Raw genomic sequence first — 144,179 nt, 5'->3', positions numbered from 1 at the left:
CTTACTCTCATTTCTCCTCCCCCTCCCCAGCCGCCAGCTCCTCCCCTCTCTCTCCCCTCACACAGCCTTACTCTCATTTCTCCTCCCCTCCCCAGCGCCAGCACCCCCCTCTCTCTCCCCTCACACAGCCATACTCTCATATCTCCTCCCCCTCCCCAGCCGCCAGCTCCTCCCCTCTCTCTCCCCTCACACAGCCTTACTCTCATTTCTCCTCCCCCTCCCCAGCCGCCAGCTCCTCCCCTCTCTCTCCCCTCACACAGCCTTACTCTCATTTCTCCTCCCCCCTCCCCAGCCGCCAGCTCCTCCCCTCTCTCTCCCCTCACACAGCCTTACTCTCATTTCTCCTCCCCCTCCCCAGCCGCCAGCCCCTCCCCTCTCTCTCCCCTCACACAGCCTTACTCTCATTTCTCCTCCCCCTCCCCAGCCGCCAGCCCCTCCCCTCTCTCTCCCCTCACACAGCCTTACTCTCATTTCTCCTCCCCCTCCCCAGCCGCCAGCACCTCCCCTCTCTCTCCCCTCACACAGCCTTACTCTCATTTCTCCTCCCCCTCCTCAGCTGCCAGCACCTCCCCTCTCTCTCCCCTCACAGCGCCTTACTCTCATTTCTCCTCCCCAGCCGCCAGCACCTCCCCTCTCTCTCCCCTCACACAGCCTTACTCTCATTTCTCCTCCCCCTCCCCAGCCGCCAGCACCTCCCCTCTCTCTCCCCTCACACAGCCTTACTCTCATTTCTCCTCCCCCTCCCCAGCCGCCAGCTCCTCCCCTCTCTCTCCCCTCACACAGCCTTACTCTCATTTCTCCTCCCCCTCCCCAGCCGCCAGCACCTCCCCTCTCTCTCCCCTCACACAGCCGTACTCTCATTTCTCCTCCCCCTCCCCAGCCGCCAGCACCTCCCCTCTCTCTCCCCTCACACAGCCGTACTCTCATTTCTCCTCCCCCTCCCCAGCCGCCAGCACCTCCCCTCTCTCTCCCCTCACACAGCCGTACTCTCATTTCTCCTCCCCCTCCCCAGCCGCCAGCACCTCCCCTCTCTCTCCCCTCACACAGCCGTACTCTCATTTCTCCTCCCCCTCCCCAGCCGCCAGCTCCTCCCCTCTCTCTCCCCTCACACAGCCGTACTCTCATTTCTCCTCCCCCTCCCCAGCGCCAGCACCTCCCCTCTCTCTCCCCTCACACAGCCTTACTCTCATTTCTCCTCCCCCTCCCCAGCCTCCAGCCCCTCCCCTCTCTCTCCCCTCACACAGCCTTACTCTCATTTCTCCTCCCCCTCCCCAGCCGCCAGCTCCTCCCCTCTCTCTCCCCTCACACAGCCTTACTCTCATTTCTCCTCCCCTCCCCAGCGCCAGCACCCCCCCTCTCTCTCCCCTCACACAGCCTTACTCTCATTTCTCCTCCCCCCTCCCCAGCCGCCAGCTCCTCCCCTCTCTCTCCCCTCACACAGCCGTACTCTCATTTCTCCTCCCCCTCCCCAGCGCCAGCACCTCCCCTCTCTCTCCCCTCACACAGCCTTACTCTCATTTCTCCTCCTCCTCCCCAGCCGCCAGCTCCTCCCCTCTCTCTCCCTGCACACACGCTCTGACTCAGTACTTTAGGTTTCTCGGCCGCCAGGCCGTGTCTCCTTTTATTTTTTTCGGTCTCAGTATCCAGCTGCTTGTTTAACTCTTGCCGCATCCTTTGACCTCGAAACCATCTTAAATAATACTGTGTCCTCGATACTGTTCACGCTCGGCAGAGCCCTGTGACTCCCGCAGTGCAGCGTGAGTTTTAGGCGCAGCTGTACATATTAAGTGCATTGCTGCCTTTAAAGGATGCAAATCCCCAGGTTTCACCACTGTTTTCCTTTTCACCATCACCTCACTCAATCCAGTTATGGATCTTAAATAATGCGGTCAAACGCTTCTCCCCTGGCACGGTGCCCGGTTTTATGGTATTCTTTCAATGAATGTGCTCGGGCGCTGTGCTCCCTAGCACGGCACCCGGTTTCATGTCTTTCTTTTTTTAAATGATTGTGCTCGGGCATCACGCTGCCTACCACGATGCCCGCTATCATGGGTTGTATTTTCATTAATTTGCTCCTGCTCCACGCTGCCTAGCTAGCACTGTGCCCAGTTTCCTTTTTCTTGTAAACCTTTCCTGCCTCTCGCGTCCTTTTGCCACTTTGCCTTTTCCTTCCAACTCAGTAGTTACTTTCTACCTGCTGATGCTTGGTCAGCCTATTTCCTTTTCTAGCCTCTTATTACGACTGCCTCTTCAATTACCTGCATGCCTCTCTGATTACCCTCTTCCCCTGCACGCCTCCTCTTCCTCACTGGTGCCTTTGTATCCGCCCCCCTCTCCCCCCTGCTATCATGTTCTCTCCTCTCCTTCTCTCTCTACAGGTCGCACCTTAATCCTTAATGACGCTCCCTCTGTGCCTCCACCACCCTCCCGTGTCCTCATTATCACTCATCATCCCAACTCACCAAGCTTTCCAGTTCACAATCAGTCATCACCACATCTCACAAAGGGTTTCAAGTTCACTATCAATCATTATCACATCTCCCCAGGTTTTCCATTTTCATTTCCACAATCAGTCACTTATTCTAGCCCACTTTAAGAATTATTTTTGAATTATTGTGCACGGGCGCACCGCTTTGTGTTAGCACGTCACCCGTTTTTTTATATTTACAACACGGGCGGATCGCTTTAGATTTGGTCACGCCCCCTGCTTTTATGTTTTAAAAAAGCAATAGCTTTAAGTCTCGCAAATGCAACAGGTTTTGCATTTGCCCGAGCTTGAGCTATTGCATCTGACTGGGGGAGAAGGGTGATAAGCGAAGAAAAAGTCGCGTTTTATGATCCGGATAAAAGGTATTTTATTTGCATGTTTTCCACGTTCAACTACATCCCAGCACCCCAGGAGAAAGCATTACATCAAACAAATGTGCTTGTATTTGCAAACAAGAAGAACGTGCAAGAATAGGTAAGTGCACAGGGGCAAAATACAGGGAATAATGTAAACGTTTCTCAACTGCTTCATGTAGACAATTCCCTTTTGGTGAAGCTGGAGTAGACTCACAAATTTGCTAGCATTCGCGCCAAGAATTTGCAATTCTATGAAGGACACGGAGGCGAGGATTACGCTTCTCAATCTTTACTAGAAGCTCACAGCAGCCAATGAAAATGCTTGCTTTTCATTATTAATAACGTTAAACACTACATATCCCATCATGACCAGCATAAGACACGCCCCCCTAGTCCATAAGAGGCCTCTGCCTGCCACCATCTTCCTCTTTCTTTAAGGCGAACAGCTCCAACCACAACTTGGATAACTTTGCAACTCCTCCAACGTGGAAGAACAGAACATCTTCAGGCGCAAGATCCTGGCATTCTTTGAACTTCAGTCGTTCTTCTTATCAGAACCTGGAATAAAGGATATGAGACCGTAACCACCATAACCACTGGGTGGGCAAGCATTTATACAGAACATGCCGGGTGGGATAATCCTCGCCTCCGTGTCCTTAATAGAATTGCAAATTCTTGTCGCGAATGCTTGCAAATTTGTGATTCTATTGCAGGACCGGAGGCTTCAGATTATGCTTGTTTAACGCTTATTAAAAACTACAGAGGTAATATCCCCCACCGGCTTATAATAATATGTTTTGAAGGTCGATTCCGACAACCAGTCTGCACTACGCATGATATCTTGAATGCTGGAACCCAACATGAATGATTTTGACGCCATGGCTCCTCTGACTGAATGAGCACCAAAAATGGTGACGTCAATGCCGGCTTCCTTCATGACATAACGAAGCCATCTGGCAATGGTGGCAGCAGCCACTGCTTTGAAAGGCTTTTGTAAGGCAATCAAAAGCTGCAAACAGCCCTGAGGCCTAATAGCCGCTGAACATTCCTCATAAGTTTTCAAACATTTAACAACACATAACTTTTCGTTTTCTTGAAATGCATTATATGAAACATGACTAGATAATGTCTTAGTGCATCTAACTATGTGAAAAGAAACTCCTTCCGGAGTAAATACTCTACCTGGTAACTCCAGCGCGCGTACATCTGATGATCTTCTACATACCAAAAGGCAGAGTAACATGGCTAGTTTGGCCGATAACTGCTTCCTGGATAAAAGGGAATTTGCTGGCCATCTGTTAAATAGGTTCAAAACCAAAGATACGTCCCACAATCCGGAGTATTTTGGTTTATGAGGGTTTGCCACCCTAATGCCTTTAAGTAATTTGCACACAATTGGGTGCATACCTACGGGTTTCCCATCCAGCTGGACATGGCCCGCTGAAATGGCTGATCTGAAGTTGTTGACTGATCTATAGGCCAAACCCTCGGATGCTTTATCCGATAGGAAATTCAGCACGTGGGATAAGTCTGCCCCCACGGGATCCAGGTGTCGTTCCACGCACCAATCCACCCAACCTTTCCAGGCCGAGGAGTATCTTTTCCTCGTGGATGGTGCCCAGGCTTGCTTGATGAAATCGGAAGCCCTGCTCGAAACCCCTGGCACTTGCCACTGCTCCCTGAAAGCCTCCAGGCCATCAGCTGAAGTCTGCCTTCCATTATCAGAGGGTGCCTCTCCTGATGAGGGCCCAGCAATAGCGTCATCGACTCCGGGAGGAGTCTGGGTAGGTCGCAGCTCCACTGCATCAGCTTGGGGAACCATGATTGAGACGTCCACCATGGAGTCACCATGACCACCTCCGCTTGTTGTCTGATCACTTGAGACATCGCTCTGGGGATCAGCAAGAAGGGGGGAAAGGCATACTGTACCCCCTCCGACCAGTCCTGGAGAAATGCGTCCGTTGCTTGCGCCAACGGATCCGGTCTCCAACTGAAGAACCGTGGAATCTGGTACGTTAGTCTGGACGCAAATAAATCCGTCCTGAACGGACCCCAAATCGTCTCCAGCCACTGGAATACCCTCGGGAGCAACTTCCAGTCGCTGTAGTCCCTGAGGTATCTCGAGTTCCAGTCCGCCACCTGATTGGACTGGCCCGGTAGATATTCCGCGATTATCGATATCTGATTTTGAAGGCAGTAGTGCCAAAAGTCCTTGGCTATCTGCACAAGCATGGACGACCTCGTGCCGCCCAACTTGTTGATGTATCTCACTGCTGACACATTGTCCAAGCGCAGAAGAATACAACAGGATGTTTGCTTCGGGGACAACGTCCGCACCGCGAACGACCCCGCGAGTAGCTCTAGACAATTTATATAAAGAGAAAGCTCTTCCGGAGACCATCTTCCACCTGTGGAGATGTCTCCACAACGTGCGCCCCAGCCCCAGCGGCTGGCGTCTGATTCTATCATGATTTCTGGGAGAGAGCCGAAGATAGCTCAGCCGTTCCAGGCATTGACGTGCCCCATCCACCATTGCAGCTCCATCCTCACTTCTTGCGTGAGAGGGATGCTGTCCGAGTACGAGAGACCCCGTTGAAGATGCCTGATCTTCAGCTGCTGCAGAGCCCTGTAATGTAGAGGGCCCGGGAATATCGCTTGGACTGATGATGCTAATATTCCCACCATTCTGGCAATTCCCCTGAGGGAGACTGTCTGACTGTTCAGCAGTTTACTGATCTCCTTCTTTAGATCCTTCAGCTTGTCCTTCGGGAGGCATAGCTGTGCAGTCACGGAGTTCACTGTGAAACCTAGGAAGTCTATCACTTGAGCGGGAATCATGACCGATTTTTTGTTGTTTATTACAAATCCTAGATCCTGTAGTAATGTTGTGGTCAATGTGAGATGCCGCAAGAGAGTCTGCTGGCACTGTTCCACTATCAGGATTTCGTCCAGATATATGATGAGGCGTAAACCCCGCTCTCTGAGGTACGCCACAACCGGTTTCATCACCTTGGTGAAGCACCAAGGAGCCGAGGAGAGCCCGAAAGGCAGAACCAAATATTCGTACCAATGGTCTCTCCACTTGAATTTCAGAAATCTGCGATGCGGGGGAAATATTGGAATAGAGAGATATGCATCCTTCAGGTCCAGCCGGACCATCCAGTCCCCTACCTGTAGTAGATCTGTCAAAAGATGGATGCCCTCCATCTTGAAGTGATTGTATGTAAGAAACTGGTTGAATTCTCTGAGATTCAACACCAGTCTGTTTCCGCCCCCTTTTTTCTGTATAACAAAGATATTGCTGCAGAACCCGTGAGGACCTTGATGACTTGGTGCTATCGCGTGTTTCTGCAGCAAGCCTGAGATCTCCTCGTCTATAAAACTGAGATCTAGTTGGGAAAAATGGAGACCTGCCGGCATACCTGATTGAACAGGACGAGAGTAAAACTCCAAGTGAAAACCTTGAACTGTTTGCAAGACCCAAGCGTCTTGTGTAAGCTCCCTCCACTGCTCCAGGCAGTGCTATGTCCGTCCCCCCAGAGGAAGAAGAGAAACATCTGCTATTCTCACCTGAGTTCTGCTGGTGCTTGAAGTTCCCCTGGTTATTATTGGATTGGTACCGGTTCCTGCCGAACCTCCTACGGGAGGGTGTGAGAAGTTGGCCTGGTATATAATGCTCACTAGTTCTAGTGATCACTTTGTACCATGCCAAGCAACCCTTATGATGATGGTTGTAATTCAACCTTGTAGACCAGTTATCCTAGTGGTAACGTGGACAAAGCAGTCTTAGGCTAAACTCTGAAAGGCATGTGAAGCCAGCTGTTATACCATATACAACCCCCTTGAATACCAAATGAAAGGGACACCACACAGATATATATTGAAAATATATATTGATTTATTAACTATAAAATCCCCTGGACTCTTTATGAGCACAGAAGCACAAGCGTTAAATCACAAGACAGTTTAAAATACACAAAAGTTGCACAATATGGATGAGCCCTAGGGGCCACCTAAACCATATACTAAATAAGTGGTATAAGGGATACCAGGAGGAAAGTGAAGAGGCCTAGGGCCTTGGGAATCGCTGGAGCTATTCGAGACTGGAGTTAGCTAAGTCGGGAAAGGCCCACGGGACTCGGGTGCAGTGTCCAAAGTGCACGCACTTCTCAATACAAAGTCTATGGTGCGTAAAAAGCACAAAGTTAGAAAGTTAGGAACCTTCCGAGTGACCTACGGAGCTGAAACTTAAAACACAGGCCCTTGGGATGTGTACCAGTGCAGGAGCACCGGCGGAGCTGAGTTACCTCACCCACAGGAAGCGGGTGCACAGGGTCGAAGATGTGTCGGGTTTCGTCACGCTGGTCGATGGTGCTTGGAGCAGGAGATGCTGCAGGCGGCTCGATGAGAAGAGTTCCGGTGGATCCAAGGGTGGATCTGTAGATGTGAAGACCTGAAAGCAGAGGGGACAGTGTTCAAAGTCACTAGCCAGTGACTGCCGTGGAACCAGAGTGGAACCAGGTGATGTCGGGTGCAAACAGGCGTTGTCGGGTAGCTTCTTTCTGCAGCCACGTGGATACCCGGGGTCGAGGACGTCCAGGAGTCGGTCACGAGCTGTCCCACGTAGGCTTCTCGCTGTTGGCGGTGTCGGCGACCTGATCGGAGCAAACAGGCCTTGGCAAATGCAAGCCACGCAGAAGTTGAAAGATGCTGTTCACTCGGACCAGCAAGGTCAGAGCGGGTGCTCCTTTTCACAGGAGCTTGGGTAGGTCTGGAGCAACCAGACCTGCTGTTTAAATCTTCGGGTTCGTCGCCAAGATGGCCGCTGGCCGCGTGGCTAGTGGCCGGGATGGCGCGTCGAGTGGCACAGTGCAAAAGGGCCCCACGCAGATCGTGGAGATGCTGGGGGGCTGATCTTCGGTGCAAGGGCTGCTCGGTGGTGGGGGTTCTCAGTCCCCAAAGCACAACGTCGAGGATGCCTCAGAAGCTGCGCAGTCAGCTTTACGAGTGTCTTCCAAGAGGTCCGGTCCCACGTCACTCGATGCCTCCACGGGTCCCTTCTTTGCAGGGACTGTGGATCGGGCTCTGAGAGGTCTGGGAATCTGGTTCTTGTCGGGCTCTGGGCTCGGGCTCCGGCGGGAGGCGGCGGCAAAGCAGACGTCGAGTTGCTGGTTGGTGCCTGTGTTCACAGGGTGGTCACTCCTTGGCCACAAGGGAGATTCTTCTTCAGTCTTCTGTGCAGCAGAATGTCGAAGTCCAGTCTTCTTCTTAGTTTTAAGTTGATTTCGGGATGATCTGCTGTGCAATGGCACTGCTCCCCCTCTTATTCCAATCTAGGGGGTGGATCACCTACTAGGTCCCTCCTCTGGGAGGAACCAGGAAGGGGGGCGGTTACACCCCCTTTCCTTTGTCCAGCTCCGCGCCAGGACTGGGGCTGGAAGGCCCCAGAACCGGTTTGGGCTGGCCTATGCACGGGGACACCTTGTGTGCCCCGGGCATGTCTGATTCTATTCAGCCCTGTCCTACCCAATACACAAAATCCTGTCTGGGGTGGTGCTCGCACCTCCCAAGGCAGGAAACCCTTTGTCCAGGCCACCATCTGCCGAGTTTCGGTCAGCAGCAGGAGGCCAGACTTGTGTCTGTGGTGGCAGCATCCATTTTGTGATGCTGAGGCTCTGTTTAACTTTAACCGGGGTTAAGGCTACACACATGTCGTGTCCCTCTAGAAGGGTGGAATGCTATCCCCGTCGCCAGAACTGGCGAGGGGATAGTATTCCAATTCGTATGACACCTTACTCGACATGTTTTGATAAAGCCAAACCAAAGATAGCATTTAACCGCGAGGATTATAATGCACTTAAGAGTATATGGTATGGCAATATCCCGGAACAGCTTAGGGAGTGGTTCCCGACAGCTGCAGACAGGCTCAGCTCATGCTAGAGCACCATCTCACATATTTCCAAGCACTCTGCCTCCAGGATTGATGAGGCCTTCCATAGGAGTGGCTGATAGGAACATATGTGTCCAGTTTAGGGTTAGGCACAGACATACTGTACCTAAGTAAGAGGTGGTTACACCGACTTACCCCAGCTGAGTGATCAGCCAGTTGTGTCACAGATGGAGGCCAGGCCAGGGGTGGCACAATACGTGCTGCAGCCCCTGGTAGGCCTTGGATACACCTATGCCCTGGGCACCTAGGGGGCACTATTACAGGGGCTCATAAGGTGAACCAGTTCCAATTCGTAATGCACCTAGAGTGCATGGGCATCAATTTAGAGAGAGAACAGCAGGCTGTGGGTCTGATTAGCAGGCCCACAGCCACATTAAGTCAGAAACCAGTGAAGCAAAAAGCAAAAATTTGGGGTGACCATAGGATAGCAGACCCTACTCTCCTACATAACCCCCCCCCAAACGCAGGGACATTAGACTAACCTTGACCAGTTGTGTCTTCATGTTCTAAGTGGAAGTACCTGGAGAGACCATCTGCGTTGCCATGGTCAGTCCCTGGGCGGTGCTCCACTGTAAAGTCCATCCCCTGTAGGGAAATGGACCACCTGAGTAGTTTGGGGTTTTCACCCTTCATCTGATTAAGCCATAGGAGGGGCTTATGGTCGGTCTGAATCTTGAAGTGAGTGCCAAATAAGTATGGTCTCAGCTTCTTCAGGGCCCACACCACAGCAAAGGCCTCCCTCTCTATAGCTGACCAACGTTTCTCTCTGGGGGTCAGCCTTCTGCTAATGAAAGCAATGGGCTGGTCCTGGCCATCTACATTAAGCTGTGAAAGCACTGCTCCCACTCCCAACTCAGAAGCATCTGTTTGGACAATGAACTCTCTTGAGTAGTCAGGACTCTTCAGGATAGGTGCAGAGCACATGGCCTTCTTCAGGTCATCAAATGCCTTTTGACAGATTTCTGTCCACTGAACCTTTTTGGGCATCTTCTTGGATGTCAGATCATTAAGAGGAGTCACAATGGACCCATAGTTCTTAACAAACTTCCTGTAGTACCCAGTCAGGCCCAAGAAAACTCTGACCTGAGTCTGGGTGGTTGGAGGGGACCAGTCCTTGATGGTCTGGATCTTACTCTCCAGTGGTTGAACTTGGCCTCCACCTACAAGGTGGCCCAGGTATACAACCTTGCTCTGCCCTATCTGGCACTTTGTTGCCTTGATAGTGAGGCCTGCCTTCTGCAGAGCCTCAAGCACTTCCTTCAGGTGGATCAGGTGATCCTCCCAGGTGGAGCTAAAGACAGCAATATCGTCCAGATAAGCTGCACAAAAGTCATCCAACCCAGTGAGGACTTGGTTCACCAACCTTTGGAAGGTGGCAGGTGCATTTTTCAAACCAAAGGGCATCACCACAAACTGATAATGCCCACTAGGGGTAGAAAATGCTGTCTTGGCTTTAGACTCCTCAGCTAACCTGATTTGCCAGTAGCCAGCTGTCAAGTCAAATGTGCTCAAATATTTGGCAGAAGCCAACTTGTCAATGAGCTCATCTGCCCTTGGAATAGGGTGTGCATCTGTCCTGGTGACAGCATTGAGTCCTCTGTAATCCACACAGAACCTCATCTCTCTCTTGCCATCTTTGGTGTGAGGTTTGGGGACCAGAACCACTGGGCTAGCCCAGGGGCTCTCTGAAGGCTCAATGACACCTAATTCCAGCATCTTTTGCACCTCAGTCTTTATACAGTCCCTGACGTGGTCAGGTTGCCTGTAAATTTTGCTCTTTACAGGAAGACTGTCACCAGTGTCCACCACATGTGTACACCAGTTAGTCTGACTGGGTGTCAAGGAGAACATATGCCCATATGCCTGTAGAACTTGTCTGCAGTCATGTTGCTGATGCTCAGTGAGGTTGTCACCTAAGGCCACACCATCAACTGAACCATCCTCAGGGTTCTGAGTGAGCAGGTCTGGGAGAGGGTCACTCTCTTCCTCCTGTCCCTCATCTGTAGCCATGAGCAAGCCCATGTCTGCCCTGCTGACATATGCCTTCAATCTGTTCACATGGAGCACCCTGTGGGGGCTCCTGGGAGTTCCTAGGTCCACCAAGTAGGTAACCTCTCCCTTCTTTTCCAGAACTGTATGGGGTCCAGACCATTTGTCTTGGAGTGCTGCTGGGGCCACTGGCTCCAACACCCATACCTTCTGTCCAGGCTGAAACTCAACAAGGACAGCCTTTTGGTCATGCCAAGCTTTTTGTAATTCTTGGCTAGCCTCAAGGTTTTTGGATGCCTTTTCCATGTACTCTGCCATCCTGGAGCGGAGACCAAGTACATAGTCCACTATGTCCTGTTTAGGCTTTTTGAGAGGTAACTCCCATCCTTCCTTCACAAGACACAGGGGTCCTCTTACAGGGTGCCCAAACAACAATTCAAAGGGGCTGAATCCAACCCCCTTTTGAGGGACCTCTCTGTAAGCGAACAAAAGGCAGGGCAGAAGGATGTCCCATCTTCGCCTGAGCTTTTCAGGTAATCCTTTAATCATGCCCTTTAGGGTCTTGTTAAATCTCTCAACAAGCCCATTGCATTGTGGGTGATAAGGAGTGGTGAACTTGTAGTTTACACCACATTCCTTCCACATAGCTGTCAAATATCCAGACATGAAGTTGGTACCTCTATCTGATATTACCTCCTTAGGAAACCCCACTCTGGAGAAAACTCCAAGTAAGGCCCTGGCCACAACAGGAGCTGTTGTGGTCCTAAGGGGAATTGCCTCTGGGTACCTGGTGGCATGATCCACTACCACCAGTATGAATCTGTGCCCAGATGCTGTAGGGGGATCCATTGGACCAACAATATCAATCCCCACTCTCTCAAAGGGAACCCCCACCACAGGTAGTGGTATCAGGGGGGCCTTTGTTGTTCCACCTGCTTTACCACTGGCTTGGCAGGTTTCACAGGAGCGACAAAACTCCTTGGTGTCTTCAGACATGTGAGGCCAGTGAAAGTGAGGGACAAGCCTGTCCCAAGTCTTGTTCTGGCCTAGGTGTCCTGCTAAAGGAATATCATGGGCCAAGGTGAGTAGGAAGCCCCTAAATTGCAGAGGTATAACCAACCTCCTGGTAGCACCAGGCTTGGGGTCTCTAGCCTCTGAATAAAGGAGTCCATCGTCCCAATATACTTTATGGGCACCTTGAGCATTCCCAGCAGCCTCAGCAGCAGCCTGCTGTCTGAGGGGTTCAAGAGAAGGACAGGTTAACTGAGCCTGCCCCAAGTCTGCCCTAGAAGGTCCCCCTGTCCCCAGAAACTCAACCTGATCAGGTTCAAGTTCTTCAGGGACAGTTCCTTCAGGGGTCTCTAGATCAGTTTCCTGTGAAGCCTGATCCTCACTTGTAGGCAGTTGGGAAGGCACAGCCTTAACCCTCCTGTTCTTCTTCTTGGGAGGTACTGGGTCCATTGTTCCAGGATCCAAGACCTGAGGTTCAGAGAGGCACTTTTTGGCCTGTGACCTGGTCACAGCAAGGACATGTGATGATATCCCTAACATCTCTGCATGAGTCCTGTACTCAACTTCTGACCATAGAGAGTTCTCCAGGTCATTGCCCAACAAACATTCTACTGGGAGATCAGCACTAACCACAACTTTCTTTAGGCCAGTTACCCCTCCCCAGGAAAAGTTAACAAGTGCCACACTATGTGTAGTAGTGACATTGCTGGCATTGGTCACCAGGTAATCATCGCCTGGCATGTATTGTCCAGGGTCCACAAAGTTAGGTGTCACCATAGTGACACTGGCACATGTGTCCCTGTAAGCTTGAGCCACTTTGTTGTTAATCAAAGGTGTCTGTCTGTATTTGCCCAGGTTACTGGGACTTATGTCAGGGGTCAAATCTATGTCCCCTTCACAAACCAGAACAGCCTGTGTAAGGGTTCTGACTAGGTCAGAATCTCCTTCAGTTCCCAAAGTGATTCCCACTAAACCCTTGGCTTGAGGACCAACACTGCTAACTGTACTAGTGGGTGCAGGTGCCTTAGGGGCTGCAGTGTTGGGGGCTCCACCCTTTTTACACTCACTTGTCCAGTGAGAGGTGTTCTTACAAGTTTTACACCAGGGTTTCTTCTGACCTTCTTTCTTCTTCTTCTTGGAAGTTTGGGACCCACCCTCTGTCTCAGTTTGGGGCCCTGTTGAAGACTTCTGGTCTTTAGCTTTCTGCTCCCCACCCTTCTGGTCTGTTTTCTTCTGGTCACCACCCTGGTTCTGGTTCTGGTTCTTTTGCTTAACTCTGGTTCTTACCCATTTATCTGCCCTCTTTCCCAATTCTTGGGGAGAGGTCAAATCTGAGTCAACCAAATGTTGATGCAACTGCTGGTTCTGACAATTATTTAAAATTTGTTCTCTCATCAGCAAATTGTACAATCCTTCATAGTCTGTAACCTTGCTTCCCAGCAACCAACCCTCCAGAGCCTTAGTGGCACACTCAACAAATTCAGACCAGTCCTGAGTCTGTGTCTTCTGGGTATCTCTGAACATTAACCTGTACTGTTCAGTGGTTAAGCCTAACCCATCAATCAGAGCACTCTTCAGGACCAGGTAGTTTCTAGAATCCCCATCACTAACTGTGAGGAGTCTGTCTCGGCCTCTACCTTCAAAGGAGAGCCACAAGATTGCTGCCCACTGCTCCTGAGGGATCTGCTGTACCCTGCAGGCTCTCTCCATTGCAGTAATCCATTTATGGATGTCATCCCCAGCTTTGTAGGGGGGCACAATCTTACTCAGGTTTCTATTATCAAAAGACCTGTCTTTATCCTTGTGGATATTGCTGCCACCAGTGGGTTCTATTACCCCACTCTCTCTAGGCTGTCTTGCTCTAGCAAGTTTCTCCTTAGCCAGGGCAACCTCTAACTCTTGCCTCTGGATCCTAAGCTCAGCCTCTCTCATCTTGGCCTCATGTTCCCTTCTCTGAGGGCTAGTCATCTCCTTTCTGGAGTGACCATGAGAGCCTCTAGAGACATGGGAGGTATTGGATTCACCTGAGTGATGCCTCCTCCTCCTATGGCCCTGGTTAAGTCCACCTGAGGGTCTGAATGGGTTGTTACCTGATTCATTCCCAAGTTGACTTAAGTTAGCCTGGTTCAGTCTACTGACCAGCACCTGACTATCTCTGTCATCATCTGACTCACTGCTTTCCACCTCCTCTCCCTCTTCTTCTTCCTCTTCCTCTACATCTACTTGAGGAGCTCCAGTGGTGGAGGCTTCCTCATCTACTAGGATGATAGGGGCAGGGGTGTCTACAGTGTCATCCTCTGAAGGATGGCCTCCTTCAGCATTCCCTGTGGGGTTTGCTTTAGAGGTCTTTAGAGCTTCAGACTGATCCAAGAGCTCTCTTAGGTGGTCTGCAGTAGGGGTAGGCCCTGTCTTCAGACCCCTTAAGACACAAAGCTGTCTTAATTCCTTAAAAGGAAAAATAGCAAACTGGGATGGTGCCCTTGGAGGGTCACTCTCAACAGGAGTAAGTCCACTGGACCCCTCTGTTCCAGACATTGCTCTAGTGTGGGTGGATGTGTTGCAATCTACCTACACTGGTGTTTACCTACTAAACCTATCTAGTAGTTGTAGCTAGGGTGTGCTACTCCCTTTGCTCTACAACGACTAAGTTCAGTAGAACTTAAGTATACTAGTCTTGTTTTATATGTACCTAGCAGGTACCTGTATGATCTTTCAAATGATAATCTCAAAGATTGTAATGGTAAAACAACAGCAAGCTCAGATCCCAATCCGCTGCTCACCAATGTGAGAAGTTGGCCTGGTATATAATGCTCACTAGTTCTAGTGATCACTTTGTACCATGCCAAGCAACCCTTATGATGATGGTTGTAATTCAACCTTGTAGACCAGTTATCCTAGTGGTAACGTGGACAAAGCAGTCTTAGGCTAAACTCTGAAAGGCATGTGAAGCCAGCTGTTATACCATATACAACCCCCTTGAATACCAAATGAAAGGGACACCACACAGATATATATTGAAAATATATATTGATTTATTAACTATAAAATCCCCTGGACTCTTTATGAGCACAGAAGCACAAGCGTTAAATCACAAGACAGTTTAAAATACACAAAAGTTGCACAATATGGATGAGCCCTAGGGGCCACCTAAACCATATACTAAATAAGTGGTATAAGGGATACCAGGAGGAAAGTGAAGAGGCCTAGGGCCTTGGGAATCGCTGGAGCTATTCGAGACTGGAGTTAGCTAAGTCGGGAAAGGCCCACGGGACTCGGGTGCAGTGTCCAAAGTGCACGCACTTCTCAATACAAAGTCTATGGTGCGTAAAAAGCACAAAGTTAGAAAGTTAGGAACCTTCCGAGTGACCTACGGAGCTGAAACTTAAAACACAGGCCCTTGGGATGTGTACCAGTGCAGGAGCACCGGCGGAGCTGAGTTACCTCACCCACAGGAAGCGGGTGCACAGGGTCGAAGATGTGTCGGGTTTCGTCACGCTGGTCGATGGTGCTTGGAGCAGGAGATGCTGCAGGCGGCTCGATGAGAAGAGTTCCGGTGGATCCAAGGGTGGATCTGTAGATGTGAAGACCTGAAAGCAGAGGGGACAGTGTTCAAAGTCACTAGCCAGTGACTGCCGTGGAACCAGAGTGGAACCAGGTGATGTCGGGTGCAAACAGGCGTTGTCGGGTAGCTTCTTTCTGCAGCCACGTGGATACCCGGGGTCGAGGACGTCCAGGAGTCGGTCACGAGCTGTCCCACGTAGGCTTCTCGCTGTTGGCGGTGTCGGCGACCTGATCGGAGCAAACAGGCCTTGGCAAATGCAAGCCACGCAGAAGTTGAAAGATGCTGTTCACTCGGACCAGCAAGGTCAGAGCGGGTGCTCCTTTTCACAGGAGCTTGGGTAGGTCTGGAGCAACCAGACCTGCTGTTTAAATCTTCGGGTTCGTCGCCAAGATGGCCGCTGGCCGCGTGGCTAGTGGCCGGGATGGCGCGTCGAGTGGCACAGTGCAAAAGGGCCCCACGCAGATCGTGGAGATGCTGGGGGGCTGATCTTCGGTGCAAGGGCTGCTCGGTGGTGGGGGTTCTCAGTCCCCAAAGCACAACGTCGAGGATGCCTCAGAAGCTGCGCAGTCAGCTTTACGAGTGTCTTCCAAGAGGTCCGGTCCCACGTCACTCGATGCCTCCACGGGTCCCTTCTTTGCAGGGACTGTGGATCGGGCTCTGAGAGGTCTGGGAATCTGGTTCTTGTCGGGCTCTGGGCTCGGGCTCCGGCGGGAGGCGGCGGCAAAGCAGACGTCGAGTTGCTGGTTGGTGCCTGTGTTCACAGGGTGGTCACTCCTTGGCCACAAGGGAGATTCTTCTTCAGTCTTCTGTGCAGCAGAATGTCGAAGTCCAGTCTTCTTCTTAGTTTTAAGTTGATTTCGGGATGATCTGCTGTGCAATGGCACTGCTCCCCCTCTTATTCCAATCTAGGGGGTGGATCACCTACTAGGTCCCTCCTCTGGGAGGAACCAGGAAGGGGGGCGGTTACACCCCCTTTCCTTTGTCCAGCTCCGCGCCAGGACTGGGGCTGGAAGGCCCCAGAACCGGTTTGGGCTGGCCTATGCACGGGGACACCTTGTGTGCCCCGGGCATGTCTGATTCTATTCAGCCCTGTCCTACCCAATACACAAAATCCTGTCTGGGGTGGTGCTCGCACCTCCCAAGGCAGGAAACCCTTTGTCCAGGCCACCATCTGCCGAGTTTCGGTCAGCAGCAGGAGGCCAGACTTGTGTCTGTGGTGGCAGCATCCATTTTGTGATGCTGAGGCTCTGTTTAACTTTAACCGGGGTTAAGGCTACACACATGTCGTGTCCCTCTAGAAGGGTGGAATGCTATCCCCGTCGCCAGAACTGGCGAGGGGATAGTATTCCAATTCGTATGACACCTTACTCGACATGTTTTGATAAAGCCAAACCAAAGATAGCATTTAACCGCGAGGATTATAATGCACTTAAGAGTATATGGTATGGCAATATCCCGGAACAGCTTAGGGAGTGGTTCCCGACAGCTGCAGACAGGCTCAGCTCATGCTAGAGCACCATCTCACATATTTCCAAGCACTCTGCCTCCAGGATTGATGAGGCCTTCCATAGGAGTGGCTGATAGGAACATATGTGTCCAGTTTAGGGTTAGGCACAGACATACTGTACCTAAGTAAGAGGTGGTTACACCGACTTACCCCAGCTGAGTGATCAGCCAGTTGTGTCACAGATGGAGGCCAGGCCAGGGGTGGCACAATACGTGCTGCAGCCCCTGGTAGGCCTTGGATACACCTATGCCCTGGGCACCTAGGGGGCACTATTACAGGGGCTCATAAGGTGAACCAGTTCCAATTCGTAATGCACCTAGAGTGCATGGGCATCAATTTAGAGAGAGAACAGCAGGCTGTGGGTCTGATTAGCAGGCCCACAGCCACATTAAGTCAGAAACCAGTGAAGCAAAAAGCAAAAATTTGGGGTGACCATAGGATAGCAGACCCTACTCTCCTACAGAGGGGTAGAAGGTTCCACCACGGGTGGAGTCATACTCATTCCTGCCTCTGCCGAAGTCGCCTCTATGGGAGCCTGGAGGACCTCCTTGGCCGGACGAGCGACCCCCGCCTCGTCCGGCCCTGTTAAAAACTCCCTGGTTTAGCGCTCTTTTGATGCCCGATTGGGCCTTGTCTAGCGCTGTGAAAGTTCCAACATATTTGGAGACATCCTTGATGAATTTGTCTCCAAATAACTGTCCCTCAGCAAGGGGCCCTGGCTCCGCATCTGCTAGTTCTGTCAAGTTGGTATCCATTTTCATAAGGAAAGACTTCCTCCTCTACGAAGAGATGGCACAATTTGCGTTGCCTAACAAGCAGATGGCTCTTTGGGTCCATCGGGCCAACACATCTGGGTCCACAGGAGTAGAAGCCTCTTTGGCCGCCAAGGCCATCTCTAAAATCTTGACCAAAGGGCCTATAGCATCCAACATCTTGTCTTGGCACCCTTTCCAAGCCCTGTCCAAACCTCGTTTGGGATCCTTTGTAAACTTCTTCAAAAAAGTTAGAAGACTTGCGTCTATCTCCGGCGTTTCCGCCACCTTGTTCGGGATGTCAGGTCTGGGGCATTCCGATTTTAGACGGTTTCTCACTTCCCTCGGGAAGCTCCTTCGGAGGTTTTCGTGAATATATGCCACCACTGCCGTAGACGGAACCCAGTCCTGCGACCTGGGGTGCATTATTTCCGAAGGGTCAAAGGTAAATGGGGTATTAACCGGTGCAAGACCTTCTGCCTGCGCCTTCTTAGCCTTCTTAGGAGGGGGGTGCTCCTCTGATGTATCCGTATCCGTGTCTGTGTCAGTATCAGTGTTAGTGTCTGTGTCAGTGTCGTGGACCCTACACTTTGCTTTGGCCTTACCGATTGAATATGAATGATCAGCCATGTCTGGCAAGGTAGCTAAGGCCTGAGCATGAGGCCATGTGGCAGAGTCACCCTCAGGTTGACCCGAGGTGGAAGCCTCAGTTTTCTTCTTCTGTGGCTTGTCGAAGCCATGCCTCTTGGCAAAGCCCTCAAGCTGTCTTCTTATAGGGCGAAGGGCTGAAGCAAGGGCTTGCTGTACTGTCTGTGGGACCGTAGTCTCCATAGCCCTATTGACTGAGGACTGGACCGAAGCATCCAATGCACTTACTAGATTGTCCTCCAAGGCAGCCACCTGCCTTGCATCAAAAGTCTCCTCCTCTGCATATTCCCTATATATTATAATGCTCCCATTCCGACATTATGGGGTGGCTTTAAGAAAATGAATCCACAAGAGAGTCCTTAAACAGTAGGCTCAGCCACAAGGAGGGTCTGGGGGGGGGGGGGGGGGTCAGCCCTCTCAGCACACTCACTCACTAATTTCTTCAACCCCCTCAGCAAAGCTGTAATCAACAGGGGTCAATGACCCAGGCCAACACAAAATACCAAGAGTGTGTGCACACTCAAATATAGGCTCTTTTTATATTTTTACAACCTTCCCAGGCGATAAGACGGACAGAGGGACAACCGGCATGTAAAGAAGTCACAAACGCTAAGAAATGTCAGTTGAGGTTCGCGCCGCGACGTGCAGCCCAAACGCGACTGAATTCCTACTGAGAAATAGCCCAAAATCAGCGCGTTTGGGCGCCCGCCGCGGCCGAGAGCCACCCAGCCGCTACCGGCGTCATCGGCCACTAGGGGATGCCGAATGCGCCTGCGCGAAACGCGCCTTTACACGGGGGATTCACCAGGACACCCAATGCGGCTCAAATGTAACCGGAGCCCGTCTGTCCCCGGTCGGAGACCGAAGCTACCTTCGCGCCGGAGAGCGCGCCTCTCAGCCACTGAGCGGAAAGGGAATGAGGAAGGCGGAGCACCGAGGCTTCCCGCCAGTGCAACAACAACTCCCTGATGCAATAAAGGAATTAACAAATGTCGCAATATAACAAGCCTCGTCCCAAAAGCTAGGACATAAATCAATACACAGTGTAATATCACAAATCTATGCCACAAACGTATCAAACTGATAACAGCAGAGGGAGTAAACCAAAGTGCACTTAGCTCAGCTGTGAGCAGCAAAGAAAGAGGAAGATGGCGGCAGGCAGAGGCCTCTTATGGACTAGGGGGGCGTGCCTATATGCTAGTCATGATGGGATATGTAGTGTTTAACGTTATTGATAATGAAAAGCAAGCATTTTCATTGGCTGCTGTGAGCTTCTAGTAAAGATTGAGAAGCATAATCTGAAGCCTCCGGTCCTGCAATAGAATTGTTTTTTGTTGGCTTGGCTAGTGCCGCTTTTACAGTGCGGGTTACAGCTACTTTTATAAAGGTTAATTTGTGACGAAATAGGTGCCGGGGCTCAGATTACGTGGCAGCTTTTATGGAAATATGTTTCTGTTAGCCTGCCTAAGAAACAGCACAGAAATCATATTATTCAGGAGGACATGTTGTTTAGAGGGAAAAACTGGAGACTTTTAGCACTCGTGTTTATTTTACTTTGACGGGATCTACAGACGCTTTCACCATTTCTGGCCTAAAAGAGTTTCTTAGACGGCCTTTGGAATCCGTGCGTCTCCTTTCCAGGCCATACCGGCCTTTTTTACCCGCATAGAAGCCTCATCATATGTGCCCAGCCAGCTGCAGTCACTTGCCGTTTTTTGACTGTGTGTTAATGTACATAAAAACGTTAGACAATAAACACTTGCGTGAAAGCAACTTATCACCCAATGCACGTGCATGCATCTCCCTGTCGCCACCCCAGCCTCCACTGCGCTCTCTTCCCTCCATCCCCAACAGTCGTCTGCTCGCCTTCTCTACACCAGGTCCCATCACCCCTGCAGAGCACCCTCGTCTCCCCTCCCTCGCCCCCGCCTGTTGCACCATGCCTGCAAACGCTGTGCAGCTCCACGCATGGACCTGTATGGACACCAACAAGAAAACCATGTAGTGTAACAACAGCATGTTTGTTGTGCGGATTATTTTCCTTTCGAGAATGATGTCATATGCAAAGCCACAAGGTAACACAACTGCATGACTTGTAATTGAACGTCACTAATGCAATACTTTTAATAGTAAAGGTATGAAGCAGATTCCAAACTCATTCGTTCTTTATCATGATTGCACATCAGACACAGCATGTCTCGTGGCGCAGGCGGAGTTCAGCTGTAATTAAAACATAGGGATGATTAATGTAATACAATTTTGCAATGGTTCGCATCACTTCATGGTTTGGTTTATTTTGATATCGATTGTTGGCAAAGATTGAATCCACATAATGTGTTCAATGTTTATCCTTTCGTAGTTACATGTCAGAATCTAGTTCAGGACGTCCCTTCAGACATCATAGGCTGGTTAAACTAAAACATCTGTGATTATTTATTACATGTATGGCCTTCATGAACGCTCCCCCCCTCTCCCCGCCCCTCTCCCTCTATCTTTTCTCTGTGGTCTTGTACTTTAAGGGTGTTGGTGATTACATCAGAGGCACCACCTTTATTTGTCTTCAAAGGCTTGAAGGCAATCTGCTTCCCCGCCCCCTGGTGTTTATGGCTTTTCTCGCTCGCTAATGCGTTTTTTTCCTCCCACCCTTCCTTTGATGTCCTCCACATGTGGTCTCTGCCTGTCGCCTCTCCATCCTTCACAGCCCCTCTCTGTCATGGAGTCTCAAATTTGGGGACTACATCTTCAAAACAAGCCTGTTCATGCTGACACTTGCAATTAGAATCCTTTCTTTCTTTCCTTTCATCCTTTCTTTCCTTCCTTTCCTTCCTTCCTTTCCATCCTTTCTTGCCTTCCTTTTCTTTCTTCCATTCCTTCCTTCCTTTCCTCCCTCCCTTTCATTCCTTTCTTTCTTTCCTTCCTACCTTCTTCCTTCTTTCTGTCTTTCTTTCTTTCTTTCTTTCTTTCTTTCTTTCTTCCCTTCCCTTCCACATTATCACTCAGCACCACCACAGTATCACTCAGCACTACCACAGCACCACTCAGCACCACCACAGCACCACTCAGCACCACCACCGCATCACTCAGCACCACCACACCACCACATCACCACTCAGCACCACCACAGCACCACCACAGCACCACTCAGCACCACCACAGCACCACTCAGCACCACCACAGCATCACTCAGTGCCACCCATCACTCAGCGCCACTCCAGCATCACTCCGCACCACCACATCATCACTCAGCGCTACCCCAGCATCACTCAGCGCTACCCCAGCATCACTCAGCACCACCACATCACCACTACATCACTACTCAGCACCACCACAGCACCACTCAGCACCATCACAGCACCACTCAGCACCACCACAGCACCACTTAGCACCACAGCATCACTCAGCACCACCCCAGCATCACTCAGCACCACTCACCATCACCACATCATCACTCAGCATTACTCAGCACCACCACAGCACCACTCAGCATTACCACATCATCACTCAGCGCTACCCCAGCATCACTCAGCACCACCACATTATCACTCAGCACCACCACATTATCACTCAGCGCCACCCCAGCATCACTCAGCACCACCACATGATCACTCAGCGCAACTACAGCATCACTCAGCGCAACCACAGCATCACTCAGCGCAACCACAGCATCACTCAGCACCACTACAGCATCACTGGTTCAAATATGTTCTTTCAATGTTTCAAGCTGTTTTCAAGCTTTCAAGCTTTACTACAAATCACAAAAAGATGTTAATATTTCACTTCTGTTCTTGGATTTTCGTCACAATAAAAAACACTGAATATAATCTTCACAAAAGGTATTTACAAAAGTTTAAGCTATTGCCATTACAAATTATATAAATTATTTAACAATTAATAAAAAAAAAAAGCCATTGTTATTTACAAATGCTATAGGTGTCACATTTGCGAAAGTTATAACTATTGGCATTGTAAATGACAAAGCTATTAATTTAGCTATTTTAACAAACACATAAATAAATAAAAAATTCATTTATAAGACCAATAGCTCAAGCTTTCCTAATGCGAGACCTATTGCATTTCCAATGCTTGTTCTAAAAAGACTCTGCGCAGAGGAACCCCCTCGTCCAAACCCAGTCAGTGCGGCGAGAAGACTGCCGGCTCATATTCAAACAGGTCATTATATACTTTCAGTTCAACACACATTATCACTTGGAAAGGAAAAACACCACTTGGGCCCTTCACTCCAGGAAGGAACCATATATGGCACACATGATTAGTTCAAAGCTTAGCTATTCATCACTGGGGAGGTCAGGAAGGGTGACTCCCTTTCGTCTAGGAGCTTTGGGAGGGTACGCACGGCCCCTCCAGGAATATGCTTATCACCTCTGAAGCCAGATGCGACCTTGGGGCTCAGAACAGATGGAGAATAACAGGAATTCAGCTGTCTGTGTAACTCAGCGAACGGGGCCTGCTTGACTGCTGAAGGACAGCACGTGACCGCTGCCTGAATCTCAGACATGTTCACCAAAATGGCGTCAGTTTGGTTCTCTATTTTGAAGACAAAGAATACTTCACAAGAGTGGGAAAGGAGTTCCTGTAATAATATACCTGATCATTCTAAACTGTGATAAACGTGAAATAGATTAGGTATATAGATAGATACATCATGCTAACAAATATATATGTAACTATGTATAATGCTGCAGAAAGTGGCGGAATCGAATTCTCATCCTTCAGTTAGGAATAAAAAGACACAAGAACAGCTATGGTTCCTAGGAAATCCTAATTTGCGTGACTGTATTTCTACCGCGAAAGCTATTGAACAGTCTGAAAAATGGATGAAAACTATAGAAGATACCAACAGAAAAAGTGATAAAGTTAGTAAAAGTGTGGATGATGTTTGTGCCATGAAAAGTTCTATTAAAACCTACAGTGTTAACAAGAACATTGAGAATATTGTAGTATACTTTAGATGTGGAAGTCCCAACCATGTTGCTTCCTTTAGATTCTGTCCTGCAATAGGTAAGGAATGTACTAAGTGCGGAAAAATAGGACATTTTGCAAAAGCATGTAGGGATGACAGGAAGAAGAATTTCACTAGAAATTTTCCTAGAAATAATGACGTTTCTTGCCTACGTTGTACCCATGTGGTTGATGCAGAAGGTCATGAGGAAAAAGGAATGGTAGTTTCTTTAGTAGATCTATGTGCTTTGGAAGGTGAAGCACTCAAGTTACCAAAATGTTTGGTAACATTTTTGGAGAAAGATTTAGAACTCATGGCAGATTCTGGTTCTCCTTGGACGATAATCACAGAGTTGTATTTCAATTAAAGGTTTTCTAATAAGTTCTCCATTAAGGATTTGAGTTTTCCAGACATTAGTGCTCAAGGCTTCGATGGTTCAGCTATTGATTTTTTGGGTTTTCTTGCTTCTGAAATTCAGTTCAAGGATAGAACTGCTTTTATAAAACTATATGTTGCAAAGAAAGGAGTGAATGTGTTAGGTTGGAGAGACCAATGGAAACTAGGGATAATTTTAAACCCTCGTAACAAGGAACCTGTTATGGTAGTAGATGTGAGAGGAACTACAAATTTGTTTGAGAATGAATTTCCTGATGTGTTTTCTGAGAGTTTAGGAAAACTTAAGGGGTTTACGCATTTGATAAGACTTAAACAAGGTGCCTCGCCAGTTAAACAAAAACTTAAGAATGTCCCCATTAATTTGAGAGAGGATTTGAGTAAAGTGTTACAAGAAATGTTAGATAATGGTGTGATAGTTTCTCCGATCGTTTTGGCACGTAAGGCAGACAAATCTTTAAGATTATTCATTGACCTTAGAGCTCTAAATTCCAACATACTGATAGATTGTCATCCGTTGCCCAATATAAATGAGATGGTCAGTATGTTGGGTGGGGCCACAATTTTTTCCACTCTAGATCTTCGATCTGCATATCATCAGGTTCAGCTGGCCAATGAGTCACGTCACATGACCGCCTTCAAAACACCACAAGGTCTCTATCAATTCAAAAGGATGCCTTTTGGATTGGCATCTGCCGCTTCTGTTTTCCAAAGGTCTATGTGCCACCAATTTAGAAATATGCAATTATATGTAAAATGCTTCCAGGATGATATTTTAGTGTTTTCATCAGATAGGGACACGCACACAAGATATCTTAAAAGTGTTTTCAGTGTATTGAAAGAGTATGGATTGACTCTCAAGAAAAACAAATGTAAGTTGTTTCAAGGTTCAGTGGAATATCTGGGACATACGTTGTCAAAAAATGGAGTTGAACCTAAAAAGAATCTTGTGGAGGGAATTCTAAAAGCCCCAGCACCTGACTCAAAAGACAAACTCCTTTCATTTTTGGGATGTGTGAATATTACAATAAGTTCATCATGGATTTTGCTTCAAAAATGGAGCCTTTGCGAGAATTAACGAGGAAGAATAATGAGTTTGTTTGGGATGAGGAACAACAAAGGGCATTTGACAACATTAAAGAAGAAATGATTTCTGCTACTACTTTGAAACCTTTTTGTATTAACAAAACGTGTATTCTTACTGTTGATGCAAGTCTTTACGGGTTGGGATGTGTTGTGTCTCAACAGGCAGGTAATCAAGAGTGGAATGTTGCATTTGCGTCCAGGACGCTTAATATGACTGAAAGGCGTTATGCGGTTATTGAGAAAGAGTTATTAGGATGTGTTTGGGGAGTTGAACATTTTCGCAACTATATTTGGGGGGCGCGTTTTGTATTGAGAACAGACCACAAACCTTTGGTTTCAATTTTATCTCCTGGTGGTGGTCTCGCATTGCCAGATTGATGTCAAGGTTGCAAGAATATCATTTTTCAATGGAATATGTTCCAGGGAAAATCAATGTTATGGCCGATTGTCTAGACTTCCTTGCAGTGAAAGTGAAGAGTTTGAAGTGGAGGGAGTTGTTGCTAGTATAGAGGAAATTCTTTCTAGTAGTTTCAAATCAATTTCTAAAGAGATGTGGGACAAGGCTATGCAAGAAGATTCTGTTTTCTCTGAAGTTATCACCTATACTAAGGTTGGTTGGCCTGTGAATTCTAGTGTATCTGCTGAACGTTCTTCTTTCTGGAATGTGTGTGATGAGCTGCTGGTGGAGGGGGATTTCATTTTTCGAAAAGGCAAGTGTATTCCTCCAGTGTCACTACAGAATCATATTTTAAATCTGAGTCATGAGACTCATTTGGGTAGGTCTTCCATGAAAAGGCTGATCAGGAATGATTTTTGGTGGCCCGGAGTTGATAAGTTTGTTGACAGAATTGTGAGAGAATGCTCTGAGTGTGTAAGCAGTGAAAAGATGCTTAAGTGTGAGCCTCCTCCTCTTGTACCTATTTGTTGGCCAGAATTTCCGTGGCAAAAAGCGGGACTTGATATCGCTGGGCCTTTTAATTTTTTACCTCAGGATTGTAGATTTGCTCTTGTATTGGTGGATTACCATTCCAAATGGCCAACGTGAAGTTGGCACCACATGCTAATTCTATGACTGTAATTTCATTTTTAAAAGAAGTTTTTGCTCGCGAAGGATATCCTGAAGTACTCATTACTGATAATGGGGTGCAGATGAGGTCAAGTGAAATGTCTGATTTTCTTAAGTTTCTTAACATTCGTCATTTCACGACAGCTTTATATGAACCACAAAAATGGAAATGGGCAAGTAGAAAGGTATAACAGGGTACTTAAGCAAGAAATTTTGAGGGCGAGGAATTTTGGATCTTCGTTGAAGGATAAGTTGAGGGAAAAATCATGGTTGTACAGGATTACACCATGTTAGAAATGGGGTTTCCAGTTGGCAAAGGCTTGCGCCAAAATCAGGCAGAAACCACCACTCTAGTCAGGGCAAGGGAGTTACATGCCAAGATAACCCCTGCTCACCCCCTTGGTAACGTGACACGAGCAGTAAGGCTGATCACGGAGGCAATGTAGGTTAAGTATTTGCGCACACACCCACCAACAACAACATCCCGGGCCCCCCACAAAAGGAACTCCACACAAGGTTATATATAAAAATAGCCTTTGTATTATATCAAACACAATAGATAGTAAACACACACTTTACAATGTGCCATAGGCACGGGAGGAATTTACAGGGGATTATGTACATGGGACAGGGCCACGTGGGCCACTGTCAGGAATAAGCACTTTTAGAACTAGCACTTTGAAGGAATAACAATTAGCACATATAATAACTATAGCATCAAAAATAGCAAAGGTAGCACACAACCAGTAATCTCTGGTAACAGGTAAGTACCACCTACACAATCCTAAACACCGTAGGCAAATATCACGCAGGGAATCATAAACTCACTAGCATAACCTATACTAGGAAAAACAACCTCCTAAGCATGAAAAACACATTCAGAGGTATAGGCAAAAAGCTTTACACATGATGCATGAAAACACATTCAGAGGTATAGGCCAGAAGCTTTACACATGATGCATGAAGACACATTCAGAGGTATAGGCAAGAAGCTTTACACATGATGCATGAAAACACATTCAGAGGTATAGGCCAGAAGCTTTACACATGATGCATGAAGACACATTCAGAGGTGTAGGCCAGAAGCTTTACACATGATGCATGAAGACACATTCAGAGGTGTAGGCCAGAAGCTTTACACATGATGCATACATCACATTAGGGTCCAGGTTGTGCCACTGCGCCAAAACCTAAACGTAGCAGCTGCCCACTACTTGCTGAACAGCTGAAGACAGGAACAGGGCCTAAACGCTGCAGCTGGCACTAAGTGCTGCGCAGCTTGGGAAGGCCAACGTAGGGGCGAAGGAGGGCGACTCACTCCTGAGTCCAAAGAACAAGTTCCTAGAAAGAAAGAACTAAACGGTGCAGCTGCCTACTACTTGCTGGGCAGCTGTGAAGCAAATCTACGAAAGGGGCCCTCACTAGCCCTCTGGGACAATTAGCGCCAAAACGTTGGAGCCATCTAGGCTCTGGAACAATTGCTGCGCACATTGGAGCCCTCTAGGCTCTAGAAGAAACACGGGGGCCTTGGAGCACTCTGGCTCCTTAAATAAATAAATGCCCCATCGTTGAGCAGCCCCACTATCAGGCGGGGGCTGCCTAAAAACACAGGGACTCCAGCGCGTGGGGCCTCAATTTGGTGTTCTCTTCTCCCCCGCCCTCCTCCCAGGCAGCTCTACTCACCGGCTGCTTCTCCGGGGGAGGGGGGGCCTGCACCATGCTTCACCCGGTCCCCCATCTCGGGACCGGGACTTTGGGAGGCGGAGCCCTCGCGGATCCGGCCGGACTCCTCGGCCGGGGCTCCCTCCACCGCATGGGAGCCCTGCAACATTGGTGCTGCGCTCTGCTGGTGGCCCCGGGGCTCTCCTTAATTCACTGGAGCCCCGGGCCACCGGAGGCCATGACTCGGCCAGCTTCTCTTCCTGTCTCGGTGGCGGGCAGCCAATCACGGCACGGCGGCGGGCGGGACTTCCTGGAAGCAAGCGGAAGTCCCACCCTGCTCCAAGCGCCTGGCCGCCTGACTATCTGTCTTCGGCCCGGCCGCGGCAGTGACTGCTCGGGGTCAAAAACGAGGGATAGGCTCCCTCGGTGAATAAAATAAAAGTAGAAGCAGGGTGGGCACCCGCAAAGGTACCTATAAACGGGGTGGGCACCCGTATACATTTGTAAAATAGTTCGAAGACGCCGGGTGGACACGTGCGACCGGGCACAATTAAATAAGCGGGCAAAATGGCGATACAGCACCCCAGGCTCTAAAGGGACTGACACCCAGCCCCAAAGGACAAAAATAGAGCAAAAATAGTCCTAGGGCATCAGGGAGGGCAATGTAGGGCCCAGGGGCCAGCACACAGGGCGCTCCAGCAAGGAGACAGCCCCCATGGCGGTCCCTCCTGGGCCCCACTAGCAGCAAGTCCCCTACTATTAGGACCCAAGCAGGAACTCCAGGTATCCAGGCATCCAGGGGCTGGGCAGGGCCCAGGGAGGCAAGCCTTCCCCTGAGCCCCAGCAGGAGCACGCCCCTGGTATATTCAAGTCAGGAAACAAGAACATTTAACATGAGGTCACAGCCTCTTTTTATACACCAAATCCCTTTGTCTCTAGGGTGCAGGGTGGGGGAAAGCCAGACGCGGCTGGTTCTGGAGCACTTTGTTTTGCTCACCCCTCTCTCTATTCACAGGATGGGTCAGGGACATCAGACACACCACAGCATTGTGAGGGGAAAGCCCAGCCCTATTCAGGTTCTAGGTACACTCCTCCCCGGCCATCAACATGCAGATCTCCCATTCACCACTGGGGCAGACCCACCCAGACTCCAGGAGCCAGGCACACCAGCCAGCTCCAGCAAATCACAAGCCAGACAGTCACTGCACAGACAGGCCAACTTCTAGAAGTGGCACTTTCACAATAGACACATGAATGCCGCACACATCATTGCGCAGCATTCAATCTCACGAGTTTGCACATACCAAACTCAAGCCTGCACTCCCCACACATCAGGAACTACCATGGACAGACATATCCCCCATGCATTCCTATGGGAGGGCAGGCCAACCTCACACACGCACTCAGGGAGTGCACGCACTTTACACTGCGCCACAGTGCTAAAGTGCGCAAAGACCAGAAATCACTATACTGATGTATAATTAACAGGCAAAAAGTTCAGGGGTGAACCTGCCAGAAGGGCTAAGTCCAACACAACCCCCTTCCAGCCAAAATGCAGGGCAGACCAATTGCAGGAGAGTAGGGTCTGCAATCCTATGGTCACCCCAGATATTTGCTTTTTGCTTCACTGGTTTACGACTTTCCCTGGCTGTGGGCCTGCTAATCAGACCCACAGCCTAGCTGTTCTCTCTCTAAATTCACACACATGTGCCTTAGGTGCATTTACCAATTGGTATTGGGTCACTCTTGTAAGTCCTTGTACTGTGTACCATAGGTACCCAGGGCATAAGTGCACCCAAGGCCTACCAGGGGTTGAAGCATGTATTATGCCACCCCTGGCTGGCCATCCAAAACTGACACAACTGGCTGGTAACACAGCTGGGGCAAGGTGGTGTAATCACCCTTTGCTATAGATATAGTATACCTATATATAACCTAAAATGGACACATATATTCCTATAAGTCACTCCTATGGTAGGCCTCATCAATCCTGGAGGCAGAGTGCTTGGAAATATGTGAGATGGTGCTCTAGCATGAGCTGAGCCTGTCTGCAGCTTTCGGAACCATGTCCTTTAGCTGTTTCCATGATAACGCTATACCATATACTCTTAAGTGCATTATAATCCTCATGGTTATTGCTAACCTTGGTATAGCATTATCAAAACATGTCGAGTAAGGTGTCATACGATTTGTAATACTATCCCGTCGTCAGTTCTGGCGACGGGGGTAGCATTCTACCCTTCTAGAGGGACACGACATGTACAGAACCAGAACCCCGGTTAAAATTAACCAGAGCCTCAGCAACACAAAATGGATGCTGCCACCGCAGACACATGTCTGACCTCCTGCTGCTGGGAGTCCTTCCAGCGAGGGAGGCTTGGACAAAGGGTTTCCTGCCTTGGGAGGTGCTAGCACCACCCCAGACAGGACTTTGTGTATTAGGTAGGACCAGGCTGAAAGGAATGAGACATGCCTGGGGCCCACATGGTGTCCCTTGCATACCCCGGTTCAAACCAGTTGCTGGGGCACTCCAGCCCCAGCTCTGGCATGAAACCTGACAAAGGATAGGGGGTGTAACCACCCCCCTTCCTGGTCACACCTAGGGGAGGGACCTAGTCGCGAGTACAGCCCCCTTTAGGAGAATAAAGGTAGGAGCTGGTCCCATTCCAAATTAGATTATCCTGAACAATTCAAGAAGAAGAAACTCTGGACCTTCGACGTTCTACTCCACAGAAGACTGAAGAATCTCCCTTGTGGCCAAGGAGTGACCACCCTGCACAAGCAGGCACCATCAAGCGTCCTAGCGGTTTGCCTTGTCGTCTCTCCTCCCGGAACCAGACTTCATAGCTCGACGAGAACCAGACTTCCAGACCTCTCTGACCTGAAACTACATCGACAGCACAGCTGAGATCCGTGGGTGTGACGAGACACGTGGGACCGGCCATCTTCAGAAACCTGCACTTCGCTTTCCAGCACGGCCGCCGAGTCCACCTCGAGTGAGTGCTTTGGAGATTGAGAAGCCCCAGCCCTGAGCAGCACCTGCACCAAAGATCAGCCCCCCAGCATCCACGAGATCTGCGTGGGGCCCTTTTGCTTGGTTGCTGCTTGCCCCGTTGTCTGGTCACTTGCCGGCTGGCTTGTGGCCTTCCTGAAGACGACATCTAAAATCTACACCACTGGTCTGGTTGCTCCATACTGGCACTTGCTTCCTTGTGAAAAGGAAGTACCCCGGACCCTCCTGGTCCGCGCCAGGCGCCATCTTTGCTTGCCGCGTGGGCTTGCATTTGCCAAGGCATGTTGCTCCGATCCTGGAAACGACACCGCCATCAGCAGAAGCCTACGTGGGACAGCTCGTGCCTCCAGCCTGGTCATCGACAACGCCTCCTGGTCCGTGCAGCTGCAGAGTCAAGCGTCTCCTCTTCACCTGATCGCAATAACATTATCTGGTTCCACTCTGGTTCCATTCCGGTCACTGGCTAGTGACTGTGAACTCTGTCCCATCTGCTTTCAGGTCTCCATCTTCCTTGATCCGCCCTTGGATCCATCCGGACACCTCCAACCTGGTCGCCTGCAGCATCTTTTCTTCAGGCTCCATTGACATCAGCGAGGAAACCCGACACAACTTCAGACCTATGCACCCGCAGCCTGTGGGTTAGGTAACGTGGGCATCTTGGTGCTCCTGTAGGGATTGACTATCCTAGTTTCCAGTTCCACTGTTGTTTTTGTCCTACCTAGTTGGAAACGTCCGTAATCCTTAACTTTGTATACTGTAAGCTCCATAGGCTTTGTTCCGCATCTCGCGTGTGAGTTCCCACTCTGCACGCGTCTCCCGTGGGCCTCCTGCCCCTTACCTCAGGTTAGGGTAGAGTAGTGCTAGCGGTCCTCCAGCCTCTGGACCTACTGACTTTGTCTATTTCACTTCGCATTCCATTTCTTTAGTATATGGTCTGTCGTGCCCATAGGGCACCATTGTAATTTGTGCGACTACTGGTATTTCTCCTAAGTGTTTGTCATGTGCTTAGCCCTCTGATCTCATAAAGAGTTCAGAGGTGTATGTTATAAATAAATAGACTGTTTATTCTTATAACAACCTGTATGGGGTCCTTTCATTTGGTATTCAAGGGGTTATATGTGGTAAAACAGCTGGCTTCACCTGCCATAAAGAGTTTAGCCTAAGACTGCTCTTGTCCACGCTACTAGGATAGCTGGTCTATAAGGTTGACTTACAACCAATCACCATAAGGGTTGTTTGGACTGATACAAAGTGATCACTAGAATTAGTGAGCATTATATATCAGGCCAACTTCTCACACCAATCACCACCGTGATGGACTTCCCTGCTTTGGACGATAGAACACGGACCCGGGCCCGCACTGCAGGGACACCCTCCGGTTCTATGCCACGTTGTTCCACAAAATAAGCACACAAAAAAAATTTCAGGCCCAACCAGGCTACCCCACTGGTACTCCTTAGTTGTCCACGACTAGAACCAGGCCCTAGGCCATCTAGATACCACTGTTCCTTGCCAATCCAGAGTGGGGGGTAGTAACCCCTGGCATACAATAGCCATTCTCCACCCTCCTTCTCAGTGTAGTTCCAAACTACCACTGATCCTTCAACCTAGGGTCCGCACCCTCAGGCTGACCAGAGGTCACGGGCAAGAATGCCCCACCCTACCTCTACTTCTGGGGTTGCGCACTCTCCCAGGAGAAGCACCCTCCAGAACATAACTCTCCCACCAGTGCAGGGCCTCTCTCGCTCCACTGGTCTACCACCTGGGATCCAAATTCACCGGATGCACAGGGGTCAGACTCCCTCTGACCCTCTTCCAGAGTTCTGCACCCTCCCAACTGGAGTGGTACCCCTAGAAGACAAACCGTCCAGGACACTGGCTACAGTAGCCCTGCTGTCCAGGACAGGCAAACACCTGAACCTGGCTCCCCAAACTAGGGACGTACCCTTTGGTCAGATGCCTGGCGGACCAGGACTTCCTTGAGGGTGACACATAACTAATGTGTCTTGTAGCAAGTCTGCATGTCACTCAGGACAGAAGTGGCATCACCATGGTCACTCCCTGGTGACACAGCCCTTACGGCTGGCCCCTGATCCACTGGTTCTTCCACTGGGGGGTCTCCCCCTCGCACCCCTCCATCTGGACTTCTGCACCCTCCCAACTGGAGCGGTACTGCCAGACACCAGAACTACTAGAACCCTGCTTACAGATGTTCCACGTTCTCCAGACACTGGGAGATCCTCCTCAAATTGCCTATTAGTACAGCCTAGGCCCCGACCTGATGTTCCCTTGAGAAACAATCCAGGCCCTGAGACTGGGTTTCGGGCACCTGGAGACACGGAGTCCCACCCACTCCTCCTCCTCTGAGACAGGACGTGAGCCCCTACACCGGGACCTAGCTGGGCTACTCTGAACCTCTTCCACCACACTGGGCGGGAAGACACCTCAGCCACTCCTTTTGGAATCACTCCCAATCATTCAGCAAGCTCCCCATCCCAAAGAACTTGCACCAATTATTCAGCATAACACACCATTCATATATACAACAACCCCCCCTCGGACTGGTAAGGCAGTTTCTACCACCCCTGATTTCTCAACCTGACCACATATGACACAGGTACCATTATTCCGGGAACGGGACGGGGAACGCATGCACTGGACACACTTTTGCTGCTTCCACTGGATCCCACCCTACTGGTGAATCCAGAAAACTCACACTGCACTTAGGGGATGATCTACCCTCCCGAGCTAATGACATCTAACTCACAGTGCACAAGAAACACATTTCCAAAGAAATGACATTTTAAACAAACTTAAAAACAATAATCTCTTTCAATGTGACTATCTAAAATGCAGAGTTTTGTAGTGGAGCCAGTTGTCGCTGTGGTACTGCGCAAACAATTCAATTCAATTCAATTAATTTATATAACGCGCTACATACCCAGAGGGTCTCAAGGCGCTTGGAGAAGGGTGGGGGATTACTCGTCGAATATCCAGGTTTTAAGTTGCTTTCTGAATGCTAGGTGGTTCTGAGTGAGGCGAAGGTGAATGGGAAGTGAGTTCCAGGTTTTAGCCGCCAGGTAGGAGAAGGATCTTCCTCTCATGGTGGTTTTGTTGATGCGAGGTACAGCAGCAAGGGCTTGGTTGGAGGAGCGCAGCTGGCGGGAGGGGGTGTAGAAGGAAAGTCGTGTGTTGAGGCATTTGGGTCCAAGTTCGTAAAGTGCTTTGTGTGCGTGGGTTAGGAGGCGGAATGTTATCCTCTTATTGACGGGGAGCCAGTGGAGGTTTTTCAGGTGATCAGAAATGTGGTCGTTACGCGGGATGTCTAGTATGAGTCTGGCTGATGCGTTCTGGATGCGTTGGAGTTTTTTCTGAAGTTTTGCGGTGGTACCGGCGTATAGGGTGTTTCCGTAGTCCAGGCGGCTTGTAACCAGTGCGTGGGTGACCGTTTTTCTAGTTTCGGTGGGGATCCAGCGAAATGTTTTTTTGAGCATGCGAAGAATGTTGAAGCAAGATGAAGAAATGGCGGATCCGCACAAATCCGGATCCTTTCCGCTGACTTCCAGTGTTAGAAATGGGATCTCTGGCTGGCCAAGGCTTGCGCCAAAACCAGGCAGAAACCACCACTCTAGTCAGGGCAAGGGAGTTACACGCCAAGATAACCCCTGCTCACCCCCTTGGCAACGTGACACAAGCAGTAAGGCTTATCCCGGAGGCAATGTAAGTTAAGTATTTGCCCACGCACCCACCAGCAACAACATCCAAGGACCACCACAAAATGAACTCCACACAAGGTTATATATAAAAATTGCCTTTGTATTATACCAAACACATTAGATAGTAAACACACACTTTACAATGTGCCACTGGCACGGGCAGAATTTACAGGGGATTATGTACATGGGACAGGGCCACAATGGGCCACTGTCAGGAATAAGCACTTTTAGAACTAGCACTTTGAAGGAATAACACTTAGCACATATAATAACTGTAGCACCAAAAATAGCAAAGGTAGCACACAACCAGTAATCACTGGTAACAGGTAAGTGTAGGAGAGTAGGGTCTGCTATCCTATGGTCACCCCAAATGTTTGCTTTTTGCTTCACTGGTTTCTGACTTAATGTGGCTGTGGGCCTGCTAATCAGACCCACAGCCTGCTGTTCTCTCTCTAAATTAATGCCAATGCACTCTAGGTGCATTACCAATTGAAACTGGTTCACCTTATAGGCCCCTGTAACAGTGTACCCCAGGTACCCAGGGCATAGGTGCATCCAAGGCCTACCAGGGGCTGCAGCATGTATTATGCCACCCCTGGCCTGGCCTCCATATTTGACACAACTGGCTGATCACTCAGCTGGGGTAAGTTGGTGTAACACCCTCTTACTTAGTTATAGTATCTCTATATCTAACACATATGGACACATGTTAACCTATCAGTCACTCCTATGGAAGGCCTCGACAAATCCTGGAGGCAGAGTGCTTGGCTTCATGTGAGATGGTGCTCTAGCATGAGCTGAGCCTGTCTGCAGCTTTCGGAACCATGTCCTTTAGCTGTTTCCAGATATTGCCATACCATATACTCTTAAGTGCATTATGAACCTCTCGGTTAAAGGCTATCTTTGGTTTGGCTTTATCAAAACATGTTGAGTAAGGTGTCATACGTTTTGGAATACTACCCCCTCGCCAATTCTGGCAACGGGGGTAGCATTCCACCCTCCTAGAGGGACACGACATGTACCTAACCTGAAACCCGGGTAAAGTTAAAGAGAGCCTCAGCATCACAAAATGGATGCTGCCACCACAGACACAAGTCTGACCTCCTGCTGCTCAGAGTCCTTCCAGCTTGGGAGGCTTGGACAAAGGGTTTCCTGTCAGGGGAGGTGCTAGCACCACCCCAGACAGGATTTTGTGTAGTGGGTTAGGGAGGACTGAAAAGAATGAGACATGCCTGTGGCTCACAAGGTGTCCCCGTGCATAGGCCAGTTCAAACCGGAGCTGAGGCACTCCCTCCCCAGTCCTGGCTCGAAACTGGACAAAGGAAAGGGGGTGTAGCCACTCCCCTTCCTGGTCCCACCCCGAGGAGGGACCTAGTAGGTGATCCGGCCCCTTGATTTTGTTTAAGAGTAGGAACTGTGTCCTAAGACTTCATATCATCCTGAACTCGACTTAAAAGAAGAAGATTACTGGACTTCGACGTTCTGCTGCACAGAAGACTGAAGAGCATCTCCCTTGTGGCCAAAGAGTGACCACCCTGTGAATACAGGCACCTACCAGCAACTTGATGTCTGCTTTGCTGCCGCCTCTCGCCCGAGCCCGAGCCCAGAGCCCGACAAGACCTGCATTCCCAGACTTCTCCAAGCCCGATCCACAGTCCCTGAAAAGAAGAGACCCGTGGAAGCATCGAGAGATGTGGGAGCAGCCATCTTAGAAGATCCACGAGGAGCTGACTGCGCAGCCCCTGAGGCATCCTCAATGCTGTGCTTTGGGGTTTGAGAAGCCCCAGCCCCGAGCAGCATCTGCATCAAAGGTGAGCCCTCCAGCATCTCCACGTTCTGCGTGGGGTCCTTCTGCATTTTGCCATTCGATGCGTCATCCCAGTTGCTAGCCCGTTGGAAATGCCTCTAAGCCCCTCCTTGAGCAGCTGCATTGGCTCTCAATTCGACAAAGAGCCAAATTTAAAATATGCTGCCTAATTCATAAATGTCTGAATGGACAGGGGCCCGTCTATCTCAAGCGGAAATTTGTCCCCTATGTTCCAACACGATCTCTCAGATCGAGCAACAATCTCCTCCTAGTGGTCCCCCGTGCCAAAAAATCCAGACACGGATGTAAAGCTCTATCCATTACTGGTCCCAAGCTGTGGAACAAACTCCCTCTGTCTCTGAGACAATGTAAAGATCACCTTACTTTTCGAAAACTTCTAAAAACCACTCTGTTCAAAAATGATATCTAGTTTCCACCTCCACTTCACACCTCTGTTTACCGGTTCCAAAAGCGCAGAGATACTCCAGCTGGAGTGGATTCAAGCGCTATATAAACCAGCAAATAAATAAATAAATAAACTAGCATAACCTATACTAGGAAAAACAACCTCCTAAGCATGAAAAACACATTCAGAGGTATAGGCCAGAAGCTTTACACATGATGCATGAAAACACATTCAGAGGTATAGGCCAGAAGCTTTACACATGATGCATGAAGACACATTCAGAGGTGTAGGCCAGAAGCTTTACACATGATGCATGAAGACATATTCAGAGGTATAGGCCCGAAGCTTTACACATGATGCATGAAGACACATTCAGAGGTATAGGCAAGAAGCTTTACACATGATGCATGAAGACACATTCAGAGGTATAGGCAGGAAGCTTTACACATGATGCATGAAGACACATTCAGAGGTATAGGCCAGAAGTGTGAGAAGTTGGCCTGGTATATGGTGTTCACTATTCTAGTGATCACCTTGCACCAGTCCAAACAACCCTTATGGTGATGGTTGTAAGTCAACCTTATAGACCAGCTATCCTAGAGGTAGCGTGGACAGAACAGTCTTAGGCTAAAGACTCTTGAGGGCGTGTAAAGCCAGCTGTTTTACCAAATGTAACTCCTTGAATACCAAATGAAAGGACACCACACAGGATATATATAAAATATATATGTATTTATTCACTAACACACTCCTCTGAACTCTTTATGAGGTCAGAGGCAAAATCACATAACAAGTTACTTTCAGAAATACTTTAAATAACACAATTTACAGTTAGGCCCTGGGGCGCGTAAAACCATATACTAAGTAAGTGGTATAAGAACCACGACTTGTGAAAAGGAAAGGCCTGGGGCCTAGGGAATCGCTGGGGCTACACTATCTGAACCTTAGTTTAGATTTAGGAGGCCCACAGGCGGTGCGTGCAGTGTCTGTACAATCACGCGAGAGTCAATAGAAAGTCAATGGGAACTTAGAAGGTAAGTAAATGGAGATTTAGGACACTTCCGGTTTAGCTAGGAGGAAACAACTAAAAACCTAGACACTAGGATAGTCAATACCCTTGGGAGTACTGAAGTACTCGTGTTACCTCACCCACGGACGGCGGGTGCATAGGTGTGAACATGTGTCGGGTTTCGTCGTTGATTCCTATAGAGCCTTGAAGAAAAATGCTGCAGGCGACCAGGAGGAAGATGTCCGGGTGAATCCAAGAGTGGATAGAAGATGAAGAAGACCTGAAAGCAGAGGGGACAGAGTCTAGGTCACTAGCCAGTGACCGGGTGGAACCAGGAAGGAAAGAGAAAATGTCGAGGAGCAATCAGGTGCTGTTGTGAAGCTTGTCTTTGCAGCCACGCGGACCAGGAGGCGTCGAGGACGACCAGGTGCTGGAGAGGAGCTGTCCCAAGAAGGTTCTCGCAGATGGAGGGGTCGACTTCCGGACTGGAGCCAACAAGCCTAAGCAAAGGCAACCCACGCAGGATAGACAAAAAGGCTTCTGGTGTGCAGCCCAGGATTGTCTGAGGTGCTTCACCTTTTCAGGGAAGTAAGGGCCAGTCTGGAGCAACCAGACCAACAATGGATTTCAAAAAGGATTGTCATCACAGGGCTACTAGCCAACGGGCCAGCAACCGGACAACGCGTCGAGCAGAACACAAGCAGAAGGGCCCCACGCAGAACTCGTGGAGGGTAGAGGGCTGGTCTTCGGTGCAGGTGGAGCTCGGTTTCGGGGTTTCTCAATCCCCAGTGCACAGCTTCGAGGATGCCTCAGGAGTTGCGCTGTTAGCAAGTTCAGGCTTTCCAAGATGTCCGGTCCCACGTGTCTCGTCGCCTCCACGGAGCTCAGCTGTGCTGCAGTCATGTAGAGAGGGTCAGAGAGGTCTGGAAGTCTGGGTCTTGTCAGGCACTGTGCTCGGATTCCGGCGGGAACGGGGACAAAGCAAGCCATCGAGTTGCTGGATGGTGCCTGGTTGCCCAGGGTGGTCACTCCTTGGCCACAAGGGAGATTCTTCAGTCTTCAGCTAAGGTGAATGTCGAAGGTCCAGAGTTTTGTTTCAAGTTTCAGTTCAGGATTAATCTAAAGTCTAGGGACACATCTCCTACCTTTATACAACTAAACGGGGCTGGATTAGTTTCTAGGTTCCTTCTATGGGTGGGACCAGGAAGGGGGGTGGTTACACCCCCTCTCCTTTGTTCAGTTTCACGCCAGAGCTGGGGCTAGAGTGCCCCAGCAACTGGTTTGAACTGGGGTATGCATGAAGCAACTAGTGTGCCTCAGGCAGTGTCTCAATCTATTCAGCCCTCTCTGTCCAATACACAAACTCCTGTCTTGGGTGGTGCTCGCACCTCCCCAAGCAGGAAACCTATTGTCCAAACCTCCGTGACTGGAAGGACTCCCAGCAGCAGGAGGTCAGACTTGTGTCTGGGGCAGCAGCGTCCATTTTGTGACACTCGGGCTCTGGTTAAGTTTAACCTGGATAGTAGGAACTAACATGTCTTCTCCCTCTAGAAGGGTGGAATGCTACACCCGTCGCCAGAATTGGCAAGGGGGTAGTATTCCAAAGTGTATGCTCCTTACACGACATGTTTGGATAAAGCCAAACCAAAGTTAGCATTAACCGCGAGGATTATATTACACTTAAAAGTATATGGTATGGCGATATCATACAACAGCTATAAGGACATGGTTCCGAAAGCTGCAGACAGGCTCAGCTCATGCTAGAGCACAATCTCACATAACCAAGCACTCTGCCTTCAGGATTGTTAAGGCCTGCCATAGGAGTGACTTATAGGTTACTATGTCTATATATAAGTAGGTATAGGAACACTACACCTAAGCAAGGGGTGATTACACGACCTTGCCCCATCTGAGTGATCAGCCGGTTTTGTCTGTTTGAGTGGCCAGCCAGGGGTGGCATAATACATGCTGCAGCCCCTGGTAGGCCTTGGTTGCACCTATGCCCTGAGTACCTAGGGTACACTTAGTACAGGGGCTGACAAGGTGAACCAATTCCCAATTGTGGTTGTACCTAGGGTACATGTTGAATTTAGAGAGAGTGCATCTGTGCTGTGGGTCTGATTAGCAGGCCCACAGCCACATCTAAGTCGAAAAGCAAAAGCAAAAAGTGGGGGTGACCATAGGAAGCAGACCCTACTCTCCTACAAGAAGCTTTACACATGATGCATAATAACACATTCAGAGGTATAGGCAAGAAGTTTTTCACATGATGCATAAAAACACATTCAGAGGTATAGGCCAGAAGCTTTAAACATGATGCATAAAAACACATTCAGAGGTATAGGCCAGAAGCTTTAAACATGATGCATGAAAACACATTCAAAGGTATAGGCCAGAAGTTTTACACATGATGCATAAATCACATTAGGGTCCAGGTTGTGCCACTGCGGAGCAGCTGCCCACTACTTGCTGGGCAGCTGAGGAAAGGAACAGGGCCTAAATGCTGCAGCTGGCACTAAGTGCTGCACAGCTGTGGGAGGCCAAGGTAGGGATGAAGGATTGCGACTCACTCCTGAGTCCAAAGAACAAGTCCCTAGAAAGAAAGACCTAAACGGTGCAGCTGCCCCCTACTTGCTGGGCAGCTGTGAAGCAAATCTGCGACAGGGGCCCTCACTAGCCCTCTGGGACAATTAGCGCCAAAACGTTGGAGCCCTCTAGGCTCTGGAACAATTGCTGCGCACATTGGAGCCCTCTAGGCTCTAGAAGAAACACGGGGGCCTTGGATCACTCTAGCTCCTTAAATACATAAATGCCCCATCGTTGATCATCCCCACTATCAAGCACGGGATGCTTAAAAACACAGGGACTCTAGCGTGTGGGCCTCAATTTGGTGCTCTCTCCTCCCCTGCCCTCCTCCCAGGCAGCTCTACTCACCGGCTGCTTCTCTGGGGGGGCGGGGGCCTGCACCACGCTTCACCCGGTCCCCCATCTCGGGACTGGGACTTTGGGAGGTGGAAACCTTGCGGATCCAGGCGGACTCCTTGGCCGGGGCCCCTCCATGGCATTGGGAGCCCCGCAACACTGGTGTTGCGCTCTGCTGGTGCCCCCGGGACTCTCCCTAATTCACAGGAGCCCTGGACCACCGGAGGCCATGACTCGGCCAGCTTCTCTTCCTGTCTCGGCGGCGGGCAGCCAATCGCGGCGTTTCGGCGGGCGGGACTTCCTGGAAGCAAGCGGAAGTCCCACCCCGCTTCAGGCGCCCGGCTGCCTGACTTCCTGTCTTCGGCCCGGCCGCAGCAGTAACTGCTCGGGGGCAAAAACGAGGGGTAGGCTCCCTCGAAGAATAAAATAAAAGTAGAAGCGGGATGGGCACCTGCTAAGGTACCTATAAACGGGGTGGACACCCGTATAAACTTATAAAATAGTTCGAAGACGCAGGGTGGGCACCTGCGCACCGAGCACAATTAAATAAGCGGGCAAAATGGTGATACAGTGCCCCAGGCTCTAAAGGGACTGACACCTAGGCTCAAAGGACAAAAACTGAGCAAAAATAGTCCTAGGGCATCAGGGAGGGCAATGTAGGGCCCAGGGGCCAGCACACAGGGCGCTCCAGCAAGGAGACAGCCCCCAGGGAGGTCCCTCCTGGACCCCACCAGCAGCAAGCCCCCTGTCACGCCTGCCAATTCCTGAATACCCAAGATGGCCTCCTCGCATTGCGCATGTGCGAGGAAGTCAGGCAACAGTAATAGCCTGACTTCCCCTAAGTGCGGTGCTTCACATTCTAGTGCACGACCCTTCTTTGCGTCACTTCCGCTTCGCCATGCTATCCTTTTCTGTCCTCGGCGTTTCTCCTGCGTTGCGGGAATCTCTGAATCTTCGTGCTGGTTTGTTTCCCTAGTATCCTGGGCGGCTCCTGCTTGTTAAGGAGTCGTGTTTTTTCGGATTGTTTTCCTTCCTGTGGCCAAGGGCTGCTTTTTCCCTGCTGTGCAGTTTTGGTCCTTCCTCCTTTTCCCCCCCCCTTGCACTTTGGTGCCGGCTGCTTTCTCCATTTCCCTTGGAGGCTGGCCGGACTGTTGCTTCTGAGTTCCGCTCACCGGCCGGTTCTGTTGTCCCGTCGGTTGGCCGGACTCGAGTGGTGCGGTTCCGTCAGTCCTTCCAGGGGCTTGATGGTATTTGCAGTCCGCCTATTCCCTGTACCCTCCTTGGAGTTCGTCATCTTCCTGGCTACAGACACCCTTCGTAGATACAGCAAATTGAAGACCTGGTAAAGGCGCTCTGCACCCTTTTTTCTAACCCTGGGCGAAGAACTACGCTCCGTTCGCGGAGTTTGCGGAGTTTCGGCAACTCCGCGTTCCGCGGAGAACGCGTAGCTGTCCATTACTCCGCGATCCGGTGCGTAGCGTAGTTCTCGCGCGCTGAATAACATTATTGCGTGCACGGCAATGGCTTACCTTGGTTCTGCGTTCGCTTTTTCCCGGTCGCGTGTGCCACCATGTTTGTAAACCCTCCCGCACAATTCTGTGCGACTGTGCGAACGCGATAACGTCATTTGGATGCGCGATAGCGTCATAGGGATGCGCGAGGATGCTTGTTGGTAAGATCGAGTTGCCGAACACGCAGAAACTGCAATCTTGCACAGAATAACTCGCGAGCATGTTAAAACCATAATAAATTACCATTTTGGTTAGCAAAAAACTGAAAAACCCCTTAAAGTTGTACCTTTGGCTGTATTTTTTGGTGGGAGGGAGTCCTCTTTTTGTTTCTACTCTTTTTTTGAAGAGTAAGGAGGAAGGGCCCTTGAGTTTACAACTTCCTGTTCCTGTCCACCAGGCTCCTCCCAGTGCTTTGTCCATGTGGTGCTCACTTTCATTTGGATTTTGAGCTGGAAGGATCACTTTCTGTGTGTGTTGGCTGCAGTACTGCTCTTGCTTGGATTTATTGAGGACTTTTGGATTTGGAATTCTCTTTTTCAAGTAAGTTTGAGTAATGTATGAGTGAGTATGATGTAGACTTGTGTTTGTTTGATTTGAGATTTTTTTTAACTACAGTATTCAATCCTGGATTTAAATTATTGATGGGGGCCTGCACTTTTATGAGGTCCCAACTTGTATTTCTTTTTAAATTTCATCCAGGCTACATAGAGAGGTACCAATCATCTTTCTGTGGTCTGTGTTTACATTTTTATTCCAGTTTGTAAACAAACATCATGGATGGCATTGGGTTATGGTCATTATGAAATAGCAATGTCTGTTGTGGAATTTCTGTTTGTGTAATTTAAATGTTTATATTTTTTAAGCCAATAGCTGACCCTAGTACTCCATGTAGTTAGTGTGTAGGCATGCTTGAGTTCATTGTATTAACTTTCTGTGGTTGGCCTGGCCATGTGTTGGCGGCCATTTTATGTTTCCAGACACTTTGCTCTTGCCATAGGCCTCCAACTTTGTGGCCTACTCTGCCAGTAGGCCAGAGGTACTACTCATAGGGTCATGAAAGTTAATCAACTGTTTTTGTGGTGTACCCTTAATTAGAAAAGCATGGATGGCTTGGATTGATTTAGAAAATCTTACTTTTATGTGTGGGGTATTTCAGGTTTTGGGTGTGTTTAACTAATCTGTCAATTTCTGCCATTAGGTAACCCTAGGAATACAGCTTGGGTAGTTTTGGTAACTTCGCACAGTGTGAGAACGTGACCTTACATTTTTTGTCTTGTTCGCACGCTCAATGTTCGTGCTCGGGAACTCGATAACGACGTTTGTACAATTCGCGCTGCCGAACACGCCGAATTTGCAATCTCGCGAACAATATGTCCCGAGTTGCATAAAAGTTTCTCGAAAATGTTTAATGTGTTTCTTGTGCTACAAAAAGTCCTCATTTATGTGTCATTTGGTTGTAGTTTTCTCTTATTGGAGCATGGACCACTTCCAATTTCTGTCCTCTATGTAATGATTTCTTGTTTATGGGTGGGGTGACCAATTTGGGCGGTGGTGTGTCCATTTTGTGAAGCTAAGCCTTGTCCCTTTGCCATAGGTATTTATTGTCTGTCTTCTCTTTCTTTTCATGTTGTTGTGGGTGGCCAGGCCATGTGGTGGGGGCCATTTTGTGTGTACTTCCTTTGTGATGATTTTGCCATGTTGTTGTTGGTGGCCAGGCCATGTGGTGGCGGCCATTTTGTGTATGCTTAATTTGTGATTTTGCCATGTTGTTGTGGGTGGCCAGGCCATGTGGTGGCGGCCATTTTGTGTGTACTTCCTTTGTGATGATTTTGCCATGTTGTTGTTGGTGGCCAGGCCATGTGGTGGCGGCCATTTTGTGTATGCTTCCTTTGTGACTGATGTTGCCATGTTGTTCTTGGTGGCCAGGCCATGTGGTGGAGGCCATTTTGTGTATACATCCTTTGTGATTTTTCCATGTTGTTGTTGGTGGCCAGGCCCTATGGTGGTGGCAATTTTGTGTGTCCTTCCTTTGTGCTTTTGCCATAGGCATCCAAGGTTTTTGACTATTCTGGCAGTAGGGCAGAGGTACTACTACTCATAGCCATAGGTGCATTAAAGTTAATCAACTCTTTTTGTGGTGTATCTTTAATTTGTACATCGTGTATGGCTTTGGATTGCTTCAATTTTTTTTATGTGGGTACTTTTCAGCTTTTGGGTGTGTGTAACTAATATATGGCACTCCCTGCCAGTAGGTAACCTTAGGAATACAGCTCGCGTACTTTTGGTAATGTCGCACAGTGTGGACACGCGACATTACATTTTTTGTCTTGTTCGCGCGCTCAATGTACTTGCTCGTGAACGCGATAACGACGTTTCATTCAATTCGCGCTGCCGAACACGCCGATTTTGCAATCTCGCGAACAATATGTCCCGAGTTGCATAAAAGTTTCTCGAAAAGGTTGAATTTGTTTCTTGTGTACCCAAAAAACCTGAAGTTGTCATTTGGTTGTAGTTTTTGGAGCATGGAACAATTCCTGTGTCTGTCTTCTGGTTTCTGGGTGGGCTGACCACGTGGGCAGCGGTGCAGCTACTTTGTGAAGCAAAGCATTGTCCCTTTCCCATAGGCATTTATTGTCTGTCTTCTCTTTTCTCTTTCTTTTCATGTTGCTGTGGGTGGCCAGGCCATGTGGTGGCGGCCATTTTGTAGGTACTTCCTTTGTGCATTTATCATTGGCCTCCCAGCTTTTGGTCTGATCTGACAGTAGGCCAGAGTCCCAGAGGTAGTAGTTAGCGGGGGTGCTTTATGTAGCTGTTTCTATTCGGTCTATTCAATTAACATCATTAGGGCATGTGTGTATGGCATTGCATTCCCAAATGTGTTGTCTGGGCAGGGGTGTAGGTAACTTTTTGTGTGTGTAATAATTTTATGCCTTTGTATGTGTTTTTGCGGTGTAGGTTTACAACCTCTTAGCCATGGGGTATTTTTATTCCTTGCATTAACCTGTCATGTGTAGCAGGCATCCTCCTTTTTCTGTCCATATTGGTATATATAGGCCTGCTTGACTTTATTGGTTCTTTCTGGACTTCATGTGGCTGGGAGCTGTGGTGCTGGTAGTATTAGTCTTCTGTTTTGTCTTTTATACATTGGCCTGTGTGTCTTTCAATTGTTCATGTTGGCTTACTGCTTGTTTGACTGATGTTGTTCTGCCTTCTTTGCGTGTAGGTGCACAAAGAAAGACTGAGGAGGTGCTGTTTGTTTTCATCCATCGCCCGTTCTACTGCCAGACGGACGTCCTTCAGTTGTACACCACGTGTGGTGTGTGACTCATCTGACCAGACATCTCTGCAATTTGTGCTACTGAGTGCTGCTGTGTGCTGACATCAGAAGAAGATGGGCCCTAAGAGAGCAGGTACCAGGTCCTCCACCACCAAGAAAGTTGCTGAGAAGAAGGAACAGAAGAAGGAAGTGTCACTTAAGTCTGGTATGGACCCCAAAACCTTTTTTGGGCCCCCAAAAGGTACGCCTGCAGCAGCGGTATCCGGGGTGCAAGCTGGGGCCAGCACATCCGCATTAGTGGGGGCAAGCCACCAACCCAGGGCCAAGCACATGAGGGTCGAAGAGGTAGCCAGCCTAATGTTAGAAAGCAGTGATACTGAGCCTGAACTAAACTTATCGCTGTCTCAAAGTAGTACACAATCCACGCAAGATGGAAGTGCTCAACAACCACCGCCAGCAGTAGATGTTCAACAACCACAACCACCGCCAGCAATAGGAGTTGTTCAACCACAACCACTTCCCACAATAGTTGTTGAACAACCACAACCACCGCCCGCAATTGGAGTTGTTCAACAACAACAACAACCAAATCCCACAATAGTAGTTGTTGAAGAACCACAGCCCGCAATAGTACTTCCTCAAGAACAACAACCACCATCTCCGCACGCAATAGTAGTAGTTGTTCCTCCCGAAGTCGGGGCAGTTCAGGAAGTAGAACCACATTCCGAGCAAGAAGAAGAAGAGGAAGCCACTTCTGGAGGTGATCTATTGTCTTTCAATTCACCAAGGGAAAGGAGGGTTAGTGGCAGTGCATCGAGTTCTTCGCCAAGCATCCCTTCCGATGACCTTGATAAGGATTAGCATCCACAACTATCTCAGCATTCAAAGGAGAGACATCCCAAGACCAGGCCAGGAAAAAGGAAGGATCCAGCAAGGCTTGCACTTATGGAGGTCGATGTAGGTGAGCAGGATACTGCTGGTGATAAAGACGGGTCTGACACTGTCATCATCACGAGCGACCAACATTTTCACCCTATCCAGAAAGGCTGCGATTAGTGATGAGCAGGTAGCACGTATAACTCCTACACACTCAACACATAAAGTAACACCAGCTCCCATTTTTTCATCAGCGAAGGCCCGGCAGCGTCCGACATCCAGCACAAGCACCACCTCAACAGAAGGAGGTAGTGGCAGTACTAGGACTGAGCTGTCCCATAGGGAAATTGAACAAAAATCCTCCAGTTCATCCGGCATTGGAAGTGGGTCCTCTTCCTATGGCAGGAGACAAAAGTTTACCTCCCCAGTGTGGGACTTCTTTACGGTTCACCCACATCAGGAGAACATTGCTATATGCACCATTTGTCATGTCAATGTTAGTCGTGGTAAGATTGGTACAAACTATGGTACTGGAGGCCAAACGACCCATTTGAAAAAAAAACACACTTAATCAGGTGGGAGAACCACCTTGCAAGCTTAAAAAATGTAAGCACTGGTGTTGGTGGGGATACAGTACTACAAGGTCCACTCATGGTTGACCAGGAGGTAGAAGAAGAGGGAGACGATGACCTTCTATCTGGGAGTGGTACACAAATGAGCCCTGTCGCCAGCACTGGAGTGGTACAGTCCACATCCTCTGCATCAGCAACTTCTCAGTGGCACCAGAGTCAGCCGGAGACACCAAGGAGTGCAAAGTCTGCGATGCAAGGTGGTCCGTCTAGCATAACTGAAAGAAATACCAAGCAGCGTACCATTACTAGCATGTTTAGGCAGGAGGGAAAGTACGAGTGGAACCACCAATAGCACGTTTGTACAATGCAAAACTTGCAAAAATGTTGGCACTGGACCTTCTCCCATTTTCATTTGTTGAGGCTGTGGGATTTCGGGAATTAGTGGCAACCCTCTTCCCAAAATGGAACGTTCCCAGTCGCTACTATTTTGCAAGAGTTGCTATTCCAGCACTACACCACGACGTGCTAGAATTGATTGGGAAAGCCTTACAACAGAGTGTTGTCCATTGTATCCACCTGACAACAGACATGTGGAGCAGTTGCGAAGCCACAGATTACATGTGCATCACCGCACACTGGATCTCTTTTGCAGGTGTTAAAGACAAGTTAACTTCAGGCCTTGACGTTGCTGGGATTTTTAATGATACTCGCAGACATGCAACTGTAGCCATGATTGATATGGAGAAAACTCATACTGCTGAAAACATTTTGTCTGAGTTTAACAGCAAGGTCTTTGAATGGCTGCAACCAAGAGGCCTTAAGATTGGTTTTGTTGCCACCGACAATGGCAGTAATGTAGTGAAGGCAATGAGAGAAGGACATTATTTCAGGGTACCCTGTTTGGCACACTGCATTAACTTAGTCGTGCAAGACTTTCTGAAAACTGAAGCCAAAGTCAGCAACATACTGACCATCTGCAGAAGAATATGCACGCATTTTAACCATTCTTTTAAAGCACGGAAGCTGCTACGGGTCATTCAGCGTGAGCATAAATTGCCAGTCAAAGCACTGATCCAGGAGGTCCCAACACGTTGGAACTCTACTTATTTCATGCTTGAGCGTCTCTTTGAGCAGTACATACCACTGAATGCTTATGTCATGTCAAGAAGATTAGGGGATCCTACTGTTAATCTTAAAGCCCTGACCGTTGAGTTGTGGCAGTGGGACCTCATTAAATGCTTGACAGAGATGCTACTACCTTTTGAGGTCTTCACACGTACAGTTAGCAGGGAGGACTGTACTATGGGCCAAGCCATCCCATTGTTGTACATGCTTGAGCAACAGCTGAAGGAGGTCTGTGAAACATACGAAGGTGACGAAGAAAAAGTTGATGCATATACCTTGGCCAAGGCCTTAGCCAACCGCTTATCTCTAAATGCAAGGCTTCAAATGATTGTGTCAGGTCAACATTACATAACTGCAACAATGTTGGATCCACGGTACAAATTATTTGTCAGCAGTAGCGCAGTAATTCCTTTTTCAGATGGGGATGTTGCCAAGTACAAAACTTCCATAGCTGCGGATGCTAATGATTTAGAAACTGAACGGCTGTTACTTAAAAGCCTGCCAGTGCCAGTCCAGGACAGTCAAAGTACTCCAGGCCATCCTCCTGAGGCAAGTTCTTCAGAGCATGAGACCAGTGCGTCTGCTTCCCAGCAGGCACCAACAGTACCAAAAGCAGCACCTACACGATCTGATTCAGCAGACACAACCAAAAGCATAACTGCAATTTTTTCTACAGAAAGGGATGGGTAAGTCTGTTGCTGTTGCAAAGGGGAAAGAGGACCAGCAAAGCCGAGCACCAATGAACACTGAGCGGATGGTTCAGGCCTATCTGGATGACACAACAAAGGTGTTCATGGAGCAAAGCCCATTGGTCTATTGGTATGAAAGAAGGAGACAGTGGCCAGTGCTGAGCAGGCTGGCGATAAAGTATCTGGCTTGTCCTGTAGCCAGTGTCCCTTCTGAGCGGGTTTTCAGTGCTGCTGGTGCCATTGTGACAGCGAAAAGGACCAGTCTCTCCCCCAAAAGCGTGGAGAGGCTGACAATGATAAAAATGAATCAACACTTCATACCACCAGACTATAAAGTACGTGAATCAGAGCAGGATGAAGAAAGCGAGTCCGAAGACATCATCACTACTGTGTTACATGACCTACTTCTGTCCGAACCCCCAGAGTTTGAGGACGAGCTCCTCTTCCCTGACAACTAGGCTTTTAAATTGTTACTTTCTCCCTTCCTTTATTTGTGTTATTTATTTTCTTATTAACAATGGCTTTCTGGTGCAAAACTGCTAATAAAAACCACAACCAAATCCATCCCCACCACTGATTCTATTTATGAACCAACTGGACTTGCACGCCTATGCATTTATTTTCACTGTATCTTTTTATTTACCTCCTGGAGTTGCACGCCTGTGCATTTATGTTCCATGTTGACTGCACTCCTCAGAGTCTTGCTCCATCTTCTTGACTCCCACTCAAGTCAATACAATTCCATCTTGCCAGCCATACATTGGATGTTGTAGATGGAGTATAGTACAATAATGTAGCCTCTAACAGTCCCTCCATAACAAGTGAACCGTACATGACTACAGCCATCCTCTATTTCATTTGAAATCTGCAACACATCACTGTCTTACTCTTAAGGCTACCACCTCTGTCTGCAGGCATTCATAGACGACTTTTCAGTGTCAAAACTTGAGCAGGCATCCACAACTGAAGTCAACTTGTTGTGACTCGTCATTACTTTTAAAAGGCCCGGCAGCATCTGTGATCAATCATCTGACAGTGAAAGAGAAGAGCAAGACAGGTATATTAAAAGAAAATGATGCCATGCATTGCATTGGATGTTTTGCTGACTCTGAGCAAATGTGCATGGAGTTGAAGTATACTAGTAACTTCAGACTCACGTGATAGCCAATTTTTCCATGTTATTTAATAATATAAATTATTTACGCACTTATGTTCCTACTACTACAGGTGCAGTCAGGACTTAATTTATCGTAGTCACTCACTACAGACTGAGTTGCTGTTGCTGTTGGACTAGACGTGCCACACCTGATAATGATGGTGACCACCATATCTTTGCACGCTGTCAGGCAGTTGGATCTGAGCTGATTGATGTACGATGTTTCTTGGAGTGGAATACAAGGTAAATACAAATAAGAGGCACAGCACAGTAGACCCAGGCTACTACATGTATGTGCACTGTGCAGTGGTAGAGTACAATAGTGGTATGATTGATGACTGAGAATTACGCATTGATTTTGTTGATTCATTTTGAAAATGCTAGGTTGCTTTTTTATGCCCCTTTCTGTGGCTCAGTGAAATTTTTAGGGAAATGCAGTTTGTGTTACGGGCGACCCTGTGTCGTGGGTCTGTTCTGTGCTGGCTCCTGTCTTTTCTTGTACTTCTAGATTAATAATGATGTGCAACTAGTAGACTTATACATATTGTATCGAAGCCACCTCAGTCTGAAAGTCCTCTCTTACGACTACTCCTCTTGTATTATTTTTTTGATCTTCACTGTATTACAATTTGTTTAGGTCATTCACATTCTTTTGTATTTGCCTTTTCTTTTTCAGGCTGGACGTTTTTCACCCACTGCTATTATACTATGAGCATCAACTCACCCTTACCACTAATCCTCATCATCAAGCAATTGGATGGCGGGAAACCAAGAATGATATTCAGCGTGTCCTTTTCCTACGTTTATTCCTTACATTCATTGGCTAGTGGATCAACATCATAAATCATCGTCTTCATTATTTTGCTTTTGTTGTCTCCATGCGAATACTGTTTTTCTTTCTCAAACCTTTCCCAAAACCCCCTTACCCATCCATTCAACAAACCCTAACCCTCTTCCCCGGGCTGCGTGGTTTCATTGAGGTGTGATGTTTGTTACATTAAATATACACCAACAATTTGATCACGCGCTTGCTGGGGCAGATGTGGTGAAAGCAACAATAGTGAAATTTCAACAAGGCATGGCCAGGATCTTCTTCTGCTTCCCAACTCAAGCTCTGTGTATAATGTCAAATAATTTACCATTACCATCAAACAACGAATACATCTAATGAATTGGCGTCATTGTTTGGGTTTAAGTTTACAGCATTATGATTTAGAAATGTTTGACGTTGCCGTGAGTACTATACCTACAGTTGAACTTCTTATCTTCTCTTGCACTTAGTTTCCAGTCCCCAAAACCATTGTTTTGTTTCAGTTTAGCAGTTGCAATATTGTTTTTGGGTCAGTCGTGTAATGTACTGTACTTAATACTTATACTAGCCCCACATTGTCTATCACGCAAATGACTGCCTCTTTCTTTTTGTCTCTAAATGCTACTGGCAGGGTCTGTCTACTACTAGTACTATCACAGAAGTTCAGAACCTCAGATTCTTCTCCATTGTCTTGGGTAACAAATGCAGCCCTTGCAGTGCCACACTTCATCATCAATCATCATCAGCAATCACAGTTAAGATAAGTTTGCTGTGAGGTATAACGCAAGACAGACTGGTAGTTCTTCTAATACTACAAATATAACTCGGTGAGGGTTTACCGCATCTATCTGTCTGCATGTTAAAGATGTGGCCAATATATTTTTTTATTCGAAAGCACTGTCCGCTGACCTGCATGGCCAATTAAACCTTGCGATGTTGCACAACGTACATTATTTGGTGAAACAGTCCCCCCTCCACCCCCCCAACAAACACAAATGAACTTCAAATGTTTTCTTTTGAACATAACTTGGTGTCTCATTTATTTTACCTTAATATAAAGAAAGATGATACAAAAATAAAATATATATTAAATCTTACCCCACAGCTGTCCCTACCCTCCCCTAACCCAACAAAATTTCCAAGTTCAATGTAAACCCCAACACCCAATTCCCACCCACCAACAAAAGGATTGAAAAAGGGGCAAACAAACAGGGTCCATCTCAAAGCCGGAGGGCTTTCAAGTGTTTGTCCACAATGAGCTTCACCCGCTCCTCTATTTCATCCTCAAGCATCGCTACCCGGAGGAGAATATTTTTTTGAAATTGACGGCACCTACATTGGCATGCATGTTGTGGGGGGGTGACCGATGATGAAAAAATCTGGTGGCGGGCGGCTGCCTGACCACGGTGACGTACTCCTGCAGGCTTGGGGGCCGGGGCATTGGAAGAGGCAGCAGCTGCTGCCGCCGCCTCCTTCTCCTTCTCGGCCTGAGCCACCAGCCGGCGGTAGGCCTCAATGATGGCCTGCAGTTTCCGCTGCCGGGCCCGGACTGCCAACTCCTTTCTTGTTGGTTTTGAAGGAGTAACTATAAAGAAAGAGACAGAATTGTTGTAATCCAAAATCCCAGCAAATCAAGAACACAAAATTTATTCAACACATAGTGGCACAGTAGCACTAGCAAGCAAGCTGAGTATAAAAAATGGTGTTGTATCTATCTTGAACATTCTACGGCCTATATAATTAATTTGTTGGACTTTTTGGCACGGCAATATGCCTGCCCTAGTAGCATGGGTGTACTTCAACGGTCACACACATACGAACACCTGTCTTTTTCATATCTCGTTTTATATCATATACTCTGCTTCCGGGAACAGTGACAGTCTCAAACTAACATTAATTAACAGGGGCCAGCTAGTAGTAAATGTCTAGTAGAGACTATCATTCTTTATATCGCGCAACAAACCTTAGGTGGTTTGTGTTTCACCAGCAACGACCCATGCATCCAGTCGTCCCCTCCTTCCCTTGCCTTTGGGTTTGACCAAAACACCGCTGCTGAGACTATCCACTACCCACCGATATTGGGTGTGTCTCCCACCCACGCAGGCAGCTGTGTTTTCCCTTTTCCATGCTTCCACAACAACCCATGCATCCGACTGCTATCAGCCACCTGCATTGCTGATTCCAAAGTATCCTTCTATATTAGATGATTGGTGCTTTTTCCTTGCTCCTTTCATCATACTTAAAATCAATCTCCTTAGTGTTAATCCATCGCGGTCATGTTGTGGATAAGACTTTTAGTCTGCCACCAACCTTTCACAGCTGAGTTGTAGTCAGATAGAAGAGGCCTGTTATTTTATCAATTCTCGCCGGTGGTAATGCTAAGCATGGTAATGACAAATAAAGGTGGCGTCATATATTGTCCAGTAGAACTTCAAGTTCATTATAAATCTCAGAGTACAGTGAGGAAGTTTTCCCCTCCCACCAAGTAATGCGGATCACTATTGAATGTAACTTACCATCGCCCACCGTTGTTGGCTCCTCCCCCACTGCTGCTGGTGTAGGTGCCTCTGGTCCTGTCCCCTCTGGGATCGCCTCTGCTGACGCTGCGCCGCTGTCCCCGTCGGCACTGGTGGATGGTACCGGTTCTGCACCTATAAAAATAAGTACACCTTTTTAGATGGATGCATAGCCCCCATTGTACTTGTTCACCAAGAATGGAGTTCTGCAAAACAGTTAAGTACAACGTAATCAGTAGTAGTCCACATTGCATAGTACTGCAGAGTCACTACACATATTAGCATTCATTTGTTATGGTATGGTACCCAAGCTCATCTCATCTCTACTGCTACTCTAGTCCTTGGAAATTTAGACTGAACCATGTAACCTTTGTACATCAATGTCTACAGTTTTGTGCATGCTACCTCGCAGCTTGTTGCGCAGTACGAGAAGACGCCTTTGAGGCCACATGATTGTTCAATGCATACACCTGAAGAGTTTGGAAAATAAAAAGGCCCGTATTTACTTTTTGTATGTGGATTGTGGAATCGAGTTTGCTTACAGGTTACACCTTTTTTTTAGCATGACTGCAAAAAACTTGCATAAATGTATTTCATACTGTCTAACTGTAGGAAGGTGGCTACCTGACTATGGTTACCCCAGATTTTTTGCCTTGTGTTTAGCTGGTTTTCGACTTAGTTGGCCTGGTTCCCTGCTAATCAGGGCCCCAGGCTATCTGCTCTCTCTGGAAAATGGATTCCATGTACCCTAGGTGCATAACTAGATTGGCTTGGGTCACCTTATCAGCCCCTGTACAGAGCACTATAGGTGCCCAGGGCATAGGTGCATCCAAGGCCTACCAGGGGCTGCAGCATACCTTTTGCCACCCCTGGCTGGCTATCTAAAATTGACACAACTGGCTGATCACTCAGCTGGGGCCAGGTGGTGTAATCACCCCTTGCTTAGATATAGTATGCCTATATCTAAACCTATCTGGACACTTATAAACCTGTGAGCCACTCCTATGGCAGGCCTTAACAACCCTGAAGGCAGAGTGCGTGGTTTAATGTGAGATGGTGCTCTAGCATGAGCTGAGCCTGTCTGCAGCTGTCGGGACCAATTCCCTTAGCTGTTCCGGGATAATGCCAAACCATATACTATTAAGTGCATTATAATCCTCGCGATTATATGTCAACTTTGGTTTGGCTTTATCAAAACATGTCGTGTAAGGTGTCATACGAATTGGAATACTACCCCCTCACCAGTCCTGGCGACGGGGGTAGCATTCCACCCCTCTAGAGGGGACGACATGTTACTTTTGCTAAAACGCGTTGATTTTTAAAAGAGCCTCAGATCCACAAAATGGATGCTTCTGCCACAGACACATGTCTGACCTCCTGCTGCTGACCGAAACTCAGCAGAGGAGGCCTGCACAAAGGATTTCCTGTCACAGGGAGGTGTCACACCACCCCAGACAGGAGATAGTGGATTGTAGTAGGGAGGTTTGAAAGAAACCAGACAGTGCCTGGGGAGCACAAGGCTTCCCTTTGCATAATCCAGTCAAACCGGTTCTGGGGCAGCCCAGCCCCAGCTCCAGTGAGACCTGGACAAAGGAAAGGGGGTGTAACCACCCCCCTTCCTGGTCCCACCCATAGGGGAGGGACCTAGCAGGAGATCCACCCCTCAGATTGGAATAAGAGTGGGAGCAGTGCCAATGCAACTCAGATCATCCTGAAGAAACATAAGAAACGAATTCTGGACCCTTCGACTTTCTACTCAACGCAGAAGACTGAAGAATCTCCCTTGTGGTCAAGGAGTGACCACCCTGTGCAAACAGGCACCATCCAGCCCTCGACCCTTGCTTTGTTGCAGTTCCCGCCGGGAGACAGAGATCGACGAGACAGAGATCGACGAGATCAAGCTTGCCTGCCTTCTCCCTGCCCGATCCACAGTCCCTGCAGAGCTGAGACCAGTGGAGGCGACCGGAAGCGTGGGGCACGCCATCTTGAAAAGGCCACGAGACGCTGACCGTGCAGCCCACGAGTGATCCTCGAAGCTGTGCACCGGGGTTTGAGAAGCCCCCACCCCGAGCTACACTTGCACCAAAGCTACCCCCTCCACACTCGACAAGTGCTGCATGGGGCCCTTCTGCTTGTGGCGGCTCGACGCGTTGGCCCGGTCACTTGCCAGCTGGCTTGTGGCCCCTGTGCCAACGAAAACTGAAATACGACTTGCTTTTCTGGTTGCTCCAGATCTGAACCAGCTCCTGTGAAAAGGAGCCCCCACTCTGACCCTCCTGGTTTGAGTGATATGCAATCTCCCGGTTCCGCGTGGATTGCTTTTGCCAAGTGCTGTTTGCTGCAATCTTGAAGCCGACGGTGCTGACGGCGAGAGCCTACGTGGGACAGATCGTGACCTGCTCCTGGACGTCGCAGATGCCCCAGAGCCCACGTGACAGCGGAGAGAAGCCTATCAACAACCACCTGATTGCGCCCGACATTGCCTGGTTCCGTCCTGGTTCCACCCTGGTCACTGCTGAGTGACCCAGACTCTGTCCCCTCTGCTTTCAGGTACTTTTCTACTTCGATCCACCCTTGGATCGCACCGGACACTTCTGCTTCACATCGCCTGCAGCTGCAACAGCTTCAAGCACCAAGAGCCTGCGTGTCAAAACCCGACGCCACTTCGACCCTGTGCACCCACGGCCTGTGGGTGAGGTAACATTGCAACGCCGGTGTTCCTACACTGGTACACACCTCTAGGGTCTGTGTCTAAAGTTTTGTTCCTCTAGGTTCAGCGGAAGTATCTTTTAACTCACTTTATTTAACTTTTACGCACCATTGACATTGCATTGGTGCGAGCCGCACTTTCCGTGCTGCACCCGTCTCCTGTGGGCTACTCCCGACTTCAGCATTGCTAGTCCTGACTGCTCCCAGCGAATCTCTAGGCCCTAGGCCTAACCACTGTTCGATTGGTATCTCTTATACCATTTTTTTAGTATATGGTTTGAGTGGCCACCCGCCCTCATCCATAATTGTGCAACTTTGTATGTTATACTGTGCTTTTGATTTAACGCTTGTGCCCCTTTCCTCATAAAGAGTACTGGGGAGTAATTTAGAAATAAATACATATATTTTTATAATATATACTTGTGTGGTGTCCTTTCATTTGATTACAGGATTGTATGTGGTAAAACAGCTCGCTTAACACGACCTCTTAAGTTAAGCCTTTAAGGCTGCTTAGTCCATGCTACCTCTAGGATAGCTTGTCTAACAAGGTTGACTTACAACCAGACATCTTTGGGGCTTGTTTGGACTGATACCCAGTGGTTCCAGAATTGGAAACACTACATATCAGGCCAACTTCTCACATTGGTGTGCAGCGGTGCGGATTTGAGCTTGCTGTTTGTTTTACCATTGCAATCTTTACATCAAATTGAAAGATCACATCAAGTACCTTAGGTACATATAAATCAAAAGCTTAGCATATTAAGTTCTACTGAACTTAGTAGTTGTAGATAAAAGGGATTAGCACACCCTGACTACAACTCACTAGCAAGGTACAGTAGGAAAACACTCAGTGTAGGTAAGTGCATCACTTACACCTCACTAGCAGTCATGTCTGATACAGGTAGAGCCTCAGGCTCTGCTCCTGTAGTAGTTGATCCTATAGGGACAACATCCAGATATGACAACCTTAGCCACAAAGACCTGAGTGCCTTGTGCACAGCCAGGAGGCTAAAAAAGGGCAGAGGCCCTACCATTCCTTCCCTAGTAGCTCTCCTAGAAAAGGATGACTTAGATAAGGTGAGTCAGGCTCCCTTAGAATCAGGTGAAGGGATACACTCCCCTGAGAATGAGGATCTTCCAGATGAAGAAGAAGAGGAGGAGGAAGAGGAAGGCTCAGATGTAGAAGAGCCTGAAGATCAGGATCAGAGGGTGACCCAGGTACAGGTTGCCAGGCTTAACCAGGCCAACCTAGACCTACATGGGAATGGAGAGGGCCAGCACCACTCCAGATCTCATAACCAAATTCTCCCAGGTAACAGGAGGGTGAGATCTCAATCAGGGGATTCTCATCTTTCTAGTGCCTCAAGAGAATCTCAAAGAGGGATGACTCCCTCCCAGAGGAAAGAGCATAGGGCCAGAATGAGGGCTGTCCAACTCCAGATAGAGAGGGAAGAGGTAGCCTTGGCTCAAGCTAAACTTGCTTTAGCAAGAGAAAGAAAATTGTGTGGCTTAGATGCCACTGGTGGCAGCAAAGTTCCTAAAGAGAAACCCAGGTCCTATGATAGTAGAAACCTGACAAAGATTGTGCCCCCCTATCAGGAAGGGGATGACATCCACAAATGGATGACTGCTCTGGAGAGAGCCTGCATGGTACAGCAGGTTCCTGAGGAACAGTGGGCAGCAATCGTATGGTACTCCTTTTCAGAGAAAGGGAGAGATAGGCTCCTCACTGTCAGACATGAGGATGCCAGCAATTACAAAGTCCTGAAGAGTGTCCTAATAGATGGGTTTGGCTTAACCACTGAACAGTACAGGTTAAAGTTCAGAGATACCCAGAAGACACAGACTCAGGACTGGACTGATTTTGTTGATTGTGCAACTAAGGCTCTGGAGGGTTGGCTAAATGGCAGCAAAGTACATGACTTCACAGGATTGTATAATTTGATTATGAGGGAGCAGATCCTAAGTAATTGTCAGAACCAGATCTTACACCAGCACCTGGTGGACTCAGATTTGACCTCTGCCCAAGAATTGGGAAAGAGGGCAGATAAGTGGGGCAGAACCAGGATTAGGCCTAAGAATCAGGACAATAACCAGAAGAAGGAGTCTACCAAGCCTCAAGATAAGGGTGGGGATAAAAGTAAAGAAAACCCTTCCCCAGGGCCCCAAAACTCCAAGAAGGGGGGTGGGTCCCAAGACACTTCATCAACTGAGAAAAAGCCTTATTGTCATGCCTGTAAACAGGTTGGGCATTACAAAACAGACAGCTGTTGTCCCAAGAATGGCAATAAAGAAAACATACCTCCAAAGCCAGCTCCAACACCTCCTGTTACTGTCAGCAGTAATCCCCCAGGAAGTGGGAGCACACCCAGGAATCTGGGTGGGTTTACTTTTGGAGCCCAGGGGGACCCTGGCCTATCCAGGTCCCCATCCCCAAATGATCTTGTTTATGAGACTGGCATGGGGTTTGCCAACTTCTCTGTTTGCCCAAATACCTTGAGCAAATATAGACAAGAACCCATCATCAATGGTTTGAAAGTTGAAGCCTTTAGAGACACAGGGGCTAGCATCACCATGGTGGCTGACTGCATAGTCCCCTCTAAGCAACTTTTACCTGGTGCCACATACCAGGTAACAAACATTGATGGCATCCAAACAAATCATCCCATGGCAGTAGTAAGTCTCAGCTGGGGAGGTGTCATTGGCCCAAAGAGAGTGGCAGTGTCACCAAACTTGCCTGTAGACTGTCTACTGGGTAATGATTTAGAAATCTCAGCCTGGGCTGAGGTTGAACAGGAAATCCATTCTAGAATGGTAAACTCCAATGGAAAGGTTAGTGGGGCTGTAATAGCTACAGCCCCAACCCAAGATGTCCTTCCTGAAAAGGTTGGTAGGGCTGAGCAACTCTCTGCCCCATCTTTAACAGAAGCTCTTCCAAAGCAGAATAGCAAAGCTGTTATGATAACAGCAGAAACCCAAACTGAGTCTCCTCCTGAAAAGGTTGGTGGGGCTGTGATGGCAACAGCCCAAACTCAAACAGATATGTGTGTTGTGAAGCCTGAAATGATGGATCACTCCACCCAAACTGAGAGCATGGAGGAGGAAGAGAAATCTCCCCCTCACCACACAGTAGGACAGGATCAGCCTCCTCAGGGAACTGATCTTACCCCTGATGAAGGAACTGCCCCAGAGGTTGTTAGGCCTGGCCTGACAGAGCCTCTGATGGCAGTGGACCCTTCTCAGGTGGGATCCAGTCTGGAGCAGGTAACCTGCCCCTCTCTACCTTGCCTTAGTCAGCCCAGGGCTGCAGAGGACAAGAAGGACAGTAAGACCCAGAGGGCCCCCTGTCAAATAAAGCACCCCCATCAACAGATTAGGGGCACCAAAACTAGTAGCCCTAGTAAGGTGAAAACATTAAAAACTCCTGAGGGAGCCCCCTTAAAAACAGTTAGGGACCTCCCACAGATGGATTCTGTTGGGCACAGCCAAACCTGGGACCCAAAGGGCCCAAACCTGAACTGTCCCTCCAGCAAGCCACACAGAGGGACCCAGCCTCCAGCTTAAGGTAGCCAGAGGTTGACCCTGAGAGCTCAGTGCAACTCAGTTGAAGAAAGAAAGGCACACATGGTGGAAGATAATTGGAGGAAGTTGAGCCCAAAATTAGTGGAGCCTCACTTCAATACTCCATATCCAAACCAGCCTTTAACTTTGCATAAACACACCCAAGGTAGTGATTCCCTATGGTGGAGACCCTCTAATACCCCTAGGGTGAGGGACTGCTTAGTGGACCATGAGACAGGGGGTACCCATGCTAGTGCAGGTACTTCCTTATATGGCCACTCAGGCAATATAGGCTTACCTGGCCAAGGATAGCCTTATCTTCTTTCGTTTGGGGGGGGGGGGGGGTTGTGTAGGAAGGTGGCTACCTGACTATGGTTAGCCCAGATTTTTTGCCTTGTGTTTAGCTGGTTTTCGACTTAGTTGGCCTGGTTCCCTGCTAATCAGGGCCCCAGGCTATCTGCTCTCTCTGTAAAATGGATTCCATGTACCCTAGGTGCATAACTAGATTGGCTCGGGTCACCTTATCAGCCCCTGTACAGAGCACTATAGGTGCCCAGGGCATAGGTGCATCCAAGGCCTACCAGGGGCTGCAGCATACCTTTTGCCACCCCTGGCTGGCTATCTAAAATTGACACAACTGGCTGATCACTCAGCTGGGGCCAGGTGGTGTAATCACCCCTTGCTTAGATATAGTATGCCTATATCTAAACCTATCTGGACACTTATAAACCTGTGAGCCACTCCTATGGCAGGCCTTAACAATCCTGAAGGCAAAGTGCGTGGTTTAATGTGAGATGGTGCTCTAGCATGAGCTGAGCCTGTCTGCAGCTGTCGGGACCAATTCCCTTAGCTGTTCCGGGATAATGCCAAACCATATACTATTAAGTGCATTATAATCCTTGCGGTTATATGTCAACTTTGGTTTGGCTTTATCAAAACATGTCGTGTAAGGTGTCATACGAATTGGAATACTACCCCCTCGCCAGTCCTGTCGACGGGGGTAGCATTCCACCCCTCTAGAGGGGACGACATGTTACTTTTGCTAAAACGCGGTTGATTTTTAAAAGAGCCTCAGATCCACAAAATGGATGCTTCTGCCACAGACACATGTCTGACCTCCTGCTGCTGACCGAAACTCAGCAGAGGAGGCCTGCACAAAGGATTTCCTGTCACAGGGAGGTATCACACCACCCCAGACAGGAGATAGTGGATTGTAGTAGGGAGGTTTGAAAGAAACCAGACAGTGCCTGGGGAGCACAAGGCTTCCCCTTGCATAATCCAGTCAAACCGGTTCTGGGGCAGCCCAGCCCCAGCTCCAGTGAGACCTGGACAAAGGAAAGGGGGTGTAACCACCCCCCTTCCTGGTCCCACCCATAGGGGAGGGACCTAGCAGGAGATCCACCCCTCAGATTGGAATAAGAGTGGGAGCAGTGCCAATGCAACTCAGATCATCCTGAAGAAACATAAGAAATGAATTCTGGACCCTTCGACTTTCTACTCAACGCAGAAGACTGAAGAATCTCCCTTGTGGTCAAGGAGTGACCACCCTGTGCAAACAGGCACCATCCAGCCCTCGACCCTTGCTTTGTTGCAGTTCCCGCCGGAACTCGAGCGACAGAGATCGACGAGATCAAGCTTGCCTGCCTTCTCCCTGCCCGATCCACAGTCCCTGCAGAGCTGAGACCAGTGGAGGCGACCGGAAGCGTGGAGCACGCCATCTTGAAAAGGCCACGAGACGCTGACCGTGCAGCTCACGAGTGATCCTCGAAGCTGTGCACCGGGGTTTGAGAAGCCCCCACCCCGAGCTACACTTGCACCAAAGCTACCCCCTCCACACTCGACGAGTGCTGCGTGGGGCCCTTCTGCTTGTGGCGGCTCGACGCGTTGGCCCGGTCACTTGCCAGCTGGCTTGTGGCCCCTGTGCCAACGAAAACTGAAATACGACTTGCTTTTCTGGTTGCTCCAGATCTGCACCAGCTTCTGTGAAAAGGAGCCCCCACTCTGACCCTCCTGGTTCGAGTGATAAGCAATCTCCCGGTTCCGCGTGGATTGCTTTTGCCAAGTGCTGTTTGCTGCAATCTTGAAGCCGACGGTGCTGACGGCGAGAGCCTACGTGAGACAGATCGTAACCTTCTCCTGGACGTCGCAGATGCCCCAGAGCCCACGTGACAGCGGAGAGAAGCCTATCGACAACCACCTGATTGCGCCCGACATTGCCTGGTTCCGTCCTGGTTCCACCCTGGTCACTGCTGAGTGACCCAGACTCTGTCCCCTCTGCTTTCAGGTACTTTTCTACTTCGATCCACCCTTGGATCGCACCGGACACTTCTGCTTCACATCGCCTGCAGCTGCAACAGCTTCAAGCACCAAGAGCCTGCGTGTCAAAACCCGACGCCACTTCGACCCTGTGCACCCACGGCCTGTGGGTGAGGTAACATTGCAACGCCGGTGTTCCTACACTGGTACACACCTCTAGGGTCTGTGTCTAAAGTTTTGTTCCTCTAGGTTCAGCGGAAGTATCTTTTAACTCACTTTATTTAACTTTTACGCACCATTGACATTGCATTGGTGCGAGCCGCACTTTCCGTGCTGCACCCGTCTCCTGTGGGCTACTCCCGACTTCAGCATTGCTAGTCCTGACTGCTCCCAGCGAATCTCTAGGCCCTAAGCCTAACCACTGTTCGATTGGTATCTCTTATACCATTTTTTTAGTATATGGTTTGAGTGGCCACCCGCCCTCATCCATAATTGTGCAACTTTGTATGTTATACTGTGCTTTTGATTTAACGCTTGTGCCCCTTTCCTCATAAAGAGTACTGGGGAGTAATTTAGAAATAAATACATATATTTTTATAATATATACTTGTGTGGTGTCCTTTCATTTGATTACAGGATTGTATGTGGTAAAACAGCTCGCTTAACACGACCTCTTAAGTTAAGCCTTTAAGGCTGCTTAGTCCATGCTACCTCTAGGATAGCTTGTCTAACAAGGTTGACTTACAACCAGACATCTTTGGGGCTTGTTTGGACTGATACCCAGTGGTTCCAGAATTGGAAACACTACATATCAGGCCAGCTTCTCACACTAACGTGCACCACTTTTGTCATTATTTTTCGGCAGATGAGCAGATTTCCTTCTACGAAGCAGAGATTTCCAGAGCTTACCAAAAAGAGGCATATGTAACCAGTATACGTTCAATGGTGAGGGGTCTCCGACATTTTCCACATTTCCCTATCGTGCACTGGTAGCTGTACAAATGTAGATTACTTTATTCAGCCTTTTTTAACTCTGGATTTTTTCTGGTGGGCCTTGACGTATTTCACGGAACAACTTAAAAACATTGATGTTACTTACTTAGTTACTTCTAACAAAATAAAGCTTTTGAAGTACCACATTGACTCGGAAGTATATTTTCAGTGTCTTTTGTCTTGTAGACTTACACGAGTGAGTGAGCAAAAGGGGGTTACTTAGGTTATGGATTGTGTAATAAAAGCATTGGACATCTTGGTATTGGGGTTCAGGAGTGGGATAATTGAATAATTGACCAATGACTGAGCCCATATAGGTTGTCGTTCAGTGAATTGTGGGTTCCTCAGAGTTCTGTGACTGAGGTGTAAGTAAGGTCCAACCTGCCTATCACCAACATCCAATTTTCTGGTGCATACATAGTTATGTATGTGACTGCATAGAAGAATACCCGCAAGAGTAGTAGTGGTATACTAACGTTTACAAAATACTAGACCAACATCTGGATGCATACTTGGTTGGTGTCAATTGGCAAAGAAGAGACATTACAGAGGAAAAAGCATAAGACAGGAGTGGACCCTGTGCCTACAGCTATTCTATCACAGATTTTTTGAAAAGATTAATACCTTAACTAAAGAGTGGGCAACAGGGCAAGCTTACCTACAGACAGTCTAATACTAGTAGTAGCACAGAGAGTCATAGCAGAGGCTCTTTGAAGGAACAGAAAGGCAGGGACAGATACCCAACATTTTGAAAACATAATGAAAATCAAAAAAGCATTTGTCAAAATTTATTTAGGAAGGAAATGTCATTATCAGTTGGAAAAAAAAGCTCCGTTATAAAGTTAGGGAAATGTCATTGTTCCAAAAGAAAGCACTGTTGGACTTACTGGGGACAGCAGCAGGATTCTCGGTAGAGGAGCTCTGTGCCTGTGGTTCACCCGCTGACTCGGTCCCAGCCTTCTGCTTGCCCCTGGGTTCTGTGGTTCATGTAAGAAATAATAAAGAAAGAGAAAAACATTGAGTGCTGTGAAACATAGACAGCAAGCATTTCAAAAACCACTGCTACAACATTAAAAGAAACAAACATTGATCTACCAAATGACTACTGCCTTGCATGATTCACTGACTGTATATACTTGGAGAAAACAAATCAAATGTTCCATAAACATTCTGATTGCAGATTACTAAGTAACACAGAGGCAGTAAAACCTGAACAACACCACCGATTCAAGAATGGGGTAATCAATTATCTGTAAGTAGGCATTTCTTTTTTATTTTTGCCAGCAAAATGCATAGATCACAAGGAGGAGACATGCTTAACTTTGTGCATACTAACACAAAATTGTACGTTTGTTGCATCATATTTTGTTCTGCTACTGACTGAATGCTACTGCTGCTAAGCCTACCCACTCACTAAACAAACTACATTAGTTCTATGGAGGGCTGAGGCAGGGGCGGCTCTAGGCTCATGGTGGTCCTGGGCAGGGAGCGTTGGTAGGGGGGCCCGGAAGAGGAGGTCGGGGCGGAGCACGGAGGCCTGTGAAGAGGGGGGAGTCAGGGTGTTTGGAAGTGGAACAGAGCCGGAGGCACCAAATCCCTGCCAGGGGCCGCCACGCAAATATGTATCCATAATCAGAGGATTATTAAATTAAGGATATATATTGGTGTGGTGGCCCCTGGCGTTTGGTGGCCCTGTGCAGTTGCACAGCTTGCACATGCCTAAAGCCGGCCCTGGCTGAGGTAAGAAGAACAAAGTAACTTTTGCATTCATTGCCAGAGGAGGATTCATGCAGAAGAGAAGGCCGTGAAAAAAAATGATACAATATGCAAACTACGTACAATTATCCATCCACCGCTATTTCACCGACGGACAAAGGAAGGACAAGACTCTATTAATAGCATTAACTAACTTCAGTTCTCTACAATAAAGAAAATCTCACATCAATAAACAGCAAAAGCTAGCGCCAAGTTGAAACAACACGCAAGAGTCAGTGAAGAAGCGCAGCACAGACCAGTGTCATACAATTACAGTAGATATAACGGAATACATCGGAAATGTAACTAGGAGCACCAGTCATCGCGTTACTTATTCAGCCAAGATTTAGAAAGATATAATAACAATACTTATACTACTATAGATATATATATATATATATATTTATATATATATATATATATATATATATATATATATATATATATATATATATATATTACCTACTGGCGTTCGCCAGTAGGTATATATAGTTAGGATTTTTTCCCTATGGGATTTTTGAAAATTCTATGTCTAATAACGTTGGCGTTTGTGGACGGAATCGGCTGATATTTTCAGGAAAATGGCACATTTTGTTTCTGAGCAGCCCCTGAAAATTGGGTGGGGTTTCGTCAAGGGGGGGCTGAGAAAAAAGGGAGGTCCCAAAACGCGTTTTTCCCATTCATTTTTCCATAGGGCGGTTGGACTCACTTTTAGCTCGAACGGCTGAATGGATTTGCACGAAACTTGGCAAAATTGTAGGGACTGTTAGCCCGATGTGCCTTTGCTAGGTCTTAATATATGTGCTCCAGTAGTTTTTGAGAAATTAACGTTCAAAACAAGATATATATCTGTAACAGCGCTCCAGGCTGCGCTCCGGTTCGCTTACTTTTCGCGAAACGGAACTTTGCATGCAGAAAGCTGATTGGCTCTCCGGTGTCTGTCAACATTCTAAACAGTCCGGAGCGGCCGCCATCTTGTCTCTCGGTAGGATCGAGAGAGAAGAAGAGGTGAAAAACGAAGGGGGAATTTAATGAAAGGAGGCAAGGTTTCCCCCTCTTGACCCCCTAGGAATGTTGTTGGGGTTATTAAAGGGTCCCGTGGGGAAAATAAAAAAAAAAATGATTTTTCACGGTAGAAGCGCTTCACGGGCCGCGAACTGGGCCGCAAACTGGTAGCGAAACGGGAATTCGCCATTTTGTGCTTCGTTAATTAAATTACTAGGTATAAGGGGGTGCGGGAGACGTATCCTAATCCCCTATGTTTCCTGAGGGTGGCTGAGGAGGCTCATATATGTTGATACATCTCTTCCAGCGGCTGTGCGTGAGCTTTTTTTTTTTTTTGCTGCGTGACAGTCCGGAGCGGCCGCCATCTTATCTCTCGGTAGGATCGAGAGAGAAGAAGAGGTGAAAAACGAAGGGGGAATTTAATGAAAGGGGGCAAGGTATCCCCCTCTTGACCCCCTAGGAATGTTGTTGGGGTTATTAAAGGGTCCCGTGGGGAAAATAAAAAAAAAAATGATTTTTCACGCTAGAAGCGCTTCACGGGCCGCGAACTGGGCCGCAAACTGGTAGCGAAACGGGAATTCGCCATTTTGTGCTTCGTTAATTAAATTACTAGGTATAAGGGGGTGCGGGAGACGTATCCTAATCCCCTATGTTTCCTGAGGGTGGCTGAGGAGGCTCATATATGTTGATACATCTCTTCCAGCGGCTGTGCGTGAGCTTTTTTTTTTTTTGCTGCGTGACAGTCCGGAGCGGCCGCCATCTTATCTCTCGGTAGGATCGAGAGAGAAGAAGAGGTGAAAAACGAAGGGGGAATTTAATGAAAGGGGGCAAGGTATCCCCCTCTTGACCCCCTAGGAATGTTGTTGGGGTTATTAAAGGGTCCCGTGGGGAAAATAAAAAAAAAAATGATTTTTCACGGTAGAAGCGCTTCACGGGCCGCGAACTGGGCCGCAAACTGGTAGCGAAACGGGAATTCGCCATTTTGTGCTTCGTTAATTAAATTACTAGGTATAAGGGGGTGCGGGAGACGTATCCTAATCCCCTATGTTTCCTGAGGGTGGCTGAGGAGGCTCATATATGTTGATACATCTCTTCCAGCGGCTGCGCCATCTTGCCTTTTTTCCAATGCCACAATTTTGTCGTGCACGGCAGCCATTTTAGATGCCAGGCTGGTCCCAGGCTATCACCTACCCCTGCGGATGTAGTTTATGGCCCCAGCTGTAGAGAATTCAGACATGCCAACCATCCCGATTCAGGCATGAGACTACTGATTTCAGTGCTAGTCTCCCGCCTCCCGATTTCTGCAAGCAAAAACCCGGGGGCATATTACGAACAACTAGCGATAATTTTTGTCTCTAACTTGTTTAGAGACAAAAATTATCGCCGCACATCGGCGATTTTTATCGCAGATAAACCTTGCTATTATCGCAGAAAAGTCAGCGATATTCATGTATTATCGAGCAAATGCTCTTAGCCATGTTATCCACCTCCCATTGGATAACATGGCTAAGAACTGCTCAGGGCAGGTGTTAGATTTTGGAGATATTCGCGCTTAGCGCGAATATCTCCAAAAGTTGGTAATAGGAGATAGCGATGTTAGGGACTGTTTCCAGTCGCTAACATCTTGGCACGCCACTTTGCATGTCATTAGTGATAAGTATCACTGACATGCAAAGCGGGGCCCAAGATGGTCGCTATCTCCTTTTAGCTGTCACTAACTGGTGTTAGCGACAGCTTGGTAATAGGGAGATAATTTTATCTCCGCTTTCATGGCTTTTAAAGCCAAAAAAGCGGAGATAAACCCCCTTGATAATATGCCCCACGATTCCTTGGGGGTTTCAGCTGACAGGGCTTGGTATTGTGTTACATGGTAATTTTTCCTGGAAACGTCAGAGGGTCGATGCAGGGGTTCTAGAAGAGGTGATAAACCATTTAAGCCTCATGAACAAGCGCATGGTCTTTTAAAGATTTGTGAAGTACTCGGGGCGGCGGTGTGTGTGTGCCCTCTTTCAGGAGCGGGCGGGGGGGCACTGCCAGCAACTTGCCAGGTCAGGTAGTGTTCAACACGTGCATCACCCTTTCTCTGCCTGCTATTGCGCTCCATGCTTCGGAAAGGTAAGAAAAAGAACGTGCATTTGAGTTTGAAATGTCCGATCCTGCAGCAGCACACTTCCAAAGCCCACACATGACAATAACCCGATTCAAGGCCCCATTCACCCGTTTTTAAAAAAATAGATAACACTCCAACAAAGTAAGATTATAAAACTTTATTAACTTTTAACTATAATGAACGGAACAAAAACTGTAAAAACATTTAAACATTTTTCACCCAAAAAGCAACAATGGTCAGAAGCTGTCTTTTGTGCGAATAGTCCCAAGGCAGCACAACGTGCAGAGTTCTGGACGGCACCCAGGTGATGTCGCCTGGGTGCCGCACTGGTTTTGGGATCCTACAATGCTGCTCCGAAAATTGGTGTGGGGCGTCCCGGGTGGTGCGGGGGGAGGCCTCGTCAGTAGCGGTCTGTTGTGCGAATAGTCCCAAGGCAGCAGAACGCGCTGAGATGTTGATGGCACCCAGGTGATGTCCAGTAAACTGCCGCACTGGTTTTGGTATCCTACAATGCTGCTCCGAAAATTGGCGTGCGGCGGCCCGGGGGGGGGGGGGGGGGGCGTGGGGGAGGCGGCGTGAACGGGCCTCCCCAGGTGGCGGCCATCCAGCTGAGTTGCGCCCGCTCTTGCGGCTACAGCGTCTCGCTCACCATGTTGTTGAGTTGCTCCCACTCTTGCAGTGCAGCGATAGGCGGCTGCAACATGACTCTTAAAATGGCGGACGGCTCTTCGGTTTTGGGCCTGGTCCACTGAAATGGCCCTGGGACACCTTGGAACTCGGACGCTTGCCTGCTAGGGCTTGGGCTCCATTCTCGAAAAGCGTCCCCTCAGCCGTGAAGATTCTACAAAAGTCTTGGGGGCCCCCGACTCCCGCAGGCTTCCGGAGCGGCTGCCATGATTGCTCGCGGAATGACCACGACGGAGCCACGAGATGGTGGTGCTCTCATGCTGACGCCAGCTTCAGTCTGAATGATCCAGAAACAAGGTGGGGCTTTTATCGTTTTCGAAAAAAAATGTTCTAAACCAATGAAAAGTGTTATTTTTAGGTCATATGACCAAGCCTTCCATCTTTAGGAAACCAAAAGTAAAATGAACCAATGAAAAGTTTTATAAACAAGTCACATGACCTGTTATGCGGCATAGGGCTACAAAAAGCGTAGAAAATCTGTTGGCACGTGAGGCGGCGTCAGTAGCGGACCGATGTGCGAATAGGCCGAAGGCAGCACAACGCGTCGAGATCCGGATGGCACCGAGGTGGTGTCCAGCAAATTGCCGCACTGGTGTGGCCATCCTACAATGCTGCGCCGAAAGACGGCGTGTCCAGCTGAGTTGCGGTCACTCTTGCGGTAGAGTGACTCGAACGCGCCGAGATCCGGATGGCACCGAGGTGGTGTCCAGCAAATTGCCGCACTGGTGTGGCCATCCTACAATGCTGCGCCGAAAGACGGCGTGTCCAGCTGAGTTGCGGTCACTCTTGCGGTACAGTGAGTCGAACGCGCCGAGATCCGGATGGCCCCGAGGTTGTGTCCAGCAAGTTGCCGCACTGGTGTGGCCATCCTACAATGCTGCGCCGAAAGTCGGCGTGGGGTGCCCCGTTGGCTTATGAGGTGATGTCAGTAGTGGACCGATGTGTGAATAGGTCGGAACCAGCACAAGGCGCCAAGATCCGAATGGCAAGTCCTGGATGTTGAGTGCCTCAGTTGAGAGTTCTGAGCAGTGCTTGTAAGACTGTCTGAAGCTTATTTGCACCTGCTGCAGCTTCACTATTGCCCTGGTGTGGCCAAAGGTCGCACATGACATAGGCGGCCGGCTCCCGAGGTCCGGCGGAACTTTTTTCCTTTTCCTTTCTGCTTCTTTTCCTACAATCCGTTTCATCTGAAGACACGACCAGGTCCCTGAATGTGTGCAGGGGGACGCTATTGATTGAATGAAAATGGCGGCTTGACACAAAGCTGACTCAAGCGTTGCTGTTGATGCTATACAGACAAAAATTGGTTTTCAGTTTGTACATTCTTCAGGATTTTTTTTTCCATCCAAGTCTGATTGAGAGTTTGTAGAAAAATGGCTTCAGATTTTCCACATACTACTCTTCAACATTCTTCCTAAATGTAACAATGTGAAACTCACTAGGAGAACGGCTGTTTCTGTTTCCTTTCAAAATGCTGCCAACAATATTTTCTGAATGGAAGACACCATCTTGTAGCATAAAGGGCCGAAAGGGGTTCTGGTCTGGCCGATGGTTGGTGGAGACATTTTGACTATATCTTGGACCTGCCCGGCCTCGCCCAAAATGGCGCCGGTATAAATGGGACTCGTAACTCCTTGCCCGCAAATGTATATCTAGAAAATGTTATTGTAAGTGGCCCTGTCTTATTTTAATTACAAAATGTACGTCCACCGATTCCGCAACTGTTAGACACCTTTGTTCTTGCAACCTAATGGCCCGCTCGTTACGTTCCTCTACAGTGTAAATGTCTCCTCATCATATACGATTTCAGTTTGCTCCGTGGCCGGCCCACGTGGTTATAGCCCCGTATTTGTATACTGACATTTTCACAATAAAGGTTTTTAAAACAAAACACGGTAGTAGTATTTACATTGGTAAAGTTTTTACTTTTAGTCACTGTTTTCGAATCAGTAAAAGGCAAGTGAAATAAAGCAGTCCAATTACATGACGGATAAAAGGTATAATATGTAGGAACGCAGTAAAGATAAATGGTCAAGGGCAGTTGTGTTTTTCATGTCTGCAACATAAAGTGATCGATAAGAATCTGATAATCAGGCGTATCGGCGACTAAGACAGCAGGCCGAATCTCTTTTACTCAACGGCTCCGTCATGGAAGGAAGAAACGCCCTTTTTCTCGAAAAAGGAATATATTTTACTTGCAAGACAGTTGTAAATTTTCCGGGAAAGTACATTAGCCTGGAATATTATAACATATGTTTAAAAAAAAATAATGTTCGAAAACAATAAAAAGCGTAATTTGTAGGTCATATGACCAAGCTTTTCATCATTAAATTAACAAAAGTAAAATGAACCAATGAAAAGTTTTATTAACAAGTCATATGACCTGTTATGCTTACGTTACGCGCTGCGCGCCGCGCCTCGGATCACTTCCGGGTGCGCTAACGCGGCGTGTCATATCACGCATTACGCGACAACGTAGGTCAAGAATATAGTCAAAATGTCTCCACCAACCAGCGTTCGGAACACAACCCCTTTCAGCAGTCCAAAAAGTTCTGTTAAATGACAACAGAGGGGACAGGCAACAAGAACCATCAGTCAAAGAGGGGAGGGCAAGTTCTTCTCTTCCGGGTCATGTTGGGGCGCTACCGGAACTGATCGAATTGGTAGTCTACAGTGTTTCTGGATGTTTCAGACTAAAGCTGGCGTCAGCATTAGAGCACTACCATCTCGTAGCTCCGTCGTGGCCATTCCACGAGCAATCATGGCAGCCGCTCCCCACCAGAAGCCTGCGGGAGTCAGAGGCCCCCAAGACTTTTGTAGAATCTTCACGGCTGAGGGGACGCTTTCGAGAATGGGACCCAAGCCCTATCAGGGAAGCGTCCGAGTTCAAAGGTGTCCCAGGGCCATTTTAGTGGACCAGGCCCAAAACCGAAGAGCCGGCCGCCATTTTGAGAGTCCTGTGGCAGCCGCCTATCGCTGCACCGCAAGAGCGGGAGCAACTCAACTACATGATGAGCGAGACGCTGTAGTCGCAAGAGCGGGCGGTAAACAGCTGAATGGCGGAAGAGGCACAGTGTAGCAAAAGCGGGCGGAATGGCAACTGAAACGGTAAAGGGGCGCCCCACTACAGCGTGTCTTCAGGTCAAACGGATTGTGGGACAAGGTTCAGAATTGAAGAGTCATCAAAAGGCAAAAAGTTCCGCCGGACCCCGGGAGCTGGCCGCCTATGTCGGGGGCGATCTCAGGCTACACCAGTGCTATAAGACTTGGGGAGGGTGTCGGAGCCAAGCGTCTTCTCCGAGTCCATGGCCATCACACCGCCCCTCAGGGGCCTCCGTCAAGCTGTTTAGGAAGGTAACATATCACATTGTTTTCTAATGTAGTCAGGTCCACAAACGACACTCACTTACTTTGAGAATAGTGAAGCTGCAATAGGTGGAAATAAGCTTCAGACAGTGTTACAAGCACTGCTCAGAACTCTTAACTATGGCACCCAACATCCAGAACTTATGCCATTTGAGAATGGCAGTGACATTGAAGCAACTCAGGGACCAAAACCATTAACGTACTTTCACGTATGAAAATCTTACTTGGGGAGGGGGCAGGAGCGAAGCGCCCCCTCCCAGTCCGCGCCACCACACCGTATGTTGAAAATCTGAAGCCATCGTTCTACAAAGTCAACCAACCTTGGATTGAAAAATCTAGAAAAATGTACAAACTGAAAACCAGTTTTGGTCTGCATAGCATCAGTAGCAACGCTTGCTATCAGAGTGCATGAGTTTCATGCTCGATCGATTGAGCTAGCCGGATCGGGCAATAAAAAGTATAAAATAGTTATGTAAATAGTTATTTAATAAAATGTTTTACCCTGTTTCTTTGCTGGTGTGTTGTCTATATTTTTAATATTTGCATAGGGTTTGTCGTTATTTTGGGCGGGGTGGGTGACGGAGTCGAGCTGTCTTGCAGCCCTCATGGTGTGGAGCTCAGTTCATCTCACTATTTTCGTATTTCTCATGAAGGGTTGTTCCTAATATTTCTATTTTAGCAAGGTCAAAAAGAGATCCAATTAGTGGCCTACTGATTTTGCTCGATTACTTTTATTTTTTTACACAATTTTTCACTATCTGCAAAGACTAAACAGAGTATTGCGACTTTGTGCTTGTTTGTAAATAGAGAATGATCCAAAGAGAACCAATTCTAAAACAGTAAATGCTTGGACAACAATCAATCAAATGGAGAGACAAGCAGGCACGACGGATTACAACGGGGGCAAAGGCCTGCGTTAACTACCGTTCACTATCTGCAAAGAGAGAGTACTACTAAGACAAAAGAGGGGAGGGGGGGGGGGGGTGCAGCGTTCAAAGCACATCAGCGTGCATAAATACGAAAATGTTTTTATCTATCACGTACTTGACATTTTAAAGCTTTTCATATTTGCTATTAAAAAACCAATAAAATTCACAGAAAAAACCATAGGTTATAGTGGATATATAGTTAGGAATTTGCATTTACAAAACCTTGAAAATTCAATGAAAAAACCATTGGTTTTAGGCCATATATAGTTAGGGATTTGCATTTACAAAACCTTATTTTACTCGCATAAAACCATTGAAATTCCATATATAGTTAGATGCGCTAACTATATATCGCGCACCCGCAATCCACTGCTGATGATGTCACATATTACATCATTCATGACATGGTCAGTGACATCACTGATGACATCACTGATGACATCTCAAATGACATCACTGATGACATCACTGATGACATCTCTTTTGACATTACTGATCACATCACTGATGATATCATTCATGTGATAATACGATGAACCTCTTCAGACTCTAATATAACCTTAGATACAATCAGTGTAAACAGACACTCACAGACTGTCACTCATCCATGGAGTTACTCACACACCTAGTCAGTCATGCAAAGAATCAATCACACCTCCATTTCCTCAACTATACAGTTATACAAACTTTACTTATTCAAACATATACTAACACATATTTACTCTCTTATACAATCCCTGATACAAGTTCACAATGATCCATACAGCCACTCACACATTCACTGGCTCTTATGCACAGTTATTTATATATGTCAACTCTCACATGTACTGTGTTTTACATATGTACTTACTTTGACATGTAGCACTGAGATATCCATTCACTCACCAATACACTCATGCACACAGTCAACCGCCCATACAGCTGTTTCCACATGCACTTTTGAAACCATACATCTAGTGAATCAACTGCTCACACATCTATGCACAGAGTCATACACCTCCCAGCCACCCACACACACACTCAGTCTCCCATACAAATACTTGGGCAACCAATCAATAACCCATATAGTTACTCATATAGCTACTTATCAACACATGCAACAGTTTACAGAACAACAGACATAATGATGCACAAATTAAGACAGTTTAGTCACTAACCCATGCACTCAGTGAGACACATTTAATCACTCACTCATACAGTCAGTCATGCACCTACTAAATCCTTCATCCAGACACTTATACATCCACTCATTCTTCAATATGTAAGACATATTTTAACTTTACAGAAACATACAGTCACTGGATGTTGTCATCAGTGATGTCATCAGTGATGTCATTTGAGATGTCATCAGTGATGTCATCAGTGATGTCACTGACCATGTCATGAATGATGTAATATGTGACATCATCAGCAGTGGATTGCGGGTGCGCGATATATAGTTAGCGCATCTAACTATATATGGAATTTCAATGGTTTTATGCGAGTAAAATAAGGTTTTGTAAATGCAAATCCCTAACTATATATGGCCTAAAACCAATGGTTTTTTCATTGAATTTTCAAGGTTTTGTAAATGCAAATTCCTAACTATATATCCACTATAACCTATGGTTTTTTCTGTGAATATATATATATATATATATATATATATATATATATATATATATATATTCACTGAAAAAACCATAGGTTATAGACCATATATAGTTAGGAATTATCATTTACAAAACCTTATTTCACTCACACAAAACCATTGAAATTTCATATATAGTTAGTTGCACTAACTATATATCGCGCACCCGCAATCCACTGCTGATCATGTCACATATTACATCATTCATGACATGATCAGTGACATCACTGATGACATCACTGATGACATCTCAAATGACATCACTGATGACATCACTGTTGACATCTCATTTGCCATTACTGATCACATCTCTGATGACATCATTCATGTGATAATACGGTGAACCTCTTCAGACTCTAATATAATCTTAGATACACTCAGAGTAAATAGACGCTCACAGACTGTCACTCATCCATGGAGTTACTCACACACCTAGTCAGTCATGTAAAGAATCAATCACACTTCCATTTCCTCAACTATACAGTTATACACACCTTACTTATTCAAACATATACTAACACATATTTACTCTGTTATACAATCCCTGATACAAGTTCACAATGATCCATACAGCCACTCACACATTCACTGGCTCTTATGCACAGTTATTTATATATGTCAACTCTCACATGTACTGTATTTTACATATGTACTTACTTTGACATGTAGCACTGAGATATCCATTCACTCAACCATCAATACAGCTGTTTCCACATACAGTTTGGAACCCATACATCTAGTGAATCAACTGCTCACACATCTATGCACATAGTCACACACCTCACAGCCACCCACACACACACTCACTCTCTCATACAAATACTTGGGCAACCTATCATTAACCCATATACTTAATCATTATGCTACTGATCAACACATGCAGCAGTTTACAGAACAACAGATATAATGATGCACAAATTAAGACAGTTTAGTCACTAACCCATGCACTTAGTGACACACATTTAATCACTCACTCATACAGTCAGTCATGCACCTACTAAATCCTTCATCCAGACACTTATACATCCACTCATTCTTCAATATGTAAGACATATTTTGACTTTTCAGAAACACACAGTCACTGGATGTTGTCATCAGTGATGTCATCAGTGATGTCATTTGAGATGTCATCAGTGATGTCATCAGTGATGTCACTGATCATGTCATGAATGATGTAATATGTGACATGATCAGCAGTGGATTGCGGGTGCGCGATATATAGTTAGTGCAACTAACTATATATGAAATTTCAATGGTTTTGTGTGAGTAAAATAAGGTTTTGTAAATGCTAATTCCTAACTATATATGGTCTATAACCTATGGTTTTTTCAGTGAATTTCATTGGTTTTTTAAAAGCTAATATCTATAGCTGTAAAATGTATTTTTCTTTAAATCCAAAAATATATTTTATATGTTTATGATTAATTTTTTTTAAATTTTTTTTTTGTTCGCTCCCGGTTCGCGAACCGGGAAGCTTTCCGTTAGCTCGATTTCATGCCGCGACCTGGTCCGCTAACCGGTAAACGTTCAGTTTGCGTAACTGCCACGTCAGAAATCAACATTGTGACGCGTCGCGGAAGCGCGACATATCACGTTGCCGCATAATGCGTCTTATGACGCGCCCCGTTAGCGCACCCGGAAGTGCTCCGGACCGCGAACGAGGCGCAAAACGCAGGTTTCCGGAAGCGAACCGGAGCGCGGCGCGCATCGCGTAACGTAAGCGGAACAGGTCATGTGACTTGTTCATAAAACTTTTCATTGGTTAATTTCACTTTTGGTTTCCTAATGATGTAAGACTAGGTCATGTGACCTAAAAATAAGACTTTTCATTGGTTTAGAACTATTTTTTTTCCCAAATGATGAAAGCCCCCACCTTTTTTCTCACTCTGACTTACAACTTTGAGAAAGGAAGACCTATTTTGGAAAATGGCTTCACTAGTTGCTTCAGCTGCTGGATCCCCACCACCACCACCACCACCTCCTCACAAGAGAGGACCACCTCCACAGTTCCTGGGAAACCCAGAGGAGGAAAATGATGAAGAAGAAGAAGAAGAGGAAGATCAGGCACCACAATTTTTAAAAGAGTTGCCCCAGGTATCTTAAAAAAAAACTAGTTTTATTTGGCAGTTTTTTCTATTCCAGCAGGAAAGAAAAAAGTGAATGCACGTTATGTGACGTGCCTAATTTGCAAGGATGAATTATCTAGAGGCACTGAAAAGAAATATAGTTATGGGAACCACACTATGCATCGTCATGTGCAGAGGTGGCATCCTCTGAATTATAGCCGGGCAGAGATGTGAGGTAATTGGAATTTTTATGGTCAATTGTGTCCCCTAACGTAGACCCCAACGGCTCCATGTACGAGTTTCAAGTACATGTAATTTCCCTCCACAACCGAATCTGAAGACGCAAATACATTTGCGTCCAACGTTAACATGTCCTCTATCAGATCCACCATGAATGGATCGATAATTCCGTTCCTAAGTATACCGTGCCACCGTCTTTATGTGGTGCACTTTCACGTTTTCCCGGCTCTGCCGAGCTAGGCCCTGATTCCTGTCTTCAAGCCATTTCTGCCTCTGTCTCTGAAAGCTGCAGCCTGGAGACGCATCCCTGACCTCTGCCTTACTTCCTGCCCTTCGAGCGGTGCCCGGCTCGGCCTGGTCTGCCTGCCAAAAACAGTATTTTGCCTTCAAGTTATCAGCATAGCCAGCTCAGCTCCTCGAAAACACATTCCTGTCTAGTGAAATACGAAAACATATCCCGACTGCAGAGCAAGGGCCAAGCCTTCCTGTCCTCCCTCATGCAATTCATTGCTCCTGTTGCCATGGTAGGCCCCTGTCTTCGAGCATCTACACCTAGACACGCATACATTCAGTATAGAATAGCCTCTGCCCGAAAGACCTTTTACTCCAGATTAAACATCCTCCAAACACCAGATATCAGATATGTTTAGGAACAGGTCGATCTGACATGCCCGACTTATGTCTCTTCTACTCGTGTCAAAAGTCAGACTCTTAGCTTCCTCCAGATACACGTCAATCACACGTCATATCAGCTGCGCGCGCATCCAGGCCTTAGGTTTCAGCTGACTCTGCAAGAATTGTCTAAGCATCCACCCACTTTATTATTATTATTATTATTATTATTATTATTATTATTATTAAAAAGGATTTGGTACCGCGCACATACACCAATTGGTTTCTTGGCGCTCGAGACCGGGTGGGAGGAGAACATTCAGGGGCAGGGCCGCTAGCCATGCGCCAGACGGAACAGGTAAGTTTTTAGAGAATTTCGAAAGCAACGATAATCAGTAGACAGACGAATGGCAAGACACTTTTCCGTGACGTTTCTAGTTCACGTCTCTGTGTACACCCATATTCACACCTCTTTGCTACGCACATGTGTTCTTATCATATACATTTCACTTGTCACGCCTACTGTATTCAATGCTATTGTGTCATTTTACTATATATGTCATGTACTGTGAATAAATCGTTGACATCTTTTCCTGCCATCATTGCATACCCGAACCCTTGTATTGATGGACGAGATCTCCATTGACTCGAGTCATTTAGTCATTTATGATTAAAGCCCTTAAGACTCAGACACCCCGGACTCTGCCTCTCATTTTATTGAGCTATTCTTTTTTAACCTGTCTGCAATTATATGGAAAAAGGTATACAGTAAAATATTTACCACATAATTTGGCGCCCGAATAGGCAACCCTCCCCCACCCCACGCGCCGGTGATGCGTCGCAGACTTTGCCCCCGACTACAGCTGTGACTGACCCCATGCGCATCTGCAGGATTTCCTGTGTCTCCCTCAGGCCTACGGAGGTGACGGAGACTGCGGCCGACATCCAGACGAGGCGGTGAGGAGTGCGAAGGATCCCGACCAGAGCCCAGCCGAGAGAGCAGTGTCCGAGGTATCGAGAGGCCCACCGGTAGAGTCGAGGCGCATGCGTAGTGCGCGGCAGAAGCAGTGACGACAGTCCAGTCCAGTCCAGTCGAGTTTCCGAGGCCTTCCGTTCCGTGCTTCCCGGTGAGTACCGTTGCTGGGAACGCATCTAGACGGGTGCATTAATTTGTGTCCGGTCAAGACGGGTTTGGGTACACAGACCCGGTCTGCACTGTTTTAGCAGTGTATCTGTACTGTTTAGCAGTGCATCTAGTATATAATTACGGTGTTTTTGTTGTTCGTTTTGAAATCTATCAATGTGTTTTAATGTTGTGGTATGAGTGATTGTTCGCATTTATTCTTACTGTGTTTATTGTGTATAGTGTCTAGATCGAGGCAGCAATGCCTTTATTCTCGAAATTACGTCAGATAGGAACTAGAAAAGGGATACTTGAGGAAGCTGTTCCCATCCCACCCAGGGACACTCCTGGTCACTTTAAGTACCACAAGCACGGCATAGATGCCATATTATATCTCGACTTGTGGGTGGATTACACGAAGGACTTAGCAGAGAATCAGAGATGGCCCGTTACAGGGACATGGGATGCCGAGTGCATCATAAGAGTAGAAGAAGCGTTGTGGAAAAAGAAAGCCACACAGTCACAGAAAGATGCCATTGTTTTATGGCGTAAAGAAGCACACAGACGGACAGAGAAAGCAGAGAAAAGTAGAGAGGATTCTGAAAAAGCCAAAGAAAAAGAACTACTAGAAGAAGGAGAACGAGTTAGAATGGAACAACACGACAGACAGAGTAATGCTATTTTGACAGGACTGTATCCAGTCCTGGCCGAGGGCCTGCCCAAGGCGACCCCGGAAATACCGAAAGATCTGCCCCCTCCATTGGTTCCGACTAAATTACGTCATAAGACCGCAGCAGACATTTTCCTTTCTTCCTATTTAGACGATGTAGCTCCCGCATATACCAATGTACCTGCCCGTGTACCACCTGCTGACAATAACCTGCCCCATGATCATCAGCCCCCAGGTCCGCAACAGCAGACCCCTCCCAGACCGCTTCCCCCCGGTCCGCTTCCTCCACCCTTACCCGTTGTTCCCCCTACTATTCATCCGCTTAATCCTTTTGGGACTGGCACTGTCCAGATTCCAACCCAGTTACAGCAGATACCGACCCTACAGCCAGGTTATGCTCAAGCCTCCACCTCAGGAGGTGCTACAGGAGGTTATCAGACCCCGCCCCCGTTACATCGAGTGACAATGAGAGAATTCGCGATGGCGCGGACACCTAAAGGTTCCCCCGGCCGAACAGCTTAGAGAACAACTTACAGATTGCAGATATGACACAGTGCCTGGTAAAACAGGACCCATGTTGTTAGCGTCCCTACGTTTAAGACGTGTTACGGAGTATTTGCTATTACTACCAGAAATGCCAGACCATCTAGACAAATTGTATCATTTTATTAGAACAGGAGAAAGACCGGAGAGTGTTGGTGAAGCCATGTCACGTCAGAAAGTTGAGAACAAAGGTTTAATCATGCGATTTTTGGTTAATTGTTTGATAAGAGAACAAGATCAGGCAGGTTTTCCACAAAATGAGATGGATAGATTGAACAGATGGAGCCAGAATATTGCGGAGGGTAAACATGATAAAGAGAAATGTGTACATGCTATGGTTAGAAAGATCCGTAAAGAAATAATAGATATACATGCCCGTCGAGAACCTGAAGAGCCACTCGAATCAGACGACCCAACCTCCTCGCAGGAGGAGGATGAATCAGAGGATCTAGCAGAAACCTCGCAACAGACAGATAAAAAAGTGATAGCATATGTAGGTAGAGAGAAACTCCCTAGACCGTATCCTTTTGATAGGCCCTTCGATAGACCCATTCGTAAACAAGAAACGTTCGAAAACAAGAAACGTTACCTTTGTCCGATACCAGAGCGATGTACCCTTGAGCACGTATTCCAAATGACTGACAAAGTACTAAAAGAAAGGATAGGTTATCAAGAACTCAATACCTTACGTGATCAGGAACTAGCCCGGTCCGCAGTACAGTGGGCCGGAGATGACAGTATATATAAAGATGATTCAGTAGTGCAAACGTTTTTAAGTCTTACTCCAGAAGAACAGCGACTAGCTGGTATATACATGACACAACACCTCATCATACAGTATGAAAACCAAGCATCCGATCCAGGTCCGTTATATAATTTACTGCAAGACTTACTCCTGAGACAATGGAGAGGTCTAGGTACCGATCTAATTGAAACAATTTTAGAACAACGTCACAAATACAGAACCTTCTTGACTCCACATCTTGTTTCCGTTCCACCCCCAGTCAGGCAATCATATAACTTTGATAAACAGAATCCCTTACGAGAAGTACATCCAGTCAGGAATACTGATGATACCCGTACACGTGTGTATGTATACACGCCCATAATTAAAATGGAATTATTGGAAATGAAGAAAATAGTGCCCAGCCATGATAAAGACCCTGCAGGTTTTCACCGTGAAATAAAAGACATGTTACTCATGGGAGATTACACCTATCTCGACATTATGAAAATATTGAAAGTATTATTGCCTGCCGGTATTTACGAGAAACTCAAAGAAAAAGAATGGGAGGTGGGAGACCAAAAGATTGATTGGGCTGCATTACAAACCGAAGAAACGACTCGAACCCCAGGTTTAGGTCTTGGGGATAAAACTAAAGCATTACCAGGATTGTTAGTACAGGTTTTGCCACGATTGTTAGCAACTAAAAAGGAGGACTGGGATGCAATCTCAGCCTGCAAACAGAAACCCGATGAAGACACTAGTGATTTCTATTCCCGATTTGAGAAATGTTTTATTATTAATAGTGGCCTGAAAGCAAGTAGCGAGTCATACCCACACCTTTTTGTATCCAAATTAGTCGAGAATTCATTGCCCCAGGTTAAGAACCGTGTACTGAAAGTCGAGAGCACATGGCAAGCTAATTCGCCTTCACAAATGTTACAAATGTTACAGTATCACCAGAACAGAATCAGGGAAGAACATGATCACGAACAGAGACGTATGAAAGACACGAAAATGAAAATGCTAGTTGCTCAGTCAGTTCCAGGTGACGGTCATAAAAGGGGTACGACACAATCACAGTCCAATACTTCAGCAGCTCCTGTTAAGGGGACATGCAACTATTGTAAACAGCCAGGTTACTATGTTAACGATTGTGCAGTTTTGAAACACAACATATCCACAGGTAAAACTAAAGAGAGACCGCGTCCTCCTAGACAGGACCAGGTCCAACAACACGTTCCACAGAATATACAGCCTATGCAGGTTCCACAACAGACCGTAGCGGTACCACAGCCACAGCCCATTGCCGCAACACAACATGTCACACAGTAGATGTACCAGTATGCACAATCCGACTACCCCGATTACCAGCAATACACATGAAACAGCCTATAGAGGGAGGTTGGCTTGCCTCTTATTGAGGTTCCTGTAGATCAAGAGGGTCCTTATGTACATAGTCAGGTATTAGTGAAAGATAGAAGGTTTTTGATTGACACAGGGGCAAGCAGGACAACTATCAGTCACGACGAGGTTCCAGGGGCACCCCTCTCAGGCTCACAGAATGTTTCCCTTGGATTTTCAGGAAAGCCTATTGTTAATGAAGTATCGAAACCAGTTCCCCTTGCAGTTGGTCCATTGTCCCGCACTACAGATTTATTGCTCACGAAATCATGTCCAGAAAACTTACTTGGTATTAAGACTCTGAAAGCTCTAGGAGCTGTAATTTGTTGTTCTCCGGAAGGAGTAAGGTTGTTCCTTCGTGATTTTAAGGGACATTATGTATTGAGAGATTTTGACCCCAGGTTACAGAATGTTCCTGCACACTTATGGGCGAAAGGCCCCACTGATGTAGGTTGTATGCACATTACTCCATATCGTGTCACACTCAAGCTAGGAGTAGTACTACCACGCATTCGACAATACAAGTTACCACCAGATGCTGTAGTGGCTTTACTGAAAATCATTGACGAGCTCATTACACAAGGAGTGGTTGTAGAAACCGACTCCAATGTTTGTAATTCCCCTATCATTCCAATTCTTAAACGTACAGATCCAAATGCACCTCCAGTGTATCGATTAGTTATCGATTTACGAGAATTGAATAAATGCATTGTACCACAATATCCCGTGGTCCCCGACATTTCGTACTTATTGACTGCTATTGATTCCGAAGCGACGTTCTTCACTGTAATCGATCTCAAGAACGCCTTCTTTAGTGTTCCTATTGACCCGGAAAGCCAATACCTCTTCGGATTCTGTTTAAATGGCCGAAGCTTCAAATTTGCACGCGCACCTCAAGGATTCACAGAGAGCCCCAGCATCTACAGCCAAGCATTAAAACGACAACTAGACAGTATTCACATGCCACCTAACACTGCCCTACTTCAATACGTCGATGATCTATTGATCACCGCCCGTAGCGAACCTGAATGTGAGCAAGCATCACTGACAGTCTTGCTTTTCTTGGCGGACAAGGGACACAAGGTGTCTCCTTCGAAGCTACAATTCTGTGCTCAGCAAGTGGTGTACCTTGGGCACTTGCTGACCAAGTGGGGTAGGCAGCTGACACCTGAACGCATTCAGTTAATTGCACATCTTCCGCAACCCAAGACACAGAAAGAAGTACGAGCCTTTATTGGACTCACTTCCTATTGCAGACAATGGATTCCACAATATGCATTTCTAGCTAAACCACTCATTCAGTTGACAACACAGGAGGCAGCGTCTTCGACTGTCCTCCCTTGGCCTCAGGAACATACACAAGCTTTTGACGAATTAAAGAAAGCCTTATGTCAAGCACCAGTTTTAGCAACACCGTGTTACAGCAAACCTTTTACACTTTTTGTCACAGAACGCGATGGCACAGCGTTGTCGGTTCTCACTCAGTTACAAGCAGACAAACACAGACCGTGTGCTTATTTTTCGAGTACATTGGATCCAGTAGCCCAGGCCTTGCCTGCGTGCTTAAAGTCAGTTGCAGCTACAGCTCTAGCAATCAGGCAAAGTGACTCCATTGTATTAGGACATCAATTGACAGTACAAGTTCCACACTCTGTAGAGGTTCTTTTAAACAGAACCCAGACTCAACATTTGACTATAGCACGACTGACAGGTTATGAATTGACGTTATTCCAACCACACATAGAGATTAGACGCTGTAATACACTGAATCCTGCTACACTGTTACCATCGAGCACAGCAGATCCCACTCCACATGACTGCGTGGATGTAATTGACACCGTTACGAAACCCAGACAAGACTTGACAGATGTTGCATTACCCGATCCAGACCTGACACTTTATGTGGATGGTTCATGTTTAAGAACAAGTACAGGAGAGTTAGTGGCCGCGTATGCAGTGACCACTGAAACTGAAGTCATAGAAACACATCGCATTGACACCCTGTCGGCCCAAGCAGCAGAGCTCATTGCTCTGACCCAAGCCTGTATTCGAGCCAAGAACCTGAAAGTAAACATATACACAGATTCACGTTATGCATTCGGAGTCGTTCACGTGTCCTCTGGCAGGAAAGAGGTTTTTTGACCTCTCATGGAGCCAAGATACAACATGGTCCCCTCATTCAAGCCCTACTGGAAGCAATACATTTGCCTACAGCCATAGCCATCATGAAGTGCAAGGCACATACAAAAGTCACAGACAAGATTTCTCAGGGCAACGACTTTGCAGACCGCACAGCGAAATATACAGCACTGACTCATACTCAAACGACGGACATGACAAAGACTGATGCAACATCACAGACACATTGCATGACAGTCAGGGACCCCACACTAGATGTCATCGACATACAGACACATGCAACTCCAGATGAAATAAAGAAATGGGCTGAACTAGGAGGGGTCCAGACAGACCAAGGATGGATGACGAGGGGAAAGACCACATGGTTTCTCCCCGACTCTATGGTTCAAGTTATTATTAACACAGCACATAGTCCAGCACATTTAGGAGAAAAAGCCATGTTAGACAGTGTACAGAACCTTTGGTTCAACAAGCATTTACGAGCAGCAGCAAAACAGAAAGTGCGTACCTGTATGATCTGTTGTCAGTTCAATCCAGGAAAAGGGATTCCCGTAGAACAAGGTGGATTCCATCCTCCCGACTATCCTTTTTAAGTCCTCCAGATGGATTATATCCAGATGGACAGATGCCGAGGATTTAAGTATGTCCTCGTAGTCGTATGTGCCCTATCCCGATGGACAGAAGCATATCCCGTCCCAGATTACACTGCCCCGACCACTGCCAGGCAGTTGGTTCGCGAGTTTTTCCCTCGATATGGTTTGCCCCGTGTCATATATTCAGATAACGGTCAGCCATTCTCATCTGAACTCATGAAGCAGGTCTCTCTTCTATTGGGGTACCAGTGGAAGTTTCACTGTGTCCGGCATCTGGAGGCAGCAGGTCTCGTGGAGCGACACAATCAGACTCTGAAAACTCGCCTTGCAAAAGTGTGTAAAGAGAAGGGAGTGGATTGGATTGTAGCATTACCAGTTGCACTTTTCTATATGTGAATGGTAGCCCATTCCAGAACAGGGCTATCACCGTATGAGGTGGTCTTCGGTAGACCTCCTAATATGTGGGGGATGCCTCTGCCGCGAAAGATTACTGATGTTGAAAGTACTATGTTGACAGATTACCTTGCTTCCTTGATGTCTGCACTACAATCATGTCGTTCACAGGTCGCGGCAGCCTTCCCAGACAACACCGAGGTGAAGCCACACAAAATCGTCCCTGGTGATCTCGTATACATCCGCAACTTTGATCGGAAGAGTCCGCTGGAGCCCCGCTGGAAGGAGCCGAAGCTTGTTTTGTTAACTACAAGGACTGCCGTCAAGTTGGAGGGCCGTAAGGGCTGGCTCCACTCAAGTCAAATAAAAAGACATTATGGACTTCCGCCAAACTCTGAATCCCAGAACCCCCACGTACCAGTGACTGATACCAAACTCCCCTTTCGAGAGAAAACTCCCCAAGAGGAGTACAGGCTAAAGTTGAGGTCTAGTAAGTCAGACAGTTTAATTGTTTAAGTCCCCCCCTGGGTGAAGCGGTTAGGCAGTTCTGACAATGTTTAAGTTAGACCCAAATAGAGAGAGAGATAGACAGGAGACCAAGAAGCAAAAGTACCGTAAAAGTCTCCGGAGTCGATGTGTCTGCACATTAATTATTATGCTTTTTCTGAGTCTTACGATAATTGTTTTGAGTTGGATGCTTTATATGTATTTTCCTCCTGCACCTTCTTATTCTAATAACACTGCAGAGCACACGTTTAGTACTCTACCCCCACACGAATTGTCCTACCGACTTGCGCTGCGCAATAACACATTCATTCGTATGTTACATCATTCTCACCAGACCAGCAATGCTACTAATTGTTGGATATGTGGCCGACTCCCTCCCTACCAGAACTACAAGGGAGCTCTGCCTCTCTTTCCTTACCCGTTTACACATAATGGTTCCTGTGGTGCCTGGTTTAGTTTAATTTCTTCTATAAACACTGACTCTAAGGTTTCCCAAGGCAATTGGATATGGGGAAATCTGAACACCGTCATGAACAAAGCCTGTTTCCCGAATGAAGAAGGTCTTCCACAAATGACAGGGACAGATCTAGAAAATGAAGTGTATGGATTAGGCAATTTCACACTTAACCTCATGATTCTAAATGTCCAGTCAGAAACCAGTCCAGACTTGCCATCCATATCAGTTCTACCCGCAAAAGGTGTATTATGTGTAAGAAAACATGGTTCAGTACATCTAGGTCACAGTGTCTGTACTACTGTGGTCGAATTCAGTGATCAAGGCAAGTCTACATTCAAAGCTTCCCGACATTCCTATTTTATATGTGGCCAGACAGCTTATGTCCGTTTACCTCCAGACTGGGATGGTACTTGTTTCATTGCATTCTTATTGCCACCAGTATTCCTAGCCCCATCTGACTATCATAGAAATTCCCGCCTTAATATTGTTAGACACAGAAGAGACCTCCCAATAGTTGATCAGACTGAAACTACATGGGAACAATATACCGATTTTAATAAAGGATTCTTTCCCTATCTAGGAACTGTCTCCAATAGTAAACTGATACGCAAATTAACCAGAATACTCGAAGCAGTAGTGAATGAGACTACCTCAGCTTTGGGCAACTTAACAGAGGAGCAGTCTGCTATGAGACTTGTTGTTCTTCAGAACCGCCTTGTCCTTGACGTCATCCTGGCCGATAGGGGCGGGGCTTGTAGAGTCATCGGATCCAGTTGCTGCGTATTTATTCCAAATAATGCGCCATCAGTCTATAAAGCCATTACCAGACTTCACGAGATTGCTCATCTGATACACCAGAATCCAGGCTCCTGGACTTGGTCCGGTTGGCTCTGGAGTGTAGTATCGGCCTGGGGATGGAAGCTACTGTCATTCCTAGGAATCATATTGGCCATAGTATTCAGTTGTTGCCTTTGTTTACAATGTGGGCCAGCGATTTGCGGCTTGTGCGCCACAGCTTGTATTCCACATTCAAGTGCACGTTCCCATTCCAGAAGAAGGAAAGAAAAGCAAATGATGTTATATGAACAAATCGATGGTCTCATGAACATCGACATATCATGAAGGGTCCGTAGGGGACAAGGAGGGAATGAGGTAATTGGAATTTTTATGGTCAATTGTGTCCCCTAACGTAGACCCCAACGGCTCCATGTACGAGTTTCAAGTACATGTAATTTCCCTCCACAACCGAATCTGAAGACGCAAATACATTTGCGTCCAACGTTAACATGTCCTCTATCAGATCCACCATGAATGGATCGATAATTCCGTTCCTAAGTATACCGTGCCACCGTCTTTATGTGGTGCACTTTCACGTTTTCCCGGCTCTGCCGAGCTAGGCCCTGATTCCTGTCTTCAAGCCATTTCTGCCTCTGTCTCTGAAAGCTGCAGCCTGGAGACGCATCCCTGACCTCTGCCTTACTTCCTGCCCTTCGAGCGGTGCCCGGCTCGGCCTGGTCTGCCTGCCAAAAACAGTATTTTGCCTTCAAGTTATCAGCATAGCCAGCTCAGCTCCTCGAAAACACATTCCTGTCTAGTGAAATACGAAAACATATCCCGACTGCAGAGCAAGGGCCAAGCCTTCCTGTCCTCCCTCATGCAATTCATTGCTCCCGTTGCCATGGTAGGCCCCTGTCTTCGAGCATCTACACCTAGACACGCATACATTCAGTATAGAATAGCCTCTGCCCGAAAGACCTTTTACTCCAGATTAAACATCCTCCAAACACCAGATATCAGATATGTTTAGGAACAGGTCGATCTGACATGCCCGACTTATGTCTCTTCTACTCGTGTCAAAAGTCAGACTCTTAGCTTCCTCCAGATACACGTCAATCACACGTCATATCAGCTGCGCGCGCATCCAGGCCTTAGGTTTCAGCTGACTCTGCAAGAATTGTCTAAGCATCCACCCACTTGTGACACTTTTCCGTGACGTTTCTAGTTCACGCCTCTGTGCACACCCATATTCACACCTCTTTGCTACGCACATGTGTTCTTATCATATACATTTCACTTGTCACGCCTACTGTATTCAATGCTATTGTGTCATTTTACTATATATGTCATGTACTGTGAATAAATCGTTGACATCTTTTCCTGCCATCATTGCATACCCGAACCCTTGTATTGATGGACGAGATCTCCATTGACTCGAGTCATTTAGTCATTTATGATTAAAGCCCTTAAGACTCAGACACCCCGGACTCTGCCTCTCATTTTATTGAGCTATTCTTTTTTAACCTGTCTGCAATTATATGGAAAAAGGTATACGGTAAAATATTTACCACAGATGCGTGACCTGCAGGATAATCCTCCACCTTCTGCGGCCAGGACATCATCTGAAATATCACTGTCGGTTGCAGAAGAACGAGATACAGTGCCAAATATTCAAACAAAATTTGTACATATGAAAATTGTTTGCTTATATTGTGGCGCATTATTTTCATGTGCGAATATGAGTGTTAAATTAGTTAATTTAGCATATGAAAAACGCCAATGCCCTAAACGACAGAAGAAAGAATTTTTTTTTTTTGCTCTTGTTGAGACGTTTTTAATACCTGTTTTTTGTTCTTTCCCTTTAAAAAAAAACAAAAAAAACATAAAATTGTTCAAAAAATACAAAAAAAACAAATAATGTTCAAAAAAGAAAAAATATATAAAACAACAAAAACATTAAAAAAAAAGTTATTTTCAGAACTACCTCCCCTTAATACAAAAATTGCTAGAAAGTGTAACACTCTGGCAAGCTGTTTTTTTTTAGTTCGCTTTCCGGTTCGCTCGCCGGTACGCGAACTGGGAGCTAACCCCAAATTTAAAAAAAAAAAAAATAAAGGAGTAAGTACAAGGGAAGTAAACAGAGAGTAATGTTAAAAGAAAGACAGCTATAGGGACTAAACTAGAGATGCTGTTTAATAGATTTATTTACCGAAGAAAAGATGGAAGAGGATATAATTGTGGAAAACAAAATAGATAATGAAGTGAAAGAATCAAGCATTGAAAATGCAATAGGTCACACAATATAAGAGTTTGTCCTTTTGGTTTTGCAAATGGATGAGTGGCGTTGCGTGGATAAGTGGCATTGCGTGGATGATTGGCATTGCGTGGATGATTGGCGTTGCGTGGATGAGTGGCGTTGCGTGGATTAGTGGCGTTGCGTGGATGAGTTGCGTGTGTGAGTGGCGTTGCGTGTGTGAGTGGCGTTGCGTGTGTGAGTGGCGTTGCGTGTGTGAGTGGCGTTGCGTGTGTGAGTGGCGTTGCGTGTGTGAGTGGCGTTGCGTGTGTGAGTGGTGTTGCGTATGTGAGTGGCATTAGTGTGGGGAGGGGGGGGACGAGAAATGCACACGGCGGACAGGGGAGGGGACGGAGCGGGGAGAGCAGAATGAGGGTGTAAAGCAGCTGGGGCCTTTGAAGTGAAGCTAATCTTCACTTCAAAGGTGTGGGAGGAGTGCGGCTGAGGGAACAGACAGCGATTTGGTAATGTGCACACGCATTTTAGGTCAATGCACTTGCGCATTGACCTAAAAGCCACGGGCACAGCTCCAAATTTCCACATTTAGTTAAACTTTGTTTAAAGCTCTATAGTCTGAAGCCCTATAGTAGGTGAATGTGATAGAAATGTAACGAAAAGAGTAGAAAACATTTACCTTATAATTCTTGTTAACTTATTCACTTTTTTTTCATACTTTCAATCTCTGAAAGAGAGAACAAACATTTGAAAAATATTAAAACATGAATTTAAAAACTTAGAAAAGACAAGGGAAAAGGTTGAAGGACAAACAGTTTTTCAACAACTTTGACATTTACAGAAGCCTCTGCTTCTCTAGGCCCCCTACACAGTCCTAAAGATATATATTTTAAACTAACAGTATCTTGATGCTGATGAAGTGAAGCCTATTTTGGAACATGGTGCATCTTTTGCACTGCTGATGTCTCACAACAGTGATGCAATGGCAGCGCAAAAGAGATGTAAAGCCATCATAAAATTGTCCCTAACATTTTGAATGATTGTTTCAGGATGCAAATAAGATGTGTCCTTTCCAGAGGTTTGTTTGAGGTGAGGCCTACTCAGGTTTCAAAATAAAACAGTACCCAGAAGTGCAGCACTGTATGCATTAACTTTGACACTTACAGAAGCCTCAGTTTCTCCATGTCTACCTCACATTTCTAAATGTATATCATAAGTACAAAAAGTAGAGAATTTATTATACATGTTAAATGGTTTATTTTTGCTGTTCTCAGAATGTATCAAATTTCACTAAAATCAGTGACTTGAAGGTATTCATCATGTAACAGCGGGGAAAAAAAACACAATCAAAATGATTGTGTTTAAAAAACCCATACAACATAAGAAATCAGAATTCAAAACTCCTTAAAATGAACTTACTTTCCATGACGTCGAAGGATGTCCTATGAACAGTTTACACTCTGTTGTGCTGTTGTATATTTTCAGCGAGCCACTTTCTGAAAGAAAACCTCCATCGTTTTGAAAAATATGTTACATACGATAAAAGACTTCTCACATTCTACCACATGTTTCCACATGTCCAAATCATGTTAGAGCGATTTACAACTCTTGGAATTCTTGTAAGCAAATCCTGTCATTTTCTATTTTCGCAACTTTCAGAAAGAAAACGTTTAAGATTACTTTCACAATACTGGACTATTAATATCTTACCCTTGTTGCTCACTCGTGTTCTACATTTCCTATGACACTGATACTGCTTACTATGAAGCAGAGTTACTTGCATCAGGTTTATATTTTTGAATTTTTAAAATGACATTATGATCAAAAGTTTGGATAAATAATCTAGACAGCATTGCAGACTTACATTCCCTCTACTCCATGAACCTCTTGAAATTGCTCAGAACAAATCCCGAGATTCTGTCCCTAAAATTTTGGTTTTAAAAACACCAGGTAAGAATTTTTAAGGTCAAAAGGCAATTTCTTTTTGAAAGTTAAAGCAGAATCGTTGCAGAATGACCAGCCATTTCTGGACTTTAAATAAGTTGTGTAATGTCCTGATGTTGTTGTAGGACCATCATGAAATATAATTGCTGCAGTTACAAAAGTCCTTCCTGATATTGACAACTGCGAAGCAACACATTTTTTTATTAAAGTTGTCAATTTTGTTCCATCAGTCCTACATCGTTGGAACATTAAAATGACATACAAGCCATATCTTCGTAAAAATAAGGTTGACATCATTTCAGATTTACATTGGCTACACTCCATGTTGTGATCAGCTGCTTTTACTAGCTTATTAAAGGAGACTGATTTACTGTCAGGCAAAGTTAAATATATAAATCTTTCAGAATCTACACTAGTAGTACTTGATAGCCTACAATTCTCGCAGTCATGCTGCCATTGATAAGAAAGGCCAAATAGATAATCTACATCTACACCCTCATCTTGCAATACATCAAGCATATACATTAAAAACTCCTGACAATCCTGCTGAATATTTTCAGAGAATTCTGTTTGACCTGAACATTCGTCTAACAGAAAACGAATTTCAGACACACTTTCTACTCTCGTTTTATCAGCACTACATTTCTCTAACACAGAATTCAACAAACAGCATAAACTTTGTTCCGAATTGATCACAATCTGTTCTTTGAAAGTCTCTAGTGAAAAGAGAACATTAACCACTACATTAGCATAGCAGTTGACACCAGAACTATTTTCAAATTTAAAACCAACAACATCTTCAACAGAATCCATTTCATTTTCTTTCTGCTTATAATTTCAGGTTCATCAACTTTTCGTCTTTTTGGTATAACCTCCCTACTATTGGTCACATTTCTTCGTTTCCGGCCTACCACACGTTTCTCAAACAAAGGATATTGAGGCAAATGTGGCGCATACTCTCTTCTTAACCTATTGTATTCCTTAACACAATCTAGATCTGCACAAATGTTTGTGACATCACAGTCAATCAAGTACAATCCCGATAAAGTTCTAACTCGTGACAATGCCACATATGCCATACCCTCCTTGAACACAGAACTGCCAATATTCACTAAAGCACTATCTACACTTAAACCTTGCGATGTATGGATTGTCACCGCATATGCCAAGCAAACAGGAAACTGCTTACGGCGCACATATAAGTCTTTTACAAGCAAAAATCTAGCAGAAGAACGACCAATTAGCTGTACTTCCTCAATGCCATCAAATGTAATTCTTAAAAATTCAATACCATCTCTATTTCTGTATTTTTCAAAATCAACAACATTACCCATTGATCCATTTACCAGACCCCTTTCAACATGTAAATTCCTTCTCAAAATGATACGACAGTTTAAATACACATTCAGAGTCTTTTCAAAACCCGCAGTTTTAGATATAGTCTTCTCTAATGAATCCAATTTAGATTTCCAATTTTCAGACAAAATAATTGTTGGTCCCATATGCTCTATTTTGTCAATAGCTTCAAGTTTCACAATCTCTTGTTTTTCTAAATTCAACATTTTGTTGTTGAAGATGGCACATTCTGCAAGAGTTGGCATCAAACATATTCCAGATTTCTTCTCAGTAATTTTCTTAAAAATATTCTCAGGCACAATGTCTTGTTCTGGATATAAATTTGACAGTAATCGTGCATGTAAAGCTTCTTTCGCATACTCGGTCACTTTTCCAATTCTAACATCTTGTAAAATATTCTTGTAATCTTCATCCTTCGCCTGACGCATATTTTCATGCAGTTCAGCATAATTGAAGTTTAACCATATATTGACATTGCCAATGCTCCCTATGCACTTCCTGGTATCTTCATGCGTGAGTATTTTGAACACAGGTTGTCCTTTCACTGGAGTTAGCTGCAGAAGATCTCCGAAAACAATGATGTGTTTGCCACCAAATAACACATCATACTCTTTTTTAAGAACTTCTTGCATTCTCAAATGCACAAAGGCAAGCATGAGATTTGAAACCATGCTTACTTCGTCAATGATAAGAAGTTTCATTTTCCTCAAGACTCTTGAAACTTCACAACAAGCATCTCCAGATAACTTGTGGTATTGTCATTTGTTGTCATGCTCCACTGGCAACATCAGTAAACGATGCAAAGTAATACCTTTAATGTTATGTGCTGCCAGTCCAGTTGGAGCGGTGACAACACAAGACAGCGATGACTCAGTCCTTTCCTGCAAATAACAAGAAATTGCTTTAATGAGGAAACTTTTTCCAGTTCCCGCTTCTCCACTCACGTACAATCGGACAGGCTTCAACGACGTACATGAGCACTCTTTCTTCTCATGATTTAATCCATGCTCAATTTCCTTGGTAACTTCGTCATATATTTTCCTCTGCTCAACGTTGAGTTGTCTTTCCAAGTCTTGTAAGTTAACCACATCCTCCTGAGCATGTGCCATGGCTCTTTCTACTTCATTCATGGCAGTGGCGGCTTCATTTTCGATAACAGGTCCTCCTAGTGGATCATGACTCAATGAAACAGTACTCTGACTGTCCTGAGAACTGTCTCTAGCAATCTCGGCTGCAATCGTTGCTTCCTGCTCGATTTCCAAAGTCAACATTTCTAGATATTTGGGAAAAGCAGAACATTCTATGGTTTCCTTGGCGGCATTGAAAGAGTCTTCGTAACAAAGAAAATCTCCAAGCAGTTCTTCTTCTGCACGCCAAGGCTTGAAAAGTTGCAAGAGTGCTAAATAGAAAAACTCTTTTTTTTCTGGAGATTCGCCACTCAATTTTCGATGGTTTACCAAGTGGCAATTTCTTTGCTTGACCAGACATCCCTCACTTCCAATTACAGCATACACTCCTTTCTCAATATCTTCTTTGATGTTCCTCTTGAATATGTAATTTTGAAGAACCTCATATAGACAGACATTCTCGAGGTGACTGCTTCGATTTGGATAATATGTATCCAACATGTTGGTCTTCAAAATGTCGGTACTGTTTGGCTCCTTTTCCGCCAAATACTCAATTTCCCGAACAGGTTTTAGAACTCGATTTCACGTTGCAGCAAGACCAAGACTCGCCCAAACGATACTCCTGGATTTGGCATAGAGACTTGCTGAAGACAAGCGGTCAGAACATTCGTAAGCTCCGATTTCTCGATGCGACAACATCTTCAAACTGAAACTGTACAACTTCTTGCTGAGGCTCTTTTCATGGGAAATATCCTCCCACATATCCTTCAATTCTGTCTTTTCTTTGTTGGTGATGTAAGATGTCACATACCGAGCCACAGCCATACAGTTGTCAGCCACAAACTGTATATCCATGTTAGCATTCCACATGGACAAAATCACAGGGTTGTAGTCGTTAATGTACTTGGACTCTTCGTTTCTTTTCAAATTGTATGTGTTTTTGGGTGATTTCCTCTTCACATTATGTCGCAGTGAAGACATCAAACTGTTTACTCTTCCTTTAGAAATCACCGGTCGTGGAAAGTTGAAACGACATTTGGTGTAGAACTTGTCCTTGTTTCTGAATTTACGACGACAGTACTTTCCACAACGAAGGCTTTGGAAACGTAGAACTTGTTCTCTTAGGCTTTTCTTCTCCTTTGCGTTTGGAACAGCACACGTAGAATACTGTTCTATGAAACTCATCACTAAGTCATCCGGATCTGTTCCAAATTTAGGTGCATCCTTGATCCATAGCAGCATATGTATATGAGGAGCACCTCTTGCTTGGTACTCCTTTCTCCAGAAAAAATCCAACACCTCTCCAAGAGGTGGATTCTTCTTATTCATGATGAAAGACATCATAGCTTCAATTCTATGATTGAAGTACCTGCATACATTCACTGCATCCAAAGAGCACAGTGCTCCGGGTGTCTTGAATTCAATATTTTCAATGTTTCCATTTGCCTCTCGTAGAAATTCAAGTAAGTCTTCCCAGCTATACTCGGCACAGCTGAGAGTGAGGAACCATGTCAGAGTTCCTAAGTTCCTCAGCATACATTTTAAATCACCATGACGACGGTACCAGTACTCATTAGTACCACGCTGACACGCCATGAGATTAATTAGGTGAGAATCCAAAATACTGTCTTGGACATTGACTTTATCCATAAAGTCCCTTGCCGAGATGTTTCGCATCTGTATACCACTTTTCAAGATGTGGTTCACTGCATATGACAGTCCTGACAGATCGCTTTCAAACAGGAGATGAAACAAATAGGGAATGCATTGTCGAAACCTAGCATCTTCTGCATACAATCGTAAAGTCCGGTATTCTGAAGCAGGAATTTGAACAGGTCGCTCATCATATCGTCCTCCTCGACCTGTGGGAAATAGCTGTGGGAAACACCGAGCTTCCAAACTTTCCTCCCAAACACTAATGGGACTCCCTTTGGCTTGTTTCATTTGAAACAACTCAATAGCATTCACCATAGCTTCCTTGGAATGCAAAGGATGAACACTAGAGAAGTAGTGTGGCTCACTGGTTAGAGGCGGCAGACCCGAGAGCAGAGGGCGGCCCGGGACCAGGGTTCGATTACCGGCGCGGCAGGTTTCTGGACCAGGGTCAGCGGACTCGATAATTCTCTCGCCTCGGTGCCCACTCTGATCAGCGATCACACTCGGCAACTCTGGGCATTAGCTTGCCTCATCTTCACTAACGGCCCCATCAGACCGCCGGGGATGCCTGGTCTCACCCTGGAGATACCCATTAAGGGACCATCTCTCAGGGAAGCCAGGAAGGGTTTCGCAGCGGTCGAAGCGCCTTGGGACCCTACGGGTAAGTAGTGCGCTATATAAATGCCAATACATTTACATTTACATTTACATATAATGTTCATAAATTTCTTTTTAGAGGCTTCTACTTTTTCAATTTGACCAGCACACAAATCGCTATGCTCTTCCTCACTTACTTCCTCTTCTGCAACATATACATTCTTATAGTACTTATTATTTTTTTTTATTACAATGTTGCATTTTTTACTTTCCTAACATCCACTAAATCTTGCCATATTTTCTTACTCTTTGTTGGAACACCATTAACTATGATAACTAGAGGTTCCTCTTCCACTTTCTCTACTCCAATTGTGTTAATGTTTTTGTTCAAATCTAGAGGCAAATGAACAACTCTTCCCTTTAATCCTCTCTGTAAATCTGATGGAGGCAACTTCCCTGTCTTTGGCTCCATTCTTACAATAGCTTGAAAGGGATGCACACTTTGAATCAAAATAGATTCATAAGTATTTAAATCCTTCAATTCAGAAGGAATCTCTACCAATTCCAGATTATTATGAACCGCCCTAGCTGGCATTTGGTTTTGGTTTAATTTGTTACAACAATAAGTACACACACGTTGATCCGATCCCAAATCAAAACAATTTTCTACCATCAAGTATGTTGCGAAATCCTTCCATTCACTATTATTTTCCCTTTCACTTTTTGCATATAAATCCACTAACTTAGTCTGATTCTTATAATAAGTCCGTCGACAACACACACAAGTGAAATTAGGCCTCTCACTTGATTTCACCTGAAATGTGGCAATTTCTTTCTGAAAATTATCTGTACTGGAAACCTGTACATTATCTTCAACATTACCCTCTTCTTCTGGGTCAATTTGAACATTCTCCTCTTTACTTCCAAAGTAACAAAACTCAATTTCTTCACAAATATTCTTCACATCTATTTCAGAACCATGGAAAAGAGCAGCACATAATTGTTTGAGCATAATTGCTGGACTCTTAGCATAATACAACATTCTAATTGATTTCCTCACTTTATTATGATGCACTGCTAGCATCCTAAAATGATGAAAAACACTCTGGCATACTCTCCTGGAAAGACAAGCCAGTGAATGACCATGCAAACCTGTCACTTCTCTCACTCTGCAAGGATCTAATTCTTGCAACAACTTCATTTTCTGCTTCAAACTTTTCTTATTAAATGTCCGTACAAAATCACAAAGCAAATCGATTGAATCCTGTCGCGCACTGCAAATACTACTACACTTCCAGGTGTACACAGGACCCTTAGGACGTCTTCCTAAAACATCATTACCTAACACCTCTTCTGTCTCTGTTGTTACAAGTTTTTCTTTTTCAACTGGACATCCATCTTTCACTTCATAAGCTCGACCACTGGTGTCAACTGCATGCACCAAATCATTATCCTGGAAATAACTCTCCTCATTAAAAAATGCCTCAGAACTTGAACTATGCATCCAGTCTCCTGAAAAAACATCACAAAAATTACTACGATTAATTATTCTCTTCCATCTACTATTAGTTTTGAAATCATAAATTACCTTGTTTACCTTCCTAATTCTGTTGACTATCAAAATAAATAACTTTCGTTTAATTTCAAAAGCTTGATCAATAACTTTCTCAATTTTTTTTTTCTCTTATAAAAAACAACTTTCTGTTGACCTTTGTTAATATTTTTTAACAAATTGCCAATTATCCTGTTGCGGAACATTCGTTTACGAATGTCCCTAAACTGTTCTTTCCTTCTGCTATCATGCACAGAGTTATCTCTTGCTCTAGCAGTAACATTTTTGATTAGCCCTTCCTTTCTGTTTAAATTGCTTCTCTTTTTCTGGACTGAAACATTTTCTGTAGAAATACTTTTTTTACTACAAATTTTTCTTATGAATGCTTTCGTGGTCTTACCCGGTGCTTTCTTGGTGCCTTGACAATTTTTTTTGTAGAGGACTGCTGCAGTAATTGATGGACCTGATGTCTTTGACGTCTTGTAGCCTTTCTAATTCAATTCTTAGTTGGCATTTTCAAATTTTGAAATAATCTGCAGTTGAATCTGTGCTAAAATATAATAAAAAATGTTATTAATCACTATTACCAAACAGTAAATCAATAACAGTCATCAAAAACTTAACACCCTGCTTGTTATTTTAACATAGAATAATTTTTAGTGCATTGGCAAATTTAGAAATCACAAATAGTAGCAATTGCTAATTGTTTTACCTGTGTTGTTTTATATGTGAATCTGAACTAATTTTACGTGCATATTTGATTATTTTAATAAAGACACTACACACATACTATTTTTGAACTATTGTTTAATTTTGAATGAAATGGTTTACATTTTTACTACATAGGCTCAAGCAGATTGTAGTGTAGTTCCTAGTTTCCCATTAGGCCCTGCGCATTGGAATAACATAAACAGTAGTATCGACGTGGAACTGCGGATATTCCAGGCCTCCACTGACTATGCTAAACTTAATTGGGTTGTGTTACCAACTAGCTCAGAGGTCACTGGAAACTTTCTTCTCTGCATAGGAAGTGATCAGCTTCCTTGGCACAGACAAGAAGGGATTCAGTTTTCCAACAACCGTGCAACATGACAACTTTGCTCCTCAGATCAAGAGTCAATCTCTAGGGTCGTGTGAAACAATAGACATGTATTTCACTCAGTCAGTCTAGTGCAGTTTACTTTCACGAGATGTAGAGAATAGAGAGACGGGCGTGTATCAATAAAGGGTTAACATTTATTGAACAGTCTTTCTTCTCGTACAAGAGAAATGTATTGCCACAATTGCAATAATTGTTATTATAAAAAGTACGTACAGTAAGATAAGTATTGCGAAATAGAACTGTAAAAGCATTGATATGGTTTCTTAGCCATACAATGGTTTAAAAGTAATAAAACATATATACAGTCATATATACATTAGGCTAACATACTCAACTGGTGCTTCTAACTAAGCCTACCCCAGTGTGCCTGACCTAAGCCTAACACGTGAAAGGGGAGTAAGTAAGTAGCTTTAAGTTAAGTTGGTTTTGCCAAGGTTTGTTTCAAGAATTCTCGTCTAAGGGTTTAGTCAACACCATACCTCTGAATAGAATGATGGAGGATTGGTATCTCCTTCAGGGGTCTCTCTCGATATCCCAGTCACCCGCGAGGGTAAACCGGAAGCGCCGGGACTGGATTTCTCTGCACGAGAAAGGCAGCGGCTTCTCTTCAGCGCGTCGAGGAAGGAGGGGGGACAGCGTCCGCGGGCAGCTGGAATCTGCTGGATGTCTTCGCAGAGGGACGTCTGTTCAGCTCCTTAAGCGTACTGCACCATAGTTCGCGCTGTAGCGGCGATAATGGTATCAGCAGCTTCACCACCACAGGATAGCAGGCTGCAGCGACAGAGTGCTAGATTTACCAACACAGGGTCATGCGGGCAGCCAGCATCAGTAGCTCGCAGCTCACAACAGCTCCTTTTGCTTAAGGCAACGTTGGTAATATTTATACCTGACAGGTGCCGGGTTTGACGCAAGTTTGCTGGACATAAGACGTCAATTAAAGATGTCACTAGGAAGTGATAGTTATCAGTTGCTCATTAGAGTTCCATTACTAATCAAAACATAGCGAGCGGGGATTTCCAGGTTTGCTAAGTTTTTATCTTGTTGAAGAACTCGGAGTGTTATCTAGGAATATCAGATAGTGACTACTGCTCTGTCATTGCACTAATTGGTCGCAAAGGAAGTGGCAGAAGGAACTATGCTGGAATGTGGCTCTGTTCGTGTGAGGCCAGAGATGACTTTTCAGAAAATCGCACTTGAACGGTTATGCCAATATAGGGAATAAAGGGTTTTATAGCCGAATAGGGGCATAAGGTCACAGTATCTATCAGGAACCTAGATAAACACGCAACAAGATCTGCTTCCCACCCTATATCATACAATTCTGACAAATCAGCATTCTCATCATATTCTTCATCATCCTCAGGATTTAAATGATCTACTTCCACTGACGTTTCAATGACAAGTTCAACGATAAGATCGAGATCAACTGATTGCTCATTATCACTCATGCTTGATGTTGTCGTTATCTTTAAAAAAAGAGAACAACAATGAGATGTTGGAGACTAAGACACAAATTACAGAGGCTAGAATAGTAAAATTGTTTAACAAGAGAATCATATTGCAGCTATTATTTAGCCATGTCCAGCGATGCTGAAGAGGTGAGGCCTATGTCTAAGTCTTCAGTAAACAGGACTCATCTCTTCTTAACCTAGGATAAGCCTCACCGACTCTGTGTCCCCTACACATACTTAAATGTATAGGGACAGATTTATATTAACTAACACATCCCCAGGAAGGCACCAGTTAATGTGCACCACTGCTCTGCTACTCATGGTGTGGCACATTTACATTTGGAACACCACTGAATAAAAACAGCACAGATGCGTCACACATCGGTGCCACAAAAGCAACACATTGCACAAGTCACGTCGTAAACACGACATGTCTACTGCAATGCACAGGAGGAAGCCACACATTGCATGGTGCTTCACTCCTTATGCCTGTTTCAAACAGCCATAAGGATTTGATTCAGGAATGCTATAAAGCTGACTCAGTGAAATCTTCTAAATTTCACTGTGTTACTTTTACAGGGCTTTCATGCAAATGAATGCCCACCCTGCAACAAAACACCTATATGAAACCTGACGCAAGTTTCATGTGGCACAGGACTTTACAGCATGACACATCTGTCTAGATGCATCAAGTTGAAAATATGTCGGCACATAGCAAATCTTTTGCACCTCCGCTGCAGAGTACAGAGGAGATAATACATGTGAAGGCCTACCAATGAAGTAAGGCATGTCCACTTCACTCTTGAACAAAGGCCAGACCTCTTTTGTGTCCATGGACAGACCTAAACTTCAATTGCACAATGTTATTCATAAACTTACGAAACACAGGTGATGTAATTGAAAAATGTGGAGTTTCTTTTCCTCATTGCACAATCACATCACCTGTGTTTCCTCAGTGACTTAAAATGCCCTAAGACACATGAAAGTGTTTTTTAAAGCCTTTGCACCATTTTTGGATCACTTTTAACATGGCTATGTAAGTCAAATAATCAAAATCTAAATTTGCCAAGCACAGATGGAAGCATATTTACAAGGAACGTGCACCACGGGGAAAGGTCTTAAATTAAAATGGGAAAAATAACATAAGAGATACTTAAATGCCTTATAAATATGCCCCAAACAACCTATGAAGCTCTAGCAGTACATATCCAGAAATGTAATTGATTTGAAAAAAAGTTTTTAAACACAACATATAAATCAATTGTATACCTACATTCAAGAGGAAATGACTTAAAATGTCCTTAAGACACATGAAAGGAGTTTTTGATTGCCCTTGCACCATTTTTTGGGACACTTTAAACATGGCTATGTAACTCAGAGAATCAAAATCTAAATTTGCCAAGCACAGGTGGGAGCATATTTACAAGGAACAAGCCACACAGCGTAAGCTCTTAATTTAAAATGGGAAAAATAACATCAGAGATACTCAAATGCCTTATAAAGAAACAGACACCATTTTTTCCTTGTGATAAATTTTAAAAACATTCCTTTTCCTCAAAAACGACAGCATGACACAACTGTCTAGATGCATCAAGTTGTAAATATGTCGTCACATAGCAAATCTTTTGCACCGCCGCTCCAGAATACAGAGGAGATAATACATGTGAAGGCCTACTAATGAAGTAAATCATGTCCACTTGACTCTTGAACAAAGGCCAGACCTCTTTTGTGTCCGTGGACAGACCTAAACTTCATCTGCACAATGTTATTCATAAACTTAGGAAACACAGGTGATGTAATTGAAAAATTTGCAGTTTCTTTTCCTCATTGCACAATCACATCACCTTTGTTTCCTCAGTGACTTAAAATGCCCCAAGACACATGAAAGTGTTTTTTAAAGCCTTTGCACCATTTTTGGATCACTTTTAACATGGCTATGTAAGTCAAATAATCAAAATCTAAATTTACCTAGCACAGGTGGGAGCATATTTACAAGGGACTTGCACCACAGGGAAAGGTGTTAAATTAAAATGGGAAAAATAACTTCAGAGACACTTAAATGCCTTATAAATATGCCCCAAACAACCTATGAAGCTCTAGCAGTACATATCCAGAAATGTAATTGATTTAAAAAAAAACGTTTTTAAACACAACATATAAATCAATTGTATACCTACATTCAAGAGGAAATGACTTAAAATGTCCTTAAGACACATGAAAGGGGTTTTTGATTGCCCATGCACCATTTTTTGGGACACTTTTAACATGGCTATGTAACTCAGAGAATCAAAATCTAAATTTGCCAAGCACAGGTGGGAGCATATTTACAAGGAACTTGCCCCACGGAGAAAGCTCTTCAATTAAAATGGGAAAAATAACATCAGAGACACTCAAATGCCTTATAAAGAAGCAGACACCATTTTTTCCTTGTGATAAATTTTAAAAGCATTCCTTTTCCTCAAAAACGATTTTCAAGTAATAATTTGAAAACACTGCACAGCTCCTATGTACAAAAACACCCTGACAGTGCTAATACTTCACATTATTTTCAATTACAATTTCTCAAAGAAACAAAATCTATTTGTAAAACACTTTAGACAAAGCAACATTTTAAAAACACAGCTTTATTCATAATTTTGTCCTTAAAGCATACTATAGTCTATCTAAATTAAATAAATCTTTTCTCACCTTAGCAAATTCTTTATGAGTTTCAAAACAGTCTCAGAAATACACCAAATTGTCTTCAGCAGAACAAAGAGTATGCACTCCAGAGGCTGCAGCTATAGAAAGCACAGAAATGCAGATATTCATTACACATATCTCTCATATTAGCCAATCAAAACTCTTCCCTCACTTTTTTTCAAATCAAAACCCTTCCCCCCTCTGCCCTCTCTGCCTTTTTTGCATAGCAACCACCTCCTGAAAGACCTCTGATGTTTGCAAGTTCACACAACAATGTTTCAATTGAACTCTGAACTCTCAGTGCACCTGTGTATCCAGTGCAATCTTTCATTAAATGTTTTTTCCTTGACCATTCAAATTACATCTTTCAAAGAACACATCCATGCACCCTAACTTTCTATTTTCAGAAATGGAAATCCACCAATCACTGCTAGTGAATCATTAGCACTGAAACTCCACAGTTTTTTTTTTCTTTACAAACTCCTACTGTTTCATCTGCCATTTCATTACCACACTACATCTGACTACACCAGAAACTTCTCTCACCATGTTTACTGTCTGGATTGTTGGACATAGTTACATCTACTGGGCTCAAAGGTATGCTGAGACCAGAAATTTACCTAACCTCAATTTACAAGATGTGGAAATTAAGTGGTTTGGCCACAGAGGATTAAAATGTCACCAATTGATACCATTGGTGAAAACCTTTATGCATTTGCCAAAACCTGACCTGTTAATTGTGCACTGTGGAGGTAATGATTTGCGCACTTTGACTGGGGTAGGTCTGGAAATGCTTTTAAAGGACACCTTTGAGCAATTAATGACACTTTTTCCTCAAACTGCCTTGGTATATTCAAATATATGCCAAAGACAGAAATGGAGGTGGTCGAACCAATTTTGTCCACAAATTGAGAAGTCGAGGAAGCATGTAAACAAATCTGTTTCAGCTTACATGAGAGACCATGGAATGGGCTCCATGTACAACAATAACTTGCGTTACTGCATGCAAGATATCTACAGAGGAGATGGAGTTCACTTCTCAGATGAAGGCAACAGAATTTTCATTTTGAATTTAAGACTGTGCATTGGTACCTACTTATAAGTACCTAAATGTACCATAAACCCAAAAGCTCTTCTCAGAGCTACCCTACATCTGATCACTCACAATTAATATTTTACTCTAACTTTTTTCACTATTTTTCAACAAACTACGCTCCCCGGAGTGCTACCCGGTACGCGAACCAGAAGCTAACCGCGCAAAATTTGTAAAAAAAATGTTTTTTTCCCGCACATATGGGCCTTCTCAGCCACCCTCAGAAAACCTAGGAGGTCAAGATACGTCTACCGTGCCCCCTTCTACCCATTCTCAACATTATTTGCCCTCCATCTTGTATCTTAATTCGACTGAAACACAAAATGGTGGACTCCCGTAACGCTGCTGGTTCGCGAACCGGGACGCTCCCCGGGAAGCGGTCCAATAAAAAAGGTGGGAAAGTAATTTACAGAAAAACGACTGGAAACACTTTCACCAAATATAGATTAGCTCATACTACATTCCAATCCCTACCATTTTCATAAATTTGTTTGGAATTACATTTAGCCATTTAGCCTGTAGACCTCTCTAAATACCCTGAGGTAAATTACTTCACAAAACACATCTGAAGTGTTGGAATTGACAACCAATGAAAATGTTACTTTCATTTTCAATTTTTTTTACCTGACATTTGATTGGTTATGTACCTGAATATATATAAAGAAAGAGAGGGAAACACAGCAATTTCCACTACTACTTCCTGAACTACATTTCAAGAACATTTTCACCTCCCTGTAAAGTAAATTGATAATTTGTAAGGGGCACTTTAAATTAATTTCTAAAAACGTTTTTTTATAATTATTTAGTGTCCCCCTGCTATAGTTATAGCTACAGATAGGCTCCTCTGTTATATTTATTGATTGACTTACACTTCTCTGCTATAATTATGAATTTACTTACTTTAACTTCACTGTTAAAAAAACAGAACTACCTGTCTGAACTTAAACCCAACAGTGCCGAAACTCTTCTAATATAATTATTTTTTTATGCAATTTACAGCAAAAAAATGGAAGGGGGGCACGAAAATATCAATGTTTCCTTCGACATTACAACAGAAGAGATTTTAAATGAAGAATTTTTAGATGAAGATTTTATGGATCAGTCTTTTGATGAACAATTTATTGAATGCTTACAAGACATAGAAACATGCATGTTTGAGGAGATTCCAGATGAAGTAATGCTGGAAGTTTTATTGAACTATGAAAATTCTGAACAATACATTTTTATTTAATAATTAAAAATAGTTTGAGACATTATTCATTGTTATATCTAATTCATGAAGTACAACCAAAATAAATAAATAATAAAAAAAAACAACAAAACGAACAATCAATAAACATACAATAAGTTGAAAGTCAATCATTCTTTTTTCCTTATAGTACGCTCCCCGAACCGCTTTCCGGTGCGCGAACCGGGAGCTTCCCACGCAAAAAATAAAAAAATAAAAAAAAATGTTTTGCCCCGCGGGGCCCTTTTAAAACCTCCTCTTCAAACCTAGGGGGTCAGGGAGGATCTACTATGCCCCCTTATGATCATTTCCCCCTTCGTTTTGGCCTCCTCTTGTCTCTCGATCCCACTGAGAGACAAGATGGCGACCGCTCCGGACTCTTTAGAATGTTGACAGACACCAGAGAGCCAATCAGCTTCGCTTCGCAAAGCTCCGTTATGCTAAAAGTACGCGAACCGGAGCGCTACCAGGAGCGCTGTCACAGATATATATATTTTTTTGAACGTTAATTTCTCAAAATCCACTGGAGCACATATATTGAGACCTAGCAAAGGCACATCGGGCTAACAGTCCCTACAATTTTGCCAAGTTTCATTCAAATCCATTCAGCCGTTTGAGCTAAAAGTGAGGCCAACCACCCTATGGAAATTAACATGGGAAAAACGCGTTTTGGGACCCCCCTTTTTTCTCGGCCCCCCCTTGACGAACACTCCCCAAATTTTCCGGGGCTGCTCAGAAACAAAATGTGCCATTTTCCTGAAAATTTCAGCCAATTCCGTCCACAAACGCCAAAGTTATTAGACATAGAATTTTCAAAAATCCCATAGGGAAAAAATCCTAACTATATATACCTCCTGGCGACCGCCAGTAGGTAATATATATTATATATTATATATATATATATATATATATATATATATATATATATATATATATTACCTACTGGCGGTCGCCAGTAGGTAGTTATAGTTAGGATTTTTTTCAATGTTATTTCTCAAAATTCTATTTGGAATAACTTTGGCGCCGGTTGACGAATCTGCCAGAAAATTTCCTGAACTTGGCCTTGTCGAGCTACGGTCCTTCCCTGAAAGTTTGGGGGGGATACGTCAAGTGGGGGCCGAGATAAAAGGGGGGTCCCAAAACGCGTTTTCCCCATGTTAATTTCCATAGGGCGGTCGATTTCACTTTTAGCCCGAACGGCTGAATGGATTTCCACCAAACTTGGCAAAATTGTAGGGACTGGTAGCCCGATGTGCCTTTGATATGTCTCAAGATATGTGCTCCAGTGGATTTTGAGTAATTAAGGTTCAAAAAAATATATATATCTATAGCCGCGCTCCGGTACGTGCACCGGTACGCTCACCGGGCGCGTCACGCGACTTGCGCACGGAAAGCTGATTGGCTGTCGGCTGTCTGTAAACATTCTAAACAGTCCGGAGCGGCCGCCATCTTGTGTCTCGGTAGGATCGAGACATGAGAGGTGGCCAAAACAAAGGGGTAAAAGACTATTAGGGGGCAGAGTAGACACCCCCTGTCCCCCTAGGTTTGATGTGGGGGCCATTAAAGGGCCCCTCGGGGTCTCAAATTTTTTTTCGATTTTCCCGGGGAAAGCGCCCGGTACGCGCACCGGGGAGCGGACCTGTGAGCGTACTATGGGAAAAAATCACTTACATTTTTTTTATGTTTATTAATTGTTTTTTTTGTTGTTTTTTTAATTTTATTGATTTTTTAAATGTTTTTTATTTAAAATTATTAAATATAAATGTATTCCTCTGATTCGTTTTCATAATTTAATAAAACTTGTAACATAATATTGTCCGGTATTTCCTCATAATTATAAGTACATGATTCCATTTGTTCCAAACATTCTATGAACTGTTTATCTAAAGAATCATCCATGAAATCAACTTCATCTTTTTGCTCTTCTGGTTTTCCACCTTTACTTCGATAGAAGTAACATTTGCTTGATTTTCACCTTCCATTTTCTTTCTGAAAATTGCATACAAATTAACTATATTAGTAGAGTTAGGGTACTGTATACCAGAGAAGCCTAATTCAATCCATAACTATTACAGAGAAGTCTATCTCAATCTATAACTATTACAGAGGGATAGTATATAACTAAAAGAATATTTTTTCTTAAATTAACTTAAAGTGTACAATATACTTCCAAAATAACAACTTACCTTGGAGAAATCAGTTGAAGTTGTCAGTGTTATTTGTTTTCAAATGTACTTCTGGAAGCAGTAGTCAAAATGTCTGTGTTTCCCTCTCTTCTTTTATATATATTCTTGTACTTAATCAATCAAACGTCAGGAAATAATAGTAGACAATGAAAGAAACTTTTTAATTGGTTGTAAATTCTCACACTTCATATGTGTTTTTGTCATGTAATTTACCTCAGGATATTTAGACAGGCCTGTAGCCTAAATGTCTCAATGGAATTCCACCACATTTGGGCAAATGGTAGGGACTGCTATGTAGTAGGATGTATTCTATATTAGATAAAAGTGTCTCCAGTGGTTTTTCTGAAAATTACTTTCCCACCTTTTTTTATCGAGCGCTTACCAGTGCGCGCTCCGATACGCGCACCGGCAGCGTAACGGAAGTCCTCCATTTTGTGTTTTGGTACAATCGAGACACAAGATTGAGGGCAAACAATGTTCGGTATGGCTAGAAGGGGGCACGGTAGAGACTTCTTGACCCTCTACGTTTTCTGAGGGGGGCTTTGGAGGCTCATAAACGTAAAAAAAAAAAAATCTTTAATTTTCCACGGGGGAAGCGCCTGGTACGCGCACCGTTAAGCGTACCGGAAAGCGTACTTTGGTGAAAAATAGTGAAAAAAGTTAGAAAAAGATAAACGTTTTGAATGATCAGAGGTAGGGTAGCTCTGAAAAGAGCTTTTGGGTTCTGTGGCTGATTTAGTTACCTACAAGTAGGTTCCAATGCACAGTCTTAAATTCAGGAGGAATATTCTATTTCCTTCATCTGAGAAGTGCACACCATCTCCTCTGTAGATGTCTTGCATGTTGTAACGCAAGTTATTATTGTATATTTAACCCATTCCATAGACTCTCATGTAAGCAGAAACAGATTTATTCACATGTTTCCGTGCTTTCTCAAATTGTGGACAAAATTGGTTGGACCAGTTCCATTTCTGTCTTTGGCATATATTTGAATATACCAAGGCAGTTTGTGGAAAAAGTATCATCAATTGATGAAAGGTGTCCTTTAAGAGCATTTCCAGACCAACCCCAGTCATAGTGCCCAAATCATTTCCATCACAGTGCACTATTAAGAGGTCTGGGCTTGGCAGATGCAAAAAGGTTTTCACTAATGGTATCAATTGATGACATTTTAATCCTCTCTGGCCAATCCACTTGATTTCCACATTTGATAAATCAAGGTTGTGATAATTTCTGCTTGTTGCATACCTTTGAGCCCAGTGGATGTAGCTATGTCCTATAATCCATACAGTATACATGATGTGAGAAGGTTCTGGTGCAGTCAGATGAAGTGTAGGAATGAAATGGCAGTTGGAACAGTAGGAGTTTACAAAAAAATAATTGTGGAGTTTCACTGCTCTTGAATCACAAGCAATGATTGGTGGATTCAGATAGTTGAAAACTGAAAGTTAGGGTGCATGGTTGTGTTGTGTTAAAGAAGCAATTTGAATGGTTAAAAAAAGTAACTAAAAGCTAAAATACCCTGGATAGGCTGGTGTATTGAGAGGTCAAACATCCTTGCTGAGTTAATTTGCAACATTGTACAATAAACTTTTGAACCTGAGAGTTCAGTTAGGAGGGAGTTGCTATGGTAACAGATAGAAAGATCTGAGAGGGGGAAGGGTGTTGGTTTGAAAATAGTGAGGGAAGACTTTTGATTGGTTGAATTAAGGCATATGTGTACAAAGTTAGAGATTTTCTATGCCAGTCTTGGTTTTAGTGTATTGAGTGCACACTTTTTGCTCTGCTAAAGAGAAATTGGTGTGTGTGTCTGACACTGTTTTCAATCTCCCAAAGCATTTGTAAAGGTAAGTAATGATTTATTTAATTTAGATAGAGACTTGTTTGCTCCTTGGAGAATATTTAGAAGCAGATAGTTATGTTTCAGAAGTCAAATTGTATGCTAGTATATAAGTCCTGTGTTGTGTTTCTTATATGTTATTCAAAAAACGATTTTGGGTGAAAATGAATGGTATTTGCATTTGGCCCTTTTTTATGAATGCCTTGTGCAACTGGTGCATCACTTTAAACATGGGTAATAAGTGACGCACTGGTGGCGCAAGGCCTTCATAAATAAGGCTCTGACTTTGTTTGCTGTTGATTTGTTTTTGGATTTTTGATAATGCTTGATATCAACATTTGAAAGATAGAGGATTTGTCTTTGGGGAAACAGTGACGTTTCAAAAGTGATATTCTGTGCGTGTACATAGGTTCTGCTCAGTGTTTTTTAAATGTTATTCAAAAAACGATTTTGGGTGCAAATCAATGGTATTTTCATTTGGCCCTTTTTTATGATTGCCTTGTGCAGCTGGTGCATCACTTTATACATGGGAAATAAGTGGCACTCTTGTGGCGCAAGACCTTCATAAATAAGGCCCTGCCTTTGTTTGCTGATATTGAGTGGTTGTACATAGGTTCTGCGCAGTGTTTTTTACATGTTATTCAAAAAACGATTTTTGGGTGCAATTGATTGGTATTTGCATTTGGCCCTTTTTTATGATTGCCTTGTGCAGCTGATGCATCACTTTAAACATGGGTAATAAGTGACGCACTGGTGGCGCAAGGCCTTCATAAATAAGGCTCTGACTTTGTTTGCTGTTGATTTGATTTTGGATTTTTGATAATGCTTGATATCAACATTTGAAAGATAGAGGATTTGTATTTGGGGAAACAGTGACGTTTCAAAAGTGATATTCTGTGCTTGTACATAGGTTCTGCGCAGTGTTTCTTATATGTTATTTAAAAAACGATTTTGGGTGCAAATGAATGGTATTTGCATTTGACCCTTATTTATGATTGCCTTATGCAACTGGTACATCACTTTATACATGGGAAATAAGTGACACTCTTGTGGCGCAAGACCTTCATAAATAAGGCCCTGACTTTGTTTGCTGATATTGAGTGGTTGTACATAGGTTCTGCGCAGTGTTTCTTACATGTTATTCAAAAAACGATTTTTGGGTGCAATTGATTGGTATTTGCATTTGGCCCTTTTTTATGATTGCCTTGTGCAGCTGATGCATCACTTTAAACATGGGTAATAAGTTACGCACTGGTGGCCCAAGGCCTTCATAAATAAGGCCCTGACTTTGTTTGCTGTTGATTTGTTTTTGGATTTTTGATAATGCTTGATATCAACATTTCAAAGATAGAGGATTTGTATTTGGGGAAACAGTGACGTTTCAAAAGTGATATTCTGTGCTTGTACATAGGTTGTGCGCAGTGTTTTTTAAATGTTATTCAAAAAACGATTTTGGGTGCAAATGAATGGTATTTTCATTTGACCCTTATTTATGATTGCCTTATGCAACTGGTGCATCACTTTATACATGGGAAATAAGTGACACTCTTGTGGCGCAAGACCTTCATAAATAAGGCCCTGACTTTGTTTGCTGATATTGAGTGGTTGTACAAAGGTTCTGCGCAGTGTTTCTTACATGTTATTTAAAAAACGATTTTTGTGTGCAATTGATTGGTATTTGCATTTGGCCCTTTTTTATGATTGCCTTGTGCAGCTGATGCATCACTTTAAACATGGGTAATAAGTGACACACTGGTGGCGCAAGGCCTTCATAAATAAGGCCCTGACTTTGTTTGCTGTTGATTTGTTTTTGGATTTTTGATAATGCTTGATATCAACATTTGAAAGATAGAGGATTTGTATTTGGGGAAACAGTGACGTTTCAAAAGTGATATTCTGTGCTTGTACATAGGTTCTGCGCAGTGTTTTTTAAATGTTATTCAAAAAACGATTTTGGGTGCAAATGAATGGTATTTCATTTGGCCCTTATTTATGATTGCCTTATGCAACTGGTGCATCACTTTATACATGGGAAATAAGTGACACTCTTGTGGCGCAAGACCTTCATAATTAAGGCCCTGACTTTGTTTGCTGATATTGAGTGGTTGTACATAGGTTCTGCGCAGTGTTTCTTATATGTTATTCAAAAAGCGATTTTTGGGTGCAATTGATTGGTATTTGCATTTGGACCTTTTTTATGATTGCCTTGTGCAACTGATGCATCACTTTAAACATGGGTAATAAGTGACGCACTGGTGGCGCAAGGCCTTCATAAATAAGGTCCTGACTTTGTTTGCTGTTGATTTGTTTTTGGATTTTTGATAATGCTTGATATCAACATTTGAAAGACAGAGGATTTGTATTTGGGGAAACAGTGACGTTTCAAAAGTGATATTCTGTGCTTGTACATAGGTTCTGCGCAGTGTTTTTTAAATGTTATTCAAAAAACGATTTTGGGTGCAAATGAATGGTATTTTCATTTGGCCCTTACTTATGATTGCCTTATGCAACTGGTGCATCACTTTATACATGGGAAATAAGTGACACTCTTGTGGCGCAAGACCTTCATAAATAAGGCCCTGACTTCGTTTGCTGATATTGAGTGGTTGTACATAGGTTCTGCGCAGTGTTTCTTACATGTTATTCAAAAAACGATTTTTGGGTGCAATTGATTGGTATTTGTGTGCCCGACCCGCCTCCCAGCTGAGACGCCCTCGCCCCTCCCCCTCCACTATCCATATATGACAGTAGTTCCGCGTGCAGCGTTCACGCGCAGCGACCGCGCCCCATTCGCGCCGAAGGTGCGCCAAAGGTAAGCCCGTCTACGCCCGTCCGCGCCTGGACCGCGCCCAGCGCCATACCCCCTGCCCCTCGCGCTGCCCAGCCCTCCCGCATCACCTACGATGCCGCCACCCTCCTAGCCCTCAACCCCGGTCGCGCCCCCAACTGCGTCCAAGCCGCTCCTGGACACACTCATGGACCTTTCTCCTGCTACTCCTGCAAATTCAGCGGCACCAACTGCATCTCCGCTACGACCACACCACAGATTCCCGACCCCAACCACCTACAATGCATCTTGCTCAACACCCGCTCGGTCCACAGGCACGCCATTGACCTATGGAACCTACTAGACACCATCTCTCCAGACGTCGCCTTCCTAACGGAAACATGGATGAACGCTTCCTCCGCCCCAGACATCACCATTGCCATCCCTGAAGAATATAAGATCACACGCAAGGACCGTACCAGCCACACAGGAGGAGGCATTGCTATCGTCCATAAGAAATCTATCCGCATCTCAACCAGCTCTGACGCCAACCTCGCCAACTCCGAACACCTTCACTTCCAGATCCACATCGACCCCAAAACCACACTCAGAGGCACCCTCCTCTACAGACCACCAGGACCCCGCGCAAAATTCAGTGAAGACATCACGGACTTCATCACCCCACACGCGCTCCCCTCCAAAGATTACATCCTTCTGGGAGACCTCAACTTTCACCTTGAAAAGAACAACGACCACAACTCCACCACCCTGCTGGACAACCTCGCCAACCTCGGACTTAAGCAACTAGTCACTTCCCCCACCCACATCGCAGGTCTCACACTCGACCCCATCTTCACCTCCAGCAACCATTTCTCCTTCAGCCACACTACGGATCTCCTCTGGACTGACCACAGCTGCGTTCACTTCACCTACAACAAGCCAAAACCCACCAACCACCTCCAACCAACTCTGCAAAGAAACTGGAACAAGATCACCACCGACCAGATCTCCGCATCGCTCCTTCTAAACACACCAGCCCACTCTTCTAACCCAAACCAAGCCGCCGCCAACCTCACCCTATGGCTATCCAACACCGCCGACACCCTAGCACCACTGAAAAAACGTCAAAGCAAACCTGGCAGCAAGAAGGCCTCATGGTTCAACGATGATCTTAAGAAGTCCAAGAAACTCTGCCGCTCCCTTGAAAAGGCCTGGAAAAAAGACCCATCCACTAGCACCAAGGACGCCTTCAAAAACGCCACCTGCACTCACCACCAACTAATCCGAAAGGCCAAGAAAACAGCATTCAAGGATCGACTTGACAACAACGCCCACAACAGCAAGGAACTTTTCAACATCGTCAAAGAATTTTCCAACCCCTCGGCCAACTCCAACGACATCACCCCCTCTCAAGCCCTCTGCGACTCCCTAGCCTCATTCTTCCACAACAAGATTGCAGACATCCACAACAGCTTCGACAACCAACCCGGAGACCAACCCACCCAACCATTTGCTGAACATTCTCCCCCCATGAACACCCTCAACGACTGGAACCCAATCTCCACTGAGGACACAATCCGCCTGATGAATTCCATCCACTCAGGATCCCCCACAGACCCTTGTCCTCATCACATTTTCAACAAAGCAGACTCCGTCATAGCACCGCACCTCCGAGACGTCATCAACTGCTCCTTCAACTCCGCCACCTTCCCGGAAAACTGGAAACACGCTGAACTCACCGCCCTTCTGAAAAAACCCACAGCGGACCCCACCGAACTCAAAAATTACCGCCCCATTTCGCTCCTTCCATTCCCGGCCAAAGTCATCGAGAAAGCCGTCAACAACCAGCTCGCTGCTTTCCTCGAAGCCAACAAATCCCTCGACTCCTCACAATCTGGCTTCTGAGCAAAACACAGCACTGAGACCGCCCTCATCGCAGCAACAGACGACATTCGAACTCTATTGGACAATGGAGACACAGTCGCCCTCATCCTCCTCGACCTCTCTGCAGCATTCGACACAGTCTGCCACAGCACCCTGTTACAACGCCTCAATAACATCGGAATACAAGGAAAAGCACTTGAATGGATCACCTCATTCCTCTCCGGAAGAACCCAGAGAGTCCGCCTCCCACCATTCAAGTCCGAAGCCACTGAAGTCATCTGTGGCGTACCTCAAGTATCCTCACTCAGCCCCACCCTCTTCAACGTTTACATGAGCCCCCTCGCGGCCATCGCCCGCCAACACAACCTCAACATCATCTCTTACGCGGATGACACTCAACTTATCCTTTCTCTCACCAATGACCCCTGCACCGCCAAAACTAACCTACACGAAGGAATGAAAGAAGTTGCCGAATGGATGAAACAAAGCCGTCTGAAACTGAACTCAGACAAAACAGAAGTCCTCATCTTAGGGACATCCCCCTCTGCATGAGACGTCTCCTGGTGGCTGGAAGCCCTTGGAAAAGCACCCACCCCGACAGACCACGCACGGAATCTAGGCGTCATCCTGGATTCTTCACTCTCAATGAACAGACAAGTCAGCGACATATCCTCTTCCTGCTTCAACATTCTTCGCATGCTCAGAAAAACATTTCGCTGGATCCCCACCGAAACAAGGAAAACAGTCACCCATGCTCTAGTCACGAGCCGACTGGACTACGGAAACACCCTCTACGCAGGTACTACCGCTAAACTCCAGAAGAAACTCCAACGAATCCAAAACGCCTCAGCCAGAATCATATTAGACATCCCGCGCAACGAACACATCTCCGGTCACCTGAAAGACCTCCACTGGCTGCCCGTCAATAAGAGAATCACCTTCCGACTGCTAACTCACGCACACAAATCACTCTACGACATCGGACCAGAATGCCTCAACTCACGACTGTCCTTCTACACCCCCTCACGCCAACTACGTTCTTCCAACCAAGCCCTCGCCACTGTACCTCGCATCAACAGGACCACCATGGGAGGCAGATCCTTCTCATACCTGGCTGCTAAAACATGGAACTCACTTCCCGCTTACCTTCGCCTCACCCAGAACCACCTAGCATTCAGAAAACAACTTAAAACGTGGATATTTGACAAGTAATGCTCCTCACCTTTCTAAGCGCCTTGAGACCCTCTGGGTAGGTAGTGCGCTATATAAATTCTCTGACTTGACTTGACTTGACTTTGGCCCTTTTTTATAATTGCCTTGTGTAGCTGATGCATCACTTTAAACATGGGTAATAAGTGACGCACTGGTGGCGCAAGGCCTTCATAAATAAGGCTCTGACTTTGTTTGCTGTTGATTTGATTTTGGATTTTTGATAATGCTTGATATCAACATTTGAAAGATAGAGGATTTGTCTTTGGGGAAACAGTGACGTTTCAAAAGTGATATTTTGTGCTTGTACATAGGTTGTGCGCAGTGTTTTTTAAATGTTATTCAAAAAACGATTTTGGGTGCAAATGAATGGTATTTTCATTTGGCCCTTATTTATGATTGCCTTATGCAACTGGTGCATCACTTTATACATTGGAAATAAGTGACACTCTTGTGGCGCAAGACCTTCATAAATAAGGCCCTGACTTTGTTTGCTGATATTGAGTGGTTGTACGTAGGTTCTGCGCAGTGTTTCTTACATGTTATTCAAAAAACGATTTTTGGGTGCAATTGATTGGTATTAAGCGTGGGCGGAAAATCCGTTCCGCTCGCGGATTTTGCGGATTTTCGGGAAATCCGCAATCCGCGAGATTTGCGGATTTCCCGCAAAATCCGCAAATTCGCACGCAGCGGATTTTTTTGGCGGCGCGCGGCGTTGGTGATACAATTTTTGCGGCGCGCGGCGTTTATCATCGTTTGCCGAGTTGTTTTTTTCGATAGTTTGCGAGTGCTGCGCCATTTTGGATCTTGCTGTGTGATCCCGCGGGAATTGGCGAGCGCGATTACGTCATCGCGGCTTGCCAGCGATAGTTTGTCAACGCGAGTACGACGAGATCACGTCTCGCGGTACTTCGCAATTGCGAGATTTGAGATGCGGCGCGCGAAAATATAAATTTGCAATTCTGCACAAGAAATCCACCAGCAAGCAGCATAAACCTTCTAGAAATGATGATTTTTATGTGAATAACTCCTTAGTTTGACATTTGCCTGCACTTTTTTAGCGAGGAGTCCATTTTGGGGAGGGGGGCAGGGGGGTGGGAGGAAGGAAGTGCCCCATAGTCTTCAACTTCCTGTTCCTGTTCAGCAGGCTCCTCCCAGTGCTTTGTCCATCTCCTGGTCACTTTTCATTCGGATGTGGACCTGGAAGGATTACCTTTTGTGGATGCTGCTGGATCTTTGGATTTGAGGCCTTTTTGACTTTCTTTGGATCACTGTTGTGTGGTAATATCGATTACCTATACTTAATTTGCTATCAATAATCAATAAGAATAACTCAGTGAAATAAGAGGCAAAATCCGGGATATTGAGGTTAACTCAAAAGGGTTTTATTCCTGTAAAAGGAATTGGGTTATTGGCTCGAGCCAAGGTGGCATAACCATTCCATTCACCACACAGGGTTCAGGAAGGGAAGACAGACAACATATTGTTTACAGAAGTACATATATATAGTCAATGCATTACAATGTATGAGCATACAGTAGGCGTAACAACTGGAAAAGTAGAGATAAAACATGTAAACGTCATCAAAATGTCACTAAAAAGGCGGTATAATAGGCGTTTATGAAGGCGTATACTTGAAACGTCATTAATCATGAGGTCACAAAATGGGTGGATACATAAGAGAATATTGCAATGTCAGCAGAAATATATGGCAGAGATGCGCGCGCAGCAGATTGACGTGAATCTGATGTATAACCAGAGGGTGAAAGGACTTGACATTTAGCACTACAAGTGTAGACATAAGTGTAGACATAAGTCTGGGATGTCAGATCAACCTAATCCCAAATCGTATCTGGTATCGTATGTTTAAGGAACAGTAGTGTCTGGAAGGGGAAAGGTCTCTCGGGCGGAGGCTACTCTATACTGTCTGCATGTATGCGTCTATGTGTTGGCATGCGGGGTGAGGGGGCATGGGCCTACCATGGCAACGGAGTCTATGAATTACTTGCACGGAGACAGAAGAACCGGCCCCTCTGCTCCTGCAGCTGGGAGAATGTTTACTTGAGCTACGAGACAGGAATGTGTTTTCGAGGAGTGGAGCAGATAATTCGAAGGTTGAAGACGGTCTTGGCAGGCAGAGGTTAGGCTATGCGCCGGAGCCGCGCAAGGAATAAGGTGGGGGCCACTGGTACAGAGGTAGCCTGGGCTGAGGCCCTCGGAGTCAGAAAGCAGGAGAGAATTCGAAAAAGGGCTCAATGGCATATTCTGGGCCTACCTCGCCAGAGCTGAAAAACGTGTAAAGTGTACCACAAAAAGACGTTGGCACAGCATATATAGAAACTGAATATTCAATCCGTTCATGGCGGATCTGAAAGAGGGCAAGTTAGAGATGGACGCAAATGTATTTGCGTCTTCGTAGCTGGCACAGGAGGGAAATAACATGCACTGCGAGCTAGTACATGGAGACGGTGGGGTACTCGCTGGGGAACACTACTCGATCAAAAATTATATTTCCTCATTCCCTCCTTGTTCCCCACGGACCCTTCATGATACATCGATTCTCATTAATTGATCGACTTGTTCACTTAACATCATTTGCTCTTCTTTCTTTAAGCGCTTTGAATGGGTACTTGAACTTGGAACACATGAAGTGGCACACAGGCCGCAAATTGCCGGTCCACATTGGATACACAGGCAACAACTGAATACTACAAGAAAACCAATACCTAGGAGGGATAGAATCTTCCACCCCCAGGCTGACAACGTTGTCCAGAACCAACCGGACCAAGTCCAGGTGCCTGGAGTCTGATGAATTAAACTCGCAATTTTATGGAGACGTGTAATAGCTTTGTACACGGATGGCGCATTCTGTGGAATGAAAACACAGCAGCTTGACCCGATGACCTTACAAGCTCCACCCCTATCTGCCAAGATGACGTCAATAACAAGACGATTTTGAAGAACAACGACCCGCATAGCGGACTGCTCCTCCGTTAAGTTACCTAGAGCTGAAGTGGTCTCAAGTACCACCGCTTCGAGGGTTCTGGTTAATCTACGGATTAGTTTACTATTTGAAACAGTGCCTAGATAGGGGAAGAAACCTTTATTGAAATCTGTATATTGTTCCCATGTAGTTTCAGTATAATCGACAAGTGGGAGATCTCGTTGATATCGATGCTTAATCAGGTTGGAGTTTCTATGATAGTCAGGAGGGGCTAGGAAAACAGGTGGCAGAAGGAATGCAATATAACAGGTGCCATCCCAGTCTAAAGGTAAACGGACATATGCAGTATGACCACAAACAAAATAGGAATGACGTATAGCCCTAAACGTGGATCTACCATGATCAGTGAATTCAACTACAGTGGTACATTTACTATGACCTATATGTACAGAACCATTCTTGCGAACACATAGTTCACCAGTAACAGGCAATACCGCCATAGCAGGTAGAACAGGAGCAGCTTCGGATTCGACAGATAAAATCATGAAAGTGACTGTATAATTTCCTAACCCATATACTTCGTTTTCTAGATCAGTTCCAGTGTCAACGGGGAGTCCCTCCTTGTCAGGGTAACATACCTTAAGCAGGACTAAGTTCAGGTTTCCCCAAACCCAGTTACCTTCATAAATAGCAGCAGTAGATACTAGGGAATTGAGCATTTTAAACCATGCGGCACATGTGCCATTGTGAGTGAACGGGTACGGGAAAAGGGGCAAAACACCCTTGTTTTCTTGGTAAGGAGGGAGTCGACCACATATCCAACAATTTGTAGCATTGGTAGTCTGATGGGAGTGATGTAACATACTAATGAAAGTGTTGTTGCGCAGCACAAGTCTATATGATAATTCATGAGGAGGTAAGTCACTAAAAGAATGTTCAGTAGAAGCATTGTAAGTAGATTGTGCACGCCTGAATATAGGATAATAGATATGCAGAAGAATACCAGCAATGATAATCAGCAAACATATAAAAAACATAACAAGTAATGTCACTATACAGCGACTACGAAGTGATTTGCAATACGCCTTTTTCTTATGTTGTCTTTGTCTATCTGTCTCTCTATCTTGATCTAGGGGATACATGTCAGAAACTAATTTAACCGATTCACCTAGGGGAGGACTTAAACAATTAAACTGTCTGACTTACTAGATCGTAACTTTTGTCTGTAAAGTTCTGAAGCAGTTTTCTCAACCAAAGGGAGTTTTGTGTCAGTTTGTGGAGGAGGGCAGGGCTTAGTGTCCAAGTCCGAAGGAAGTCCAAAGTATTTTTTAATATGGCTGGAATGCAGCCATCCCTTCCTGCCCTCTATCTTAACAGCTGTCCTCGTCGTAAGCAGAACCAACTTCGGGGATTGCCAGCGGGGCTCCAGCGGACTCTTCCGATCAAAATTCCTCACGTATACGAAATCGCCAGGAACCACCTCATGAGGCTTCGTTTCGGTGTTGTCGGGAAAGGCTGCAGCTACCTGTGAACGACAAGATTGTAGTGCAGACATCAAGGAGGCAAGGTAATCTGTCAGCATAAGACAATCAACATCGGTTATTTTACGTGGAATGGGCGTCCCCCACATATTCGGTGGCCTACCGAAGACCACTTCATACGGGGATAGTCCAGAACGAGAATGGGCCACCATCCTCATATAGAAGAGGGCGACCGGCAAGGCAACTATCCAGTCTATACCTTTATCTCTACAGATCTTGGAAAGTCGGATTTTCAGTGTTTGATTATGGCGCTCCACGAGACCTGCTGCCTCGGGATGCCGGACACAATGGAACTTCCACTGGTAACCTAACAGAAGTGTAATGTGTTTCACTAGTTCGGATGAGAATGGCTGACCATTATCTGAGTACACGATACGGGGCAAACCATACCGCGGGAAGTATTCACGAACCAACTGCTTGGCAGTGGTCGGAGCAGTGTAATCGGGAACTGGGTATGCCTCTATCCATCGGGAAAGAGCACACACGACTACGAGAACATACTTGAATCCTCGACATCGTTCCATCTGGATATAATCCATCTGGAGGACTTCAAAAGGGTGATCGGGAGGCTGGAATCCACCTTGCTCTACGGGGACACTTTTACCTGGATTGAACTGACCACAAATCATGCAAGTACGCACTTTCTGTTTGGCTGCTGCCCGTAAGTTTTTATTGGACCATATGTGTTGAATACTGTCTAGCATTGCTTTCTCACCAAGGTGTGCAGGACTATGTATTGTATTAATGATGACTTGTACCATAGAATCGGGGAGAAACCATGTAGATTTTCCCTTCGTCATCCATCCCTGGTCTGTTTGGACCCCTCCTAGTTTAGTCCATTCCTTAATTTCATCTGGTGTTGCATGTGACTGTATGTCGATAACATCATGTGCGGGATCCCTAACTGTCATACAGTGTGCTGATACCTCTATTTTCGTCTGATCAGTTACATGAGTTCGATTTTGAGCTGTTTGCTTTGCTGTTCGGTCTGCCAGGTCGTTACCCTGGGAAATGACATCAGTAACCTTAGCGTGTGCTTTGCATTTCATGATAGAGATTGTAGTAGGTAGATGTATTGCGTCTAACAGAGCTTGAATAAGGGGACCATGTTGGATGTTGGCACCGTGAGAAGTTAAGTAACCTCTCTCTCGCCAGAGGACTCCAAAGTCGTGAACGACTCCGAATGCATAACGTGAATCAGTATATATGTTGACTCTCTTATTTCGAGCTTGAATACATGCTTGTGTCAGAGCAATAAGCTCTGCGGCTTGGGCTGACAAAGTGTCAATACGATTGGTTTCAATGACTTCCGTGTCTGTCGTGACGGCATAAGCTGCCACTAATTCACCTGTCCTTGTTCTCATACATGAACCATCCACATAAAGTGTCAGGTCCGGATCTGGTAACGGAACATCTGTTAAGTCTTGTCTGGGTTTTGTTGTGATAGTGATAACTTCGATGCAATCATGTGCCAATGGATCTATTCCATTTACTGGCAATAACGTGGCAGGATTCAATGTGCTGCAGCGTCTGATTTCGATGTGTGGCTGAAACAATGTCAATTCATAACCTGTTAATCTTGCTATGGTCAGGTGTTGGGTCTGAGTTCGATTCAAAAGGACTTCTACAGAATGTGGAACCTGTACTGTCAATGGATGTCCTAACACAATAGAATCACTCTGTCTAATTGCTAAAGCTGTCGCTGCAACAGATTTCAAACATGCTGGAAGGGCTTGTGCGACTGGGTCTAATGTACTGGAAAAATAAGCACAAGGCTTGTGTGAACCTGCTTGTTCCTGGGTAAGGACTGATAATGCAGTACCTTCACGTTCTGTGACAAAAAGTGTAAAAGGCTTACTGTAACATGGTGTTGCTAAAACAGGTGCTTGACATAAGGCTTTCTTTAAATCCTCAAAAGCTTGTGTATGTTCCTGAGTCCAAGGGAGGACAGACGAAGTCGCTGCCTCCTGTGTTGTTAACTGAATGAGTGGTTTTGCTAGAAATGCATATTGGGGAATCCATTGTCTACAGTATGAGGTGAGGCCTATGAAGGCCCGTACCTCCTTTTGGTTTCTGGGTGGTGACATGTTTGCGATTAACTGAATGCGGTCAGGTGTGAGCTGTCTCCCCACTTTGGACAGCAAGTGACCCAGGTACACAACTTGCTGAACACAGAATTGCAGCTTCGAAGGAGACACCTTGTGTCCCTTGTCAGCCAGGAAGTTCAAAACAATCAGAGATGCATTTTCGCATTCGGGTTCGCTTCGAGCGGTGATCAGCAGATCATCGACATACTGAAGCAGAGCAGTGTGAACTGGCATGTGGATACTGTCTAGTTGTTTTTTCAATGCTTGGCTATAGATACTGGGGCTTTCTGTGAATCCTTGAGGTGCACGGGCAAATTTAAAAGATCGTCCATTTAAACTGAATCCGAACAAATATTGGCTCTCCAGATCAATGGGGACACTGAAGAAAGCATTCTTGAGATCGATTACAGTAAAGAACGCTGCTTCGGAATCAATGGCTGTCAGTAATGAAGAGATATCTGGGACCACAGGGTACTGCGGTACAATGCATTTGTTCAATTCGCGCAAATCAATAACCAATCGATAAGCAGGTGGAGAATTCGGGTCCGTACGTTTGAGAACAGGAATGATAGGAGAATTACACACATTAGAGTCGGTTTCCACAACCACTCCTTGTGCGATTAGCTCGTCAATGATTCTCAGTAAAGCCACTACAGCGTCTGGAGGTAACTTGTATTGTCGAATTCGTGGTAGTACCACTCCTGCTTTAAGTGTGACTCGATACGGGGTAATGTGCATGCAACCTACATCAGTGGGGCCCTGCGCCCACAGGTGGGCAGGGACGTTCTGTAGTCGGGGATCCATATCTCTCAATACATAATGGCCTTTGAAATCTCGCAAAAATAATCGTACTCCCTCGGGAGAACAACAAATAATAGCTCCTAGAGCTTTCAGTGTTTTTATGCCTAATAGATTTTCTGGACATGATTTCGTGAGCAATAAATCTGTAGTCCGTGTCAGAGGACCTACTGCAAGAGGGAGGGGTTGTGATACTTCGTTAATAATGGGTTTTCCTGAAAATCCGAGGGACACGTTCTGTGAGCCTGAGAGGGGTGCCCCTGGTACTTCATTGTGACTTATCGTGGTTCTGCTTGCCCCTGTATCAATGAGAAACTTTCTGTCTTTCCCTAAAACTTGACTATGTACGTAAGGACCATTCTGATCTACAGGAACTTCAATAAGAGGCAAGCGGAATTCACTCTCTAGGCTGTCTCATGTGTATCGTTGGTAATCAGGGTAATCGTTCTGTGCATACTGATACATTTGCTGTGTCGTGGTTTGTGTAGCAGTAATGGGCTGTTGCTGAGGTATCGCTACTGTCTGTGAAGGAGCTGGCATGGGTGCGATCTGCTGTGTGTTCTGGGGTACTGGTTGTGAAGTCTGATCTTGTCTAGGAGGACGCGGTCTCTCTTTTGTTTTGCCCGTGGCAATATTATGTTTCAAAACGGCACATTCATTTATATAATGACCTGGCTGCTTGCAATAATTACATACCCCCTTTACGGGAGCTGCCGAATTACCAGATTGGTTCGCACCCTTTTTCTGACCATCAGCAGGAACTGACTGAGCAACTAACATTTTCATTTTCGTATCTTTCATACGTCTCTGTTCATGTTCTTGTTCTTCTCTAAGTCTATTCTGGTGATACTGTAACATTTGTAACATTTGCGAAGGGGTGTTAGCTTGCCAAGTACTTTCTACTTTCAGTACTCTGTTCTTGACCTGGGGTAAGGAATTCTCGACTAATTTCGTTACAAAAAGATGTGGATATGACTCGCTACTTGCTTTCAGACCACTGTTAATACCAAAACATTTCTCAAATCGTGTATAAAAATCACTAGTGTCTTCATCAGGTTTCTGTTTACATGCTGAAATTGCTCCCCAATCTTCCTTTTTCGTACTCAATAAACGTGGCAACACTTGCACTAATAAACCTGGTAACAGTTTAACTTTATCTCCAAGCCCTAGGCCTGGCACTCGGGTATTCTCTTCATCCTGCAATGCAGCCCAATCAATCTTTGCATCACCCACCTCCCACTCTTTTTCTTTGAGTTTTTCATATATGCCTGGAGGCAGTAATACTTTCAGAATTTTCATGAGGTCGGGATAAGTGTAATCGCCCATTAATAACATGTCTTTTATTTCGCGGTGAAAACCTGCAGGGTCTTAATCGTGACTGGGTACTAATTTCTTCATTTCCAATAATTCCATTTTAGTTACAGGTGTATATACAAACACGCGTCTAAGCGTGTGGTCTGCGTTCTGTACGGGGTGCACTTCTCGCAACGGATTCTGTCCATCCATGTAATACATGGTCTTTCGTTCCATAACGGGTGCTGCGTTAATCTGTGGACATAAGAATGTACTATACTTGTGACGGTGTTCTAGAATTACTTTAATCAGGTCAGTACTTAGACCTTTCCATCTATACGTGACCAGTTCTATTAGTATATCGCGCAGGGGACCTGGATCAGAACGTTGGCTCTTATATAATAAGAGCAGATGCTGTATCATGTACATACCAGCTAAACGCTGTTCACTCGGTGTCAAGTTCAGGAACGTATGCGCTAATGTATCATCACCATATTTCTCAGAACTGTCAGCCCATTGCACGGCTGACCTGGCTAATTCTTGTTCATCCATGGAATCGAGTACATGATACCCCAAGCGATCTTGGAGTGCTCGGTCGGTGGCTTGGAATAAGTGTTCGGGTGTTTTAGGATTACACATGGCTTCCTGATATATTCTTTTACATTCCGGGCGCACTGGGCGCACCGAATTATTAAACGGTCTACCCTTACCTACATACGCGACCATTTCTCTGACTGGCAACTGTGCTTGTGCTAGTGTCTCTGGTTCTTCCTCTGCCTCCTCCTCTGTGGATTCACGTTTATCTGCATCTGCTTCTAGTGCAGCCTGTCTTTTCTCGTGCATCTTAGTTATTGAAGTTCTGATTCTTCGGTACATGTTCTCTATACTGGCTTCTTTGTCATGCTGTCCATCGGCTATATGTCGGCCCCACTTGTGAAGCGCTTTCAAATCTTCCGGGTTCGCACCCGGCCTATCTGCTTCTCGAATAAAACAGTTCATTAGAAACCGTAATAACTTGGCTTTAGTATCTACTTTCTGATGATCCATGGCCTCTTTAATACTTTCAGGCCCTAATCCTGTCTGCACAAACTTATATATTCGATCCATATGTTCTGTCATTTCAGGTAGTGACATTAGGAAGTTCGTGACTCGTCGTAAACGTACTGATGCAAGTAACATGTCTACATCATTCTTTTTACCAGGTACAGGATCATATCTACAATCTGCAAGGCGATCTCCATAAAATGTAATATCTGTTCTAGGTGTACGCTGTTGCGCTATTTCTCTAAGACTCAAGCGATGCGTTGGTGGCGGAGTCTGGTAACCTGCCCCTCCGGACGCACCTCCTGAGGCACCGTCTCCGAAAGGGTTAGTCAGATCTGTATCAAGAGAAGTAGGAGGAGGATTCTGGGGAGGAGTAGCTTGTGGGGGCGGAAGAGCATAAGGGTTCAGACCGTTAGGCACAGGCACTGGCGCAGGCAAGGGGGCAGGTAATGGGGTATTAACATAGGTAGGAGCAACATCATCTAAGTAGGAAGAAAGGAAAACGTCCTTTGCTGTCCTCGGGTGCGTTTTAATCGGGAGCAATGGAGGTGGAAGGTCCTTCGGTGTTTCTGGAGAGGCCTTTGGCAGGCCTTTGGACAGGATGGGGAACATGCCATTCATAAGTGTATTTCGCTGTCTGTCTACTTGTTCTAATTTTACTCTGACACCTTCCTCAACTAATGCGTTTTCTCGAACCTTGTCGGGTTCCTCCTTATTCTTTTCTTCTAGTCTGCGAGCTTTTTCTGTGCGCCTATGCGACTCTTTACGCCATAACTCGATGGCATCTTTCTGTGACTGTCTGGCTTTCTTTTTCCATAATGCTTCTTCTACTCTCATGATGCAATCTGCATCCCATGTCCCTGCAGCGGGCCATCTCTGATTCTCTGACAGTTCTTTAGTGTAGTCCACCCATAAGTCGAGAAATAAAACAGCATCTAGGCCGTGCTTGTGGTACATAAAGTACCCTGGAGTGTCCCTAGGTGGAATGGGAACAGCTTCTTCTAGAACCCCTTTTCGGGTTTTTATTTGTCTTAGTTTAGAGAACAACGGCATTCTGAAATCTGGCTACTTGATTCTTACTCAGATATGAACACACTATACATAAGCACAACAATGAAAATCGAACATTCACTCATACCACGACATTTGAATGACACATTATAAACATTTCAGGAACAAAAACACATTTAATAGATAACAAGTGCAACAGGATGTACCGCTAAACGGCACAGATACACCCTACAGGTGCATACTAGATATACTGCTATACAGTACAGATACACTGCTTAACAGTGCAGAACAGGCTCGTGTACCCGAACCCGTCTAGACCGGCACAAACCAATGCGCACGTCAGGATGCGTCCCTAGCAACGGTACTCACCAGGAAGCACGGAAACAGAAGGCCTCGGAAACTCTGGACTGGACTCGGACTCGGACTGGATTCGGACTCGACGCAGATACTTCGGAACCTCGGATTCTGGTGGGCCTCGGTATACCCCGGATCTTGCTCTCTCAGCTAGGCTCAGGTCGGGATCCTCCGCACGCCTCACCGCCTCGTCTGGGTGTCGATCGCAGCCTCAGTCACCTCCGTTGGCCTGAGGGAGATACAGGAAATCCTGCGGATACGCGTAATTGTCCGTCCGGCTGTGGCAGGGGGCTAGGCCTGCAACGCACCGCCGGCGCGTGGGGTGGGGGAGGGGTCCCTATTCGGGCGCCAAAACTGTGGTAATATCGATTACCTATACTTAATTTGCTATCAATAATCAATAAGAATAACTCAGTGAAATAAGAGGCAAAATCCGGGATATTGAGGTTAACTCAAAAGGGTTTTATTCCTGTAAAAGGAATTGGGTTATTGGCTCGAGCCAAGGTGGCATAACCATTCCATTCACCACACAGGGTTCAGGAAGGGAAGACAGACAACATATTGTTTACAGAAGTACATATATATAGTCAATGCATTACAATGTATGAGCATACAGTAGGCGTAACAACTGGAAAAGTAGAGATAAAACATGTAAACGTCATCAAAATGTCACTAAAAAGGCGGTATAATAGGCGTTTATGAAGGCGTATACTTGAAACGTCATTAATCATGAGGTCACAAAATGGGTGGATACATAAGAGAATATTGCAATGTCAGCAGAAATATATGGCAGAGATGCGCGCGCAGCAGATTGACGTGAATCTGATGTATAACCAGAGGGTGAAAGGACTTGACATTTAGCACTACAAGTGTAGACATAAGTGTAGACATAAGTCTGGGATGTCAGATCAACCTAATCCCAAATCGTATCTGGTATCGTATGTTTAAGGAACAGTAGTGTCTGGAAGGGGAAAGGTCTCTCGGGCGGAGGCTACTCTATACTGTCTGCATGTATGCGTCTATGTGTTGGCATGCGGGGTGAGGGGGCATGGGCCTACCATGGCAACGGAGTCTATGAATTACTTGCACGGAGACAGAAGAACCGGCCCCTCTGCTCCTGCAGCTGGGAGAATGTTTACTTGAGCTACGAGACAGGAATGTGTTTTCGAGGAGTGGAGCAGATAATTCGAAGGTTGAAGACGGTCTTGGCAGGCAGAGGTTAGGCTATGCGCCGGAGCCGCGCAAGGAATAAGGTGGGGGCCACTGGTACAGAGGTAGCCTGGGCTGAGGCCCTCGGAGTCAGAAAGCAGGAGAGAATTCGAAAAAGGGCTCAATGGCATATTCTGGGCCTACCTCGCCAGAGCTGAAAAACGTGTAAAGTGTACCACAAAAAGACGTTGGCACAGCATATATAGAAACTGAATATTCAATCCGTTCATGGCGGATCTGAAAGAGGGCAAGTTAGAGATGGACGCAAATGTATTTGCGTCTTCGTAGCTGGCACAGGAGGGAAATAACATGCACTGCGAGCTAGTACATGGAGACGGTGGGGTACTCGCTGGGGAACACTACTCGATCAAAAATTATATTTCCTCAGTTGGATTAGAAATTTTACAAGTAAGTTTGTTTGGGGCATTACAGTTGCTGCAACTAAAATTTTGGGATTTTCGATTTTTGGGCTGTTTTGGGGCCTTTTCCCAGGGGTACTCAGTGGTGGGTGGACTGATTCTTTCTGTGGGTTGTCTTGAATTTAAACATCATGGAGGCCATAGATGAATTGGGATTGTGCTGATTTTTCTGTGTTTTTCGATTTTTTTTTTTTGTAAAATTTTGTGTTTTTCGATTTTTGACCTGTTGTTGGGGCCTTGACCAGGGGTAGTGAGTGGTGCATGGGGCCTAGTCTTTCTGTGGGCTGTCTTGAATTTAAACATCATGGATGGAATGGGATTGTGCTGATTTTGCAGTGTTTTTCGATTTTTGGGGGTGTTCATGGGGAGGGACATGCCATGTGGCTGGTGGCCATTTTGAGTGCAGCTACAGGCACTGGCCATGTGCTGGCAGGCAAGTGGCCATTTTGAATGCAGGCTTTGTTGTTAGGCCTCCAACCATTTTGCCTACTTTTCAACCTTTATTTATGCCAGGGGTAGTGAGTCTTGCATGGGCCTAGTATTTCTGTGGGTTGTCTTGAATTTAAACATCATGGAGGCCATGGATGGAATGGGATTGTGCTGATTTTGCAGTGTTTTTCGATTTTTGGGGGTGTTCATGGGGAGGGACATGCCATGTGGCTGGTGGCCATTTTGAGTGCAGCTACAGGCACTTGCCATGTGCTGGCAGGCAAGTGGCCATTTTGAATGCAGGCTTTGTTGTTAGGCCTCCAACCATTTTGCCTACTTTTCAACCTTTATTTATGCCAGGGGTAGTGAGTCTTGCATGGGCCTAGTATTTCTGTGGGTTGTCTTGAATTTAAACATCATGGAGGCCATAGATGAATTGGGATTGTGCTGATTTTTCTGTGTTTTTCGATTTTTTTTTTTTGTAAAATTTTGTGTTTTTCGATTTTTGACCTGTTGTTGGGGCCTTTTCACCAGGGGTATTTGAGTCTAGCATGGGCCTAGTCTTTCTGTGGGCTGTCTTGAATTTAAACATCATGGAGGCCATGGATGGAATAGGATTGTGCTGATTTTGCAGTGTTTTTCGATTTTTGGGGGTGTTCATGGGGAGGGACATGCCATGTGGCTGGTGGCCATTTTGAGTGCAGCTACAGGCACTGGCCATGTGCTGGCAGGCAAGTGGCCATTTTGAATGCAGGCTTTGTTGTTAGGCCTCCAACCATTTTGCCTACTTTTCAACCTTTATTTATGCCAGGGGTAGTGAGTCTTGCATGGGCCTAGTATTTCTGTGGGTTGTCTTGAATTTAAACATCATGGAGGCCATAGATGAATTGGGATTGTGCTGATTTTTCTGTGTTTTTCGATTTTTTTTTTTTGTAAAATTTTGTGTTTTTCGATTTTTGACCTGTTGTTGGGGCCTTGACCAGGGGTAGTGAGTGGTGCATGGGGCCTAGTCTTTCTGTGGGCTGTCTTGAATTTAAACATCATGGATGGAATGGGATTGTGCTGATTTTGCAGTGTTTTTCGATTTTTGGGGGTGTTCATGGGGAGGGACATGCCATGTGGCTGGTGGCCATTTTGAGTGCAGCTACAGGCACTGGCCATGTGCTGGCAGGCAAGTGGCCATTTTGAATGCAGGCTTTGTTGTTAGGCCTCCAACCATTTTGCCTACTTTTCAACCTTTATTTATGCCAGGGGTAGTGAGTCTTGCATGGGCCTAGTATTTCTGTGGGTTGTCTTGAATTTAAACATCATGGAGGCCATAGATGAATTGGGATTGTGCTGATTTTTCTGTGTTTTTCGATTTTTTTTTTTTGTAAAATTTTGTGTTTTTCGATTTTTGACCTGTTGTTGGGGCCTTGACCAGGGGTAGTGAGTGGTGCATGGGGCCTAGTCTTTCTGTGGGCTGTCTTGAATTTAAACATCATGGATGGAATGGGATTGTGCTGATTTTGCAGTGTTTTTCGATTTTTGGGGGTGTTCATGGGGAGGGACATGCCATGTGGCTGGTGGCCATTTTGAGTGCAGCTACAGGCACTGGCCATGTGCTGGCAGGCAAGTGGCCATTTTGAATGCAGGCTTTGTTGTTAGGCCTCCAACCATTTTGCCTACTTTTCAACCTTTATTTATGCCAGGGGTAGTGAGTCTTGCATGGGCCTAGTATTTCTGTGGGTTGTCTTGAATTTAAACATCATGGAGGCCATGGATGGAATGGGATTGTGCTGATTTTGCAGTGTTTTTCGATTTTTGGGGGTGTTCATGGGGAGGGACATGCCATGTGGCTGGTGGCCATTTTGAGTGCAGCTACAGGCACTTGCCATGTGCTGGCAGGCAAGTGGCCATTTTGAATGCAGGCTTTGTTGTTAGGCCTCCAACCATTTTGCCTACTTTTCAACCTTTATTTATGCCAGGGGTAGTGAGTCTTGCATGGGCCTAGTATTTCTGTGGGTTGTCTTGAATTTAAACATCATGGAGGCCATAGATGAATTGGGATTGTGCTGATTTTTCTGTGTTTTTCGATTTTTTTTTTTTGTAAAATTTTGTGTTTTTCGATTTTTGACCTGTTGTTGGGGCCTTTTCACCAGGGGTATTTGAGTCTAGCATGGGCCTAGTCTTTCTGTGGGCTGTCTTGAATTTAAACATCATGGAGGCCATGGATGGAATAGGATTGTGCTGATTTTGCAGTGTTTTTCGATTTTTGGGGGTGTTCATGGGGAGGGACATGCCATGTGGCTGGTGGCCATTTTGAGTGCAGCTACAGGCACTGGCCATGTGCTGGCAGGCAAGTGGCCATTTTGAATGCAGGCTTTGTTGTTAGGCCTCCAACCATTTTGCCTACTTTTCAACCTTTATTTATGCCAGGGGTAGTGAGTCTTGCATGGGCCTAGTATTTCTGTGGGTTGTCTTGAATTTAAACATCATGGAGGCCATAGATGAATTGGGATTGTGCTGATTTTTCTGTGTTTTTCGATTTTTTTTATTTGTAAAATTTTGTGTTTTTCGATTTTTGACCTGTTGTTGGGGCCTTTTCACCAGGGGTATTTGAGTCTAGCATGGGCCTAGTCTTTCTGTGGGCTGTCTTGAATTTAAACATCATGGAGGCCATGGATGGAATAGGATTGTGCTGATTTTGCAGTGTTTTTCGATTTTTGGGGGTGTTCATGGGGAGGGACATGCCATGTGGCTGGTGGCCATTTTGAGTGCAGCTACAGGCACTGGCCATGTGCTTGGCAGGCAAGTGGCCATTTTGAATGCAGGCTTTGTTGTTAGGCCTCCAACCATTTTGCCTACTTTTCAACCTTTATTTATGCCCAGGGGTAGTGAGTCTTGCATGGGCCTAGTCTTTCTGTGGGTTGTCTTGAATTTAAACATTATGGAGGGCATGGATGGATTGGGATTGTGCTGATTTTGCAGTGTTTTTCGATTTTTTTGTGCTCTATAACTGAACTGATGTTCCTCTGTCTTCCATTTTTTTTAGGTGCACAAGACTCAAGAGAACCACCAGTGCCAGGAAGAAGTCCTGCAGCGGTGTGTGTGTGCAGCATAACGTCACGCGACGTCACGTCTGGCCTCAGACAACTCTACAATTCGTGCAACTGCGGCCTGCTGTCTGACCTGCTCTGAAGAAGATGGCCCCAAAGAAAGTTCTCCGTAGCTCCTCTAGCAAGAAAGTTGCTAGTAAGGAGCAGAAGAAGCAAGTTACCAAGGAGGCTGGTGTGCCACCCGCCACTTTTTTTGGGAGCAAAAAAAAAAGTACGCCTGCAGCAGCAGGATCTGCTGGGGACCAACCTGAGAGCAGCACCCCTGCTCCATTGGGTTCAGTGCCTCCACCACCACGCCAACTTAAGTCAAAGCCCTTGAGTGCTTCAGAGGCAGTCAGTGTACTTCTCCAATCACCATCGACCAGTGATGTTGGCTCATCGCAAGAAAGTAGCAGCAATGTCCCTGAATCAACACAGGTTGTTGTAACTCATCTGACAAGTGTTGAACAACCACAGCCGCAACAACAACACCATGTGCAAGTACACGCCCAAGTACATGTGGAAGGAGAGGCAGCAAAAGGAGATGCGCAAGCAAAGGTGCATGGACGTTCACAAGTGCCCACAATAGTTGTTCCTCCCGAAGTAGGGGCACATTTGGAAATCGACAATGAAGCTGAGGTATCATTGGAAGCCACTCCTCCTGATGATCATTCATTGTCTTCCACATCCCTAGCAAGGAAAAGATCAAGGGGGGTGTCTACATCTTCTTCAAGCCCACCTCGTTCTGGTGCAAGTGATCTGTCTTGGGAACCACGACAACTGCGGTCTGACAGTGAGGCAGAGGCACACCATGATCTGCCACCGGTACCTAAGCGTAAAAGGAAGGTCGTCCAAAAACTCAAACCTATGGAGTGTGATGAGGCTCAACAAGAAGTGACAGATACTGCTGGTGATGAAGCCTCTCACGATGACGACGAGGCAGTCATCACAAAGGTCACTGCAGCCCCACCGGGCATGCAGCAAAGAGACATTTTGACCCTATCCCGAGAAGCTGCTGAGCGTGATGATGATGTCGGCGAGGAGGCAATGGAAATGGAATCATTAGATTTGGAGTTAAGTAGTACACCAAAACCTACCGCTTCCATATTTCTTCCTCGCAAGAAGGTACCCACCTCGTCCTCGACCTCAATTCGTGGTGGTGAAAGTGCAAAACGTACTGAAGTTCGGCAATCCACATCCTCCACTTCATCTGTCATTAGCAGCAGGACCACCACCACCAGTATCGCCGCCTCCTCCGGCCCCCGAAGACATTTCAAGTCTCCAGTTTGGGACTTCTTTAGTGTTTGCCCAAAAAAGGAAAACGTAGCCATTTGTAGCCTTTGTAAGCTTCGATTTAGTCGTGGTAAGCTTGGTTCTAACTATGGTACCGGAGGCCAGAGAGGTCATCTTGAGAGAAGGCACCCTGTCGAATGGTTTCCGCACCTAGAGGCGGTCAAGAAAGCCGGAATTGCACGTAATGAAAACGTTGATTTGTCATCTGCTGATGACGAGGAGGTAGAAGACGATTCAAACACTTCACTTACACCCAGTTCCCATGTCAGCAGCACACCCCATGGGAGCCACACTAAGAGTGTGGGAGAGAGTGAGACATCAATGCGGAAAAGTTCATCAGCGAGCGTAACTGGGTCGAAGAGATCATCATCATCCCGTAAATCATTGGTCCAGGGCAACATTAAAAAGATGTTGTTTACAGAAGCGCAATATGAACGCAACCACCCAATGACCCGTCTGTATAACACTAAGCTGGCTAAAATGCTAGCTCTGGACCTTCTCCCTTTTTCTTTTGTAGAAGGGGTTGGTTTTCTAGAATTAGTGACAGTGCTCTGCCCTAAATGGAAGGTTCCTAGCCGGTTCTATTTTGCCCGAGTTGCGGTTCCAGCACTACATGAAGATGTTCTGAAGGTGATTGGGGCAGCTTTGCAGAAGAGTGCTGTTCACACTATACATCTGACAACAGACATGTGGACCAGTGGCGCAGGCGCTGATTACATGTGCATCACTGCACACTGGGTCTCTTTTTCAGGGGCTAAAGCAAAGCTAAACTCAGGTGTTGACACTAACATTGTTTTTAAAGGTGCTCGGAAACATGCAACACTAGCCATGTTTGGTTTGGAGAAACGTCACACAGCAGAAAACATTTTGGATGTCTTTAACACAAAGGTCCTTAACTGTCTGTCCCCACTAAAACGCAAGGTTGGTTATGTTTCCACAGACAATGGCTCCAATATAGTTAAGGCCATGAGGGACGGTTACTATTTCAGAGTGCCGTGTTTGGCGCACTGTATAAACCTGGTTGTCCAAAAATTCTTGGGTAATAAACGCAGTGCAGCGTACAGTGTATTGGAGAACTGCCGAAAAATTTGCAAGCATTTCAGGCATTCTTTTAAGGCCCGCAAGCAGCTGAGGAGCATGCTATATCAAAGTCAAATGCCAGTGAAAGCACTCATCCAGGAGGTGGTAACACGTTGGAACTCAACCTTCTACATGCTTGAGCGTCTGTATGAGCAGTATACGCAACTCGATCAATATTTCTTGAAAGAGGGTATAGAGGAGCTGAGGATGGGTGGGCCGCAATGGAACATAGTTGAAAGCCTAACACGCATGCTTCGTCCTTTTGAGGTCTTCACACGTGCAGTCAGCAAGGAGGACTCTAATTTGGGAAAAGCTATCCCATTGTTGTACATGCTGGAGGACCAACTGAAGGAGGTGTGTTCTGTGTTTCGAAAAGATGACAAAAAGAAAGACTCTTTGCTTCTGGCTGAGAAATTATTAGAGCTCCTACAAGGTGATGAACGTCTTCAAAAGATCCACTCAGAACAGCATTACATTTGTGCTACTATTCTGGATCCACGCTACAAAAAGGCGCTGGCAGGCAGAGCATTCTTTCCTTTTGCTGATGAAGATGTTACAAAGTACAAACGTTGGCTAGCCTTGTCAGCCAAGAAGTTTGAAACAGAACGGCTGGAAATTGAAGGAAATGGCAGTACATCAGCAGGCCATCCCCAGTCAAAACAATCCACTTCTGCACCTGTGGCTGTGGCACAAGTGACCTCTCAGCCGTTAAAGACACCGGCAACAGCATCATCTGCACGAAAGACAGCAGAAACATTGGAGGCTGAAGAGGATTGGCTAGCTCTGCGTGGGTTTGGTTCTCAAAAGGCCAGAGGCACAGCAAGAGCTACGCAAAGTGGAGGAACCTTGGAGGACCTTGAGTCGATGGTGAAGGACTATCTGAATGACTCCACAGAGGTCTATGTTAATTCTGACCCATTGGCGTATTGGCATGGGAAAAAAGAATTGTGGCCACAGCTCACCAACCTGGCTTTAAACTACTTGTCTTGCCCACTCGCAAGTGTGTCTTCTGAACGGGTTTTCAGTGCGGCTGGTGGGATTGTAACTCCCAAACGGAGCCGCCTCTCGCCCAAAAATGTGGAGAGGTTAACAATGATCAAGATGAATCAGCACCTCATACCACCAGATATAAGAGTACGAGAGAGCGTGCCGGATGAAGAGGAGGTGGCCAGCACCATAGATGAGGGAATTTCTACTCTGTCAGGTGGCACTGACCTCACCCGGGCTGAATTCGCAGAGTATGATGACGAAGCCTTATTCTTATTCCTGGACCGTGATTCCGACTTCGAGCCCTGAAAATGAGACAACGAATCAATAACTTTCTTTTTCATCCTTATTCACTTTTATTCCTGTGTGTCTGTCTTTCTTTGTTGTGCACAGTTAATATAATTCAAACTTTAATCAGATAATCACAAAGACAAGCCCATCAGCAGAACTGTCTTCACTTGTTTGCTAATTTATTTGAAGGTGCCGCAGTCTGCATTCCTCAGGTTCACAAGTTCAGAAGAACATGCTCCTCTATCCTCCTCCTCCAGACTCCTATTTCCATCAAAGCAGAGGGCTGGTTTACGCCCAATGAAGAAAGACTCAGCACTTGTGGGGGTGTTGTTCTACCTCTTTGCAGGTGAGTTGACGGGTCTGGGGCCATTGCTGGGAAGCACTAAAAGTGGTTTGTGCCAAATCCGAGGCGGAAATTTTTTTGTGTTTTTGATGACTTGCTTGCCTTTGAGGTGCTCTTAGGGGGGGTTCCGTCTGTTTGTGGGTGAGTTTCATGGTCTGAGAGCATTGCTGGGACACTCTAATCTTGATTGCATTTGCTTTTCAGGAAATCCGTCGTGCCAACCCCGACTTATGGCCCAGCTACGCAGCGCGTTTGGACCGAAGGCCCAGAAATATTGCAAGTATGAGAGTTTGCTTTTGGCCTGTTTGGGGGTGTTATACTTCTTGGCGGGTGGGTTGCCGGGTCTTGGGGCATTCCTGGGAAGGTCTAATACCGGGTAGAAGTGGTTGGGACTAAATCCAGGCCGATTTTTTTTTGGGCTATTTCTGACATTTTGCTCTATGTAGCGTTTTCGGGGGCCTGTTTGGGGGGCTTCCTGGTGTTTCTGGGTGAGTTTCGTGGTCTGGGAGCACTGCTGGGACACTCTAATCTTGATTGCATTTGCTTTTCAGGAAATCCGTCGTGCCAACCCCGACTTATGGCCCAGCTACGCAGCGCGTTTGGACCGAAGGCCCAGAAATATTGCAAGTATGAGAGTTTGCTTTTGGCCTGTTTGGGGGTGTTATACTTCTTGGCGGGTGGGTTGCCGGGTCTTGGGGCATTCCTGGGAAGGTCTAATACCGGGTAGAAGTGGTTGGGACAAAATCCAGGCCGATTTTTTTTTGGGCTATTTCAGACATTTTGCTCTATGTAGCGTTTTCGGGGGCCTGTTTGGGGGGCTTCCTGGTGTTTGCGGGTGAGTTTCGTGGTCTGGGAGCACTGCTGGGACACTCTAATCTTGATTGCATTTGCTTTTCAGGAAATCCGTCGTGCCAACCCCGACTTATGGCCTAGCTACGCAGCGCGTTTGGACCGAAGGCCCAGAAATATTGCAAGTATGAGATTTTGCTTTTGGCCTGTTTGGGGGTGTTATGCTTCTTGGCGGGTGGGTTGCCGGGTCTTGGGGCATTCCTGGGAAGGTCTAATACCGGGTAGAAGTGGTTGGGACAAAATCCAGGCCGATTTTTTTTGGGCTATTTCAGACATTTTGCTCTATGTAGCGTTTTCGGGGGCCTGTTTGGGGGGCTTCCTGGTGTTTGCGGGTGAGTTTCGTGGTCTGGGAGCACTGCTGGGACACTCTAATCTTGATTGCATTTGCTTTTCAGGAAATCCGTCGTGCCAACCCCGACTTATGGCCTAGCTACGCAGCGCGTTTGGACCGAAGGCCCAGAAATATTGCAAGTATGAGATTTTGCTTTTGGCCTGTTTGGGGGTGTTATGCTTCTTGGCGGGTGGGTTGCCGGGTCTTGGGGCATTCCTGGGAAGGTCTAATACCGGGTAGAAGTGGTTGGGACAAAATCCAGGCCGATTTTTTTTGGGCTATTTCAGACATTTTGCTCTATGTAGCGTTTTCGGGGGCCTGTTTGGGGGGCTTCCTGGTGTTTGCGGGTGAGTTTCGTGGTCTGGGAGCACTGCTGGGACACTCTAATCTTGATTGCATTTGCTTTTCAGGAAATCCGTCGTGCCAACCCCGACTTATGGCCTAGCTACGCAGCGCGTTTGGACCGAAGGCCCAGAAATATTGCAAGTATGAGATTTTGCTTTTGGCCTGTTTGGGGGTGTTATGCTTCTTGGCGGGTGGGTTGCCGGGTCTTGGGGCATTCCTGGGAAGGTCTAATACCGGGTAGAAGTGGTTGGGACAAAATCCAGGCCGATTTTTTTTTGGGCTATTTCTGACATTTTGCTCTATGTAGCGTTTTCGGGGGCCTGTTTGGGGGGCTTCCTGGTGTTTGCGGGTGAGTTTCGTGGTGTGGGAGCACTGCTGGGACACTCTAATCTTGATTGCATTTGCTTTTCAGGAAATCCGTCGTGCCAACCCCGACTTATGGCCTAGCTACGCAGCGCGTTTGGACCGAAGGCCCAGAAATATTGCAAGTATGAGATTTTGCTTTTGGCCTGTTTGGGGGTGTTATGCTTCTTGGCGGGTGGGTTGCCGGGTCTTGGGGCATTCCTGGGAAGGTCTAATACCGGGTAGAAGTGGTTGGGACAAAATCCAGGCCGATTTTTTTTGGGCTATTTCAGACATTTTGCTCTATGTAGCGTTTTCGGGGGCCTGTTTGGGGGGCTTCCTGGTGTTTGCGGGTGAGTTTCGTGGTCTGGGAGCACTGCTGGGACACTCTAATCTTGATTGCATTTGCTTTTCAGGAAATCCGTCGTGCCAACCCCGACTTATGGCCTAGCTACGCAGCGCGTTTGGACCGAAGGCCCAGAAATATTGCAAGTATGAGATTTTGCTTTTGGCCTGTTTGGGGGTGTTATGCTTCTTGGCGGGTGGGTTGCCGGGTCTTGGGGCATTCCTGGGAAGGTCTAATACCGGGTAGAAGTGGTTGGGACAAAATCCAGGCCGATTTTTTTTGGGCTATTTCAGACATTTTGCTCTATGTAGCGTTTTCGGGGGCCTGTTTGGGGGGCTTCCTGGTGTTTGCGGGTGAGTTTCGTGGTCTGGGAGCACTGCTGGGACACTCTAATCTTGATTGCATTTGCTTTTCAGGAAATCCGTCGTGCCAACCCCGACTTATGGCCTAGCTACGCAGCGCGTTTGGACCGAAGGCCCAGAAATATTGCAAGTATGAGATTTTGCTTTTGGCCTGTTTGGGGGTGTTATGCTTCTTGGCGGGTGGGTTGCCGGGTCTTGGGGCATTCCTGGGAAGGTCTAATACCGGGTAGAAGTGGTTGGGACAAAATCCAGGCCGATTTTTTTTGGGGCTATTTCTGACATTTTGCTCTATGTAGCGTTTTCGGGGGCCTGTTTGGGGGGCTTCCTGGTGTTTGCGGGTGAGTTTCGTGGTGTGGGAGCACTGCTGGGACACTCTAATCTTGATTGCATTTGCTTTTCAGGAAATCCGTCGTGCCAACCCCGACTTATGGCCTAGCTACGCAGCGCGTTTGGACCGAAGGCCCAGAAATATTGCAAGTATGAGATTTTGCTTTTGGCCTGTTTGGGGGTGTTATGCTTCTTGGCGGGTGGGTTGCCGGGTCTTGGGGCATTCCTGGGAAGGTCTAATACCGGGTAGAAGTGGTTGGGACAAAATCCAGGCCGATTTTTTTTTGGGCTATTTCTGACATTTTGCTCTATGTAGCGTTTTCGGGGGCCTGTTTGGGGGGCTTCCTGGTGTTTGCGGGTGAGTTTCGTGGTGTGGGAGCACTGCTGGCTATATATACTTTACTTTGCAAGAGGTTTGAAGCAAATCCATGGTGGCTGAGGGGACTTAGGGCCTAGCTGCAGAGCGCGCGCGGAGTGATTTGGGAAATTTGTGAAAAAGTGACTAAGTCCCCATTTTTGTACTTTTGCTCTTTGGCTGTTTGGGGGTCTTCTACTCGTTTTCTCCTGGGTTGACGGCTCTGGGGCCATTGCTGGGAAGCTCTAATACCGGATAAAAGTGTTTTGGACCAAATCCCAGGCGGAATTTTTTTTGTGTTTTTGATGACTTGCTTGCCTTTGAGGTGCTCTTAGGGGGGGTTCCGTCTGTTTGCGGGTGAGTTTCGTGGTCTGGGAGCACTGCTGGGACACTCTAATCTTGATTGCATTTGCTTTTCAGGAAATCCGTCGTGCCAACCCCGACTTATGGCCTAGCTACGCAGCGCGTTTGGACCGAAGGCCCAGAAATATTGCAAGTATGAGATTTTGCTTTTGGCCTGTTTGGGGGTGTTACGCTTCTTGGCGGGTGGGTTGCCGGGTCTTGGGGCATTCCTGGGAAGGTCTAATACCGGGTAGAAGTGGTTGGGACAAAATCCGCGCGGAAAAGCCTTTAGTTTTGGCACTTTTTGTAACTTAGGGTTCGTTAGGGTTAGCCCTAGCAGCAGGATTGCATGTGTTTCGGGGTGTTCTAGATTTTTCAAACTGAGTTCTGGGGTCTTAGAGCACTCGTGAGAATGTGTAATTTTGGTTGCAAGTCATTTGAAGAAAATCCATGGTGGGAAAGGGGGGATTTGGCATAGTTAAAGAAAGCCTTTGCCACTATTCTTAACTTAGGGTTCGTTAGGGTTAGCAGTATTTCTATTGCATGTGTTTGAGTGGGGGGGATTTCGAGTCTTGGAGCGATGCTGGCTATGGCTACTTTTGCTTGGTTGCTTGCAAGTGGTTTGAATGCAATCCACGGTGGGTAATGGGTAATTAGGGTACTTCGGCCTACTTTTACTTTCAAAGTAAGTTTTGTCACCAGTTTTCTGCTAGGCCTCGTTTTTTGAGATTTGATTGGGGGTCTTCTACATTTTTGCGACTGGCTTTAGTAAGGGTCTGGGTGGGAGCACTGCTAGGAAGATCTAATTTTGTTCTAAAACACAGTTTACAGTACACCTAGCTTGAGGGGCAAGATCCGATACATTAATTTGCCCATACATCCTTCAAAAGGTGACTCAGAGTACGCACTTTCAAAAACATTGTACTGTCTACTAGGAAAAACAAATTGTGACTTTTTGCACTCCACAGCCTACATGCCTTATATTTATTTATCAGTGGTGTTGTAATATTATATCACTTCCTGTTTTTCGTTGAATAATTACAGGCCGGGTTTCAGTCTCTGCAATGGGGAAAAAAGGATGGAGTCAGGCTTCACAGTAGCGAGCCACAATTCAGCATCAGGCAGGCAGTGGACAGGGTGTCTTCTGGTGACCAACATCGATGGACGAAGCGTCGGCTGCAATGGAGGAGTGCCGCTAATAGGAGGATTTTTTTTCTGCGGGCAACTTACTTACCACTTCCAACAGGACCACTACAACCACATAGATACAGTATCCCTTGCCTTTTTCTCTGACTGTGACTGCATTTCTTGGCTCTCTCTCTGCTTCTACATTGATCCCTTAACACATCACTTAGTCCACTCCACTATCACATCTGCACCACACATAGTCATTTGTAAGTGCTCCTACGTAATTCGCAAGTCGCAGCACGCCCCAGGCCGTAGAGGACTGGGATGGCCCCAATGATGAAGCATGTCACCAAGGGGCAACCCTGGTGAGTGAGGGGACACCTAGAAAAAAAGCAATTTCTCCTTTTCTATCTACTATACCTTCTGTCAGGTTACGCAGCCCCTAAGCGCCTACCGTACTATGAAACTACATTTCCCATGAGTAGGCGGGAGACTTGCAGACTATTTAGTGAGACTATATGAGAGTACCCTTGTATGTTAGGACAGCACTTCACTGATGCCTGTCTTGTCTTCTGTTACAGGTATCCTTTCCCTGCTGACCCTACCTTTACCCATCCCACATTTTTTATTTTAGTTTGTTATTTTTCTCCCCCGCCTAATGCCTCGAACACCCTGTGTTTACACTTCTGGGTGTTGGTGACATTTGGAGGTGGAACCATATTTGCATCGACTGGATCACGGGGAGTAAACCTGACACCTTCCAGACCAACCCCATTGAGTGTTGTTGTGAATGGATTTATAGTGACCAGCAAGGCTCTCAGGTATCTGGCTACAGAGACCTTATGTTGAATATAGTTATCAATATTTCCACCCACGCCCTGTACTGTCGCATTCTTTCTTCCACAGTTGTCGAAAGTACTAATTACTTTTAACTGACATGCATGCAGTTACAGTAGTGTATGCACTTTCAAAGATTGAGGGATAGGTTTGTACCCAAAGATTTGTTTATGTTCACAATTGTTCGTCCATGCTGTGCTACTTTTTCTTGTCTCCCAAAACCTTTCCCAAAAACCCCCGTACCCATCCATTTTTCAAACCCTAACCCTCTTCCCCCGGGCTGTGTGGTTTTGATTGATGTGTGACTAAATTACAGCAATAAATCCACACACTTGCTGGGGAGGATAAGGTGATAGCAACAGGCTGGTGAAGAAATCCGAGGATATATTCTTACTCTGCTTGACAAAGACCCATGGCTAATGTCAAAGAACTTCAACCGAATTAGTTATACTTTAACATTTGTTAGGCTACAACGTGGCACTGTTCTAGTGTACTTCTGTCACCTGCTATATTCTGTATTGTACCTTTGTATTGCTCAGGAGGACAAACCAGATTTCATTTTCTTTTTTTCATAGGCAAGCAACTGCCACTGTGTCACACCAGTAGTACCACCGCTATGAGGAAATTTTATCCGCCCAGGATTGCCAACCTTATTTGCTGTTTCCCGTGGAGCCAGCCCTGGGCCTAGCCCTACTTGCAAACAGAAATTACAGGTAAGATAGGCGTTTGGTTGGAGGTAGTATAATGGAGTATTAGGAGAGACGAGCGATTTGATTGACGGTAGTACTACTAAAGTCCTAGGACTATTCAGGAAAACAAACTTACTGTTATGTTAAACCCCCACCCACCAGACTCAAAAGCAGTAAAAAACAGGTATGGTCAGATAAAGTTTCAAAAAGTATATTTTTATAGCCCTAACAAAAGAATCTCCCGCAAGACCCTCCCTAACCCCAACGATTGTCCTTCAAAAGTCCCCAAAAATCACAACTCCCAATTCCCACCCCCCAAAAGTCTCTAAAAAAGGGGCAAGGGACACTATGGCAGGGTGCTGTTGGAATTAGCAGCCAGGGCATCATGCTCCTTGCGGAGGGTGGCAAGTTCGAAGCGGAGGCCCTCCACCACGTTCTTATAATTATGGACCTCCTGCTCCAGGTAGGACAGTCTGAGGGATAAGCGGCGCCGGTGTGCCTTGCAAATCCTGTGAGGGGCAGCTGCTTTCTTTGCTGCTGGGCGGTGGCGTTTGGCTTTGGTAGCCCGGCTCCGTACCGCTGGAGCACTGCGCTGGCTGGCAGCCCGCACGGAGGAGGAGGCAGCTGTCCCAGTGGACGTTGTTGTTGTTCCAGACTGCGTCTCCTCCTCCTCCAGGGCCACCAGCCGCCGATATTCAGCAACAGTGGCATCCAGCCTCCGTTGCCGGGCCATTCGAGCCTGCTCCTTCCTCCTTGATGGTGTCTTGGATTTGGAAGGAGCAACTACATGAAAAAAGAAAGACATAGTCTGTAACCAATGCTCCTTAAGATTAACACAAAATGATTGAGCAGAAAGTTGTCACAGTACAAGTAGCAAATTGAAAGCACAGTGCATAACTATTGAGGACAGTATCTATGTAACCTCCGACTTCTTCATCCTTGCTCTAACATTAGTGGGAGTTTAAGGAACAAATTCTATGGACTTCTATTACAGTCGACTATGACAGTACACCACTCTTATTCTTCTTCTTCTCTCTTGTTTAGGACAATTGGTACGTTATCTTATGCAAGCCGGCATAATGCCAGCGCAGTGAACTTGCACCCGAGAAAAACAGACGCACACCATGGTGAGTGAGACAGACTTGCGTTACTGTACCGGTCCAGTACATGCAGGTGGTGAAGCTCTTACTTTTCTATTACGGGTGGCACTGAGAATACTCTGTTAAAAGGGCTACTGCTTAATTAATTTAGCTTTCACCCTACAGTGCAAATGAGTATTAGAAAAGGAAAATGAAGAAGCTAAATTATCTGATTATCTATCACTTCACATGGGATGTATTTGATGACATATGGGATGACTTTAGGTGCTTTGCTTATTATTGAGTGAACAGTGATACCCCCACACATGAATGACGTACTACTACTAAACTAAAGTTATTAAGGGAGGTAGGGAGTGCCCACCGTAATAACTGGATATATGCTGTGCTTGCAGTTGCAATACAAACTACTGCTACTATTCATGGTAGTCTTTGGACAACGTTACAACTTCTTTTCCTTGCCTTTCCTACACTGGAACGGACGTGCGGGTGCGGTGTTACATGCTCTTCAAAGTAACACATAGTTCATCCAGTGACCGTCTACTCTCTCTAGATTCACATATGCTATCTAAGAGTCAGATAGTACCATGAATGATCCAGGCATCCATCCATTCAAAGTATATTGCACACATACAGTTTCTGTCTCACCCACCCAGGCTGTTCTCCTTCCACCCATCCTTGCTTCATCATTCACCCAGCCATGCACCATACCATTTTCTTACCTTCCCAGCCACCTCGGGGACCAAGCAAACACATATCATTCTTCTTTGCCAGTCATCATTACATTTCTCGTGCTTCCACACTTACTTACACCCTTCTTTCGCTTTTCGTTCATCCCATCCATCAAGTTCACCTCAGATCTGATTGGGATTCTTCTCGCCAAAAACTTCACAGCTAAGTCGAAGTACATTTAGAGGAGGCTACTACCTGCTTTTTTTATAATACACCCGTGCAGAAAGCACACTCTGCAGTCTTCAATCTCAATGACTAAGGAATGTATAGCTTACCTCTGCCCGCCACCACCGTGTGAACCCTCACAGGCATGTCCTTTTCCGGCACTTGCACCGCCTCCTCCCCAGAGTTGTCCTCCTCGTCCAATGCCACCACCTCCGCGCTGGCCCCGTCTCCAGATGTTCCACCTACAAAGTACATTTAATAATGTTAGAATACACCACTCACTACTATATAATATTTGGTCTAGGAGGAAGAAAGAAATGTGAAAAAAAGTGTACAATTTAATAATTTTTGACTGTGTACTCTAGAGTAAAAAGGTCCCTTTTTCCAGGGAAGGCTGTTGTCTTGCTGCACTTTTTGGCACAACTGATGAATGTTTGCTTTTTACTTTTTAACACGCACCACTTTTTCTCCTAACAGACAGAACCTTGACTTCTAAGAACACGAGCAGGATCAAGTTCAAACCAGGTGAGAGCTCGGCTCGACCACAAGAAATGTGTCCAATTAATCGTCAGCACTAAGCACTTTTCCATTTTCAGTTACACGTTCACTTTTATGACAAACTTGAATTTAATAAATGTGTTTACTTTTAATAAAGCTTTTAAACTTAAATAGAGTCTGTGGTTTTTGGTCCTCCAGACTAGAGTGGATGAGCTAAAGGTTTTCGAATTTTTGCAAGCATGAGTCCGTGCCTCTGCCATCGGTGACTTTGGGAGCTAAATGACTCTGCCACACTATCTAGTCAGTAAGGAGATTGGGGCCGGGGTTCAACTACAAAGTCTGTTATCACTGAGGTATGTGGAAAGTCTAACAGTTACAGAACCTATTATAATTGATAAGCTAAGCGATGCATTATTTAGTGTCCATAGTTCTGTTTGTGCAGATTTGTCCCTGCAACAGTAGTAGAATGGATTGTCCTATCCAAACCAAAAGTAAAGTAGTATCTTATTATTTCTTGGTGGTGGTCATTCACCTTTTTATTGTTGGCAATGGTCAAAGCATAAACATTTAGAATACTTGAAAAGACAATATGGACAATCCCAGAGGACTACACTCAGTGCATAGAGCTATTGCTGACTAGAATGGGAGTCCAATGGAAATGCCAAATGTGCAATCTTAGTTAGCTACACAGACAGACTAATAAGAATAATCTAGTAATACCACACGGAGTCATAGGGATAAGAATTTAGATCCTGTCTACAAGAAGATCAAAGACGATTTAGAAAAAATCGAATGAGGAACGCTAGGAAAAAATAAGTACTCTATATTAAAATTAAAACTTACTGGGGCCAGCAAAGGAGCCCTCGACTGCCCGGTCCTGGCCTGCATCGACAACAGCACCCTCCTCCTCCTCCTCCTGTGTCCTCCTCTTGCCCCTGGGGGAAGCTGATGTACAACATGAAAGAAAGAAAAACAGAAAACATGGATGATATGTATTTCTCAACCAAATCAAACATTTAAAAAAGAACTAACAAAGTAACAAAATATTTTTGCGAAATAGCAAATAGGGAACGACTCCACGGGATATATTATTGACCAATCTCATGTGGTCGACTACGTCATTACTTTAGTATTGCTTGATTTGCGGACCGTCGAATTGGAAACTACCCTATGTAACTCACTAAACAAAGTACTAAAAAGGTTTGCCTAGGATTGGCAGGCAGCAGT

At 45.8% G+C, this 144,179-nt stretch overlaps 1 protein-coding gene across 1 annotated transcript; it reads right to left on the bottom strand.

The window, feature by feature from the left end:
• Nucleotides 1–51,540: 51,540 nt before the first annotated feature.
• On the bottom strand, nucleotides 51,541–123,647 carry LOC147662943 (uncharacterized; the record flags this gene model as incomplete). The annotated part of the gene is made up of 3 exons (XM_086950778.1): nucleotides 51,541–51,905; nucleotides 52,837–52,971; nucleotides 123,381–123,647. Coding segments are annotated over 3 exons (767 nt in total), but the record flags the coding sequence as incomplete, so codon positions are not given.
• Between the last annotated feature and the right edge of the window lie 20,532 nt (nucleotides 123,648–144,179).

The sequence above is a fragment of the Lissotriton vulgaris genome, unplaced genomic scaffold (genome assembly GCF_964263255.1).
Source record: "Lissotriton vulgaris unplaced genomic scaffold, aLisVul1.2 SCAFFOLD_2399, whole genome shotgun sequence".
NCBI lineage: Eukaryota > Metazoa > Chordata > Amphibia > Caudata > Salamandridae > Lissotriton > Lissotriton vulgaris.
This window is presented reverse-complemented; position numbering and strand designations above follow the sequence as displayed.